Genomic DNA, 144,179 nt, shown 5'->3' with positions numbered 1-144,179 from the left:
GACCACGGCAACATAATTATTACTCCGACTCTGATTAGAGTCGTAAAATGCGGTTTGTTTTGAAAATTTGTGTGCCGGAAAAAATCAAATGAGGTGCGCCGAAGAGCTGAGTTCACGTTTCGTTTAAACAGAAAGCTCTTCATTATATCGCTGAAAAGGTCTATTTCAAGCATAAATCAGTACCGTGATAACAAAATCATTTCAAGGACTTAACAAAACAAATAATTCTTTGCAGAGAAAGTATGGATTTCACAAATGTAGAATTTGTGGCCCGATTCAATCGGGCTCCCAGTTGCTAGTATATATATAAAATCCTAAGCCTAAAACTGCAACAATTTTGTGCAACGATTTTATGTGACTTTTTATGTCAAGTTTGTTGTCATGCTTTAAGTCTGGCTTATTTTAAAACCTACATATATATGTTTGGTATCATTCTTTTTAGTATTTATCAAACTTTAATGTGATGTTGTTAGATTTTCAGATTCCGTTTTTAAATTATAAACTAAAAAAATATCAAGAATTCACGTCCCGCGAGACAAGACTTTGTGCCAAGAGATTTAACCACACCCGGGGCCGAAAATAAAAGACAAAGAGTAGGACAGCTGCTGTACACGCTTTTAAATGTTCAAAGGGCCATGCGAGATGAAGATCACGTGACACGGCATGCAGCAATCCAGCAGCTGATCGAGCAAAGAGGAGGTAAAAAAACAAACTGCATTTGTTTCCCATTGTATCACTGAGGGGGTTTCAGAGGAGCGACCGCATCTCCTTGTGGTGCGTTCAGCCCCCTCTTCACAACACGAGTGGCAGAGATGGGAAGTGGTTGCCGCATAGTGCAGGCAGGGGGTTTGGTGAGCGAAGTGAGTAGGGGATGAACCCCATAGTATATATATATATATATATATATATATATATATATATATATATATATATATATATATATATATATATTTATATAGTGAGAAGTCAAGCAAAGTGGCACCATTTATTGGCTTAAAATTAACTAAAAAGATTACAATATGCAAGCTTTCAAGGCAACTCAGTTTCCTTCTTCAGGCAAGTTGTAATCTATTGTCAAGGATGCCAGGGGCAACGACCCGGCCGGAACGCCTTGAGGGACCGGAGGAGGGTCTACGCCCACCGTGCATCACGTGGGGGCCATCACCCTGGTTGCTTTGGGGGCCACGGGTCAAGGGCATGGAAGCCCAACCCTGTAGGGGCCCGTGGTCACCGCCAGGGGGTGCCCCAGTGCCTTGACAACCCTGGACCCCAGTACTTCTGCCACACCAGGAAGTGCTGGGGGGAAGAGAAGCAGGGACACCCGGAGAGCTTCTGGGAGAACAGCCAGCACTTCCGCCACACTGGGGCATGTCAGCGGGAGATTGCTGGGGAACACCTGGAACACATCCGGGTGCGGATAAAAGGGGCCACCTCCCTTCATTTGGTGCGAGAGTCAGGAGTGGAGTGGACTGAGCTGAAGAGGAGAGAAGGAGGCGGTCTGAAGAAGGCATTGTGTGGCCAGGACTTTTGGGGACTTTGGGGGTTTTGTAGTGCACTTGTGTGACTTTATTATTGTAAATAAATGTGTTGTGGGTGACATGAACGTGTCTGCCTGTCTGTGTCTGGGCCAGTCTCCACACTATGTAATATGTAAGATGTAATATATGTATATATATGTATCTATAATTTATATACAGTATATATACATGCATGCGTATGAATATAAAATCAAGTCCCTAAGCTGGAGATGGCCAGTGGTTCAGACTTCAGGCAGTTATTGACTGGAAAGGATTGTCAACCAAATATTGAAAATGATCGTTATATTTAGGATTAATTTAGTTTAGACAAATACGTTTGAGCCCCTGAAAATAGGAGGGCCAGGTATAAAAATGGCTGTCTTTTCTAAACGGCCCATACAATATTTTTGTTAAACTCTTTAAGTTAAAGCTGAAAGTCTACACTTCAATCACATCTTGATTGCTTTGTTTCAAACTAAAATTATTAAATGTTTGTCAGTGTCCAAATACTTGACTATCTATCTATCTATCTATCTATCTATCTATCTATCTATCTATCTATCTATCTATCTATCTATCTATCTATCTATCTATCTATCTATCTATCTATCTATTATATAGTGTCTTACATATCTATCTATCTATCTATCTATCTATCTATCTATCTATCTATCTATCTGTCTGTCTGTCTGTCTGTCTAAAGTGCTCATTTTAACAAACTCTTACAATTCTTTATTTATTAACTCGCTGAGATTCAGTGTATTTTTATAGCGCGTTCGTCACTGCGCAGGCGCAGTGCGCTGTAATTGTGACTCATTTGGCTGAAGTGCAACTCTGTGTGTCAACATCTTCGAGAGGAAGGCAATATTTAAAGGAAAAACTATATATTGTTAATCTGTGATGTCGTTCCTGCGCCTCATGTAGCCGAGTTCTTTGCTTTACTCAGTATGTGCCAATGTGTGATTCCGGAAAGTGGACAGCTGGATGGATTAACGTATTTTAAAACTGCAATCTTGAAAGGCGCTATAATTCACAGTTTATCTGTTTATTTATTCACTGCCGATCTTCATGCCAGGGTGGAAGGCAGCTGAAGCTGAGTATCCCAGCAATCATCAGCCGCTCGGCCTTCATGGACACCCACTCAGGTTCATTCAGCTCGTCTTGGGGCTGTGAACACCCGTTGGAGTAACGTGCAAACTCGACGCAGGGAGCCCCCGGGTGTTCTTATTGGGAGGCAGCAGCGCTACTAGCGCGCCACCCAACGCGCCCAGCAACCATAACTGGAATCACGCGGAGTTGGGCGCCTTTTCCATTTTTTTTTTATTTATTTATTTCCGATAACGAGGGACTGCTAAAAAGAGCGAGAAGGCGGGAGAAGGAGTGTGAGAAAGGAAAGCGGCTCTTCTGCTCTCCGTGAGACGTGCTAGTGCCGACTGATCAATACGCAGCAGGTCGATTTTTTTCTTTCTTTCCCCCCTCTACAGAGACGCAGTTTAATTTTCCGCTGGCAGGGGCACAAGCACGCACACGTTATCTTTTCATCGCTGCTCAGGTTTAGGAGTAGACGGCCCCCTCGGTTCTACTGTGGGAACTTTGCGATTAATGACGATGCGAAACTCGCTTTTTTTTTTTTTTTTTAATAGCTTTGTTATTTTACTCGTAAGAGGCAGGTGTGAAGTTGCCAAGGCCAAGGTAAATCCGGCATGTAGCTGGTGAGCTGCGCTGCTGGAGAACTCGCGGCTCTTACTGTTGTCTCCGCTACAGCCGCGTTACTCCATCAAGTTCATTTCGTAAATTTCTGGACGGTTTTCTGAACCAGTTATCAAGTCAATTGATACACCATTGATACATGGGGGAAATGGCAATATATATATATATATATATATATACTGCGGTGGGCTGGCGCCGTGCCCAGGTTTTGTTCACTGCCTTGCGCCTTGTGTTGGCTGGGATTGGCTCCAGCAGACCCCCGTGACCCTGTAGTTAGGATATAGCGGGTTGGATAATGGATGGATGGATAAGGCCTGCTAAGAACCTGATGATTTTTTATTGTGCCCTGCTAAGATTTTCCTTAGAATTTAAAGAAGGTGCATTTCCTTTATCACGTGACAGTAGTTCAGATCAATGTTTCAAACTGTGGAGTACATTCACAGAAATGGCCAGCAGTGCATGCATGGAGTGAAATAAACAAGACACACGATCAAAAGGGGCAAAAACACACACACACAAAATGGTGCCGATTTGTTTAGACGGCGGAGGACGTTAGTTAATGGAAAATATCCCTTCCCCGTTCCGGAAACGTCTCACTCGCAAGAGCCTCAGAAGATGAGCTGAGGTGGCTTATCAGGAGTAATCGGGACATTCCAGCACTTTACATAGGGGTGTAAATATTTTGTAAGCATTGTATCCCAATATGGTGGCTGGAAGGCCTCAGCTGACCTCTTTGCAGGTCGCTACATACAGTGGATTCGGAAAGTCCTCGGACCCCTTCCCTTTCTTGCCCACTTCATTGTGCTGTAGGTTGAATTTTAAATGGATAAAATTTCCATGTTTTGCCCTGTCAATCTACACTCGATACCCCAAAATGACAAATAAAGGTGTCTTTTCAGAAGGGCCTGCAGAAATCCAAAGCCGAAATCTCTCCTTCTTACAAGTATTCAGACCCTTTGCCCTGGCACTCCTGGTCCATCCTGTTTCCTTGTTCCTCCTTGGGACGTGCAGAGAACTTGGAGGTCCACATGAATTGTTTTGATTAGAAAGGCGCCGCAAGTCACACTGCATGTCAGGACTAAAACCAAGTCATAAGGTCATAGGAACTCTCTGTAGACCTCCACAATGAATTTGTTCTGAGGGGGTCTCAAACTCCAGTCCTGGTGGGCCGCAGTGGCTACAGGTTGTCATTTTAACCCGTTTCTTAATTAGTGACCTGTTTTTGCTGCTAACTAATTCCCTTTGCATTCATTTCAATTGACTCGCTCTTGAAGACTCAGACCCAATAATTGTTTCTTTTTCCTGAGTTAGCAGCCAAACAATAATGCGATACAAAAAGAACCAAATCTGTGACCACCATCCATCCATTATCCAACCCGCTATATCCCAACTACAGGGTCACGGGGGTCTGCTGGAGCCAATCCCAGATAACACAGGCCGCAAGGCAGAAAACAAACCCTGGGCAGGGCGCCAGCCCACCGCAGGGCACACACCAAGATCGTCAATGCACCTAACCTTCAAGTCTTTGGGAGGAAATCCAAGCAAACTCCACGCAGGAAGGACCCGGGAAGCGAACCCGGCCACCTAACTGAGAGGTAGCAGCGCTACCCTCTGCGCCACCGTGCCACCATACAATATCTAAAAACAAAAAGGGTGGAGGTCTCAGGAATGTTGATTTGCTCAGGTCCCCCAAAACATTTCAGCAGTGTATCTTAGAAAAAAAAAAGAAAAAATGGGCAATTTTGAAAATGTCTGCTATTGTACAATGAGAACAGCAACAAGCCATGGAATTAAAGAACGGGTTTAATGAACGACAAGACTCCGCGCCTAATTAAGCAACTGGTTGGAGTTTGAGGCCCTGACTTAGTTGGCCTTCTGTTGGCTCACTCACTTCACGTTTCATTTCTGTTTAAGGAAAGAAATGAAGAAATTCAGAGGAACAAATCTTATAAAAAAAATGAGTCAATTAAGAATAATTCAGTTAATTAAGTTAATTAGCAGCAGAAACAGGTCACTAATTAAGAAAAGGGTTAGAATGAAAACCTGCAGCCGCTGCGGCCCACCAGGACTGGAGTTTGAGATCCCTGAGATACAACCATTTGTAAAGTTTTGAGAGTTTCCAGTTTTCAGTAACTGTGAAATCTTGGAACCAGAAGACCCTACTTAGAGTCGACCTTCTGGAGCAATTAGGCAAGAACGGTGTTGGTCCAAAAAAGGTGACCAAAATCCCAGTGGCCACTCTAACACAACTTCAACCTGTAAGAAGGACAATCATCTCAGCAGCTCTCCTTCAATCAGACGTTTATGGTAGAATGGCTAGACGGTAAGGAACTGTTCAGTACAAGGCATGTGGTCGCATTTAAAGGTAGAAGTACAGGGCTCAGTGGCCTCAAGAACTGTGAAATGGAAGACATTTGGAACCAACAGGAGAACTGCATGGTCATGCAAGATGATCCTTAGACAGGGAGGTGACCAAAAACCCAGTGGCCACTCTAACACAACTTCAGATGTCCTCTGCTGAGATGGGAGAACCTGTAAGGAGGACAATCATCTCAGCAGCACTCCATCAATCAGACATTTATGGTAGAATGGCTAGACGGTAAGGAACTGTTCAGTACAAGGCATGTGGTCGCGTTTAAAGGTAGAAGTACAGGGCTCAGTGGCCTCAAGAATTGTAAAATGGAAGACGTATGGGACCAACAAGAGAACTGCACATCCATGCAAGATGATCCTTAGACAAGGAGATGACTGAGAACCCAATGGTCACTCTAAAAGAGTCCTCTGCTGAGACGGGAGAATCTGTCGGGAAGTAGCACTCCATCAACCAAGCATTTAAGGTTAGAGTGGCTTACATAGAAGACCCTCTTGAGTAACGTAAAAGGCTTTTGAGAGCCCGCTTGGACTCTGAAAGCTTCTCTGGTCAGACGAGACAAAACTTGAACTCTCCGGATGGAACTGCAAACACTATGTCTGATGAAGGGTCAGGCACTGCTCAATGCCCGTCTTGATGCCATCCCTATGGTGAAGCTTGGTGGTGGCAGCATCACACTATGGAGGTGCTACTCAACAGCAGGGACAAAGAGGCAGGACAGAATTTACGGAAGGACAAATGGAGCCAGTCCCTGTCCCTGAAATCACAACCATTCTCTTCACTTGTTATCAATTTCATGATCAATCTTTATTTTATATGTAGCTGAATTATTAACGATTTTCTCAGCTGTTCATAAAAATAATGGATCGATCTTTATCATACCTAGGCCTTGCACCAAACCATTTTGTAAACTTGTTTGGAGGCTCCCAAGGCCAGGAAAGTTCGAGGAGCCTACAGTAAATTGAAGGGTGCGAGCTAGGCAACCCCATTTAATGAAAGGAACACAAATATATTGTGGCTTGACACAGCAGAAAGAACAGCCAGCCAATGCAGCCATTCTAACAACAAAAAAATAAATAAATGTCGACAATTACTTCTATTTAATAAACAAGTAAATGAGTAAGCCCTGGGTAGCTCAGGAGCTCCTCCCACATCCAAGGTTAATGTCCGAATGAGATGCTATGCTTTGGGCACGCCCCTTTTTGTTGCATCACCAGTGGAAGGGGTGGAGCCTTCTTCAGGCTCAAGGGGTGGGATCAGGCACAGTGCTGCAGATGGAAGAGAGAAAATAGTTAGTGACAGCACCACCTCCTGGTCTGGGGTGGAATGGCTTACCTTAGTGAAGCTCTGAAGGTGATGCTTGATAAGGTCAATGCATGAATATTAGTTTTGAATAATTCCATTACATAAATTGCTGAATGTTTAATTGAACTCTTTTAGTCATGGTGTTTATAGTGCCCTTCAAAACACCGGAGAAGAAACTTATTCACAAAGTTCCAGGTCTTTTAAGATCTAATGGAACTAATGGGTGAGACAACATTTGGCAAAATGCTTTCTTTACAAAGGCGCAGTCGAGGATTAATGGGGGGCATCGATTTTTTTATTGGTGTCATGTTGTTGCTCAGTCATTATTATTGCAGTCACGGCGAGTCCAGTGCAAACTGGGAGAAAGCCGAATTCTTTTTATTTCCATGCTGACATTTCCAAGGGGTCCGTTCCTCCAACTTCTCCTCAGCTCACTTCAATCAGCAGTAGTCTTTAAAGCTAAACCAATTCTAAAGGTGGAACCATTACCAAATTATCATAAAATTGCACTCATTTTCTTTCCAAATGTCCCACAGGCCTCCAGCTCCATTGGAAATCATTCAAGAGAAACGGCCATGTGTTCTGATTTAACTGAATTAACACATCCCCTCCATTCAAAATCAAAGCAAAGACCCTTCCTTCAGATGCACAATCTTTCTGCTAAACCGTATAGTTTAGCTATAACAGGAAAGCAGGACCCTAAAAGCCTTGCAGGACAATCCAGTTGAGGTGTAATGGAGAAGGAGGAGAGACATTAAGTATTAATGAAAAAACACAACTGCAAACTCCTTCCGTTTCAACATCTGTTGAACAAATCAGTCCAGCTACAGTGGGGGGAAATATATCTTTGGACATGCAGACCACTTGGACTATAAATGCTCTGTGAAGGAGTCAGAAACCTGGTGAATGGGGTGTAAGGCTTCCAGAAACAACCACAAAGCAGGCTAAGACCTCTGATCTTTCTATAAATGCCCTTACCCCATCCAGCAGGAATTATACTAAACTATACTTTAGAACAGGAGGTAATATGGACGATCAGTTACAGAGCAGCCTGAAAGACCAGATAATTGAAAAATGTAAGATAGGAGGAGAAAGCCAACCCAGTTCCACAACAGTCAAGCTAGTAGAACAGTTAAAGTGACTTGATCTGGGCATCCCAAGCAATGAAGAGTTCCAAAGCTTGTAGTCCCAAACACTTCCAATGATGCCTGCTAGAGGGGGATATCACCATAAAACCCTGGCTAGTAATGAAGGTTAGCACAGAATCTTTATGAAATAAAAGACTGGTTCGTCACAAAACAAGTATTCCAATCACAATGAAGCTCCATGGAGCACAAAAGCAAGGGTGATCCAAGGTGAACAGTGTCTCAAAACAGAATCTAAAAGCAAGACCAAAACACTGAGGATAAGGTCAAGAAAATCCAGAAATATCACAAGGCATAAAGAACTCACCGACTCCAGAGAGCATTTGCAATGAACCACCTGGAACTGTGGAAGACCCTTCCGGGTTCATAGAGCAGTGGTATTTTTATGTTATTTTTGGCTAATTGTGCGCTGTCTCCCTAGCTTAGCTTGCCTTCTGTTCCTTGCTGTTTGTGGGTGGAGCCCCTGGAGGCGGGGCCATTCTGACATCACCAATCCTGAGCCCTCCCACTGTTTCTTTAAACCAGAGGAACAGGAGCTTAGGTGGCAGTTCATTGATGTTCATGAAAGGTGCTAAAGTTCTGTTCTCTGCATTAGGATTTTTGATCGTTTTATTCTGTTTATTGCATTCTGTTTTCTGGATAGTTTGGGATTTGTTTGAGGATCATTTTTATGGCAACTCCTTTTGTGATTATTTTTGCTTTTTAATAAAATACTTTCTTTTTACAATGAATTCTCGTTGTCCATTGGCTACCAGTCAGAGTTTTATCAGTTTTTCCCCCTTTGTGGGGATTTTGGGACTGTTAAGCATTACATTGAACTTTGAAAGCTAGGGTTACGATGTGGAGTGGAAAAGGCCCCACCCTAATGGGCCTAATCCCAGCTTTACTGGACTGCCTCAGGCTTTGCAGCCCATAAATGGGACTAAGCTTTAAAAAATAAAGTTAAATTTTCCAAAAATGTAACAAAAGCTCAACAAGAGGAGGGATGACTGTAAACCTGTGGCTTAGATAAAGAAAAGGGGAAACAAACAGTCTTTATGAATAAAGGATTTATTAACACAAACAGCAAATAAGGACAAAATGCAAAAGCAGAGAAAAAAATGGCAAGAAGGATTTTCCTAAAATGCAATCCACAACAAATGAGACCAAACCACAAACCAGAAGAAGAATCCGATAACAAAGTGAAATATAAACAGAATGAAACTTCACTATAAATGAATGATCTCCAGAGACTAAAGTTCTACTACTCCCGAGTCTTCTCAGCGACCGTATATAACCAGAGGGATGGCTCAGGAGCGGTGACATCACGGTGGCCCCGCCTCCTGAGGGGTTTCACCTACAAGGAACAGGGAATATAAGCACAGAGAGATGGAATTAAAGGTCACCACTGTGTACGTCCTGGTCATCCGACCAAATGAGATCTCTGCGTGGTTGGTGGAAGTGTTTAGGAATCATGTTTAGTATTCAGACCCTTTCTTTTGGCCTTTTTGTTTTAGCATTTTGATTTGACGAAAGATGGGAGAAGTTATTGTAACTTGATTTTTGATGTTTTTCTTCTTCTGGTCGCCTCAGTTACTAAAAGTTTTCCTTTCTTCATGGCAAGCACATGATAGACTGATTGAAAGGACTGGAAAGGGGAACAATAGGAGTTTTCTGGAACTTTAATGAGTAACAGAAGAGAACGTTCCTTCCAATTGTACAGTAGCCAGAGTGACGTGACAAATCATAAAGAGTAACAGAAAAAAAGCAAACAATTCTCTTCAGCTTGCAAGAAGCATAATAATAGGGAGTAAGAGATGAGTCCCGTTACCTGAATGAGGAACAACTGCAAACATTGTGGAACATGATCCGGACACAGACAGGCAGACACGTTTAAATCACCCCACACACGTTTGTTTAGGTGCTCCATATTTACAAGGGTGCTCCTCAGTCCCCACAACACAATGCCTTTTCCTTCAGGCCACCTCCTTGTCTCTCCTCCCAGACCTCGTCCATCTTCCACCCGACTCTAGTCTCTCCCCCAAAGTCCAGGCCTCTTCCTTCAGTGCCTCTCTTCGTCAGGCCGCCTCTACTCCTCTCCAGCAAGACTTTGTCCGCTCCTCACCCGACTCCAGACATCGAATGGAGGGAGGCGGCCCCTTTTATAAGTCCCCCGGATGTGCTCCAGGTGTGTCCCGGCAATCTTCCACCGACACGCCCCAGTGTGGCGAAAGTGCCGGCTGCATCCCTGGAAGCACTTCAGGTGTCCCTGCTCCTCTCCCCCCCAGCACTTCCAGGTGTGGCAGAAGTGCTGAGGTCCAGGGCTCCAAAGGCATAGGGGTGCCCCCTGGTGGTGACCATGGGCCCCTACAGGGTTGAGCTTCAAACCTCTATACCCGTGGCCCCCAAAGGTACCAGGGTGGATGCCCCCACATGGTCTGGAGAAGGTGTAAGCCCTCCCTCCCGGCCGGGTCGCCCCCCAGCCTCCTCTGACAACATACGTTCTAGTTATGTGGTGGTCATAAAGTCCAGAGAAATTATTAAGAGTGACAGAGCAGGAAAGAACTTGTCCCAGTTACACTACAGTTGGACCAACCCGTAGAACTTCACTGGGGAGCAGGAGGAATTTGTCCATTTCCCGAATTGTCAAATGAGATTACGTTAGTTTGACAAACAGGAAAAACTGTGCCACTCAGCTCCGTGGAGGTCAAAAACATCTTAAGGAGAATCAAAGCAAACAGGATGGACTTGCGCACGGTTTGGTGGGTCCAAACACTTAAGTGAATGAGAGATTTTTGATTTTAAATGAATGTGTAAACCATTCCACAAATATGTTTCACCTTTGTCGTTATGGGTTATTGAGTGTAGACCGATGGACCCGAATGGCAAATGTATTCATTTAAAATGAAATCTACAACACAGTAAAGCATACAGAAAGTGAGGGGACTTTCAAAATCCATTGTATACCCCCCACTGACATCAAAGTTGTCTTGAATGTTAAAGAATGATAAAGTAAAAATTCCTCTCGGCCCCACCGTAGGTAGACTGGACTATGACTCTGTAAAGAGAAGCAGAAGGAGTTGCACCATAACAACTGAGCCATAATGATGCAATAAAGGAGGGAGCAGTTGACCCAAGAGAGATATGAAAACTCACTCGCTTTTTATTTGATCAGAACTCATAAAGACCCCATGACTTGTAAGGGGTGTCAAATCATTTTGTTTCCCCAGGGGGCTTCACACCTAAACCTTCACCAGAATAGCCCGTTGATTCATAACGGTGTTAAAGGAGAAGACAGACATCCCAGTTCCCATCTAGCTTGACCAGTGAAGGACACCCATGACCTTCTCACAAAGACCATAAAGCCCACCGCTGTAGTGGAGCACATGAAGGCACCCTGCCCTAAAGCTCACACACTTTTCTGCCATTCCAGAGGCTGCGTCTACCCTCAGTTACGCAATCTGACTGCTCCACTCGCCTCGGAGCTTTGCCTTGGTGGGCCGGCATAATCATTTGCACCCCATCTGAGGAATCACTCCAGCCGCATCGTTAACTGCCACTTAGCAGCGGAGGTCACAAATGTATTGCATCAAGCTGCCTCTGGAAGCGTTTTCCCATTTCAAGTCTTTACAAGCAAATAATAAACAGATGAGTTATATGGGAACTGCGCCCAAATGTCAGAAATGAAATCAGTTCCCATGGAAAGAGCAGGATAGGGAAGCAAGTCACAGCCTGAACATCAGCCCACGGAGCAAGAAAAACTAGAAGTGTGATTCGCCGGCTTATCAATCATGTCCCTCAAGAAATGAGCGTCAGCACTTAGGCTGCCTGCATCGCACACTGACTTATCCACATCTACAGGCATTTAGGAAAAACACTGTTTACTGTATCTGCGTCATTACCGCCTCATTTAAAAGATTATCCATGACAGAAATGAGTTTACGAAAAATAATTATGAGCAGATAAAATTGGCCAAGGTGGCCTATGGGATCTGACCAGTCAGTTGGCTTCCCTTAACACCACTGAGGCTTCCAAGAGACACTTGGCATTCTAATCATTCAGATCAGATCATGGAGAAAATGGCAAGATTCAGTCATGGGTACAAGTCCATTATGGGGGCAAACTCATGCCAACGCTACGTCAGTTTAGAGTCATCAGGTAAACCAACCTGTAAGGGTTTGGGAAGTGGGAGGAAATCTGCAGGACTATGAGAAGACACTAGAAGGACATGTGGAATCCACACAGAGACTTCTGGTACATCAAGTAGCACTGCTTAGCGATGTATGCCTTGGCATTTCATGTGAATTGTAACAATTTTATATTTTATTTTTCTTAATACTCATAGGGGTGATAAGCTAAAAAGTGGAAACCCACATGTGAGTGAGATCGGGTCGTATACGTTCAACTGATCTCCGTCAATCACGCAGCCAGGTGAAGAGTACTCTACATCAGACACGCCTTGTTGTCTCTAATTCCCGCTAGGTTGGCACCTCAGAGGGTGGAATGTTGGGATGTACTTGGGAGAAACGCTGAGGGGCAGCAACCACAGCTCAATGTGGTGACAGGGGAGAGCGTGTGGGGGAAGCCAGTCTGAGGGACATTCTCAGCAAAGCACCTCAGCCTGAATCTTCATACTAGTAGTAGGCTAACAAGCGTGGAAATTAAGTTTAGATTAAGTTTAATCTATTTAATCTATTATATAGTGCCTTTCACCATCTGTCTATCTATCAGTCTATCTATCTATCTTATCCTGCCTACTATACTAAAATATCTATCTATCTATCTATCTATCTATCTATCTATCTATCTATCTATCTATCTATCATATAGTGCCTTTCATATCTATCTATCTATCTATCTATCTATCTATCTATCTATCTATCTATCTATCTATCTATCTATCATCACACACGTGGGCATGGGAGGAAGCTAAAGGGGTCAAAAGAAGGTAATTCCTGCTCAGACCAGGGGTTTGCAGAGTGCATTGATCCTTTCTCTTTTTTCCCTGCAGACCAAATGTGAGTAATTCCGCCTGAGCCATATGACTTCACTTCCGGTTCAACCCCAGAAGACGTCACTTCCTCCCTTCCAATTTTAAAATGGACTTGTTTGTTCCATAACCTCAGTTCTGTTTTGGACTCTTGGCCCTGTGTGCATGTGTGTGTGTGTGAGCCTTGTGAAGGTCTGCCACCTTGTCCTGCTCTGTTTCCTGCCACATGCCCAGTGTTGCCGGCCACATGCCCAGCCTCCATGACGTTGATTTGAGTAAGCAGATCTATCTACATTTTTATTCTTGCCTACTATACTCTCTATCTATCTATCTATCTATCTATCTATCTATCTATCTATCTATCTATCTATCTATCTATCTATCTATCTATCTATCTATCTATCTATCTGTAAATTTACAGATAGGCAGGCTGGATGGTTGATAGACAGTAAAATTTCACACAAGTACACTGAGCTCTACATTCCATAAACCTCTAGAACATTCTGTTTACATTGAAAAAGCCAAGAAGTTCAAGAAGACAAGTAGAGTCTCCCAGGGTACAGGATTATTTAAGCCTTGCAGAAGGAAAGGAAGATTATGGAGCGGGACATGGCACGCATCTCTGGAAGATGATTGATACCACTGGACTTCACAAACAGCACCTGAATAACCACGGCTAGTTTTGCTATCTGTTATTTTACAAAGTGTTTCCTGTGGCCTAACAGCAGGAAGGAGATTCTTCTGAAAGTACGGTTCTGGATCATTCATTGCTAAGTAAACATATTCGTTGTCAGGCTCAGCTCTGTCTTTCTCAGTCTTTCCACCTCAGTGTCCGTTACCATGTTATTCTTGATGCTGTTGTGAAGTGACAGTAATTAAATGCAGCTTAGCACAATATCTTACCTTTTTACGTTCTTCTTCTTCTTCTACTATTGCTTTGATTATCACCATTACTATCTTTGTGAAGACACTTCAGTGTTATGATCAGAAAACGACAAAGTGTCATCATGAGATCCAAGGAAACATCTTCATGAGGGCCATAAAATTGTGATGTCATTCATTCTCAGACATGAACTCCTACTCCTATCAGGGAATGTGTATGGGGGGCATCATAACAACTTGTTATGTCCTACTCTTATTCACTATTACGTTCATTTTTTGTTAATTCAGTTATGGGCACTCCTAGCCATGAACACCATGTGGACGAGTGGAGCTTCTTCATAGACTCCTCAAAAGTCATCTTGAAAGCTGTCCTTCTCCACACCGGAAATAAATTCCTTTCCATACCAACAGCACATGCTTCTTTCTATACATTTAAATTCCCAATTTATAAAGATACCTAGTTTTAGGTTTCTCATCATGCCAGAGGTTTATGGTTACCCCCTCCCTTGTAACTCATTTCTGTTTTTCAGAACCTGTAAGCTCTTTTTTGGACTTTATCTCAAGCTTTCCATTTTGGGCCTGGGCAGATTTCTGAAGGTCCAAGACTGCTTCTGGAGGTTTTTGGAGGCCTTATACCCCTTTCATCATGTTTGTCAACAGCTAAACAATAACAGCACCAGACTGCACTCTTTTTTTTTCTAAATGCATTTTATTGATTTTATCATAATCATTTCATACAGATAGATCCATTTTTACAAAAAAATAGGATTGACTGCAGTGGTCTGACTTCCTGCCCGGGGTTTGTTTTCTGCCTTGTGCCCTGTGTTGGCTGGGATTGGCTCCAGCAGACCCCCGTGATCCTGTAGTTAGGATATAGAGGGTTGGATAATGGATGGAGGAAATAGGATTGAAAACAAAACAGACTGCACTCTGAGCCTTTGCAGTGACACAATGCACAGTTCCTGAGCTTTAGGCCTGGCATCTTCCTTTAATTCTTTCATCCCTCTTATCACATGCCTGTAAACAATGAGTGATGCCAAGAAACACATGCAGGTAGGATGGGCAAAGGACAAGCTGTAGGCCAAAGAAGGAGCGAGGGGCAGCGCTAGTGGGTTTATTGTATATCTAGCATTGTGTAGTGGGACAGTAAGGAGATATCTGAGCGAGGACCTAAGAGAGCGACAAAGAGTGTAAGGAGCTAGGGGACTAAGTGAGGTAGAGGGGGGCGAGGTTATGTAGGGCTTTGAAGGTGAGAAGCAGAATCTTGAATTTAATCCTTGATGGACCTGGTAACCAGTGAAGCTGGGAGAGATGTGAGCAGAACGCTTTGTGTGGCTGTGGAGATATAAATGTACTGTAGCGTCTGTGTAGATTTTGCAGGGAGACTGATGAAGAGGGAATTACAGTAATCAATACGAGACATCATGAAACAATGAACCAGAGTTTGAGCACCATTAAAGGACAGAAACGGACGGAGGCGGGCAATGTGATGGAGATCCATCCATCCATCCATTATCCAACCCGCTACAGGGTCATGGGGGTCTGCTGGAGCCAATCCCAGCCAACACAGGGCACAAGACTGGGAACAAACCTTGGGCAGGGCGCCAGCCCACCGCAGGTGATGGAGATGATAGAATGAAATTTTGGAAAGAGACCTAATGTGTAGCTTAAAGTTAAGTGATGAATCAAACAAAACGCCAAGATTTCTGGCAACAGGAGCAGGTTTGACAAGCGTACCTTCAACAGAAACAGAGAAGTTGGATACTTTAGAAAGTTGGGAGTTTGGACCTACCAGTAACACTTCAGTTTAATTGGCATTAAGTTTGAGTAAGCTATTGTCCATCCATAGCTTAAGATCAGTGAGTGTGCTGGGAGGTGAATCTGTATATTGTCTGTATAACAGTGGAAGTTAAGGCCATGACTGCAAATAATCTGACCCAAAGGAAGGATATAAAGTAGAGAAAGTAATGGCCCAAGGACTGAGCCCTGAGGGACACCAGGCGAGGAATTTAATGTTGGAATTTTCCCACATTTTGACCACTTTATACTATATGTGCATCACAACGCCCCGCCTTTGCCCCATTGCAGTCGAGTGTCACGGGGATCCGGCGCCTGTCCTGACAGCAAAGAGTGAAAGGCAGGATGCAGCACTGGAATGAGTGCTGGTCTATCACAGTGCGATGAAATGAGCTTTCTTGTGGCACATGAAACAGGGGGTACTAAGGATTAGCAGGACTGGTGAAGGGTAAGCCGTCAATGAGCTCTCCTGCGCCATACTGGGACCTGTGCCTAGAAATACGAGTGATCAATAGGGTTAATATTCCATTACGTGCATTATGGGCAGAAAGTTTTCAATTATAGACTAGGAAATTAGGAGAGGGAAGAGGGGGAGGGTACAGCAGAGAATTATTCAGACCCCCTCACCCACCCATCTCCATTTTCCCAGCAGCCCCAGGCTGACATTTTCTCACAATATCTATTCCTAATTCTCATAAAAATGTTCTTTTTCGGCTGTACTCTATTTTAGTGTCTCTGTGAACGGGGTGCAAGCCAGGGAATCGTGACAGGAGCCTCTCACCCTTAGACCCCTTCTTGGATTTCTCAGATATATTTAGCTCCTGCTCTGTAGCTCTTGTCAAATGTCAGGTGAAGCCTTCTTACAAAAGTCATTGGAGAAAATGCCAGCCATTCTGCTGCTGGGCACCACAGTCCAGAAAAAAAAATCACACAGTAAGCTGCTCCTGGGGAGGGTCCTGAGATCAGTGGGCACCACAAACAGGATGAGTGACCAAGACGTCAACGGTCACTCTAACAGAGCTTCGGAAAGTTTAAGAATTTGTGCAAAGTTCCTCGAAGGAGCTCAGAGGGCTCAATAATTGTGAAATGGAAGAAGTTTGGAACCGCCGGGACTTTTCTGGGCAAACTGAGCAACCAGGCAAGAAGAGTCTTGGTCAGGGAGGTGACTAAGAATCCAATGGTCACTCTAACAGAGCTTTAGAAGTCCTCTGCTGAGATGGGAGAACCTGTTTGAAGGACAACCATCTGAGCAGCACTCCATTAATCAGGCGTTTATAGTTGAGTGGCCACTGTTTTGAGTAAAAAGGTGTTTGAGAGCCAACTTGCACTATGAGGACATGAGGGGAAAAAGCTTCTCTGGTCTCAGGTCAGGTCGGTCAGGTTGGTGAGCCTGCACTGTGCAGGATGAGAATGGCATCCCAGCCGGATCAGAGGCCATACAATGAACCAGATGAGAGGCCCGAGAGGAACAATGGATGGATTGGACGTCAGGGTGGAAAGACAGCTCTGTGCCCAAAATAAATAAAATAATGAATAGATCAGTGGGAGCCAGAACTTGGCGTTAGGTGGCAGTGGTCCTTGTATGAGAACCCAGTCAGAACACTTGTAGGGGTGCTAGGGAAATGGAGTCCAGAAGTGCAGCCCTGTAGGGGTCCCTTGGTATTGGTAGAGTGCGCTATCAGGGGAGGACCACCCTACTTTGTCTATGGCACCAGAAGCATTCCCGGGTCAGGCATAAAAGGAAGCCCGCTGCCACATGTGGAGGAGTCAGTGGGCAAGGAGAAAAAAGAGGGAGAATACTAAATTTATTGATCATTTATTGTATAATTGTGGCTCACATAGAGAGGGGATTGTGGATTGTGTCTGAGAGAAGAATGAAATGCCATTATTTTATTTCTATATTTTGTGTATTATGACTGTGTCTGTGGTTTGGGGCTCACTGGTGCCCTGTTGGGTCATAATTGGTACAGTACGTCACCACACCTACCACTCAAAGAAACAGCTCAGGATCCTGGTTGGCAACCCCCCAGACAGTCCAGTCCCACCCTCCGCAGCCAGGTGTTACGTGGGTGTCCCCTTGGCCTGGTCCAGCCACTCAGGTCTTCAACAATGAGGATTTTGAGAGCTGGATCACCCTCGGGTAATGGTGCCACATGGCCGTAGTGCTGTAACTGACGCTCCCTCACAATGCAGGTTAATGTGCCTCATTCGAGACTCCGTGGGAAACACAAAGTCAAACCAGCGCTACCCAAGGACCCTCTGAAGGGACACAGTACTGGAGGAGTCCAGTCTTCACCTCAGGTCATTGGATAGCGTCCATGTCTCACAACCATATAGCAAGACAGGGAGCACCAGGAGACTAATGACTTGGACCTTGGTCCTTTTGCAGAGATGTCAAGATCACCACACACCCCTTTCCAACGACCTCATGACCCCCCATGTTCTCCCAATCCGTCTACTAACTTCATGGGAAGAGTCATGAGAGGCATGGATGTCACTGCCAAGATAAGTAAACCTCTCGACAAGGTTGACGCTCTCTCCGCAGACAGACACACTGCTGATGGCCGTGCCTAAGAGCTCTTGGTTTTTATCAGGACACTCACAAGCCCAGACACTCAGACTCCTCACTCAGTCTCTCGAGCGCCCCGATCAGAGCCTCCATTGACTCTGCGAAGATCACAGCATCGCCAGTAAAGTCAAGATCAGTCCATCTCTCTTCACCAACAGATGCCCCACATCCCTGCCCGACACCAGTCCATGCAGTCATTGAACAGAGTAGGAGCAGAACACAGCGCTGATGAACCCCAGAACCAACTGGGAAGTTTGCCTCCGATCTGCACAGCATTCACTCTACTAGTATACAGGGATCCCGATTATTTGGCACTATGTCGGACCTGGCACTGCTCATTAACTGCCTGATGCCAATCCTATGGTCGAGTATGGTGCTGGTATCATCATCCTATGAAGATGCTTCTCCAGAGCAGGGACAAAGAGGCTGGTCAGAATTTAGGGAAGGGAAAATGAAGTCAGTTTCGTTTCCTTGAAATCAGCTTCATTTTCTTAACAGGTTATCAGTTCAGTGATCGGCCCTCTTTATATTTAATTGAAATCTTGTGATCAAGATAACAGGGCAATCTTTATCATGTACGAGATGTGGCACAGAAGTCTGAAATATTTTTTATACTTATCTGCAGGCCAATAATGAATCTTACTTTTGAAAACAAATGAAGAATAGGTTTATAGTTCTTATAAGGAGCTCCGTGGCCTCAATAGTTGTGAAATGGAAGAAGTTTGGAATCAACGGGCAAACTGAGCAACCAGGCAAGAGGAGTCTTGGACAGGGAGGGGTCTCGGAACCCTAAGGTTGCTCTAACGGAGCTTCAGAGGTCCTCTGTTAAAACGGGCGAAGCTTTTAGAGCAGGGGTGTCCAACTCTGGGCCTGGTGGGCCGCAGTGGCTGCAGGTTTTCATTCTAACCCTTTTCCTAATCAGTGTTCACTGCTAATTAACTCCTTTACCCTTCATTTTAATAGCTCTTTCTTGAAGGGTTCAGTCCTCTGAACTGATTCCCTTCTTAAATGGTAGCGAAAAAGAAATGAGATGAGACATATGAGCAGCTAAACTGGGATTTCAAACTCCAACCAGTTTCTTAATGAGAAGCTGATTCTTGCTGGGGCAGCACTGTGGTGCAGTGGGTAGCGCTGCTGCCTCGCAGTTAGGAGACCCAGGTTTGCTTTCCGGGTCCTCCCTGCATGGAGTTTGCATGTTCTCCCCATGTTTGTGTGCATTTCCTCCCACAGTCCAAAGACATGCAGGTTAGGTGCATTGGCGAGTCTAAATTGTCCCTAGTGTGTGCTTGTTGTGTGTGTGTTTGCGCCCTGCGGTGGGCTGGCACCCTGCCCAGGGTTTGTTTCCTGCCTTGCGCCCTGTGTTGGCTGGGATTGGCTTCAGCAGACCCCTGTGACCCTGTAGTTAGGACATAGCGGGTTGGGTAATGGATGGATGATTCTTGCTGTTAATTAAACCCATTATTTCATTCCACAGATTCTTGCTGCTCTCATTCTGCCACAGAAGACATTTCCAAGCACTGTCAAAATATTTTGGTGACTGGAGCAGATTAACCTTACCAAGACCTTCACCTTTCTTAATATTCAGATATTGTGTGATGGGCACAGGTAAGCTGGTCATGTGGCGGCTCGTTTTGTGTCTCATTATAGTTTGGCTGCTAATTAAGGAAAAACGGACAACAATGGGGCCTGAGTCAAGTTAATTAAAACTAAGGCCAAAAAAGTAAATTTAGCAGCAAAAACTGGTCACTAATGAAGAAGACAGTTAGAATGAAAACCTGCAGGCCACTGCGGCCCTCCAGGACAGGAGTTGAACACCCGTGTCTTAGAAGAACAAGCACCTCAGCTGCACTCCATCCACCAGCTCTTCATGACAGAAGCCACTCTTGAGCAGAGTTTGCCGAATAATGTTTCTGCTTGCCAGTACAATTCAGCGGCCCAGTCTGTCCATGGCGTAGCTGACACCTCACGCTTGCTGATTAGGACCTAAGTGACGTGTCAGCCCCAATTTGCTTTCCATTTACTTTCTGGTGAGGTAGCCCAGGTCGGCTCATCCTGTTGCTATATTCCCTGCTAATTCCCTCTGCCCTAGTTGAGACTCTGCCACTTCCAATGCCTTGGCATTTTCTGCCCGTTCTAATCTCAGGTGCTGGCTGATGACACCTTGGGGTCTTTCTTGCCTCTGTACTGGAGTGCCTGTCTTGTCCACCACAACCTCCTCTGTGCACAATATCTGAACATTCATATAATTATTGAGCTATGGACAGCTGAAAATGGAGGAGATGAAAACAAAGCAGCATCTCTCGAGAAAAGAAACCTCTGAGGGGTCCACAGTCAGTTGTAACTGTTACATTACATATTAGTTATATACTGTATGGTCCAACTGGCCACCCACAACCTCTTGAGGTTCTCCAAGTGTCTCTATGTGTGTTAGATTACACCTCATGTGTTTTTCTAGCTGGCAGTCCTGCATTGGCCCAGCGTATGTTATAATGGGTGTGCCCTGCACTGGACTGGCAGCCCATCCCAGGCTGAGCTCAGCCCAAAACATGCCAGCTCTCTGCAAAGATAAACTGGACAAAAATATTTTCATGAAGATGGATGGAGGAGGCAGCAGAGGCTAAATTTAGAAACAAAAAAAAAGATGAAAATGTTATGCACATGAGAACGCTAAATAAACAAAATAGTCTGACTCTTTCGAATAAAACATGGAATGGAATGTGAAATAAGTAGGAGTTCCCAGTATGGGAATTCAGACAACAAAACTCCAAAGTTATGAGGCTCTGTGGTTTGGAGACATGGCCCGAGAGCATTGTCATGCAATCCAAGAAACGCAATTAAAAAGCCATATAAGGGGACACGCTCGGAGAGCGGCTCATTCCTCCAATCTGACAAGCGTCTATTTTAAAACCCTGTGTGAACTGTCCCACACGCGGGCACACTGTAGCTGCACTCGGTTTAATTTGACTTAATGGAATCATCCTTTTTTGTTTTTGGTGTCAGAACACCAAAAGGTGAAAAATTGCTCTGCACATCTGAATCTGGAAGGGGTTTACAATGCCATCTGACTTTGCTCATACCATTAATGATAAAATATGGATTTACTTCATCCACATTCTGAGCGATGAGTTCTCCTCAATCAACAACTTCAGTGGACAACAATTCATTACAGCCAATTAATATCCATGTCCTCTGAGGGGCACACATCACCCACTCTCGACAAGGCCAGTCCGACTGTACTCAGGACTCTGCCCCGCCCCGCCTTTAATGGGCCAAAGTTGATAACCACACCCACTAGCCCTGCCTCTCGGTCACTCAGCCAACCACAGCTGGAGGGAGGAGTCTACAGCTAAACATTACCAAATAAATCCAGCATTGGTAGTGAATTTTAAAATCCATCTGTTACTGAAGAGGACAAGTTTTCATTTTGGGAGGTTTAATTCACGTTAGAACCGTGTGTGTAGTCCACTTTGATTGTGGAACAGCATTTCTATTAACCACTCAAGTTGACAATAATGGAGAAAACACTGCATTTCATTTTATGTAGGAATGATGAGAGGATGTAATGATAAGTGAAAATCCACAATCAATGAACAAACGACTAGAAAGTCAATGGAAGAAAACTTAAAAGGAGTTCATTCTGTCCTCCCCTGCACTGTAGACACATTGACCTGTCACTTTTACTTCCTTCACTTTTGATCTGGGAGACAAAACAATACGACTCTGAAGAATCATCTCCCTTCAGGGGAACTGAAAAATACTGCTGCTTCCCTTTTAGATTCAATTCTGCTCCAAATGAATTAGTCAGAAATCAAAAGTTGGATCTTGATGAGAAGAGAAAGAAAAAGGGTTTAGAGTAAAGAGCACTGGTCTTTTAAAAATTGTCCTCAGAGTTACAAATGTCACACATACGCTTCTGGTTTAATGTGTCGGATTTTCAACTTTAGCTTTCTTCACTGTCATTTCATATCTGCAACATTCTCTGTTGGATCAATCGTAAATATTAATGAAATGACTCATTCCTTTTGGGAGCGTCTGCTCTTCAATATATTTGTGTTTTTCTTTATAGAAGCTTTAGCAAGAAACACTAAGATGTTAAAGAATAGGCATGAGAGGGGCCATATGTGATAGATAGATAGATAGATAGATAGATAGATAGATAGATAGATAGATAGATAGATAGATAGATAGATAGATATTAATGTTAGTATAGATAGATAGATAGATATTAATGTTAGTATAGATAGATAGATAGATAGATAGATAGATAGATAGATAGATAGATAGATAGATAGATAGATAGATAGATAGATAGATAGGCATAGAAGTTCATCACCCTGACATGTTAGGAAGTTTCTGCAGACCATTCATTGGAAAGGACTGTACTTCTTTGCTGAGGAGCCATTTTGCTTTAGGAGTAGTCATGCTGGGGAGTTGTGGTGCTTTACATGAAATGTGGTCATCTGACCACCTCAAAGCTCAGAGTTCTACGTCTTTCATCCTTTGTATTACTTAATATTTTTCATGGAGATCACCCTACTCAAGCACTTCACAATAACATTGTCCCACACCTGCACATGGGAGACAACTTAAAGGCTTATTTGATTGTAATTCCTCCCCAAGTTGAGGGTTGGCACTGTTACCTAATGATTCTCCTCAGTTATCTCCTACAGATGAGAAGACCAGCAGCCTCAATTACAAGATTTCCAGGTCATGAGTGACCGTTTGAAAAGACTTTATTGCTTTTACCAACTGCTTTTGCAACTTTTTCCATCGATTATATGGGGTTCGCCTATATGGTTGTCCCAACTCTTTATCTTCTGTTTTACGCCATACACCACCTACTTAAGGAAAGAGCACGTTAGAGAAATTGAGGCCTGTCGTTTACTACATTCATGTCCAATTGGACATCACCAGCAGCAGCTAAACAAGATGGACTGAAGCACAAACACTGGAAGACTTTCTGTCTCTTATGTGGATCTTTAAAGTCTGCTCTCCTGTATCAAAATCATGGGTAGTGTTTCACATAAAAGATGGCATATAAAGTAAAACACAACAAGCTAATTTACTGCACAGTTGGGAATGGTTCTTATTTATGAACATAATTTTTTTGCTCACAGACCCAACTATTTTTGTTTTAACAGATTAAAGTCATAGTACAAGAAATGGAGACATGTCCTGGAGAAGCCAAGCCCATCCTCTGATGACAGGCAGGTATTAACAAGTGCTTTTCACCCATCAGCCACAATGATATTACGCAGACAGTGTCATTAATAATAAAGTCGCTGAGTCAGTACAGCTGAAACACCCTAATTTACAACACCTACGTGCCCCCACTTGTCTACTGATACCATTACATTTGCGATGGGGCAACATTACAGTCTACCTGTATCTGGGCCTTGGTATTGCAAATATCCATTAGAAATAAGAGCGCATTTCACAATTTCAGTTGCTGTGTTCCGCCTGTGCTTAGCTCAAGGTGAGCCACCATCTATCTATCTATCTATCTATCTATCTATCTATCTATCTATCTATCTATCTATCTATCTATCTATCTATCTATCTATCTATCTATCTATCTATCTATCTATTTTGCAGATTGTCATTGCATCTCATCCTGACACTCTTATTTTCAAAACAGCTTAACCTATAAGACCGCAATAATAATAATAGTAATAATAATAATTTTAGAAACAAGAAGGTAACCACTTGGGGTAGCAGTCTGACCCTTTGACGTCATAAAGACTTTCATGAAAATTATAAAATTAGCCTTCACTGGAACGACGGCACAACTGGACCCTCCGCCTCATTGGGTGTTCCCAACAACTCCTTCACAGATGCTGCCAGCTCAGTGCCATCTTGGTCTTCTCCCTAAACATAACAATCACACCTGCTTGCCCTAATTAGAAATGATTAAAGAGTTAGTAGCTGCATGAGAAGAGCAATCAAAAGTAAGCCATTAAGGGCAAACCAGAAAGGTGCATTTACATGAGCCAGTACTCGCTGTATCACGTAAACATCTGTTGCCCACAAAGAAAGCTGCATTTGCCTCCAGGTCAGGGGCGGCTCTGCCAAAGTTCATCATATAACATATTCATTTGCAGTTGGATTGTACAAACTATACCTTACACTTTCTTTTTTGTAAGAAAGTATATAAAGATATGAGGCCAGGATCAAATGAACATGGGTGCCCCACTCCGGGATTGCACCTTTGTTAAATAACCAGCTGTAGTTGGATTTCTGTGGGCAGAGGGAGTGAAATCTGTTGAAATTCATTGAAGGATGTCAGCTCGTGCAGATCAGTAAGTTGTTTGGGTGCACATCCTGTTCAGACTTAACTTATTATTATATATATATGTACTGTGTTTACTCAGTGTGATATATATTGTGAACCTTGCCCCGGACACAGACAGGCAGACACGTTAATGTCACCCACAAACACATGTTTATTCTTCATTTCTCTTTTTACAATTTCAGCTCACCAACCCCAATACCCCTCAGTCCTGGCCACTCCAATGCCTTCTCTTTCTTCTTTCTTCTCTCTCTCTCTCTCTTTCTTTCTTTCTCTCTCTTTTCTTCTTACCGCCTCCTCCCTTCTCCAGACGTTGCCACTCTTCCACCCGACTCTTGTCAATGACTGGAGGGAGGCGGCCCCTTAAATAGGAACCCGGATGGGCTCCAGCTGCTTCCCGGCAATCAATCGTAGCCAAACCCCAGTGTGGCGGAAGTGCCGGCTGCGCACCCGGAAGCTGTCCGGGTGTCCCCTGTTGTCTTCCCCCCAGCACTTCCTGGTGTGGCGGAAGTGCTGGGGTCCCGGAATATTCAGGCACCGGGGCGCCGCCTGGCAGTGGCCACGGGTCCCTACAGGGCTGGGCTTCCAAGCCCTTTACCCGAGGCCTCCTACATAACCAGGACGGACGCCCCCTCACGGTCTGGAGGAGGCACAAGCCCTCCGGAGCCCGGCCGGGGACCACAATATATATATCATAATATATATATATATATTGTCAAAGGAATAGTCAAATGACAAAAAAGAAGTGGGGTAGCCACCCTGTACAATGTAAGTTGGTTTCAAAAGAGAAAAGATCTGAGCAATCGTCTTCACACTGAGTCCAAGACAGAACTGATTTGCAGGCCACAAAATGTCGGTTCTATGTTCAGGCAGAGGAAGTGAAGTCGACAAAGTTGGAGGGGGATGTGATGTCATCGGGCCCGGAGCCAGAAGTGATGTCATTGGAGCCAGGCGGAATTTCCTGTAACTGGTCTGAAAGACAGGTAGGGTCAGTGCTCTCTGATACCCCCTGGTCTGGCATGGAATTGCCCTCATTCAAGCCCTTTAACTGCCTCCCATGCAAACATGGGAGAATATATATATATATATATATATATTGTATATATATATATATATATATATATATATACAGTATATATATATATATACAGTATAATATATATATATATATATATATCTGCGGAGGGCTTGCCTGCCTGGGGTTTGTTTCCTGCCTTGCACCCTGTGTTGTCTGGGATTGGCTCCAGCAGACCCCATGACCCTGTAATTAGGATATAGTGGGTTGGATAATGGATGGAGGAATGGAAATATACCTGTATATAAATTATATATATATATATATATATATAATATAAATTAATACTTTTTCCCTGTAAGTATGTGTTTGTGTATACTTACTTTAAGTCTAATTAATTTAAAAGATGGTGTCAGCGGTGGTGTTGTGTAGGTATAGATTTTGCAGCCTTTTGAACTACATCCCTCGCATGGTATATCTGTTTACATTCACTTATCCTTAAATCCCTTTAATCAGTTTTAATTATTAAATGGGCAATGACATGCTCTCTCATTTTTCATTTTCCTAATTTCCTCAGTTTGATGCACTTGAGGTGGGCTCTCCAATAATGTAACCGCCTTGTGCCCCTAGGAAGTGGAGCAGACACACATTGAACTTTTGCATTATGAAAGCCAGATTTATGCTTTATTGTGACTTTTATTCATCATTTATGGATAACGGCAACACACTCTGCTAAAAAAAATGCAGCGGAACAGCAAACACAGGCTTTCTGACATGTTAATGTTTCTGTATTGTGGGAAACGCCAACCACCAAGCAACCACAATTACTGTATGAATGTCTTAAATGGCTCAAATTCTCCGTTCTCCTTCAAATTACCCTGAAAAAAGCGGCCGCTCGCCACCACAGGAAAAGTACAAAATAATTGAATTGTTGCAAGCATCCAGGCCATGTCCCATGTTAGCGCTATGGGGGCAGGCCTGTTTGGGTTTTTTATGGTTTTTGCTTTGCTTTGTTCTCATTTCTGCTTTTCTTTTCATTTTTTTTTTCCCTTTCACTGCATATCGGCCCCCCAATCTAAAGCGATTCCCAAACAGCTCGTCAGCGACATTTTTATCTGATCATACAAAGCACCATCTCATCTTGCGGACCGTTGCTGACACAAAGGAGTTTTCATTGGGTCATTTGACCCACGGTTGAGTTCCTCCCAGGGTTCAGGTGAAATGTGTCAGCGTATTTTCTTTTTTCCGCCGTTGTAATCATTGTGGTGAGAAAAATAAATGAGCCAGCCGTGGAAAATAAAAAATACACATATATGAGGGTAGATTGATGCAGGCCTTGCAACTTTCTCAGAACGTGAAGACTTTATCAAGAAAATATTAGAGGCTGGGAACCTGTTACTCCGAAAAACCAAAGGGCATGGCGGCACAGTACTTAGTGCTGCGCTCATACAGTCAAGTTCAGAGATCTATGAATTCCGGCCAGTGGAGTTGGCACATTCTGCATGTTTTATGCATGCGTTTCTATCCAAAACATCCCAAATAAGTTAGTCGGTGACGACAAATTGAGAGAGTGTGCAAAGGACTGGCACACGGAGTCCTGGTGGGGTCGGCTCCGTTTTTCTTGAAGACGTTCAGGTTAGGTTCCCCTCCCTGCGACCCTAAACTGGATTAAGGGAGCTCAGCAACATTGGAGTTTCTCATATTCCAAAACCTTAATAAGGAAATACATCTGCTAAACATTAGTGTACGACACAGACAATGTTCATATCTGTAATCAAACCGTTTTGCTAGTTGGATGAAACGTAAAAAACATAACCCGAATAGAAAGTTACTTTGCAGTGCAGTGTACTCGTACTGTCTTTAATCCTTTTCGCTTTTGATGAATCCCTTCAGTTGGGGGTAGGGGGTAAAATTCATATAGACAGCATTGCTCCAGCCCGGACCCTCCTTTTCTAGGCTGCTTGATTCCAATCCCACCCCACATTCACTTGATAAACAGTGTGGGAAAATAAAGCAGAGCACATGTCAGTATGTAAGTGCTCGAGCATTGTGCCGGACCACACTAGTAAATGCCCATGGAGTTCACTCTCCTTAGATGGGGTTTTACTCGTTTGTGTGTATATCTCATTTTGACCTTTGTCTGCCCCATTTTGGATACCTCGGCCTTAATTTGCTTATCTGCCACAGCTCTTTAGCCCACTGCCTGCTTTTGGGTTCTCCTTAAGCCGTAAATCCGCTGTGACCACCCTAAGGTGGTGTCGATTGTTGTGAATTGGCCATCCTTTCTAATGACTCCCAGTGCATTCAGGTAGCTAAAATTTCCATCTGCTTCCCCGGGTTGCCCACAGTTCTTCTTTGACACTTACCGGATGTGCCTTGGCCAAAAGGATCCCAAAAATGTTTAAGGGTACACTCTCAAAAAATTACAGTTACCCCCAAACTGTGTCAAGATGTTAAATTCCACATCGATTCTCCTTTTCTTTCATGTGGATTTGGGATGTCTGCATATTTTTGAAATCACCACTTACTGACCAATTGTCTGTTTCCATGTGTCCTTTTCTAGATGGACAACATGATCATTTGACACTAAAAACCCCATGGGGCATCACAAACAGATTTCTTGGCTTTCATCTCCGTGATCATTAAGGGTTTTAAACGCCCATTTTTATGAAAAAGGTTAGAGGTGCCAGTGTTCAGTTGCAGGGTTGCATTCACTAAGGTTCACTGAAGCCCTTAACCTGATTCACAAAAACGGCAAAAGAAAAGAAGATCAAACAAAAGGCACAAGGAAGTAAGCGTCAGAAAAATAGTAAAAAGAGAAAAAAAAAAAGGATTACTGTGATAATGGAGTGAAAGGCTTAAATATAAATAGCTTTCGCCTTCATCAAACATCCCTCCAGTGTATGGGAGCAACTGGAGAAGGAGAGAGCAAATAATCACAGCAGGCGGAGAAGGCTTTAAAGAACAACGACCTCAGCAAGCACTTTCTTTTATGTCAGCGTCAACTTTGTAGAACTTTATACTTTACATTAAAACTGAATTCATCAAAGATATGTTTAGGAAGAAATCTACATATCTATAAATGAATAGGCCCTGTGTGTGAAAACTGTCTGTGCACTTCTAGAAGTACATAAAGTGTACATGTACAATAGGCAGGTGTGACTCTGCATATATATACAGAGTGATATATATATATATATATATATATATATATATATATATATATATATATATATATATATACTGCTCAAAAGAATTAAAGGAACACTTTTAATCAGAGTATAGCATAAAGTCAATGAAACTTATGGGATATTAATCTGGTCAGTTAAGTAGCAGAGGGGTTGTTAATCAGTTTCAGCTGCTGTGGTGTTAATGAAATTAACAACAGATGCACTAGAGGGGCAACAATGAGATGACCCCAAAACAGGAATGGTTTAACAGGTGGAGGCCACTGACATTTTTCCCTCCTCATCTTTTCTGACTGTTTCTTCACTAGTTTTGCATTTGGCTACAGTCAGTGTCACTACTGGTAGCATGAGGTGATACCTGGACCCTACAGAGGTTGCACAGGTAGTCCAACTTCTCCAGGATGGCACATCAATACGTGTCATTGCCAGAAGGTTTGCTGTGTCTCCCTGCACAGTCTCAAGGGCATGGAGGAGATTCTAGGAGACAAGCAGTTACTCTAGGAGAGCTGGAGAGGGCCATAGAAGGTCCATAACCCATCAGCAGGACCAGTATCTGCTCCTTTGGGCAAGGAGGAACAGGATGAGCACTGCCAGAGCCCTACAAAATGACCTCCAGCAGGCCACTGGTGTGAATGTCTCTGACCAAACAACCAGAAAGACCTCATGAGGGTGACCCAAGGGCCCCATGTCCTCTAATGGGCCCTGAGCTCACTGCCCAGCAGCATGCAGCTCGATTGGCATTCGCCATAGAATACCAGAATTGGCAGATGCACCACTGGTGCCCTGTGCTTTTACAGATGAGAGCAGGTTCACCCTGAGCACGTGACAGAAGTGAAAGGGTCTGGAGAAGCCATGGAGAACATTATGCTGCCTGTAACATCATTCAGCATGAGCAGTTTGGTGGTGGGTTAATGATTGTCTGGGGAGGCATATCCATGGAGGGTCACACAGACCGCTACAGGCTTGACAAAGGCACCTTGGCTGCCATTAGGTATCAGGATGAAATCCTTGGACCCATTGTCAGACCCTATGCTGGTACAGTGGCTCCTGGTGCACAACAATTCCTGGCCTCATGTGGTGAGAGTATGCAGGCAGTTCCTGGAGGATGAAGGAATTGATACCATTGACTGGCCACCACACTTTCCTGACCTAAATCCAATAGAACACCTCTGGGACATTATGTTTTGGTCCATCCAATGCCACCAGGTTGCACCTCAGACTGTCCAGGAGCTCAGTGATGCCCTGGTCCAGATCTGGGAGGAGATCCCCCACAACACCATCTGTCATCTCATTAGAAGCATGCACCGATGTTGTCAGGCATGTATACAAGAACACAGGGGCCATACAAAGTGCTGCGTACAATTTGAGTTGCTGCAATTAAATTTTGGCAAAATGGACTAGCCTGCCACATCATTTTTCACACTGATTTTTGGGCGCCTTTGAATTCAGGGCTCTGTAGGTTGATCATTTTCATTTCCATCAAACGATGTGGCATCCTTTCGTTCCTAACACATTACTCAGTCTATATCAGTATAGATATCCAGGAGGATTTCTTTTTCCCATTGAGATCTGATGTGTTTTCAAAGTGTTCCTTTAATTTTTTTGAGCAGTTTATATATATATATATATATATACTATATAAGGACAGTATGTAAGTAAATAAGTGTGTATATTATACATGTACAACAGACAGCAGTGACTCTACATATACACAGTGTATAAGGACAGTATGTAAGGAAAGGAGTGCATATATTAGAGTTTACATGTACAATAGACAAGCGTGACTCTGCACATACATATTATGTAAGTACAGTATGTAAGTAAAGGAGTGCATATTGTGGCCTATGGCCGGCTTGTCATTTCAGCCAATACCCCCAGGCCGCCAGATGGAGCTCTCTCTGCAGCATGGTGTTGCCCCGGATACCAGCATGGAGTTTTCCAATACAGCCCTGCTGGGTACCGCAGAGGCCAACAGAGGACGCTGCAGGGAGGCCCAGAGAGTCACATGTGCCCTATAACTCAGGTGTTCGTCATAGGCAAAGCGACAACAGAAGTGACGTACTTACGGGGTGAAGAAGAAGATTTTTTATCTGACCCGGAAGTGATAGGAGATCACATGGACTGGGGGATTGGAAACACTTCCGGATCAGGGACTATAAAGGATTATGGGAAATCCCAGACGTTGAGCTGAGCTGGGCGGAGGGGTGGTAACGCATCTGGGAGTGATGGAGAGTTTATTATTGTAGTGTATTGTTTATTTAATGAGTATTGTGGAGAGGAGGGCGCTTTGTGCACTGTTGTGCAATAATAAAGTCAACATTTGGACTTTTACCTGGTGTCTGGAGTTAAGTCTGAGGGTTCAAGAGGATGAGGGTGCCCTCTATCTGTCACAATATATTAAGTATAAATGTACAATAGAAAAGAGTGACTCTGCACATACATACGATATAAGTACAGTATGTAAGTAAAGGAGTGCATATATTGGAGTTTACATGTACAATAGGCAGGTGCGACTCTACATATACACACTACATAAGGACATTATGTAAGTATAGTAGTGCATATATCAAATATACTATACTTTGTCACACATGTGTGCATAGCGGACAGCATAAAGGCTTTAATAATGGTCGTACTCCAGTGCTGCAGGGGCTGGCGCTGTGTACTACTGTCTCTCCTCCTCCTCCCTCTGCAGAACAGAAGACCACTGACATCACTTCCTGTGTCTGTCCACCTGGACTTGCCTCTTCCTGCTGGAAGTCCTCAAATCCGGAAGATCCGCCATCTTAGAGCAGTCACAACTAGACTTGCATCTGTGAAGACGTTAGCGCTTGTTAACTACTTTTAATTTCCGTTTCTTTAAAAAACAATTATATGGGTTTTTCTATTTGGTACCCCAAATCTTAATGCTGTCTTGTGTATTCTTTTACATCAAGTAAAATATGCAGGCTTGATTGTGATTATATAAGCTATATACCGTATGTACAGTAAGCAAGAATAGAAGTACATACAAAATTAAATATTTTCAGTGTAAATGCTAGATGTATGCATACATATACCGTACAAGTATCATTTCTTTAGTAAGGGAGAACAGACATATTCAAAAGTTTAGAATCAACAAGAAGATTGCATGCTTTTAAAAGAAGTTAATTATTTTATTAAGTTACCATTACATTGGTTTAAAGGATAGCCAAGACATTGCTAGTGTTGCTAATTATGTGTTGCAATTACTGCTCAAAATGACTGATTTTTAATTCATCATTCACATATTCACATTTCCCTTAAGTTTTACACTGCACAGTGTCACACACATGCGTCTTGGGGACAGCGTAAATGTTACGGAGGTGGTACTTCCTCACAAATCCACAGGGTGGCGCTGTATTTTAACACCTTTTCTCTTCCTCCTTCTACAGATCCGATGATTGACAAGAACACCACCTCTGATTTCACTTCCAGTATCTGTCCACTAGACCCACCGCTTCCTGCATGGCTAGCATTTAGCTGGATGTGTCGCCATCTTGGACAGTCTAATCTGGCACTCACGTTCTTAGGGACGCTCTTTTGCTGAAAAGCGGCATTTATTGTTTTGCCTTTACAATATACGTGTTCAAGGTGTTGTCCCAAATGTTTATTTTTGTCTTGTCCTTGTTTACAATCTATCTATCTATCTATCTATCTATCTATCTATCTATCTATCTATCTATCTATCTATCTATCTATCTTATCCTGCCTACTACAGTAAAATTAATATCTATCTATCTATCTATCTATCTATCTATCTATCTATCTATCTATCTATTTTATCCTGCCTACTACACTAAAATTAATATCTATCTATCTATCTATCTATCTATCTATCTATCTATCTATCTATCTATCTATCTATCATATCTTCCCTACTACACTAAAATTAATATCTATCTATCTATCTATCTATCTATCTATCTATCTATCTATCTATTTTATCCTGCCTACTACACTAAAATTAATATCTATCTATCTATCTATCTATCTATCTATCTATCTATCTATCTATCTATCTATCTATCTATCGATTGTTCTGTAAAGTTATTTGCAGCAGTACTTGTTGTGAAAACCTTATATAATGATTAGAAATTACCTATTTTTAATATGATTAAACAAAAAATGTTAGAAATGAGAGATAAAAGACAAAAGGAGCAGAGCAGAAGCAACACAGAGGAGGAACTCAGAAGAGAAGGGGGCTTTCACTTCCACCTAGCCTACTTTCCCAGGACCCTCAGAGTTGCCCTGAGTCAAGTGACCCAGCTGACATCTCCTTCCTTCTGAAGGGGGCCACGATGAAGGGGGGCTTTTTCCCAGCCCACATTGGGCTAACATCTGGAAACTGTGTGTCATCCTCTTGAGTGAGATTGTACAATCACTGATGTCTATCTTCCTAATTCACAGACTTGTATTGTAATCTTGATCTGGTCGACACTGGCCCAGCAATGTCTGGCCCAGCAGTTTATGAGCCAAACCACTGGACGACAGGTCAAAAATCCCAACTGGGCTTATTAAATGAACATTAGAACGTCAGTCAGTTTATGATGTGACCATTCATCCATAAATCCATTCTCTTTTCTAATTTGCTCATCCGTTTTAGGGTTTTCAAAAAGCCACTGGATGCAAGGTGGGAGTGAAATCTGGATGTGATACCAAAGCAGGGTACATTGACACACATCGACAGCCACCCTGGCACAAACCCAGCCACACTGCCTTCTGTTGGATTCTTCTTATTAAGTTCAAGTTCAAGTTTATTGCCATGTGTAATCAGTTCAATGAAATTCTGATTTGCATGTCTCCTCACAACAGTAACAATGAGACACTCATGACAAAGAGACATATACACAAAAATGAGGATACATAAAGGACAACCTATAGATGTAGATGTACTGCAGGCAGAATATGCTGTATAATTAGATACAAAATGGAAAATATTTACTAATATTTGTTTATGTATGGTCTAATAGATGGCATGCAGGGACTGGCATCCTTGCCAAGATGGACTTCCTTCTCTTACCTGGCTGGAAGGCCCAGATGGCAAATGGACCCAAAGAGTGGCAAGGTGTCCCCTGCCTTAGCCAGGAGGTTGGCAGAAGATGCCAGTGTGGAGGTGGGTATGCTGGCATCCTGGCAAGGTTTGAACTGAGAAACAATACCACCCTGGAGACCAGTGTGATTAAAGGACAGGGGGAAGGCAACCGGTAATATTTCAGTTTTGTATTTTTAATAAATGTGCTAAAATCTCAAAAATCCAGTTTTCGCTTTGTCATTCTAGGGTGTTGAGTGTTGCCTGAAGAGGGGGGGAAATGAATTGAAATGATTTTAGAAAAAGACTGTTATTTAATAAAATCTGAAGAAACTGAAGGGGTCTTAAGACTTTCTAAAGCAGGGGATATCAACCTGGGGTGCCCTTACAATCACTGTGAAGGCTGCGTGGCGATTCACCAAAATCAAGATGAGGTGCGTTGTCCGACTTTATCGTGTCTGGCGGCGTCTCGACATTTGTGGGTCATTTAATTGTTGCTGCTCCTTGTTCTATGCTGTGAAAAGAATCCAGCGCTGTGCGCGCACTTGTCGCCATTGAATGAACCGCAGAAATGCGCGTTCTCGCGGGTTCCTTTGCTCTTCGTAAAGGCACATCACGTTTTTTAAGAAAGAGGTATTTTGGACCATGCAATGATCCGTAGAGAAAGACGCGCGCTAGTATTGATTTCTGAGCAAGCCCTGATTTCGAGGTTTGAGTGATATCTTTGCCAATGGGTGGGGCAAGGGGGACTGAATTGGATGCAGCACCTGGTGCTTACGTTCAGCCCATCTCGCCTGCTGGTGGTCCTGGCAGTAGTGCAGTAATTTTAACTGTGCAGCCGGTGCATCAGTTTTTAAACTGCAGCGCAATTGTCATCGGTGGGGACAAAGCGATTCATTAGCTTAGCGGCGCGGCGGCAGCTGCTACTTCCTGGGGGTCTCCATATCCCCCGAACCCCTCGATCGTTGATCGTGTGTCATTTCTTGATGCTGCATGAGATACCCCAACCCTCAGATCGTCAATCGAGCGTCTAAGCTTCACGGGGGACACATTTATAAAGTCATTGAGATCTATAAGGGTAAATTGCTCAATCTGTATTCAAATTTTTTGCACTGAGCTATTTTTTTCAGTTGAAGTTACACAGTACTGTATGTGGTTAAAAAATGAGAAATTTGACTTCTTCATTTCTGAAATATGATTTTACTTCTGGAGGAGGTGCCAACGTAAGTGAGCACTTTCTAGGGCACAGAAAAGGCCAAAAGCGCCATATAAGATGAGTTCCGCTCAGCAGTAAAGACACTTTACGTGTCAAAGCAGATGCCAGATTGCTGGGAGCTGGCAGAGCCGAGGCTTTCTGAGGACTGGCACATTGGCACAGCCCGGCACACCAGAGGCATCCAGATGTGCGCTCTGACCCCGAGCGGAGTTTCTAATACTTTCCCATAGCACGCTGGAGCAGCTGTGACAGAAAACAAGCAGCTGGGCGTCTGCAGTGATTAGATAGGCTTCACACTCCAAACATTTGTTCAGGGTGATTGTGGATTGTGCCATAACTACAGCCGTCATGGTGGTCTGCTGAAGAGCAAAACTTAAAAAAATAAAGTTAGAAACAAAGAAACAAGCTTTGATTTCAAACCTTGAGGGAATTCCATGATTCCGCACAGCGACGGTACAGGAGCTGTATCACGCGACAGCGACAGCGGTGGCATTGTGACTAAGTGTTTACGCATCCTGCCCAGTCTAAGTGGCACAAAGTTCATGACGCCGTTTTAAAGTGCGACCTGTAATAGGAAAGGAACTTTATGAAGAAACTGTGTTGGCAGCATTACATGTACTGTATGTTTAAAGTAAGCATTCAGGATAAAAAGTAACGTGTAGAAGTAAGCATGGGCACAAGCTGGCCAGTGGTTGAGCTATAGAGACCACCACTTGGGTTCAATGGATATACTGGACACTATTGTGTCTTGCTGCCCTGTCGGTGTCACTTCCTTCAGATACTCCACACCCCAAAGTGGCACACATGGAGCTTAACTGGTAGCTCTCAGTTGGCATGACATGACTAAGTGAGTGAGTGAGTCAGCAGGCAGCACGGTGCCACATCCCACTTTGTGTTTGGTGTTCCCAACAGATTGTGAAAACAACTGGAACGATAGTGGATGGATTCTTGATTGTTTTATAACACCTAACATGTTAGATGCTTGTGTGAAAGGCGCTATATACAGTACATTGTTTGCATTGGTTGCTCTTATTTGTAATATAGGATTGATAGGCAGCATCAGTCTACTGCACTCATACTATAAAGCATGTCATACCTCCATGTCACAGGATCACCTAAGGCGTGCAATATCCCACTAGGATGATAGGGGGCGCTGTCACTAGCAGTCTTGTTTCACTCACAGTGCTGAGAAGATTGGCATTGAAGGCAGTTGAGACAGAGAAGCTCCACCCCTTCTAGGCGGGGCAGTATACAAAGTGGGCGTCTCCAAACTGGGTGTAGACTTTAAAGGGCGGAGAGAGTTCAGCTGCAACCTGTGCCCTTTTTTAGCCGATTTTGTCCTGGTTTCTAAAATGATCAACATCACACAGATGAGTGATGCTTCTCAGGTCCAAAACACCTGCGTTCCTTATTCCTTGTTTATATGCACCGTATTTCTGGTGTCACACATGTGCGCTTAGGAGGCAGCCAACAAGCCCTGAGGTGAGTGAAACATCGCGAGATGAAGGATTGATTTATGGTATTAACGCTTCTCTTTATTTTTCAGCAGACCGAAAGAAGACAAATAATCCATTTTACTCACTACCTCCACTTCCGGACTGCCAAGATGGCTGAACAATGTCACTTCCACAAAACGTCACTTTTCCGGTCCCCTGATGATGACGTCATCTCCAATGCCGTAGATGACGTCACTTTCTGGTCACCCTTTGATGATGTCACTGCTATAACAACGACACTTCCAGCCTCTGTATGATGACATCACTTCCATCCATCCGTTATGATGTCATCTCCTGCCTTTCATTTCCTTCAGCCATTTTGATCTGTATAAAAACATCATTTTTCTGTTGCCAATTGTCATGTAATGTGACAAAGTCTTATGTGAACTTCATGACCCTGCAGTGGGCAAGTGGGTTAGGAAATAAATAGATGGACGATAGGATTAAGAGTTCAAAGAATGGATGGATGGAAGGAGTTCATCTTGATTGTGTTGGCTCCCATCTTATAAGGGAAGTCTTCTCTTAAATCTCCCCACCTCTTTGATGTTGTGATCCCCCCCACTCCCTATTTTTGTAGCTGGCACAGTGGGAAGGACAAATGATTCGCTGATCTGTCATCTTGGGTTTTGATTCTCACATCTGGTTATTATACGTGTAGCTGTCCATATGGAGTTTGCACATTCTTCTTGTGTCAATGTCGGCTTTAACATTTCTTCAGTTTTTAATGCAGTTTAGGTTGATGGACCCTGTGTGTGTGTGTGTGTGTAGGTGGGCCCTGTGAAGGACTGCCACCCTGTCCAGAGCTGCTTCCAGCTTTGTGCCCAGTGCTGCCAGGATGAGCCCCAGTATCTGTGACCAGAGTTGGATCAACCAGATTTGTTAATTTACTTTAAACCACAACATTGGAGCTCATGTGTTAACTAAAAAATGACAAGACGGAAAATCATTTTTAAATATGGCGACTATCACTGTGTGCTTTACAGAATAGAAACAGTGCCATTGGATGGCAGCATCTTTGTCATTATTCTCGGCCTATCGCAGACTTCTAAAAGGGGAATTCATTTGAGCTGCAGTAACATCCACAGGGACCACCCGACTCTGAGGGGCAGGAGCAGAACTCAGCCGATTGCACTCTCTCTCTCACTCATTCTCTCGGCCTCACTTTCTAACACTCACTCTCTCTCTCTATTTTTCTCTCTCTCTTTCTTTCATTCTCTCGTTTTTCATCTTTCTCTTTCTTTCTCTCTCTCTCTTGCTCTCTCTTTCATTCTCTTTTTCTTCATCTCTTTCTCTCTCTTCCTCATTATCTCTCTCTTACCTGCTCCCTCTTTTTTACTCTCTCACCCATTCTCTCTCTTTCTTTCACTCATTCTCTCTCTTTCACTAAGTCTCTCTCTTCTTCTTTCTCACCCATTCTCTCTTTCTCTCTCTGTCTCTTTTACACCTTTTCTCTCTCGTTCTATCTCCCATTTATTCTCTCTCTCTCTTTCAATCATTCTCTCTGTCTCTCACTCTTTCTCTTTCTCTCTCACTCATTCTCTCTCTCTTTTTCTCTCTCTCATTCATTCTCTCTATCACTCATTCTCTCTTACTCTCTTTAACTCACTCTCTTTCTTTCTCTCTGTATGTCTCTCTCTCTCGTTCATTATTTCTCTCTCTACATTCTTTCACACACACACTCTCTTTCTTTCTCTCTCTCTCTCTCTGTCTGTCTCTCTCTCTTGTTCATTATCTCTCTCTCTCACTCACTCATTCTCTCTCACTCTCTTTTACTCACTCTCTTTCTTTCTCTCTGTCTGTCTCTCTCTCTCTCGTTCATTATTTCTCTCTCACTCATTCTTTCACACACACACACTCTCTTTCTTTCTCTCTGTCTGTCTCTCTCTCTTGTTCATTATCTCTCTCTCTCACTCACTCATTCTCTCTCACTCTTTCTTTCTTTCTTTCTTTCTTTCTCTCTCTCTCTTTCTTTCTTTCTTTCTTTCTCTCTCCCATTCATTATCTCTCTCTCACTCACTCATTCTCTCTCACTCTCTTTTACTCACTCTCTTTCTTTCTCTCTGTCTGTCTCTCTCTCGTTCATTATCTCTCTCTCTCACTCACTCATTCTCTCTCACTCACTCTCTCTTTCTTTCTTTCTCTCACTCATTCTCTCTCACTCTCTCTCTCCCTCCCCTCTCTCATTTGTTTTTTTTTTAATCAGGGGACCCCCGTGTCGCTCTAGAAGCTCCATATCACTGCACCTAAACAGATAAGCACCACTGAGCCGTACTTCCAAATAATCAGGGGAGGCAGACTGAGCTGCGTCTCTAATTGGCCCGTTTTGCCTTCTAATGATGGTGGTCTTCTGAAGGAGACCCAGCAGCTCCATCCCAGAGCCTCTCTCCTGCACCTCCACAGTCCTGTCGCACAGGGCGGCTCACTTTCTGCATGATGGCTGACAGATGTTCTGGCCAGGAAGCAAACCAACTTGTGTCGTGTAATGGAATGAGTGAGCTGCCACATGGCCTCCGGCGCAGTCGGGATGTTTTTTTATATGCCTGTGAGTCTTAATCACGCCTGATGGTTTTCCACGCTTGAAAAGCAGATTAGCACCCGTAGCTCCTTTCAGAACAGCACACTGACAAGCTGAAGGAGTAATAACCGAGGCAAAGGGCAAGTGGTTAAACGAAAAGGATATCAGAAAAATAAATAAAATCAGGGGCGCACACTGCACTCTGTGGAGAGGCCGACCATCGAGGGGGTCGTAATGAGGAATGCACAAGTCGGGCCTCGTTCTCAGTAACCTGCTGTTTTCTGTGCTAATGGGCATTGCTAAAATGAAATAAATCACATGCTGGCTAATCTGCCGAACCGCACGCTTGGAGAGTTCTGGAGAGCCTGCCAGCTGAGGCCCTCATTGTCCAGTCCATGAAGAGCCAAACGGCCAGCATTCAGATGGCACCCAATGAGAGTCAGAGATGGAGGCACAGCCCTCAGAAGGCGGCTTTGTCGGTTTACGGATTGATCTCTTGTCACGCGTGCGCATCGGAGGATCTCCTCGATGGAGGTATGCGACGACCCTCCGGGGCAAGAGGGGGCGCAGACGCTCGCATTCTCTTCTCCTTCTCTCCCCGCCCAGTGAGGGCTCTTAGCCCCGCCCCTTCTGGCTCACGCATTTTAAGAAACCCGGCTGCTCGATATGAGGCGTCACCGCCGGATGGAGCTCCAGTGACTGACCCTGACTTGCAGAGCAATGAACCAAAGTTCTTTTGTTGATTAATTTCCCCAAGCGGACCGCTTTATTGACACCATTTTTGTTGGACTTTCTCTTATTAGACGGGACGACCCAGATGATGTTCCAACTATTCACACGCTTTGCGACCTGTCATCCCTGCACCTGGCCACACTGTCTTTGATGGCATTATTTCTATTTATTTATTGACCTTCTTTGTGTTTAGGGACATCTATCATCCTGTACTGGCGTGTTTTAGGGAGTGCAGGCCTGTGTATGAAGTGCATCAACGAGCATACCTTATAAAAGGAGCCAGCAGCCACTACTCGGGGAGCCAGAGTTGGGTGGGAGAAGACGAAGCTTGCCGGGAAGAGTGGAGGAGAAAAGAGAGAGAAAAAAGAAGAGTGTTGTGTTGTGTCTGTTTGCTGTGCTGTGAACTTGTTGGAAACGGGGGAAAGCGTTTCCCGCAGTCGAGTGTGATAAGTAATCCACAAGGACAACTTTAAAGAGTTGGGGATTTGACCCGCATATTGCTTTGGTGCAATATGAAATGGTCAAAGTGCAAAAATAATTCAAACATTCGACAAAATACAGAGGGATGAGGGTTGCTTTCATACAGAAAATGGCCGACTGGAATGATTATACAGGAAGTGATGTCATCAGTGGAGGACCGGAAGTGATGTCATCATTAGGAGCCGGAAGTGACGTTATCAGTGGAGGACCGGAAGTGACGTCATCATCGGGAGCCGGAAGTGACATGGAGGATGAGGAAGTGGATGGGAAGCCATTTTCTGGAATACGGACTGTTGTAGGTTAGTGATTATTTATCTTCTTTGGTTCTGGAAAATTAGAGAGAGAGGCATCAATACCATCAAACAACCCTTCATCTGTTATTCAATCGTTCACCTCTGGGCTTGTTGACTGTCTCCTAAGCGCGAGTGTGTGACAAGAGAAAAAGGAAAAAATAAGAGCATGTTGTGACAGATAGGGGGCGCTGTCGCTCCCTTGAACCCTTGTCTAATACGCCAGACACCAGATAAAAGTCCAAAAGTAGACTTAATTCAAATTGCACAGTGCACAAAACGCCCTCCTCTCCACAATACTCATTCAACAAACCAATAATCACAATAATAAACTCCCCACCACTCCTAGACGCGTTGCCACCCTTCCATCCAGCTCAGCTCCTCGTCTGGAATTCCCAGAGTCCTTTTATATTCCCTGACCCGGAAGTGTTCCCAATCCCCAGTCCATGTGATTCCTTAACACTTCCGGGTCAGATAAGAAGTCTTTTTCTTCACCCTGGAAGCATGTCACTTCCACTGTCACTTTGCCTATGACGCACTTCCGGGTTATAGGGCACATGTGACTCTCTGGGCCTTCCTGCAGCGTCCTCTATTGGCCCCTGGGGTACCCAGCAGGTTTGTAGGGGAAAACTCCATAACCCATGATTCCCTGCTGGTATCCGGGGCACCTCCATGCTGCAGGGAGAGCTCCATCTGGCGGCGGGATGACAAGCCGGCCATAGACCACAATGTGCTTACACTTGTGCCTTCTGCGTCTGTCTGTATTGGGTAGGGTGGCTGGTACGCCCCCTGGTGGTCCACACCATACAAACCACCCAGAAATGTACAACGTGTGATGTCATTGGTGCGACTGTACAAAGGTGCATTCCCGACTCATCCGAGTTTGGTGTTTGTTGTGTAATATTTTCAGATAAAGCTTCTGCTGATTAACAGATTTCATTTTGGCATTTCTGGCCAACGCTTTTGGCTTGCAGGTAGATGGGTTTGACTTTTTTGGAAGCTTCTAGTCATGTTTTGTCTCCTGATCCTTTGAATTAAAAAAAATGTTAGTGTCTCTTGCTGAGGTAAAACACAGAGTCATAGTCATAGTCACCTGATGTGAAATTCTGAGTTTTATGTCAAATGGATATTTTGTCAATGTTAGAATCATGGAACAAAATTGAAAAACAGGAAACCAGGGCAAAGAATTCTTAAACTGGAAGATCAAATGCAAAGCAAGGCAGGAGAGGTGTACCTTGGAAACATCCAGGCCAACCTTAATAACGTCGTTCATGTGATGTCACAAGCATCGCTCATACTGGGGAATGCTGGGTAAGATTACCTTGGAGCCAATAGACACTGGAGTCTCAAAATGGCAGAACCCATAAAAAAACAAGATGGTGTTGCAGCAAAATACTACACAATTTCAACTTTATCAGTATGCTTCCAATGCAAATGTTAACAAAATATTCAAAGGATACTAAGTTAGACTTCATAAAAATAATATTAAACTCTGCTGATCATAACAATAGATACTTAGAGGTGTTTTGGTTTTCATTTCAGGAAACAGCTGCACTAACGGTAAAATTCTGGCTCTTTATCCCACTTCTGCCACCATTGATGACAAAATAATAGAAGAAGAAGATTCGGAACAACCCTCTAAAGCATCTATGGCTGTTCCTCCGTGGCTTGCCAGTGTCCTGGGAATTATTCAAATAGACCACCTTCCATTGTTGAGAAAAAACCAAGCCATGAGGTTGAAGAAATCACCTGCAGAGCTTAGAGACAGAATTGTTGGGAGCCACAGATCTGGGGAAAGAGTCCAAAAATGTCAGTAGCATTGAAGGTTCCCAAGAGCACAGTGACCTCCATAATTCTTAAATGAATTAAGATTCTAACTCTTCCGAGAGTTGGTCACCCAGCCAAAGAAAGCAATTGGTGCAGAAGGATCTTGATAAGTCAGTGACTAAGAACCTGATGGTTACCCTGGCTGAGCTAGAGAGACCATGTGTGGCGATGGAAGAAAATTCCAGAAGGACAACAACACATGGCCTGCAGAGGGCACTCCTCCCACCCAAACCTAACACAAACAGACACCAGTTTTGCCACACAGCACCCGTTTATTATACGCTAGGAAGAGCTTTTATTTTCCTCGCTCCCCATAGCAGCACAGTACAGTGCACAAGCACAATAACTACCTAGCTCTTTCTTCCTTTCCTTCTTTCTTCTTCCTTTCTCTTCTCTCTCTCGTCCGCCTCCACTCCTCCTCCAGCAAGCTTTCTCCCAACTCTGGCTCCCAGAGCAGTGGCAGCTGACTTCTTTTATAGGGCACTCAGGTATATTGGGAGAAGGGTGCTAAGGATAGAGCTGCCAGGCAAGAGGAGAAGAGGAAGGCCTAAGAGAAGGTTTATGAATGTGGTGAGAGAGGACATGCAGGTGATGGGTGTGACAGAGCAAGAAGACGAGGACAGGAAAATATGGAAGAAGATGATCCGCTGTGGCGACCCCTAATAGGAGCAGCCGAAAGAAGAAGAAGGATTTCCTGAAAACATCAAATTTGTGTTACGTTAACACAAATAAAATAAAATCTTAGTTACTTTAGCCTGGCAATGTTAATGAAGTCAAAGACTATCATTATCTATCTATCTATCTATCTATCTATCTATCTATCTATCTATCTATCTATTTATCTATCTATCTATCTACCTATTGTGTCTTCCACGTGTCCCACAGGCCCTACACAGTCCCGAAAACACCAAAAGAAAAACGCACAAAAACACACTCTTCTTTCTCCTCCACTCCTACCAGGTAGCTTTGTCCTTCTCTTCCCAACTCAAGCGCCCTGAGTAGTGGCTGAAGGCTCCTTTTGTAGCCCTCCCGGAAGTGCTTCAGGTGGTGATTGGTCTAATTAGGCTGCATTCCAGCCCACACAAGCTCCTCCAGGTGGTGGCCACGGAGCCCAACAGGGCTGAGCCCTGAAGTCCCACGCCTGTGGCCCCAATATAACCCAGGAGGGCTGCCACTATGCATTCCGGGGGACATAGTGTGCATCCCATGGCTGCTCCCCTGCTCCAAGTGTATAATAAAAGGCCCTTCTTGTCAATTTTATCTAAATTTGTAATCTTGCCTACTACACTATCTATCTATCTATCTATCTATCTATCTATCTATCTATCTATCTATCTATCTATCTATCTATCTATCTATCTATCTATCTATCTGGCACGGTGTGATCAGGAGCGAGTCACTTTACCTTTGCCCCAAATGGAAAAACAAAAGAGTTTCTCCAATGTCAGAAATCACCTTGGATGAAGGTGTCACTCAGGATAGGATGCACCTCTGTTCCTTTATAGGCAGTGAGGCCCCCTACTGGACACAGCCCCCCCAAAGCACTGTATCAGTGTTAAAGGCTGCACCTATAAAACAAGAATGACATCGTTCTCCTTTTTCCAATTAGATGTTCCCTCTACCACACAGATCACATGCTCACATTTCTGAGCTCCGTGTCCCTCTTGTCTGTTGGGTATGAACAGCAGAATGTGGCCAGCCAGCGGGCAACCGCCTGTTTATTTTATCTGGCAACAAGCAGCCAGCGCTATAATTACATATGGGAGAAAAAACCGTAAGCTTTAGTCAGCCGTCTTCTGCAGGAAGTGCAGCGTGGGAAAGTTGCTTCCATGTTTCCTTTCCCTCTCCATCACTTTTTTCTTTTTTTTCTTTGCTGTGACTCGGGCGACCCTGTACTTGCCGCCTCCCCTCCCTCGATCTCTCAGGAGCGGATGGGGGCTCACAGATGAGGTCTGCTACGCTCACTTTACCCTCTATGGATGTTTAGCCCCCATGTTTACAGGGAGTGACAAAGATTTCTAATGACAGCGCACGACTGTTCAGATGAAGGCCTTGTGACGGCTTACCCGGGAAGCAAGTACAGCGCCTCCTGGAGGGTGAAGCAGAGCAGCATTCATGAAAATCACAGCAAGAGGAGACAAAATGCTTAGAGCCAGGCCGCCAAAATGTCCACAACCCCAGCGTATTATTAGATGAGGCCCAAAAGCTGTCCTTCTCCTCATGAATCTAAGTCTTTCACTTGTCTTCAGCCTGTGCTCCCTCCAAATTCTCACCTGTAGAAAAAATAAGTGCAGCAATCATTATTTTATATAGCGCCTTTCATGGAGAGTCCCATGACAATGCAATGATAAGCCACTCGGGACAACAAGGCAATTAAAATCATAGACAAATACGAGATTGGTGGGGGGGGGGTGTGAATAAAATAACAGAGTGTATTAGACCCACTGTAAGCGGAGGTGAGTCTTATGAAGGACTGGCTTCCCATCAAGGGTGGACTTACAGTCTTAGGCCCAATGCTGTCACCACCACGTCACCATGAGCCTGAACTGGAATTACTGGGTTTCAGTTGTGAGCCATGGAGGGCAGCTCTGTCAGATTGGATGGAGAACATTGAACGAGTCCAATTATGTGATATGATCCACTGTTAAATTCTGCTCCGTACTTATTATACTGTATTGAGGATTATTTCTGTTCTGTTCTCTGTATTGTGTGGTATTGACCCCCTTCTTTTTGACATCCACTGTACGCCCAACCTCCCTGGAAAGGGGACTCTCTTTGTTAGATAGATAGATAGATAGATAGATAGATAGATAGATAGATAGATAGATAGATAGATAGAAAAGGCACTATATTATGATAGATAGATAGATAGATAGATAGATAGATAGATAGATAGATAGATAGAAAAGGCACTATATTATGATAGATAGATAGATAGATAGATAGATAGATAGATAGATAGATAGATAGATAGATAGATAGATAGATATTAATTTTAGTGTAATAGTAAGGATAGATAGATAGATAGATAGATAGATAGATAGATAGATAGATAGATAGATAGATAGATAGATAGATAGATAGATAACAAGAACAATATTAAATTAAAGAGTGATAACAATGCCAGTATAACAGACAATAACTTAGTATAATGTTAACATTTAACCCCCCCGTGTGGAACTGAAGAGTCGCATAGTGTGGGGTCTCCTCAGTCCGTCAGTGGAGCAGGACGGTGACAGCAGTCTATCTCTGAAGCTGCTCCTCTGTCTGGAGATGATCCTGTTCAGTGGATGCAGTGGATTCTCCATGATTGACAGGAGTCTGCTCAGTGCCCGTCGCTCTGCCATAGATGTCAGTCTGTCCAGCTCCGTGCCTACAATAGAGCCTGCCTTCCTTACCAGTTTGTCCAGGTGTGAGGCGTCCCTCTTCTTTATGCTGCCTCCCCAGCACACCACCTCGTAGAAGAAGGTGCTCGCCACAACCGTCTGGTAGAACATCTGCAGCATCTTATTGCAGATGTTGAAGGATGCCTTGAACTCTCTTTCCCGAGGTTTCTTTCATTTTTGTTTTCCCCACAAAGGTTTTTTTTGGGGGGAGGGGGAGTTTTTCCTTATCTTTTTAGAGAGTGAAGGCTGGTGGGGGGGGGTGCTTTCAAAAGGCAGGGCCTGTTAAAGCCCATTGCGACACTCTATACAAGATTAAATTGTATTGTATTGTATTGTATTGTATTGTATTGTATTGGTGGACAGCAGTTTTCAGGGCTCTCCAGAGATGTTCTGTTGGGTTCAAGTCTGGGCTTTGGCTGGACCACTCAAGAACATTCACAAATGTCATCCCTAAGCCACTCCTGTGTTGTCTTTGGTTTGTGCTTAGAGCTCATTACCCGATTGCAGGGTGAACCTCTGGCCCAGTCTGAAGTCTCTGGTTTGTTTCATTCAGCTCTCCCTCAGGAGTCTTATAATAAATGTGTGTGTTTGTGTGTGTATACCAAATGGGCACTATATATACACACACACACACACACATACACTCCCCAGCCACTTTATTAGCTACGCCTGTTCAACTGCTTGTAAATGCAAATATCAAATCAGCCAATCACGGGGCAGCAACTCAATGCATTTCGGCAGGTAGACGTTGTCAAGACGACCTGCTGAAGTCCAAACTGAGCACCAGAATGAGGAAGAAAGGGGACTGAAGTGACTCTGAACGAGGACTGGTTGTTGGTGCCAGACAGGCTGGTCTTAGTATTTTAGCAACTGCTGATGTACTGGGATTTTCACACACAACCATCTCTAGAATTTACAGAGTATGGTCTGAAAAGGGAAAATATCCAGTGAGTGGCACCTCTCTGGGTGAAAATGTCTTATTGATGCCAGAGGAGAACGGTCAGACTGGTTTGAGTTGAAAGGAAGGCAACAGGAACTTAAATAAGCACTCATTATAACTGAGATATGGGGAAAAATCATCTCTGAACACACAACACATCAAACCTTCAAGCAGGTGGGCTACAGCAGCAGGACACCACAGCGGGTGACACTCCTGTCAGCTAAGAACAGGCAACTGAGGCCATAATTCACACAGGATCACCAAATTTGGACAACAGAAGATTGGAAAAAGTGTTGCCAGCTCTGATGAGTCTCCATTTCTGCAGCAACATTCGGATGGTAGGGTCAGAATTTGGTGTCAACAACATGAAAGCAGGGATCCATCCTGCCTTGTATCAATGATTCAAGCTGGTGGTTGTCATTTAATGATGTGGTAAGGATTTTCTTGGCATACTTTGGATCCCTTAGTACCAACTGAACATCATTTAAATGCCACACCATTACCTGAGTGTTGATGCTGACCATGTCTATCCCTTTATGCCCACAGTGTTCTCATCTTCTGATGGAGACTTCCAGCAGGATGACACACCATGTCACAAAGCTGAAATCCTCACAAACTGGTTTCTTGAACATGACAAGGAGATCACTGGCCTCAAATGGTCTCCACAGATACCAGATCTCAATCCAGTAGGACACCTTTGTGATTTGGTAGAACAGGAGATTTGCATCATGAATGAGCAGTCAAACAATCTGCAGTAACTGTGTGATGTTATCATGTCAATAGGGACCAAAATCTCTGAAGAATTCATCCAGTGCTTTGTTTAATCTGTGCCATGAAGAATAACAGCAGTTCTGAAGAAGAAAGGGGGTCCAACCAAGAACTAGCAAGGTGTACCTAATAAAGTGGCCGGTGAGTGTGTATAAATATATATACAGTGGTGCTTGAAAGTTTGTGAACCCTTTAGAATTTTCTAGATTTCTGCATAAATATGACCTAAAACATCATCAGATTTTCACTCAAGTCCTAAAAGTAGATAAAGAGAAACCAGTTAAACAAATGAGACAAAAATATTATACTTGGTCATTTATTTATTAAGGAAAATGATCGAATATTACATATTTGTGAGTGGCAAAAGTATGTGAACCTCTAGGATTAGCAGTTAGTTTGAAGGTGAAATTCGAGTCCGGTGTTTTCAATCAATGGGATGCCAATCAGCTGTGAGTGGGCACCCTGTGGTATTAAAAGAACAGGATCTATCAAAGTCTGCTCTTCACAACACGTTTGTGGAAGTGTATTATGGCACCAACAAAGGAGATTTCTGAGGACCTCACAAAAAGAGTTGTTGCTGCTCATCAGGCTGGTAAAGGTTACAAAACCATCTCTAAAGAGTTTGGACTCCACCAATCCACAGTCAGACAGATTGTGTACAAATGGAGGAAATTCAAGACCATTGTTACCCTACCAGGAGTGGTCGACCAACAAAGATCACTCCAAGAGCAAGGCGTGTAATAGTCACAAAGGACCCCAGGGTAACTTCTAAGCAACTGAAGGCCTCTCTCACATTGGCTAATGTTCATGTTCATGAGTCCACCATCAGGAGAACACTGAACAACAATGGCGTGCATGGCAGGGCTGTAAGGAGAAAGCCACTGCTCTCCAAAAAAAACATTGCTGCTTATCTGCAGTTTTCTAAAGATCAGGAGGACAAACCAGAAGGCTACTGGAAGAATGTTTTGTGGACGGATGAGACCAAAATAGAACTTTTTGGTTTAAATGTAAAGCGTTATGTTTGGAGAAAGGAAAACACTGCATTCCAGCATAAGAACCTCATCCCATCTGTGAAACATGGTGGTGGTAGTATCATGGTTTGGGCCTGTTTTGCTGCATCTGGGCCAGGACGGCTTGCCTTCATTGATGGAACAATGAATTCTGAATTATATCAGAGAATTCTAAAGGAAAATGTCAGGACATCTGTCCATGAACTGAATCTCAAGAGAAGGTGGGTCATGCAGCAAGACAACGACCCTAAGCACACAAGTCGTTCTACCAAAGAATGGTTAAAGAAGAATAAAGTGAATGTTTTGGAATGGCCAAGTCAAAGTCCTGACCTTAATCCAATCGAAATGTTGTGGAAAGACCTGAAGCGAGCAGTTCATGTGAGGAAACCCACCAACATCCCAGAGTTGAAGCTGTTCTGTATGGAGGAATGGGCTGAAATTCCTCCAAGCCGGTGTGCAGGAATGATCAGAAGTTACCGGAAACGTTTAGTTGCAGTTATTGCTGCAAAGGGAGGTCACACCAGATACTGAAAGCAAACGTTCACATACTTTTGCCACTCACAAATATGTAATATTCGATTATTTTCCTCAATTAATAAATGACCAAGTAGAATATTTTTGTCTCATTTGTTTAACTGGTTTCTCTTTATCTACTTTTAGGACTTGAGTGAAAATCTGATGATATTTTAGGTCATATTTATGTAAAAATCTAGAAAATTCTAAAGGGTTCACAAACTTTCAAGCACAACTGTACATATATCGTCAGACACATGTCATGAGGGTATTGGATATTGGATTAAGTCAGTCTGAGAAGTTCAGTGTAGTTTATGAATAAAACACGACTAACAGAAGCCGAGCCCTGGGATTAACATTAACATAAAGCAACATTTGCAGTGCGTTTACAGGTAGGTTTATGGCACAAATTCAAGGAAACGACCTTGACAATAAAATGACAAAAACACGCCAGCCAGCAATGAAGGTAACCTTGAGATGCTGGGGAAGGTTCACCATTGTGTCAATGTTTGACAGTAAAAGTTCTCTGCGTTCCCACAGCTTTGAAGTCTGAAACCTAAAACTCTGCTGCCAAAACTCAGGTTGTGTTTTTCATTAAATTTATATTCTCCCAGTGTGGCCTGAATTACATTAGCGCCGGTCCCCTCGGCGCAGTTACTGTTGTGAAAGATTAGTCCTTCTGTTGGCACAACGATGTGTTGGAGGAGCAGCAGTGCAGATGATCAGCCCGGGACTTGGGCAGCCTTTACCTGGTACAGCACACTACAACGGGTACAGGAGGACTCAGCCATTAAAGAGTCAGCCAAAGCCAAACATCATTAAAAACACGAAAGGCGTAACGGAAACACAACACATCACTGACGCCAAGGTCATCCCATAAATCAAACATTGGCAGCCTTATGGAAGATTAAGCAAATCACCGCTCCGCCACTCACCAGGCATGTTTGTCTGTAATGAGAAAAAGATGCTTTGGGCAAATTTGATTTTTGTGTATCTCTTGTTTCTGGGTCTGAAAGAATCAGGGGGTCTCAGTCACAATACTGAAGATTAAAACTTGAACCTTGTGCGCCAGGGCAGGGCACAAAGTGAGCCAGTGCTAAGCATGGCAGCTTTAATTGTTATAATAAAATAACCTGACAGTTCTATCTATCTATCTATCTATCTATCTATCTATCTATCTATCTATCTATCTATCTATCTATCTATCTATCTATCTATCTATCTATCTATCTATCTATCATATCCTGCCTACTACACTACAAATGAATATCTATCTATCTATCTATCTATCTATCTATCTATCTATCTATCTATCTATCTATCTAATCCTGCTACTATTCTAAAATTAATATCTATCTATCTATCTATCTATCTATCTATCTATCTATCTATCTATCTGTCTATCTATCTATCTATCTATCTAATATTCTAAAATTAATATCTATCTATCTATCTATCTATCTATCTATCTATCTATCTATCTATCTGTCTGTCTGTCTGTCTGTCTGTCTGTCTGTCTGTCTGTCTGTCTAATCCTGCCTACTATACTAAAATTAATATCTATCTATCTATCTATCTATCTATCTATCTATCTATCTATCTATCTATCTATCTATCTATCTATCTATCATCACACACGTGGGCATGAGAGGAAGCTAAAGGGGTCAAAAGAAGGTAATTCCTGCTCAGACCAGGGTTTGCAGAGTGCATTGATCCTTTCTCTTTTTTCCCTGCAGACCAAATGTGAGTAATTCCGCCTGCGCCATATGACTTCACTTCCGGTTCAACCCCAGAAGATGTCACTTCCTCCCTTCCAATTTTAAAACGGACTTGTTTGTTCCATAACCTCAGTTCTGTTTTGGACTCTTGGCCCTGTGTATGTGTGTGTGTGTATGTGTGTGTGTATGTGTGTGTGTGAGTCTTGTGAAGGTCTGCCACTCTGTCCTGCACTGTTTCCTGCCATATGCCCAGTGTTGCCTGCCACATGCCCAGTCTCCATGATGTTGAATTGGGGTAAGCAGATTTAAGCTCTCACTTTATGTGTACACCACTGCAGGCATCGGTCACTTAGAGCTCAACCATTCGTTAAAAAATTTAGAAAACAGAAGGGTGCAGTCTTCAAGCGTTTCGGATTTCGTTTAACAAATATTTTAAAGACACACTTGTTAGGTAGATTGGCAATTCTAAATCAGTGTGAAAGGATCCTGTGATGGACTGTTAGATCTGAATTTGATTTAGTGGTTTCAATGTATGCTATGCTACTTTTTATAGAACATTAGAAAGATTTAGATGAGGCCAGGCCATTCAGCCCAGCAAAGCTCACCAGTCGGGTCTTGAAAGTCCCTAAAGTCCTATTGTTCTCCACACTACTTAGTCACTTATTCCATGTGTCTGTGGTTCTCTGTGTAAGGAAAAACCACCTAGTTTTTGTGTGAAATTTACCAGAACAAGTTTCCAACTGTATCCCCTGTGTTCTTGTTGAACTCATTTTAAAGTCACCGTCTCGATCCACTGGACTGATTCCCTTCATAATTTGAAACACTTCAGTCAGGTCTCCCCTTTATCTTTTTTTCCTTAAACTGTAAAGGCTCGGCTCTTTTCATCTTTCCTCATATCTCATCCCCTGTAGCCCTGAATCAGCCTCGTCAATCTTCTCTGGACATTTTCTAATGCTGTTATGTCTTTATGGAGACCAAAACTGCACCCAGTACACTAAATGAGGCCTCACCAGTGTGTTATAAAGCTTCAGATGGTGTGATACTGATTGTCTCTAACCACCCAAAACCCTGCACGTGGATACACCAGGTTAAGAAAATGGACAGAAAACAGGATGAACAGTTCTGTGCTGCTTCCATCTGGCAATGTACACAATGCTATGAGTGAAGTTACAATGAAAGGAGTAATAAAACACTGAAACAAATACCCCTTCACAGAATATATAACATTTCTGTTATATGAACTAAGACTGAATGAATGGAGTTTTATAATAAAATGTCTACTAAAGAGATTGAAAGAAGATCTCAGAATTATGGGGATGAGAGAGGCTCTCCCAAGGAGATGAGATATGGACTTCACAAACAGCCATTGACTCTCCAAGCTTAACTCATCTCTGATCTCTTTCACGTCGAGCCTATCAAACTGTCTTTTGGGTCTCTGTGTCTGGCCGATCGGCTTCTCCGCCTGCCCGACTGATGCCACTTAATATGGTGTGTGTATCCTGCACGCCCGTAAAGACGCTTCCCACACTCGACATCCGGCTGGACGTTACTTGACACTGGAAACTCATTAAAAGAGACGTGTGAAGCAAAGCCTGCACAACAGCTGCAGTTCTTTTAAAGAGAAATGGGGATTATGAGGGCCTTCCTTTGGGGGACTGCGACATTGCAAAGTATAAGTCAGCTTTATGGGCCTTGGGATCAGGAGCTGCTGCAGTGGATAAGGAAGAGCAAAGAAGGAGCCATTCAGGTGTAAACAAATACAAAGGAGAGATGGGACTCATTAACAAGGACACATTACTGTAAAATGGCAAGAAAATCTATCTATCCATCTATTGTATATAGTGCCTTTCATATCTATCTATCTATCTATCTATCTATCTATCTATCTATCTATTATATAGTGCCTTTCATATCTATCTATCTATCTATCTATCTATCTATCTATCTATCTATCTATCTATTGTATATAGTGCCTTTCATATCTATCTATCTATCTATCTATCTATCTATCTATCTATCTATCTATCTATCTAGTGTGGTGGATGGCCAGGGCCCTTACCCAGCCGGGATGCCCTAACAATGGAAGGACCGGGGGAGAGAGCTTTTTTAAGACATTATCTCCCCCGGGCCAATAGAATGCAGTTCCCTTGGCATGCAGAGGGGCCACAAGATCAACCCCGCTGGGGTCTGTGGCCACCACCGGGGGGGTGCGTGGAATTTTACTGGGTCCTGTTTGGCAGCAACATTTGACGTTAGAGTGTACCTACCTTCCACTTGGCCAGAATTACATTTTTTTTTTTATTAATTTTTCAGGTTTGTCCCGTTTTGTTGGCAGAGCCACAAGGGACAGCTGCTTGAACCCCAACAGGGACAGTTGCAGACATGAGTCTTCCCACACAACATGGCTTTATTACTGTGTGGAAGCACTTTTGTGTCGTTCCCCACTGCACAGCACAGTAGAAGCACCAATAACACAAAACACAGTCCTTCTTTCTTCCTTTCTCTTCCTCATTCCGCCAGCACTCTTCCTCTAGCAAGCGTTGTCCTTTCCTTCCGACTTTGGCTCCCTGAGTGAAATGAGGTGGCTCCTCTTATGCTGCTCCTAGAAGTGTTTCAGGTGGCTCGTTAGGCGGATCTGGAAACACTCGGCGGTGTGGTGGAATTCAAATGCAGGTCTCTGCAGCTGCCCTGGCGGACCCCATGGAACTCAACAGGGCTGTAGTGAACTCCAACTCCCATGAAGTCCTGCAGGAATCTTTGGAGCCACAGCAACCCATGGGGATGCCTTCTAGCGCTCTGGGGAGGCAGTGTCCTGTGCACATCTGCTCCCTCCATTCCTTAAAGTATATCCGCCTCCCGATATATAATGGAGGGGTGGAAGAAACACTCAGTGCTTGTGTAAAATGCTGGGTTGCCAGCCAGATGCCAGGCACTCGGTGGCGCAATAACTGAGTTTGGTAATATGAGTTCCAGGCAGGAAGGGGCGGGTCCAGGAGGGAAGACAAGGAAGTGACATCACATGAGCGGTGGAATGACTTCTGTTCTAGATAGATAGATAGATAGATAGATAGATAGATAGATAGATAGATAGATAGATAGATAGATAGATAGATAGATAGAAACTTTATTAATCCCAAGGGGAAATTCACATACTCTAGCAGCAGCATACTGATAAAGAACAATATTAAAGAGTGATAACAATGCAGTTAAAGCAGACAGTAACTTTGTATAATGTTAACGTTTACCCCCCCGGGTGCAATTTGAAGAGTCGCACAGTGTGGGGTCTCCTCAGTCTGTCAGTGGAGCAGGACAGTGATAGCAGTCTGTCTCTGAAGCTGCTCCTCTGTCTGGAGGTGATCCTGTTCAGTGGATTCTCCATGATTGACAGGAGTCTGCTCAGCGCCCGTCGCTCTGCCACAGATGTCAAACTGTCTAGCTCCGTGCCTACAATAGAGCCTGCCTTCCTCACCAGTCTGTCCAGGCGTGAGGCGTCCCTCTTCTTTATGCTGCCTCCCCAGCACACCACCACGTAGAAGAGGAAACTCGCCACAACTGTCTGGTAGAACATCTGCAGCATCTTATTGCAGATGTTGAAGGGCGCCAGTCTTCTAATGAAGTATAGTCGGCTCTGTCCTTTCTTGCACAGAGCATCAGGATTGGCAGTCCAGTCCAATTTGTCATCCAGCTGCACTCCCAGGTATTTATAGGTCTGCATCCTCTGCACAGTCACCTCTGATGATCACGGGGTCCATGAGGAGCCTGAGCCTCCTAAAATCCACCACCATCTCTTTGGTCTTGCTGGTGTTCAGGTGTAAGTGGTTTGAGTCGCACCATTTAACAAAGTCCTATACTCCTCCTCCTGCCCACTCCTGATGCAGCCCACGATAGCAGTGCAGTCAGTGAACTTTTCCTCGTGGCAGGACTGCAGAAGCTGGAAGACAGAAGGTATTCGCCACCCCCAGGCTCGGAGGGTGATTACCATCACCAGAGACCTTAATGCTGTCTGCATGTGACAATATATGAGTAAAGTCTATTTTTAATATTCCTCAATACACACAGCCAAGTGTCTGTCAAACGTAAATCCACCAGTGTGTCAACACAAGGCTGCTGGAATAAAAATATTTTGTCACTTTCTCCTTTGGACCCCCATCCTGCCTGATTAATCTTGAACAAGACGATGAAGAGGAAGAAAAACTAACCAAACAACACCAAACAGATGTTTTACTCATTTTACTCCAAAACACTTTCATGAAATGAACTGAGTGACAGTGATAATGATGATAATATAATTATAATGGTACAGATGAGCAGGAGGAAGAGGATGATGCCATCTTTTTGGCGTTGCCTGCCAGACCACACACGCGCTGTTTTGCTCTTTTCCATTTAAATGAGAGGTAAGACCGAGGCGCTGACGAGTCCCCTCAGACTGCGCCACACTGTCATTTGCGGAGCCTCGAGGCTCGTTAAACAGCATGGGAAAGTTATGAAATCACATGCCGAGAGGGACAGAGCCCACTTGAAGGAGAGTGGCACGACCCTCAGCAGCAGGAGAAAGTGCACATTCCACAGCCGCCCAAGCTAAACCCCCTTATAAGGCCAGCAAACTGCACAAAGAATGAAAAAAAAAAAGAAAAGAAAAACAAAAGATTGTGTAAGTCTATGAATTCCTGCCTGGGGTTCTTACTGTTCCATACGACAAGAGGGATTAAGTTCAATGATCAAAGCAAATGGGTCACTTGCATGGCGAGCCCCAAACTTGTGTTTCTGAAGTGCTGGCCTGAAGGGAAAGAAGGTGGCGAAGGAGAAAAAGAAGGAGGAGGTGAGGAGGGATGAACAGACAAAGAAATGAGGGAGAAGAGGGAGGAAGGAAAAGTTCACTTTTCAGCCTTGAATATTGAAAGTCTCTGTCCCCGTCTACCGAACACGAAGGAGGAACTCTTTCAGGTTAGATACGAACCTCATTTGGCATAATGGCACAGAAGACTCGACGTTTCCAGCAAATCCTTCCGCCCGTTAACAAAGAAACAGAACTTGAAAGCTGAAAGGTTTGAATCCCACCACTGGCCTACGGATGGCGCTCCCTGTAGAGTTTGCAGTGACATAAATCTGAACTGATCGCTCCTCTTCTTACCCAGTCGCACTGGCTTCAGTTTGAACTCCTCACACTCGCATTCAAAGCACTCAGTGGTCTCACTCCTTCTTAACCTACTGCTCTACATCAGCTTGATACCGCAGCTCATTCCCTCAGGTCTTCTAATGCAGGTGACAGCTTGGGGACGGTGTGACCGCCTGAACTCATCTCCTAACCACAATGCTTCACTGTCTGTGGTTTCAGCACCCGCCGGGTTTTTCTCTAATGCAGAGGCAGCCTTAGGGGTGTTTAACCCTAACCCTAACCCTAACCAATTAAATTATAAGTTCACAATTGATAGGATGGTCCAGTATTGTGAAATAAAAAAAATTATGAATGGAATTGTGTACCCATGCATTGGATAATAATCTTTGGGTTATTATCCCCTACCCCAACTCTAAACCTAACCCCTAGGGCTGACCAAACCCACGCGGGCTGCTTACATCAAACGCTGTTACCAGTATGTGTGGACTGTATGAACTTGTGCTCAAATTTCCATCCAATCATCCATTATCCAACCCGCTATATCCTAACTACACGGTCGCAGGGGTCTGCTGGGGCCAATCCCAGCCAACACAGGGCGCAAGGCAGGAAACAAATCCCGGGCAGGGCGCCAGCCCACCGCAGTTGTGCATGAATTTAATAAAGATAATGTTAACATACACCGGATTTTCTCATTACAGTATTCAGGTAAATTTTTGCAAGATAACACGCAGACTTTATCAAAATATAACTTGAGAATATAACTTGACAAATCCGCTGAAACGGAGCAAAATAGTAAGGACCCCATAGGTGCAGGGCCTGGGGCGGTCGACTACCCCCAAATGAGGAGAAGGGGCTTCTCTCTCTTCCCCAAACAAAAATTGTCTGCTGTTGGAGCGTCGTCATTTAGTGAGGCTGCTCTCAAACCGTCGTACGCATTTCCTTAGTCTCTCTGAAACTGATAAAGCCTTTTCACTTTCAGACCAAACCTTCCGACATATCTATTCACCTATTATTACCATTCCTTTATTAAGACCTAACCGTTTTTATAATATATTATACTAGCTGTCCCTTGTGGCTCCACCCACGTAGTAGTGAAACAGAACAAACTTTAAAAATCAATTAAAAAATATAAAAAAAATGAATTCTGGCCAAGCGGAAGGTAGGTATGCTACAATGTCAAACGTTGGTACTGTATATCTGATCATGTTCAGCTCTGACAGGAGAGTGTCCACCGCGTGGGGAGAAGAGCACGTGGCCGTGATATCACTGGCAATCAGCAGTTACCCTCTAAAACACACGTACAGTAGCTCTGATCTCTCTCTCAAAAACGTCAAACATTTTGACAATCCGTAGATGATAATGTCTGCTGAATAAACAGGAATCGCTAGCTAAGCTGAGGCAAGGTGCACTCCAACATGTGGCGAGAGGTAGAGCGACTCGAACAGAGGCAGCCGTGTGAGTGAGGATGGCCATGCCCCCTCTCTCTTGGATTCAGGCAAATAAATCGGTACCGCAAGCAGACTATAATTTTTAGTGCAATGAGAGAAGTCACAAAATCAAACGGAATGTTCAAGCAAATTCTAGAAAAAAAAAAAAACAATCTAAATTTGTTAAGTAGTTCTCTCGTGAAAAGCGGACAGACAGACAGACAGACATTGGATTTTATATATATTGTCACGCTTGGGTCACAGATTTGCACAGAAACACAGGAGATTGTAGAAACAGGAACTTTATTTAAACACTTCAAATGAACATATGTCTCTTTCAAAAGTACAACAAGCTCCTTGTGAAGACAGAGGGGACAGATCCATCTCTCAGTTAAAAGAATGCAAAAACATCTTCCTCTTCATAGGGGTGAGAGTCAGGAGCGGGACCCCCAACAGGGGCAGAGGATGTCTGGATGAGGAGAGAGAGACAAAGCAATGAGCAAAAAGGACAGGTGCTGTTCGTGCTTTTAAATATGCAAAGCGCCACGCGAGAAGCACATCACGCGACACAGCAGCAGCAGCCCAGCAAGTAACGGAGCAATGAGGAGGTAAACTGTATTTTATTCCCATTGCATCAGCATTTAAGAGGCGGTTTCGGCAGAGAAGCCACGTCTTTTAGGGGTGTGTTCAGCCACTCAAATCACAATATACAGTATATATAAATACTGTATATATTGTATATATATATATCAATTATAATAAAAAAAATCCTGGGACGAGACGAGACTTTTTCAGGTAGATACTTTCATTTACCACGAGAAGAAACTTTGTGCCAAGAGAATTTTAACGAAGTAGAACGCCATAAAGAATTCCAAAAAGTTGGCCCGATACACATGCAGAGCAGGATACAGATAATGAAAGTACTAAAATTCGAAAGTGTCAAAAAAATGATAGTAAAGATCGCATTAGCGCAAACAAACAGAAATTATTACTCAGTGAAATAACGGAACAGCAAAAAGAGATGGAATATGTTGTTTGGATTTGAACTTTAAATTGGGGACTTGTAGATCTTCTAATTCGTGTTGCCATGTGGGAAAAGTAATGTTTCTTCCCAATGAAGAGGCGTATCCATGAGAATTAAAAGATTTGTTGTTTGGTGAAAGTGAAATCAACATACGCAAGCGGCAGAGACGCGAAGTGACTGGCGCGTAGAGCAGGCCAGGGAAGTTGGCGAGCAAAGCAAGCAGGGGGCGAAGCCACCTAGTAGATATAATATGTAACATATATACACAGTCAGTTCTTGTGATCCACATGGATTATGTTGTACTAGCAGGTACAGAAACCACAGACACTGAATAATTGATCCTATGGGAGAAATTGGGTTGGATTCAAGCAGGAGACAGTGAGTTCAGGCAGACTCTCCGGCCTCAAGTTATTGTCCCTTCAGGTAATCAGTAATGATCCTTCCATAGGCTCACCTACATAAACCTTCTTATGACTTTAACCTCCTCTATAGTCAAGTATGATCACCCACTAGGTGCCACTCTAAAGGTCAAAAGCGACTGCAGTGGGGCCAATCTGAGGACCTCATTAAACCATCCAACCGAATGTAGCTATGGGCAGTGTGTACGAAGGGCAAGGACTTAATCAGTACCTACACTTACTATGAAGGTTGCCAATTGCAAGCCACAGTCCTCATCACAAACGGGGTTCAATAGCTTACCAGCGCTTCTCGGTAGACAGACGTGGATCTATTTAGTGTAGCGACAGACCTGATTTCATTCATTCTCGTGCAGGATTTTTTTCTTCTGCTGGACATGGCTGCAAATACAAAACTCTGATGTTCATTCTCTGCCCCAAGGTGCAGCCTGCAGTGGGAATTTTATCAAAGAATAGCTGCCAACACACACACATGCAAACACCCTAAACTGGATTATGAAGGTTTGATGATGGAAGTGTGTGTGTGTTATAAGAACAAGAGGACACAAACCCCATATAATATATATCAAATCAAAACAAAATGCAATTCAGTAGCATTAAAGAAACATCTTTTCAGATGGGAGTCCAATATTGATTTGACTCGAAGATGGCGGAGCTTTGGGTTATGATGTTTTCCAGCAGGACGAATGCATAGTCTAGGCAGACTGACACAAAATGTGACAACGGTGGTGGAAAGGCTGTCAATCTTCCAGTCTGCAGAGAAGGGAAAAGTTAATTATAATGATAATAATATTAATAATACATTTTATTTCAAGGCGTCTTTCTAAACACCCAGGGACACTGTACAGATAAAAAAATCATAAAACCAACATAAACATGCATGTACACATATACATATACATACACATATACACATACATATACATATACACATTCATATACACATACATATACTGTACATATATATATTCATATTCATATACATATACACATATACATACACATATACACATACACATATACATAACATATACATTAGCACACAGCACCAACCCCTGGAGTGGAAGAGAAATACCATCACCAGAGCACTTAAACTGTCCCCTCAGAGCACGCATGTGACAGTATGTGACATTGTAAAATATCCCATTTAGAACCCTGAACATGCATCCACTTTGACATCAGTAGTGTCACAAGCTACTTGGAGGTCCTGTGATGAAATTCTGGAGTTCTTAAAAACATCTACTAGCACCTTGCATTCTGCTCTCGGGCTCAGATAAGATCGTCTCTGATGAGTTTCCCATCATATGCCGCTGATTTTAATTTGAGGCAGCGATTATTGGAGTGGTGGACTTACTTTTTCTACATGGTGTTTATTTCAGTCATATTATGGACTACAATATGTAAATGTGATGTGGTATTTGTTATATCATATCATCCTTATCTACAGGTCCTGTTGAAGAATGAAAATCAAATCTTGAAACATCCACATATGTTACAACAGAAAAAAATGTCATGGGGTGCACTTACTTTTTCACATAATTGTAAAATCTTGGACTTTTACTGTTAGTCTGAATTCTGGGGTGCACTTACTTTTTCACATAATTGTAAAATCTTGGACTTTTACTGTTAGTCTGAATTCTGGGGTGCACTTACTTTTTCACATAATTGTAAAATCTTGGACTTTTGCTGTTAGTCTGAATTCTGTGAAGGCCCCAGGGTGGTACATTCAGCCAAGCTTATTATGCCTACTGGGTATGTATAATGGCATAGAATAGAACCCTCACCCCCATCTTGGTACCACCTAAACCCACATCTGAAGCTCCCTTTCATGAGGAGACCTGATCTGCTAATAGCACAGTAGGTATTTGTCATGTTATAAGGGTCACTGATAAACACCAAGCGCTGAAAAGACAATCAGATAAGAGACTTCTCAGGCCACCATGTTTCCTGCCGGTGACGCTCGATCTCTTTCTTCTTGACCACCTGTCTCCGTTTTGCTATGTTATCTTTTCCGCAGCCGCCACATCATTATGGATCTTGCTAAGGAGCAGCTGCATTTTAAAATCGTAATCACTTTTAATTTTCAGTTCTGATGCCGTCCTAATGGGCAGCTTAAGTTTCAGTCCGCATTCTTGAAGACTGAGCCGGGTTGGGGTTCAGGACTCTTAGTAGGGGGGATTTGCGTTATGGAGATTTTTGGGTTAGAAGTCGATTCGCAATGCAAAGCTTAGCTCAAGCAGGTGGTAAATGGACTGTTTGCAAGGAAATTCTTGGGCCGAAAAACAGAGAAACGAAAGCTGTCCTAAATATTTACTGAGCATTTCATGCGAAATGGAACAGCAGACGAGCAACATCTGCTTCTGCCCCTCAAAATGAAATTTTCACACCTTATTTTTTACAGCCTGGTGTTCTGGAAAGCTCAGGTTGAATTATTCATGTATTGCGTATTCATAGAGTTATCGCCAGCTACAGACACCGTGTGCCCCCCGAGTTGACCACCTGACTCAGTTGCTGGAACAGACATTTACTGAAAAGCGCCGTGTGGCACAGCATGTGGGTGGGATGCCAATCTAGTTTTATGATGCTCGTCTGTTACGGGGAAACCAGCTTTTCAAGGCCGTTCCACAATAATGCGTGAAAACTTCTGCTTGGCCACTGACAACTGTGAGGCTTTCACAAGATGAAATGAGGTCTGCCATGGAAGATGCTGAGGGGTCGGTGAGGGTTCTAAAACTCTAAAGATGAAAGAGTCCTGGTCAGATTCACAATGACTGGTGGTTGTTAAGGTAAGCTCTGAAATCCAACCATTTTCTAACCCGCTGAATCCGAATACAGGGTCACGGGGGTCTGCTGGAGCCAATCCCAGCCAACACAGGGCACAAGGCAGGAACCAGTCCAGGGCAGGGTGCCAACCCACCGCAGGACACACACAAACACACACTAGGGCCAATTTAGAATCACCAATCCACCTAATCTGCATGTCTTTGGATTGTGGGAGGAAACCCACGCAGACACGGGGAGAACATGCAAACTCCACGCAGGGAGGACCCAGGAAGCGAACCCGGGTCTCCTAACTGCGAGGCAGCAGCGCTACCACTGCACCACCATGCCGCCCAAGCTCTGAAATGCGTCACAGAAATGTGCTGTGCTCAGGGTAACACAGGGTGGCCATACTTAAATGCTGGGCCTACAGGAATGCTCACTCAAAAAAGATATTTCTAATACATGACTTACCCCATGTTAGTTATGTCAGAGCAAAGGGTCTCCTCTGTAAGTTTCCATCTTTCTCTATCTTCGGCTGTCTACTTCACCCCTTTCCAATACTGTAGGGTTCTTCTCAATGTCAGGACTGGTCTTCCTCTTCTTCTGCTGCCCTGGGGTTTCCATTCCAAGGTATGGCATGGAATTTTCATCTGCTCCTTACGTAGGGTATTCCCTATCTACTTAAATTTCCTTATCTGGATGGTATTGATGATGGGCTACTGCTGGGAGCTCCTCATTGGAAATCCACTCTGGCCACCTCAAGTACAGGGTCTGTCATAGGCAGGTGTTAATGAAGACTTGTAGCTGGTGGTCAAAAGCGCTTGGCATGTCTTTACTCCTTATTATAGCATTTGGCATGAAGACTAATGTTGCTATTACTCCACACTGGTTTCAGGACAGCAAAGATCTGGCGTGCTTCAGTGATCCGGGAAAGAAAGAAACATAACCCTGTCTGTCTCTCCTGTTTTGCTAATGATACTGTCCAGGTATGCGAAGCAATCAACATCTTCAACAGCCTGTCCATTGAAGGTGAGTGGAGCTTTCTGAGTGGAGTTCATTCCCAACATCTTGGTCTTCATGATGGTCCTAGTAACACTGGGGCATGTGTCTGTCACTGTCTGGATGTGCTGGTGTGTGTGCAATAATATTCAGATGTCATCAGCAAACTCCAGGTCCTCAAGCTTCTGGATCGCGGTGCACTGTATTGCCCTAGGCTGTTGTCATCACCCATTCAATCATGAGCAAGAAGATGTTCGGTGATAAGTGGTAGCCTTTCCTGCCTCCAGTGTTTACTCTGAAGGATTCAACAACTGGTGTCCTTGCAGAGTCTCTTTATCACGTTGATGATCTTCTGAGTGATTCCATAATGCCTAAAGACTCTCCAAATCACTATCCTATCTACAATATCAGATGCATTCTTGAAATCAATGAAGTCAACATAAAGTGATGACTGCCATTCCAGTGACATTGAAACGGAGGGTCACTATCTGATCTAGACAAGATCTCCAAGCTCAGAACTCCACCTGTTCCTCTTTCAGCTTAGTGTCACTGGCTGTTCTAAACCTTATAAGGATCAAATTGCTTGGAAGACACAGGGGCTGGATTCCTCCCCAGTCCTGGCAGTGGGCAATCGGTGAGATCTCCCTTCTTCGGCAGTTTGACTGTGTAGCATGTCCTCCATTCCCCTGGTACCTCACCTCTCTCCAAAGTGTCTCATAGTAGGTTAACCATGATGTCTGCTGCGGTTCTTGGGTATGCTCTCAGAGCTTCCAGAGGGATGTTGTCTGGTCCTGGTGCTTTCCATTCTTGAGCTTCTGGATGGCCTTTACCACTTCTCTGGAGATGGTAGCTTGTAGTCGTGGCCATGAAACCATTTTCATAGAGAACAGAGAGAACAACATTTCTAATAAAATAGGACCTAATGATGACCAGCGCTGGACAACAGAAAACAATATCAAAATCGACAATGAGAAAATTTTATGTTACTCATATTGCATAATCCACATCATGTCATCCAGTGGTGTGCTCACAACGTGCAAAGCACATGTATTTTCTGCTAAAATATTGTTCAACAAGTAACTCTCCATCTCATGGGATCAAACTTTTGAATTGAAGACTGGATTCTTGACCAATGAATGAGGGAGATTAGTGGGTCTTCAATTCAAAACACTTTAAAAATTAATTGTGACCCTGTAGTTAGTATATAGCGGGTTGGATAATGGATGGATGGATGGATGAACTCATTGTGCTATGGAATACACATTCTTGGATTTTTCCTGAAATGTATACATTTTGGGTTTGTGAGTACACTGGGAAACAATAGTAAGTTGAGCTTAGACTGGAATTGTGCATTGTTGAGCAATAAAGGGCCAAGAGCTTCAGTCAGGTGCATAGATAGATAGATAGATAGATAGATAGATAGATAGATAGATAGATAGATAGATATAAATTTGAGTATAGTAGGCAGGATAAGATAGATAGATAGATAGATAGATAGATAGATAGATAGATAGATAGATAGAAATTTGAGTATAGTAGGCAGGATAAGATAGATAGATAGATAGATAGATAGATAGATAGATAGATAGATAGATAGATAGATAGATAGATAGATAGATAGATAGAATTTTGGTTTGTGAATACACTGGGAAACAATTGTTACATTGGGCTCAGATTGGAATTGTGCTCTGTGTCACACTTGCCATTGGGAGATGTCTGAAAGGCCTTAACAATAGTACTACCATGCCAGACCAGGGGGTGGCGAGCTGCACTAACTCTCTTTCTCAATCTCCTGCAGACCATCCACAGGAAATCTTTCCAGGTCCTGGCGCCAGTGATAACATCACTTCCATTTCCGGTGCCAGTGATGACATCACTTCCGGTCCCAGTGCCATGAATGATGTCACTTCTTGGGCCAGCAATTACATCACTTCCGGTTCCAGTCCCAATGAAGTCACTTCCAGCACTGGGCCCTATAGCCGTAATCTTTCCCTGTTGTATTCAGTTCTGTTGTGGACTCGAACCTGTGATCATCTCGATCAATGTAAAAACCCATTTGCAGCCAAGGCACAATATACAGGTGGCTGCCCTAAACCTTTTTATGTCTATGGTCTGTTTTTGTTAGTGCTCAGCTCTCTTGAAGTGATGTTACCAGCCCAGCGCCCAACACTGGCCCTCACAGAGTTGTAAAACATGATGTGACCACCATTAGGGGATACCACTGAGCACTAAACACAACATAGCTCCATGTCCTAATATATGACATTTATTCAACAACAGCATCTTTACAGGCTTACTTCAGCCCAGCACAGTATCATTACACACAGATAAGAACTCTCCACCGCCTTCGTCTTCTCCTTTGTCAGTGTTGTCCTCTACCTCCTGACTCTGACTCGCACGGATGGGTATTTCCAGCACCAGGGTACTGCATGCCGAAAGCACTTCTGGGCCATGTGGAAGCTGCACAATGCAAGACGGTTGTCTCCCCAGAGCATCTCCTGGTGGCACCCAAGGTTCTCCTTCTGCATTACAATTTCCAGGTAACCCTGTTGATGTCCAAGTTGGGAGTAAGCCAGTGGAATATTGTTACCTCTTGTGCTGGGAGGTTGAATTGTTCACAATTCCCAACCTCCCCCAGTCCATCCATTGTTCGTTCATCTTGACATTCGTAGTTCATTCATAGTTCATTGTTCGTTCATTATAGTTCATCATTGTTCGTTCTATCGTCTGGGACAAAAATTGGGGATCATCCCGGCCTGGTTGTCCTTCCATTCCAGTTGTCTTTCTATTCTGGCCTCCCAGCTGGTTAGGAACCTGTCCTCCACACAAGTCAACGCAGAGATTGTCAGCCCCCACATTAAAGTAACAGCGAATCCGAAGGAAAAGAGACCACCCCTGCCCTTCCTTATTACTCAGAAGCTCCTCTCATTTTACTTGACCAGTCCTGGAAAAATGAATAAATTGTACATTTGTGTTTTGACATAAGAATAGCAAATGAAATCAAAACAGAGGTTTGAATTTTGTGAATGTATTTATTTTCCTTTACAAGGTAGCAGCCGAGGATGGGATGCCAGAATCTCACTCACACGCACCCTCATAGATGAACGTATTTAGTTACCAAACAGCTTAACGGCCCATCTTAGGACTGTCGGGGGCAGCCTGTCGCCACAGTGGCTCAAACAGTTATTTCTTTTCTGTAGCCACATTGAAATAGCGAGCTTTACTTCTATAATAGAAAACACAAACCACAATAAATAAAGATGCTTGTTTCTGGGACTTTTTAAAAAAGTCTGGAACAGCACGGTGGTGCGGTGGTCTTCTCAGATCCAGCATTCAAGTTTGAAATCATGCGCCTGGTCAGTGTCCACATGAGATCGGCACAATCTGCTTATACACCGTATCAGCAAATGTTTATGGACACCTGACCATCACACTTATATGAGCTTGTTGGACATCCCATTGCAAAGCCACCAGTATTAATATGGAGCGGGACAGCCACACCATTATACCACTACAAGAGTCTCCACAAGATCTTTGGACTGTGCCCATGGGTATTTGTGCCCCCTATTGCCAAATAAGCATTTGCGATGTGGGACAAGAAGGCCAGACTCATAATTCCTGTCCCAAATCATCCCAAAGGTGTTCAGAAGGGCTGAGGTCAGGGCCTCCCATTGAGAGTCTCTATTCCCATCTTAGCACCATTGAATGTTTACTTTCTCCTTTAAACTGAACACATTTCTTTGCTGTTGACGGCCAATATGAAAGGCGCTATATAATAACAGAGATTTGCTTTTTTATATTTCTTTGCTGTTGACAGCCAATATGAAAGGCGCTATATAATAACAGAGATTTGCTTTTTTATATTTCTTTGCTGTTGATGGCCAATATGAAAGGCGCTATATAATAATAGAGATTTGCTTTTTTATATTCCTTTGCTGTTGACAGCCAATATGAAAGGCGCTATATAATAACAGAGATTTGCTTTTTTATATTTCTTTGCTGTTGATGGCCAATATGAAAGGCGCTATATAATAACAGAGATTTGCTTTTTTATATTGTACTCTTGTTTCCACTAAGACACTCAGTTGAAGTCAAGACCTTCTTTCTTTCTTTCTTTCTTTCAAGCTGCCCTCCTCAGGGATTTGCAGCCCCTTTTTAACAAATATTAGGATGGAACTGAAATGTCATGCAGTGATGGACAACAGCAAATTCTTGCTTTCCGCCGGTGATCCTAGGATGTTGCTCAATCCGCCTTTTTGTCATGGCTTGCCTTCAGTTTAATTGTTTTAAAGCCAGAAAAGAACAAATGGACTGTGCAGCCTGGGGACTTGGGGGGGTTGGGAATTTTACTGAGCAAACACAGAACACTGGTTACAAAAGGGGGTGTTTTTGAATGGCTCTGATTTTTATATTTGCCTGTCTTTTATGAAGCTATGAAAATAAAGCATGATCATATTTTATATACTCCCTTTATTTCTTTATTAACTGTATATTTCTAACCAGTTGAAAATCTCATTTACTAAGCATTTCCTCTCCTAAACAAGCAGTATTAACATACAGTGCCTACACAAAGCAGTCACATCCTTGGACATTTTCACACAGCAATGAACCACAGTGGATTAATTTGGAATTAAAAAAAAACTTTGATTTCAAAGTCAAAGGAGATCTCTGCAAAGCGGTCTAACTTTATGACAAATATAAAACACAAAATAATCGATTGCATATGCATTCAGATCAGTGATAAGAACATGTGCATTCGTCAGCCATGATGGGACTCATCAGTCTGTGTGCACAAATCTCTTAAAATCAGCTTAGCACATCTGGACACTGCACTGATCTGCTTTCACTTTGCCCATAAAGAGTTTTTTTTCTCTTTTTCAATGTCAAAAGAGCCAAATTCAGTAATTATTTCAATTATTTGTGTAACAATAAAATGTCAAAACCTCCAATGGAGTGAACAAATAGATTTATTTGTCTGAATAAAACAAGTATTTGGACTTTTATCTGGTGTCTGGCGTTTGGTCTGAGGGTTCAAGGGGATGAGAGCACCCCCTATCTGTCACAATAGATAGATAGATAGATAGATAGATAGATAGATAGATAGATAGATAGATAGATAGATAGATAGATAGATAGATAGATAGATAGATATGAAAGGCACTAAATAGATAGATAGATAGATAGATAGATAGATAGATAGATAGATAGATAGATAGATAGATAGATAGATATGAAAGGCACTAAATAGATAGATAGATAGATAGATAGATAGATAGATAGATAGATAGATAGATAGATAGATAGATAGATAGATATGAAAGGCACTATATGAAGTAGAAAAAGTGATGTAAGATTTTGAGCAATGCACAATCTTTGACCTCATGTCTGTTTTCATCTTTAAAATAGAGGAGGAACTGCACCGCCCCTTTGGATCTCACCACTGTATTAACTGAGGGCTCACTGGAGGTCAGGGTTCATTCTTAGACTAGTTTGTGAGCAGGACAGAGCTCCCAGCCAGACAGACATTTTTTAAGTGTTTTGACAGTGATCGATACCTATTGCTTTGCCTTTTTTTCTTCTATTCTTTAATCAGATCTTGGAATTTAATATTGATCTTCCTATGGGACTCAGGCCCTTACCCAATTCATTAGTAGATTCAGTAGATAGATTTATAGATCAAAAAGTTGAGGTTTAGAATAGTTAGATAGATATGAAAGGCATTATATAATAGATAGATAGATAGATAGATAGATAGATAGATAGATAGATAGATAGATAGATAGATAGATAGATAGATAGATAGATAGATAGATAGATAGATAGATAGATAGATAGATAGATAGATAGATAGGCAGTGTATACCTTTAGGCAAACCCCATGTAATTCAAAACAATTTAATACATTTGGGTTTCGCCTGTCGTTTGAGTAAAGTTTTTCTAGTCTATCCTAAGACTGAGGCAAGATGACTGTGGAGCCGGATAAGGGGTGTACAAGACAGAAGAGGCGGGCACAGGGGGCCGAGAGTGGAAAATGATGTCATTTACCTTCCTGTCATTGGTTGTTGGGTGTGCAGGAGGAAGGAGAGGAGAGCCATTAGGTGATAGCGCCAACCCTTGACTCAGAGTGGAATTACTACAAGATGAGCGCTGATGTCGACTCCCAAGCTCAAGTGTGTGACAGTACAGTGTATTTCATTCCTTTTTTGCTAATCAGTACATTCTTTACATGAAGTATCGTTATCGCTAATCTTTGCATTTTCTTTTAAAACACTCGCCTTCTCCTGTTATGTATAAAGCTTTCAATTGCAAGCGGTTTAAGGTGGTACATTTCCGAGCTTTATATTTTAATTTGCCTCTGAAACTGTGCATCATTGCAGTGTGTTTAAAAAATCAGCTAACAAAAATGTAGAGAAAAGCCAAGTAAAATGACACCTTTTATTGGCTAACTAAAAAGTTTACAATATGCAAGGTTTCGGGGCAACTCAAGCCCCTTCTTCAGGCAAGATGTAATCATACTGCTACTAACAAAAATGCAAAGCTGTAGGCCCGCCATAGTGGCATTGGAGGGGTGGCTTGGGGGTGCGCCTGTTACTGACTGGGCCAGATTTCTTTTTTCTTTCAAACGCTTGACGATATCATACTGCTACTCCAGCACTTCAACATCTGCCTGAAGAGATCTGGAGAAAGACAAATATCAAATGTATGACATCAGGATTTTTGGCTGGTTTTTAAAAGTGGGTATCAGGCCGCCTGATATTCCAGCCTCCATGAAAAATCAGCCTCTGCATGGCCAGAACATGTGTTAATCACACAAACGTGCGTGTCAGATGGTGACTTGAGGGCGCCAGTCTTCCCTGGGGCGTTGCTGACTCCTCTCTTCAGGAAAGCCGATTTAAATTCTTGGCTGACCGCTTTACTGATATACAGTGTATTCAGAAAGTCTTCGGACCCCCTTCACTTTTTGCACATTTTGTTATGTTGTAGCCTTGTACTAAAATCCTTTCAGTTCATTTTTTTTCCCACATCAAGCAACACTCAATAGCCCGGAGTGACAAATTGAAAACAGGATTTTGGAAGTGTTTTCACATTTATTTCAAAATAGTATTGGATTCAGACCTTTTACTCAGTACTTCATTGATGCTCTTTTGGCAGCCATTCCTGCCTGAAGTCTTCTTGGGTTTTGGCATGACAAGCTTCACACACACACACACACACACACACACACACACCTGGATTTGCGGACTTCCTGCCATTCTTCTCTGCAGATCCTGTGAAGCTTTCTGCTCTCAATGAAGAAAAAAAAAATCCCAATTATCACTCCATGATTAAATCTGGCTAATCTGGCTCAGGGGGATTGAAAGCAGAAGCCAATTCTGGTAGCATGGGTGGCAGAGCAGGGAATGATGCCACACAGGGTGCCAGATCTCTGCAGGTTCTAAACATATAGCGTGGGAGAAATTCAGAGTCGATCAAATGGCCCATCCCTCTTCAGAACACCAGAAGACCACCGAGGTCACATCTGGTACCTGCAAAGCCCCAAATATAAGAGGGGGAGTCAAGCTAAAGTTAGGAAATGTAATGAGCCTTAACAAACCTGATAATGTCATTTTGCAATGTCATCTCCACCCTTCTCAGTACACTTGTGCCACCTGCCTGGCAGTGCCAGCAGAATAAAAGTTTTTGTCTTGTCCTCACCACCATTTGTGCACCGCTTTCTTCACGTCGTCATCTGTCTTGAACCGACGACCACCCAGATGTTTTTCTTTTTAGTGGTCCAAAAAGGTGGAAAATCACTGTATCTAGTAGGGGGCATTAGCTCCCTGGGAATGAGTTCTTTTTTAATTGTGGCATGTTACATAACCCCAAACTATTTAGATATGATATAAAAAGGCGATACCCCTCCCTTAGTGATACGGCGGTAAGAAATCACATAGGAGAAATAACTTAGCTTTGGTTAATGGCAGCTTATGCTGCATAACAGATGAAGGAAGCCGACGCACGGATGGGAGATAACATCATGCAATCCAGAAAATCATTCCACTGTAACAGCAGAAATGGCAGACTCTACACATCGAGGATTTTCAGGATCAGATGACGTTATCGCCCATCCATCCGTCGCCTTCCTTCGTCTGTTATGCAGCATAAGCCGTCATTAACCAAAGCTAAGTTATTTCTCCTATGTGATTTCTTACCGCCGTATCACTAAGTGAGGGGTATCGCCTTATTATATCTACCATATATGCTCATGTATAAGTCGGGTCTTGAAACACGAAAAATCAGACTCCGACTTATACGCCCGTTCAATAATACGACACTTATTTATTTATCTATTTATTTATTTAACATCTTCTTGCCTCTTACAATCTCACATCGAATTTTGTTGCAGCAGCGCGGTTACCAATTTCTTTCGCTATTTCAACAACGTTTAATTTAAAACCAGCTTCATATTTTCTTCTGATCGAATGCTCCATCATAGATAAGGGATGCTCTTACGATAAAGTTGTATGAAGGTGTGAGATACAAAAAACACGAAACAACAGTGCAAATGTCGCTTTCGGGTTCGGGTACTACCGTGTGGTCACATAGACACAATACATAGGAAAAAAAGGCTGTTGTTACTCTCTCAGGTGGGCGTTAGCATATCATAATCTCTTGGACCAATAGTGTGAGTTTTCCACGTTCGACTTATACGACCGATGTTGTAGTGGGGTGCACGAGTGGTGGCGAGGACAAGACAAAACCTTTTATTCTGCTAGCACTGCCAGGCAGGTGGCACAAGTGCATTGAGAAGGGTGGAGACTCCATTGAGAAATGACGTGATCAGTTTTGTTAAGGTTCCTTCCGTTTTCTGATAAATACCGTTTTCTAATTTTAGCTTGACTCCCCCTCGTATAATGCAAACGACGACTGGAAGGTGACATTCAGATTTGGACAATGTTTGCTGGAGACTGGAACACCACACCTCTGAAGAAGGTGATCGTCAACCACAGATTATTTTGTTTTGGCGCAATGGCGTCCCCAATCTTCATTTCTTGGACATCCTACGGGAATCGAAACCCCAATTTCTTCATGTTCTATCTTCATTCACATCAGACAAAGCATCAACCACTGTCTGGAACTTCTTGCTGAATGTGGCAAATTGAGGACAAGAGTGAAAAATCTGGATTATCCAGTTTGGATGGTGGGGCCGACAATACTTTAGAAGTTCCATTCTTCAGCAGCCATGTTTTATGATGGTGTCAGGTGATGGACACTTAGAGGTTATCTCAGATGAGACTCCTAGGGGAGAGATAAGAATCTCGCCTGAAAACGATAAATGACAGACACATCTGTTCACCGTCCTTGCATTTTTTAACTACTGTTTTTGTTCAAAATCTGCAAACTTTGCGTTGACATCTTTTGAAACCATTTGCGCTGGTTTGCGCAGAATGTCAGATCGTGTGGATGGCGATGGACGAGTCTTCATTTCTAATCCAATGATGTATTCCTTTACATTCAAGTATCTAATTCTTGTATGTTCTTCAAAAGACACTCGGTTGGATAATTTCATTTTTACTTCTTCCAGGTGGGATTTTCATAAAGACTAAATATCCATGAATGATGGAGACCAAGATAAAGCTGGTGCCAGCCTAAGATCACTTGGCACATCCAGAGTTATGTTCATGCAGGTGTCATCTAACCAAGCATTTGAGATTAAAGTGGAATGAACATGGAGAACGCCGGCTAGGCACTCAAGTGCTTTGAGGGAGCACCGGTGTTAAATCTAAGGTTATTGCTTAGCATCTCAATAGATCAAATCTAAATCCATACAGACAAACCCGAGAAGGTCAAAAAAGCACAACGAGCTGGGAGGTACGCCTACCTGGGCTGTGGAGTTCACTGACTGACCAAACAGGTTTCAAACTTCTTTCGACAGAATGAATCTCACTCAATTTGTGCGCATAGCTGACATAGTTAAGTGACGGCTGACTATCTGCTCTTAGATTGACAACCCAGACAAGCAGACCAGCTGATGACCGTCCAGTAAGAACAGCATTCAACATGGACACGAATTTTAGGCCTTTACAGTCTGATCGTATGATACTTCTCAAATATCATCAGTCCTCCGAAAAAGGGTGTCATGGAAAAGCATCCTCTACTTATAGTCCTGTCACGTTTTCCTTAATGTGACATAAACTCCAAAGCATTCATTTGCTGTACCACTTCATCCAATGGTGACCAGAGGAGCTGCCACTCCACTACAGGGCACACCCAGCAGTAGGCCAGTTTAGAGTTATGGGTCAACATAAGTCAGACGTAAAGCCATACTTAGAGTTGTGAATTACCACAAACTTCATATTTCTTTTGAGAACTGGGTGGAAACTGGAATACCAGAAGAAAATCCACTCAGACATCATGAAAATCTGGATCTGAACCTGGACGAGATATTGGGACGGCTTAGCTAGTCACTAAACAAATGGGCAGGAGTGGATTAAGACCTTTAGAGGTGCTAAGCACTTAAAAGATGTTGCTGCCCCCATATATAGCTAATTCAAAATATAAACTAGTTGTCCCCCACAGCTCTGCTCGATTAATAGTCAAACAGGACAAACTTTAAAAATCAATAAAAAAATTTAAACAAATGTAATAATTTGTATTGAAAAGAATTTATATTGATAGTTTTCGTATCTAATGGCCTCTTGATATACAATATTTTTAGTTTTGTTATCAGGGGCGAGAATGTAGCTGGGATCTCTTTGCCAAAAATGAAAAACGTTGGCAAGGTATCTGGCCATGCAGAAGTTAGGTCTAACATTGGCACTGTATATCTGATCGTGCTCAGGTCGGATGAGAAAGCGTCACCCGCGTGGGGAGAAGAGCACGTGGCCGTGATATCTCTGCCAATCAGCAGCTGCCCTCTAAAACACACATAGATCTGATCTGTCTCTCAAAAACGTCAAATGTTACTCTTTAACAAATCCATCCATCCATCTATTATCTAACCCGCTATATCCTATCTACAGGGTCACGGGGGTCTGCTGGAGCCAATCTCAGCCAACACTGGGCATAAGGCAGGAAACAAACCCCGGGCAGGGTGCCAGCCCATCGCAGGGTCTTTCACAAATCTCTCGATAATAATGTCTGCTGAACAAACAGGTGTCACTAGCTAAGTAGAGGCAAGGTAATACGCTCCAACACATGGTGGCAGGTGGAATGACTTGAATGGAGGCTGGCATGTGAGTGAGAAAGGCCCCGCCCATCTCCCTACTCCTGAAGTCCCGCCTTCCCCTCCCCTTGGCCCGCAGCCTCTCTCTCTCAGATGCGCGCAAATAAATTGGTACCGCAAGCGAAGTTTGATACTTAGAGTGATGAGAGAAGTCACAAAATCAACTAGAATGTTCAAGCAAATTATAGAAAAAAACTCGATCTAAATCTGTTAAGTAGTTCTCTCGTGAAAAGTGGACAGACAGACAGACGGACGTTGGATTTTATATATATATAGAGAGATAATAAAAATGATTGATAGTCGGTAATCTCGCTGTAGCATTCTGTACCATCCATCCATCCATTTTCCAACCCGCTATTTCCTAACTACAGGGTCACGGGGGGTCTGCTGGAGCCAATCCCAGCCAACACAGGGTGCAAGGTAGGAAACAAACCACGGGCAGGGCGGCATTCTGTACCAATTTCATTAATTGTAAAGAAGATTGACTGATACCCACCTACAATAATCGAAATGGGAAGATCTAAATGCATGGATCACTTTCTGGAACAAATGGCCGAGTCATGGAGTTGAAGCAGAAACCCTGACAACCTTTAAGAAGAATCTCAGTGAGATATCGGGACAGCTTAGCTATTAATTAAACGAATGGGCTTCATGGACTGAAGGGTCTCTGAGACATGGAGTTGAAGCAGAAACCTTGACCACCTTTAAGAAGAACTTGGATGAGATATCAGGACGTCTTAGCTATTGGAAAAACAAAGGAGCTCGATGGACTGAATGGTCTCCTCTCATTTGTCAAAATTCTTATGTTCTTAGTGATAGTTGGTAATCTTGCTGTAGCATTCTGTATCAATTATATTAATTGTTAAAAAATAACTGACTGATACCCACCTACAATAATTTAAACGGGAAGATCTAAAGTCATGGATCACTTTCGGGAACAAACGATCAACTCATGGAGTTGAAGCAGAAACTTTGACAACCTTTAAGAAGAACCTCAATGAGACATCAGGACAGCTTGGCTATTAGCTAAACACATGGGCTTGATGGACTGAAGGGTCTCTGAAACATGGAGTTGAAGAACAAACTCTGACAACCTTTAAGAGGAATCTGGATGAGATATCAGGATATCTTAGCTATTGGCTAAACAAAGGAGCTTGATGGACTGAATGGTCTCCTCTCGTTTGTCAAATTTCTTCTGTTTTTGTGTCACATTTGTCACTATACAGGTGACAATTCTGTTTCTACTACTACTACATTTGAAAGATAGGATAGACAGGATGTGCCAACTCCACATGGAATGAGCCCAAGATGGCATATCAACCAAATTGCAGCAACACTATGCCGCTGTGCCACCCTTCTCCTTAACACATTCAGCTTCATTTTTGGTTCTCTTTGGCACCAGCCTCGTCTTACCACACACTGGAGTGACTCAGAGTTTCCCAGGAGCAGACCCACAAGAAGCCACGACTTGCCAGCCCAGAGTATGCAGCTCCAGTTCATCTATGAACATGCTTCAGGAATCTTTGGCATGTCCGCTATGCTTGTGGTCACACATACTCACAGCACCAGAGCTCTGCGCAGGAGCCCCCTCTCCTCACCTCTAATAGCCTACAATTAGGTTTCAGTCACTGCAAACACGGGTGATGCTCAAAAGCCTCTGCCCTACAATTTACCGGCCACTGGCAACCAACTTGGAGGTTCCTGGGCATGTTGAGGCAGGAGTTTCACCCACAATCCTCATCCAGAAGACCTTTGATTGTAAGCTTGGCCAGATGTTACAGGGGGCCAAATTAATAAGGACAGCAGGAAAATGTTGTAAGCCAGACTTCAAAGCAAAGAGGGACAATCACATCCAAGGTAAAGAAGCATGTCCTGGGAGAAAGCTTAGCTGTCAGAGGAACTTTAAGCCCCCAAAGGCACATTCTCCTGACACTTAATGCGTGGTACAAAGAAAGGAAACAATTAAAAAAAAAAAAGGTTAGTTGAGAGAAATAATTGTGTTAAAGTCTGGAAAGCAAATGAGCTTTACAAAGTAAAACATTTGGAAGCCAGCACTTTGCTGCTGGACATGATGTAATCTAAATAATTTGCATTAACTACTGTAATGAACTCAGATTACAAGGCGTTGAAAAACGAAACGATAGAAATGTGCAATATATTTAAGTGGTCGAGGCCGAATCACAGACCCAAAGACTCAGGTCCAGATCTTGTCAGACGCGTGCTCTTGGGTGACAGCTTGACGACTCTGGTGATGGTCCTCAATCTCAAAATGTAATTTTTGGAGGATTCCAATACTTTCCCTAAACTTCATATATGAGAAAGTCAGGAAGGTCTAAAACGTCGAGCTTCATCAAAATCTCGACATGGAATCTTCGGATGATTCCAATACTTTCCCTATACTTTGTGTACAAGTAAGTAAAAATGGCATTTTCAGACTCTGGGAGGTCTAAAGCGTCAAGATTAGTCAAAATCTCGAGGTCACATTTTTTCACGATTCCTACACCTTCTCAAAACGATGAGTCACACACGTGCGAGTAGGAGGCAGCTAAAGGGCCTGAGTAAGTGTAATGAAACATTGGAGTGCGCTGACTGTCTTTCTCAGTTCCCTACAGACCTTTCCCGGGAAATCCTGCAAGGTTCCGGCGCCTCAGAAGACGTCACTTCCGAAGCCGGCCCCTTTGCTGACATCAGTTCTGAAGCCGGCCCTTTTGCTGACGTCACTTCTGGTTCCGGCCATTTTGATGACATCAGTTCCTCTCCAGGCCTTTAAAGCCTCCATCTTGGGCTACTATAGCCAGTTATTTTTTGGACTCTGTGAAATGCACTGGATATTTATGATACCACAAACCCTTTTGCAGCTGGGAAAAACAATATATGGGTGGCTGCCCCAAACCTTTATGATGTCTTTGGCGTATTATTATTACAGATGTATAGGAGAAAGTAAAAAACTACTACAAGATTTCCACAAGCAGCATTCTGGACGTATCCTCTTGCCTGAAGAAGGGGCCTGAGTTGCCTCGAAAGCTTGCATATTGTAATGTTTTTAGTTAGCCAATAAAAAGTGTCATTTTCCTTAACTTCTCACTACACTCATAATGGCTAACACAGTGCAACACCCTCGTACTATGAACGTAATCCTCCAAAATGAAACTTGTAAATGGAAAAAGTGAGCTCTTTCCCATTTCATGAACTCCTTTGATTTCTTTTTCTTCTAAAATTGGAGTTTCTTCTTCTGCGTTCTCCACCTGATGCTAACGTTACCTCGACATCTCGGGAGATGTCACACTGTACATCGTGTAGGAAATCGGCGTGCGCCCCACAAGCCTTCCTCAGATGTTTACTGGTGCCTGCCTTCCAAAAAATATCTCAAAAACTCCATCTACAAAAAAAAAACCGACTTATGATTTCAGTGCCTAACGCCGTTGGTCGCGGTGCTTCGCAGTCCGTAATTATCAGCCGTGCTGTTAGACAAAAGAATCAGAAATCTTTCATGAATACAAAGCCACACTGGCACAATGGCCCATTCAGGATGGCCTCTGCTCCTCTCTTGAATGACAAGAAGATTAAAGATATCATTCTCTTCCAAAAAAGCTCCCATTTCTCAATTTTCTCTGGATTCATATTGCATAGTTGGAATGCGGCTTGGTCAGTTTCAGTGAAAAGCTCCAGTTTTGGCTGAGGATTTTATTTCTTTTTCCTTTTAAATGAGTAGTTTTGCCTTCTCCCCTGTATAAAAACTTTTATTTTCTTAATACTACATCATGACTAATTTGCTAATGAACTAACAATTGGTTATTTTTTGATCAAAGGATGACATCGTACACAGCAGGCACGAAAAGTGGCCATTGAGCCGTGAGCCGCCCGGCCGCCTCCTCACATGCCGCCCGCCGCAGGGAAGTGGCTAATTATTCACTGAATGAGTGTAGTGTGTGGTGGGCTGCAGCGCCATCCAAGAAACATTCTCAGGACTTTGTTCACGCAAGGGGAGGTTTGAGGGGTTCAAAAGGCACTCCTGTTGTTTGGCTATGATCCGCCATCTTCATTTTCATTCAGTTTCAAATATGCTCTGATTCCATTGACGTCTCACTGTGTAAACTCCTTCTTGGGGCGGGAAGACCTTACTCCATGTCAGGAGATCGGTAAAGCTCACCCCATATTGTTTTTGGGAATCCATTATTGCACCAGTGTTCTTACCACACATCATCCATTAGGTGGTTAACGGATAAGAGAAATCAGAGATAGAGGATGATTAAGGGGCCCGAATCGATGAGGCCCGAATGGGCAATTTAGCCTGGACATCATGACAAACCCAATTGGGACCTCAATTTTACTTCTCATCCAGAGGACAGCGCCATTTTTCAACACAGTGTCCCTGTCACTGCACTGTGGCATTGGGATCCACAAACAGACCACTGGGTAAGCGCCCCCCTACTGGCCTCACCAACACCTCTTCCAGCAGCACCCCAAGCTTTTACTAGATGGTCTGCCATCCAAGTACTGGCCAGTCCTGGGCAGGCTTAGCTTCAGGTGGATGACATCTTCTGAAGGACAGGTGGTATGGCCTGGTCTATCTATCTTATCCTGCCTACTATACTATCTATCTATTATATAGTGCCTTTTATCTATCTATCTATCTATCTATCTATCTATCTATCTATCTATCTATCTATCTATCAATTATATAGTGTCTTTCACATCTATCTATCTATCTATCTATCTATCTATCTATCTATCTATCTATCTATCTATCTATCTATCTATCTATGCCTCATTTGTCATTTTCACTTTGTCATTTTGCCCATTTTCTATACGTTACGGCTGTGAGCAATGCTACCTTGGAGAGGAATGTATGATCATACAGAGGCTTGTGAACAGGGTGTTAAAAAAATCTTAATGATAGTCACTTCATCCTGTTATGGCTTACCCAGTAGTGTGGGTGGTGGGGCATTGGATTACAATAAAGAATAGGTTAAAGTGCCACCAGTGTACTTCATTTTCAGTGTGACACAATGAGGGTTTGGGTACAGAGAGGTGGAGTGATTTCATGTTTTTCTTCTACTCTTCAGCTTCACTGTTTGTTGTATGTCCTGTGATTGTACTGATCTTAAACTCATCTCCATGAATGAGGAAGATCTTGCGCCTGTCCTCTGATCTGTAGGGAAAAGTGAAATCTGGATGAGCTTCTCCACTGGAAACACAGCTCTTGTATTTATTTATTTTTCTCCCTCTCTGGTCACAGCCTAACATGCTTAGTGCTCCAACTGGAATTAAGCTGCTTAATCACACGCCCTCAGACGGCTTTACTCAATCTGCATTCTTCTCTATGGATTGTCACGACTAAATGAAGCTGGATTTCACAAGAGGATCATCGGAACCATCAGCAGCTGAGCTAACATGGGTTACTGTGTATAGCACCTTGCTGCTTACAGGATAGATACAGGAACTTTGTGACACACCTGCAGAGAAAGAAGAGTGGGATTACAAGAGTGGGATTTGGTTTCTTATTGTTGAATTGTTTCTTTGTGTTTCTGCTACTCGAGGTGTGTCGTTCTGTTTGCATGTGTGACTGTGGAGTTGTGCCACGCCAGAGCGGGACCCTGCTGTGTGTCTGCTGCTGTTGGGCTACAACTGTCTATCTATCTATCTATCTATCTATCTATCTATCTATCTATCTATCTATCTATCTATCTATCTATCTATCTATCTATCCCTTCCTAGAGACAGCCAGCCAGTGCAGAGAGCTCATTATCGTTTTACGGCTTTATGTTTTTTTCAGGTCCTTAAGTGTAAATGAACATCTTTTAATGTGTGCCGTCTTTATGACTCAGCGTTCAGGTGGCTCTTATCTGTTTTTCTTTCCCTACAAACACTAAATGTCTGGAGAGTTTAAATTGGTTTTCTTTTTTTTTTGCTATTATTATCTGTTATTTTTTTAATATTGTTTTTTTTGCAATTCTGGCCATATTGGTTTCTGTTACACCAAGAGATATAACCAGCTTGTGCAGATGGTTGTCATGCATTCATTCACCAGACTTTTTACTGTGGTGTATCAGCACATCTTGAGCAATTCTTTATTTTGGCCGCCAGCTCAGTTACATTTTCCAACTTCCTCTGTTGTTTTGGGCCTCCTCAGTCCTTGGGTTGAAGCCCTTCTTCCATTTTATTCCTATGAATCACTTGGAGGTCAGCAGCTCAGGCCTGATTCCAGATCTAGGATGCTGGGCAGATTCCTAACTGGTTGCACTGGACTGTCGGTCAGTTAAATAGCAGGGCTTTCTGATACACAGCTGCCAGAGCAGTGAAACCAACCAAATAAGGGCGAAAGAAAATCAGACACACATTAAGACGTCTAGCAGTGTGACATCCTGAACAACAGTGCTTAGCTTGGTGGAGTCAAAGAAGAGACTGGTCAGCACAATCAGAGTGGGGTTTCATCTTGTGTCGCCCCTCCGTGTGTAAAAGCAGAGCCGTTAAAGGCAGTGCTTCATGTGTAAGTCTATGACACTACAGAAGAAAAAAAATCACACCTCCGTGTGTCAACACTGAACCAGTAAATGTGCTTTTGGTGAAAGGGATCACCGCTGCCGACACAGTAGGACAGAAACTTGACTGGGAGGTCAGGCTTATAGCTGAGCTGAGTAATCTGTAATAGAATAGATAGATAGATAGATAGATAGATAGATAGATAGATAGATAGATAGATAGATAGATAGTGTAGTAGGCAAGATTAAACATTTAGATAGATAGATAGATAGATAGATAGATAGATAGATAGATAGATAGATAGATAGATAGATAGATAGATAGATATGTATGAAAGGCATTATATTATGATAGATAGATAGATAGATAGATAGATAGATAGATAGATAGATAGATAGATAGATAGATAGATAGACCCCTAATGGTTTCTCTTCTTCCATTCTAAGGATTTAGACGGAACAGCAGTTAAGTGTCGCAGTCAACTCCTTCCCCGTCTTTGTCCAACACCAATCCATAAAATGGTGCTGATGCTGACGTGTCTGACAATACCATGATTGTGAAGAAATGATATCAACCTGAAAAATACCAAACTTATCCTTTGAAGCCCCTGCTGGTACCGTGATAATGCTAATAATCTGTGTGGAGCAATTTTTTTTTTAAAGCTTTCTGGTTTCACTTGGAGAAAAATACCCAACAAGAAGTAAGCACCAGCTACTGCCAATTTTTACCCATGTGCAGAGACATGCTGTATATGCTAATTTGTCATAGTGTTTGCTGTGAAAGGCACTACATTATTTATTATATTCCTATTTCTTTCTCCTTACTAGCTTTTGGCCTATCAAAGTATCTGGTGAAAAGTAGAGAGCAGTGGCCATCCTATCAAGGGGGAAGCTCACTAATTGCAGAAAAACTGCAAACTCACCACTTGTGACGATGAATCGAATGAATAAATGAATGAATGAAAGAGAGAGTGAAAGAAAAGCATTTTATGTCACACCCACTAAAAAACCTGATGTTGTAAGTTGTGCCCAGAAGGCCTCTTTAGATTTACTCCTAAAACATGTGCTATCATTACAGCATGTTTCATGTTTGGCTCAGCAATCACGAGTTGTCCCAAAACTGCCAAGTCAGACGTGCCAGTCTGGAAAGAATACCCACCTCTCAGTGCTTTATGCAAATATTAGGCAAAATTCCTCCTATTAAGGGTCTCAGTTATCAGGGCTTTTTTGGCTGATGCCTTTATTGAAGGTGACTTACAAGGTCACCTTAATTCCTTTACGGCTCCACTCTCCTGAATTAAAAGGGTCCGGTTATGGATAGAGAGATACAGGGTCATGGAGACAATCAGTGTTTTGCACTGAAGTGGCAGTCTTATTCTTTCAAGTCCAGCACCCTAGCAAATGGGCCACACTGTGTATAGACATTCCACTTTGACAGTGGACAAGCACATGGAGATCTTAGCATTGCTCCTTTACTATACAAATGGCATGGGTAATTTTAAGATTTGGGCCTGATGCTTCCCAGCAAACATTAAATTGGCTTAAGCAGGTTCAAGAATGAATGAAAGGTAAAGGCAGAACATTAGAAACTCTTTGACAAGAACAGGCCACTTGTCAAGCCTAACCAATAATTTTCCATAAAATAACATCAAATTGTGTTTTGAATGTCCCTAAAGTTCTACCATCTACCACAGCACCAGGTAAGGCGAAAATTCTGAGAGCGCTGCCTGTTTTTTCTGTGACACTGAATGTGCCAGTCATTATTCCAAATGAGACTTTGAAGAATGAAGGGAATGTGAGGGCTGGTGGCTCACACTGCCATTCATTGTAGAATGGTATTGGGCATCGTTTAGGCATACATAGAAGGTCTAAGGTCCCGTATTTTTTTATCTATTTATAGTATAGTATAGTATGGTATATTTTAGGTCTTTATCTGTCATACATTTGTCCAGTGTTTATGTATTTCTGCACTGTGGTCCTGGGGAATGTCATTTCTTGCCACTGTATGCTGCAATATGGTGTACAGATAGTATAACAATAAAACAACTTGATTTTAGTTAACTTCAATGTACCAATTTTCATATTAGAATTGAACACTAATGTACTATGTGCTTAAGTGTTTATGTTGCATTGTGGTCCTAAGGAATGTCATTTCGTGCCACTGTATGCTGCAATGCAATGTATGAATGGTATGACAATCAAACAGCTTGACTTAACTTTGAGTTTACTGAAATTGATATTAGGATTGAACACTAACGTATCATGTGCTTAAGTCTTTATGTATATTGTATGTTGTATTGTGATCCAGAGGAATATCATTTTGTGCCACTGTATGCTGCAATATGGTGTATGAATCTTATGACGATTAAACAACTTCATTTGACTTAACTTGAGTGTACTGAGGTTGATATTAGAATTGAACAGTAATGTACCATGTAGTTAAGTGTTTACTGTATGTATACTGTATGTTGCACTGTGGTCCTAAGGAATGTCATTTCGTGCCACTGTATGCTGCAATACAGTGTATGAATGGTGTCACAATAAAACAGCTTGACTTAACTTGAGTGAAATTGATATCAGAATTGAACACTAATGTACCATGTGCTTAAGTGTTTATGCATACTGTATGTTGCACTGTGGTCCTGAGGAATGTCATTTCGTGCCACTGTATGCTGCAATATGGTGTATGAATGGTATGACAATCAAACCACTTGACTTGACTTGAGTGTACTGAAGTTGATATTATAATTGAATAGTAATGTACCGTATGCTTAAGTGTTTATGCATACTGTATGTTGCACTGTGGTCCTGAAAAATGTCATTTTGTGACACTGTATGCTGCAATATGGTGTATGAATTGTATGACGATTAAACAACTTCATTTGACTTGAGTGTACTGAGGTTGATATTAGAATTTAACAGTAATGTACCATGTAGTTAAGTGTTTACTGTATGTATACTGTATGTTGCACTGTGGTCCTGAGGAATGTCATTTCGTGCCACTGTATGCTGCAATATGGTGTATGAATGGTATGACAATCAAACCACTTGACTTGACTTGAGTGTACTGAAGTTGATATTATAATTGAATAGTAATGTACCGTATGCTTAAGTGTTTATGCATATTGTATGTTGCACTATGGTCCTGAAAAATGTCATTTTGTGACACTGTATGCTGCAATATGGTGTATGAATGGTATGACAATTAAACAGCTTGATTTGACTTAACCTGAGTGTGCTGAAATTGATATTATAATTGAACACTAATGCACCATGTGCAGAATATGTTTATGTTTTATCGTGGTCCTGAGTAATGTCATTTCGTGCCACTGTATGCTGCAATACAGTGTATGAATGGTATCACAATAAAACAGCTTGACTTAACTTGAGTGAAATTGATATTAAAATTGAACACTAATGTACCATGTGCTTAAGTGTTTATGCATACTGTATGTTGCACTGTGGTCCTGAGGAATGTCATTTCGTGCCACTGTATGCTGCAATATGGTGTATGAATGGTATGACAATCAAACCACTTGACTTGACTTGAGCGTACCTAAATTGATATTGAAATTGAACAAGAAAATAAAGTGGGTATGTAAAGCAAAGAAACATAACTTTCCATTTTCAAACCTCTTAGCCACATGGAGCCAATTTGGGTGTGCTGGGTGCAAGACTGTGTAGTCTGTCATTAAGGATTCTCATGCACACACACACAACACACGCACTTTGTGTAAATCAGGATTCCGCTGCCCCTCCTGATGTCACCTCATCCATCTACCTCAGTACTCAGGCAGGCAATCACAAAGTCACAGATCGTTTGGTAACATGTGACTAGGGTGCTCCGATGAACTGGCTTTCTCTTCAACAGGTCTTTGAATCGCTTCCTCTGGCCACCTCATGGGAATAGTGGACTCCTCTAGAAAGTGAGAAGCCACTGGCAGAGACCAATCAGCTTGCTATGACAAAGAGCCACCTGGTAGTCTAAACATATTGGTAGTTGAGTCTCCTAATTGGACAAACTGGTGCCTATTGACATTGCAGTGGTATTATGTTGTCTCACTCTTTTTCTTATTTGGGAATATTGAACAAAATTAGGTTAACCAATAATGCAGGGGTTTCCGACCTGGGGAATTTCAGGGTGTGACAAAAAGGAAGGCTGCATCACGATGTGCCCAAATCAAGTGAGGTGAGTTGTCTGACTTTATCGTGATGCCATTGGTGTCTTGCAGTGTCTTTGCAAATTGTTTATTGCTTTGTGTTCCTGTTCTATGATATGAAAAGAATCAAATGTCACCAGTAAATGAGCCACACAAGTGTGTGCTCTCACAGGTTCCTTGCTGCATGTGGAGCGTTCATAAAGGCAAATAACTTTCTTCATTTTCAGAAAATGGAATTTGGACCTTGTAATGATTCATAGAGAGGGTGAGGTCTAATATTGATGTTTTTATGATGTATTGATGATTTTAACGTTTGACTGACGTTTTTGCCCAGGGTGCGGCGAGGGCGACTGAATGGGATGTAACACCTCCTATTAAACTCAGTCCATCTCTCCGGCTGGTGGTCCCAGCAGTAGCGCAACAATTATAACTGTGTGGCCGGTGCATCAGTTTTTGAACTGCAATGCAGATGTTATCAGTAGGGGGGACAAATCTCATCTGCTTAGCGGCGCGTCAACACTTGGTGCTTCACGGGGGTCCTCCAGTCCACCAAACCCTTTGATCATTGATCGCGTGTCATTTCCTTGCACCACTTGATGTTTCACGGGATACCCGATTCTCTTCACACTTCTCTAAACTTCACACTGGGACACATTTACAAGATTACTGTGATCTATACATTTAAATTGCTCAAATTATATTTCAATTTGATGCACCTAGTGGAAACCTTATTATTGTGAGTTCAATTTGTACACACACAGTAGTGTATACGGTTCAAAAATGAGAATTTTAACTTCTTCATCTTTAAATGTGATATTCCTTTTGGAGGGGGCGTGAACATAAATCAAAGATTTTCTAGGGAGGCAAGGCACAGAAAAAGTTAGGGGCCACTGCTCTGGTGCATAATTGAAGGTGTAACCCTTCTCTCTTGGTTGTTTTGTTTGTTCCTGGGGTCATAGATATAATAAAAATGGGGGCGGTATGTGGCTACAGTTGCGCTTGATCCTGACAGTGACCCGGCTGGTAAGAGAAAACATAAAAGGGCTAAAGATGGCATTTGGGACACTCCATTTGGGGCTACATCATAAAGAGCGTAAAAGGGAGAATAGGGTCACCCCAGGGTATCCTACCCCAACAGAACACGGGCATTCTGATGCAATAGCCTGTTTTGGATGGCTGTATCCTTAACAAAAGAAGATTTGACTAATTAAATGCTATATCAAGAAACAAAGAAAGATTTATTGTATAATTTATATGTTACACCCTGACCTTCCAGCTGTTTTGTGTCATCCCACTGGTTACATCTGTCCAAGTACTAGTTTGTGTTTGTCGGCTTATCCCTCACATGGCCACGTGTAACTATGAAACATTCACCAGGAGGGACCCCCGGGGAGTGCAGAGTCAGCATATATGGTGATAGTACACAATGAACTCTTGCAAAACTGGCAGCTCAGCCCTGGCGTAGTAGCAGCGTGCCCAGACACCACCAGCTTACACCCGCCTGGAGCTGAGCACTAAGGATGACAGGCCAAGTGGTGGTTTGTTATTACAATCGACAGGGTGATGCTGCAGAATGAGTATTATTGGGTTAAATGAGAAAGAAAGAAAGAAAGAAAGAAAGAAAGAAAGAAAGAAAGAAAGAAAGAAAGAAAGAAAGAAAGAAAGAAAGAATATTTGGATTTGTTTTATTCCATAGGACTGGCATACAGCCCTGCCTTGCACTACATTGGCACCAAGTTGTGACCCCTGTGCTCCATAACTGAAAAATCCCTGTTTGAAAATGGATGAATGCATTTTTGCTTTTCTTTTATTTTAGTCCAGGGTTGGTTTGTGCCTAGCGTCTGATGTTCAGCTTCTGTAACTGTAAACCAATTTTCGTAATACTTGGGGGGGCAGCATATTGGTGTGGAGGTCTTTAACTGCTGACTTAAAACTCCAGAATCTCAGCTTAGCATATCAGTTCTATTCATTGTTCATTCTTGTGTGTGTCAGAATTTTTCCTTCTCTGGTATGGTGCACGTGAGACTGGTAGAGTCTAAGAATAGTGTGAGTGCCAACCCAGCCACCCCATGTAACGACACACTAAAATGAAAATCCATAAATAAATCAGTTACTCAATGGCAAAAAAGTAGCACAAAGCTGCAAAGCCTTCACTATTGTGTAGGGGTTTGTCAGTAGGAGCTCCGTCCTGTAGCAGACTCGGGTCAAGACTGAGGCATCTCCTGCCAGGAATTGCTGCCGTTATCTGGTTGAGTCCAGAAGCAAAGGGGATGTGGTTACAAAGCTTCAGAGCTTTCACTATTATGCAGGGGTTTGTCAGTAGGAACTGCATCCTGTAGCAGACTCGGGTCATGATTGAGGTATCTCCTGCTAGGAATGGCTCCTTTTACCTGGTCAACACTGGAAGCAAAGGGGACAAGGTTATGAAGCTTCAGAGCGTTCGATATTATGCAGGGGTTTGTCAGTAGGAGCTGCGTCCTATAGCAGAGTCGGGTCTAGACTGAGAAGCCACCTTCTGGGCATGGCTGCCTTTATTGTGGTCAGGCATGGTTCCTTGTCGTCACGGGGTGTCTTCTCCGAGCTACAAAGGGAAGAGACAAGAATGTTAGCGACAGCGCCCCCTCTCCTCCCAGAGTGGTATGGTCTACCTGGTCTGAACCGGCAAGGTGACCCTGTGGCACACATGCATGACAGTGATTATCACATTTTCATCCCAAAGATGATCATGTTGTATTTACTGGTGACTCTAAATTAGCCCCACTTGAGGTGCCTTGAAGTTAAGCGGCATCTTCTCAGAGGTTGTTTCCTGCTGGGATTGTCTTGAATTAAACCAGTCCTTCATTCATCAAGCTTGAGCTGGAGACAAGATATGGTGGTACAACAGTGGTGTTACAGTGGAAGCTCGGTTTACAAGTAACTTGGTTTACGAGTGTTTTGCAAGACGAGCAAAAAATTTTAATAAATTTTGACTTGATAAACGAGCGATGTCTTGCAGTACGAACAGTATGGATACACTTTGTCTGCTGAGCGTCATGTGATCACAACTGAGCTGATGGTTCTTCTCTCTCACGCGCACGCGTCTCTCTCTCTCCCGTGTGTCTCTTTCTCCTTATCTCGCTCGCTCGCACTCGCCCCCTCTCTCTCTCTTTCTCTCTCTCCTTATCTCTTTTGCTCGCTCCCGCGTCTCTCTCCCCTTATCTCGCTCGCTCGCACTCGCCTCTCTCCTTATCTCTCTTGCTTGCGCACAGCGCGTCTCTTTCTTCTCTTAAGGGCAATCGTCTCCTATTCTCCGTCTGAGTCTGTGTGCCTCACTCATATAGTCAACATCCATACGAGCGTATACTGTAAACATTGTGAATGTGTGTGTGGGTGTGTGCGCGCGCGAGCACACGTGTGCGCTGTGAAGTGCGAGGCCCCATCTTGCGCCCCAAAACACAAAGCCGAGTCTCAGTACTTTACTGTAACAACACCAGCTGCCTTCAGCTTGAAACAGCAACAGCGCTGTTATTTATTGTACCGGGATCTTTATAATGTTTCTTGTATCACCCATTGACGACAGGCTCTTATAGCATGTCTGTGATCTTTTTTGGATGCGCTTATACGGCGAACTGCTACAGCGCTGGGAGACTGCGATTGCTTTGGGACGCTCTTACGCGTGTCGTCCCGTTGAGTGGAATCCCACATGAGTTTAGAAATTCACTCACACCAGCCATGATTCTTTTTAAAGGTGAAGTGCAGGTTAATTTGTATTATGTATTTTTACCTTATATTTTGTATTGTAGCAACCCGTGGTTGAGTATTGAAGTTTTCGGAGCCGAACTCTGCCGTGCACTTCCCCCAAGCTATCGGAATGCCAGCGTCATGCACGCAGCTGTACCCAGCTCTTTAAGTAGCGAGCACTCGTGTCCCATACACCGCACGACTCCGAGTGTCTCCGTAATAATTGCATAGATGAAATCTAGCAACACACAGCTCTGTCCTTTTGTATCTCTTTATTAGAGCAGATAGTCAGAAACAAAGCTCAACATATTGCAAGGCCATTGCCAAGGTCATTTCTGAAGACATCTTTCTCATTGATGGTAACTGTTACACTTATTATACTTGGGCTACAAATGTCCCAAACCCCCCAAGCAACTGCAACACAATACACATATACATTCCCAATACAAAAGGAAATCGACTGCCTTGCTTGCCCAGCGCAAACAGTGAACGTTACAGAATTACCCACAATGCACCATGCCGCCAGCGCTGACTGCCGGGTCATTACAGTATTAATCATTTTTATATGAATAGTTTTGGGTTGTGGAACGAATCAGCTGAGTTTCCATTATTTCTTATGGGGAAATTCGCTTTGATATACGAGTGCTTTGGATTGCGAGCACGTTGCCGGAACGAATTATGCTCGCAAACCGAGGTTCCACTGTACTTCACAGATCTCAGGATGTGAGTTCAAATCTGGGACTAGCCACAAATCTTCTGGACTTTCTTCACATGATGTAAGCATCCAAAAATGGAAACAGGGCTACCAAACACCCTGAAATGAAAATATCAGGTTACTGGAAAGGGTGGGAAGTGTATTTAAATTATTACAAAACTGATTTATTTTCACACTAAATCACATTTTAATAAAGTTCTTATTTTATGTTCAAAATTAGCTTGTTGGGTTGAAATCCCATGGCCAGTCATTGCGCGTATGCTGTTGGCACATTCTCCTTATGCTTATGTCTGACTGGGTTTTCCATGTGTGTTAGTTTAACTGGTAAATTTGAAATGTCCCAAAGTGAGTGGGCCCTGGTACCCTCATCAAGGTTGATTCATCTTGTGTTCCTAATTGGTTCCATTCCCTGGTTGGGAAGACGCCTTGAAGGAGTAGTGAGGAGATGGCACTGAGTTCATGTCCTGTTAGTCAATGAATTGGGTGACATTTCTCTCACAACAGCTAAGGGGCACGTTTTTGATGCAAGTGCAAGATGAGTCCACCAAAGTAAAGAAGACACAGCCAAAGGATAAAGAGGAGATGGTGGGGTCGCTGTCCTGTTAGTCAACGAATCTGGGAGAACATCCTTCAGAACAGCAAGACGAAATGTGATGAAAAAGAGAGGAGACGAGAAAAGAAGAGTGAAGATGAGTGGAAAGCACACCTTGAAGGTGTAGTGAAGATGTTCGCGTGTTCACTCTCTGTCCTCTCAATTACTGAATTTGAAACAACTAAAGCCAAAGTCACATTGAACGACTTGTAGCTGTTATCACTAATTATTTGGTGGACACCTTTATCCAAGGTGACTTACAAGTGTCACGATCAGGGCTGAATTCTGGGGTCTTATAGTGTTTTCCTAAAGTGGAAGCCATTTTGTGTAATCATCGCTAGGTTTGCGACACCCGCGTTTCTAGGGGTGTGGTCTCCACAGGCCGTGACCTTGAGTTTATCAACAGATGGGCTAACAGGTCAGCGGTTGCACTGAGCTTCATCCGATCTATGGACTAATCCTTCAAACCTCTCATAATAATTTTCTCTGTGATTGATTTTCACGTGTCTTGCCTGGTTTTCGACTTCTTGACTGAATTTTGACTGTGCTTTTTGCTCTCTGTCTAGGGTTTGGTCGCTTAGTTTGACGTTATTTGTTTTGTTTTTCCTTTTCCACACATCTCCTGGTTATACTCAGAAAATTGGTTATCTGTTTCCTGCCAAGTTAGGATGACGACATTTGAGATACAATCAGTTGCACTTTGTTTTTCTAAATGGAGCACAGGCAGGTGAAGTGACTTGCTCATGGTCATATGGTGTCAGAAGTGGGATTAGAGTCCATAACCTCAGCATTTGAAGTCCAAAGTCTTAACCACTATGCCAAATTGCATGGCCTACTTACAGAGGATGTCAAATTTGACATCTGCAGTTACTGGGTATGTGATGTTCTTGACTAGAAACCACAGGGGATGATGAATAAGATGCATGTGGGACGTCATTCCAGCACCGTTTCACATTGTCAAGGCATTGCAAGCTCGGCCCTTTATCTGACAGTCAACAACATTTTACCTGTACGGTCCAGGAGCTGTGCAAAGGGTTAGAAAAGGGAAACAAAGGGTACTATGAGTTTAGTTACAGTTTCGGCCATTTTTTCTTCTTTTTCCATTCTGTCATGATGTGTAAAACATGCGACATCAGACAGACGAGTCTCTCCTTATTTCGATTATATGGATTTGTCAGCTCTCGTGTACACAGAGCCTGTCTCTACGACTTAAGAAAAAATCAAACCCATTAAATTTGCCGTCCTGTAGAAGACTCGGGTCAAGACTGAGACGCCACCTTCTGGGCACAGCTACCTTTATCTGGTCGAGACCAGAAGCAAAGGGGGCGTGGTCACAAAGCTTCAGAGCTTTCGATATTATGCAGGGGTTTGTCAGTAGGAGCTGCGTCCTGTAGCAGGCTCGGGTCAAGACTGAGACGCCACCTTCTGGGCATGGCTGCCTTTATTGTGGTCGGGGCCAGAGTGGGTGTAGTTACCCGCTCTCATGGGTCGTCTTCTCTGAGCTTCGGACGGAAGAGACAAGAATGTTAACGACAGCGCCCCCTCTCATCCTAGAGTGGTATGGTCTACCTGATCTGATCCGACAAGAAGACCTTGTGGCACACATGCATGACACTGATTATCTTATTTTCATCCCAAAGATGATCATGTTGTATCTACTGGTGACTCAAAATTAGCCCCACTTGAGGTGCCATGAAGTAAAGTGGCATCTTCTCAGAGGTTGTTTCCTAATGGGATTGTCTTACCTTGTGACAACGAATTGAATAAACCAGTCCTTCATTCATCAAGCTTGAGCTGGAGACAAGATACCATAGTACAACAGTCGTGTTATTTCACAGATCTTAGGACGTGAGTTCAAATCTTGGTCTAGTCAGAATGAGCCGCAGACTGGTTGGACTGAGTTGCTGGGTATGTCAAAGAACATGACTGGAAGTTATGGGAACACTTCCAAAGGTTATGAAAGTGACAACTGAAACTCACTGGAAATGTCTCGTAATGTGGCATGGCCTTAAGGAGAATGTCATGAAAAGGCTTGAGATGATTCTAGAAAAACAGAGATGAGCCCACCAGAGCGAGGAAGACACGTTTGAAATAAAACTGAGGAGATGTGTCTATTCATTAGAGTTGAGAATATGAAGACGAGGACTTGTTGGCCTATTTATCTGCTGATTTTGAAATAGCTGTCAGAGAACAATAAAGGACACAGAGTGACATAATGGAAATGAGGTCACACAAACATTCACTTAAAGGTCCCATCCATTTACATGCTGAGGCCCTGCATCCTCTTACTCAGAAGAAACTTCAGCTCATACTGGACTAGAATCTCCATTTTGAAAACTGCAACAACATCCCAGCACATCTCTCCACTTAGTGACATACGACTGGCGAACATGTTGAGAAGAAAACCAGAAGGTGAGGCACGCCATTGTCTAGCCAGTCGCTCGTTTCAGAAGTGACGAAACGCAATTAGAAAGGCGTCCACCACAACAAAGACGAGCGCACTGACTGAAAGGTGAACCAACAAGTCCGGCATCAGCCCATCGCTCCAACCCCAGCACACATCAGGCCCACGGCTCAGATCTGCGGCTCCTGCTGTTTATTTGGTTAAGGAGAGCAAAACTAACAGGCAGGTTGGCACAAGCAAGCACAAACGTGGTCATGGGTGTTTTTTTTCGGAAAGCCGAGAGGCATATCAGGGGCTGTTGGGACGTGCACCCCATAGACTTCTGTTTGGCTAGGTGAGACAGGCCGCAACAGGTGCCGCTGCAGGTAGATCCACCTGACTCACTGCGTGGGCGTGAGAACCGAGCAAACGATGAATAGGAGAGCAGCAAAGTCCCGCAGGGCTTCTCAACCGCCCTTTGTGAGAGGCAACATTTAAAGGGACAGGGCCTTTGCAAAGCCGCACTCCACTTCCTCGGGCACCGCACGCTTTCAGCACCCTCAACATGTTCAACAAATCAAAAAACATAAGCCACGTACAAACCTCCCAAGAGGATTACTGGGTTGTGCTTGACAAGAGGCAAAAGACATTTTAACTGTGTAAAACCCAAACGAAATACGACACCTAAAGAAAAGAGCTGCACGAGGACACTTTCTCCAAATGATCCTGAACCAGGGAGGAGCGAGAGAACGTCCGCCTGTTGGACCTCAAAGAAACAAACATAGAAAACAAATTGGGGAGAGCAAGGAGTTGCGATGCAGCCTGAGCCTCAGGATCAGTCACAGCTCCTTTCATGTCACTTTCACCACCACAAACGCACTGACAGTCACTCTGCCAGCCTGTCGGGGTGATGGGGTCAGAAGTCACCCAGCGAAAATGTAAGAAGAGTACGTGAAAAGTACGAGCCCGTCTAGCACAGCTCCTGTTACAATGCAGAAAACAGAGAAAGAGTAAAAAAAAAGTTTATTTTTTTAAAAGGTAATAATGAGGAATAAGAACTGAACAGCTCTTCATAACACTCTGGGCCGTGGCATGTTCTAGTGATGCATATGAAAGACCAGCAGTGAGGATTGTGGGATGGATTTTATATATTCATCCTCAGAAAGCTTCGTTTTAAACATTAATGATGTATTGATTTGTATGATCAAGGGGGTATTGTGGAAAAGATTTCTGTGTTGAACTTTAATAAGCTCATGTTTCAAGCTACAGATAGATAGATAGATAGATAGATAGATAGATAGATAGATAGATAGATAGATAGATAGATAGATAGATAGATAGATAGATAGATAGATAGATAGATAGATATTCATAGATAGATAGATAGTATGATAGTAGGCAGGATAAGACAGACAGACAGACCGATAGATAGAGATAGATAGATAGATAGATAGATAGATAGATAGATAGATAGATAGATAGATAGATAGATAGATAGAAATACATGAAAGGGACTATATTCAATAGATAGATAGATAGATAGATAGATATTCATTTTAGTATAGTAGGCAGGATAGATAGATAGATAGATAGATAGATAGATAATTAATTTTAAAATGACCTTTATTATGAACATTAACAATATACACAGTCATAAGATAAACAGCCCCAATATTCAAGATTAACAAAAAGTAAATATCAGACAACTACCACTACTCCCCCTTTACACTCCTCCTACTCCGCACATTAATAAGAAAATCAAAACAATTGACAGTTCATTATGATACAAAGACCACCACTGCCCCCCCTTTACACTCCTCCTACTCCGCACATAAATAAAAAATTAACAATTCATTATAATACAAAGACCACAACTAATCCCCTTTACACTCCTCCTACTCGACATTAATTAAAGCATATTGTTGAAGCCCACCAATGCTTTTCATTCCCAGTTGATCACCAGTTCGCCCCCCTCCACAGCACACAGTACCTGTCGTGTCCCCCACATGTCGCTGAACATTTCTAAATTGTTTGTTAGTTTATGGTACATGAATTCGAAGTTTTAGTCGACTTTTAATTAAAACTTTGAACAGCAGCAGAGCGTCGGTCCCCATGAGGTTTTTCTCTTTATTCCTCCTTGTTTTTAGGATTGCCAACTTGGCCTGTCCTAAGAGGAAATTCCCAAGAACAGACTTATTCCTATTTTTTTGATTATAGTTAATACCAAAGATAAAGTTAATTTTTGAGAGACCAAAACCAAAACCACTAAGAATTAAATCCAAGAAAATAAACAAAGGCCTCAGCCGTTCACAGTGAATGAACATATGAAAGATGGTCTCCCTTGTGTCACAGAACGGGCACTGGTCAGTCTCTGAAGCGTTAATTATATTCAGAAATGAGTTTGTGGCCAAGGCCGAGTGCATTATCCTCCACTGCAGATCCCCAAGTCTTTTCTGTAACGGAGTTTATAAAAGCTCTCCATGAAGGTGTTATGTTCTCTGAGACCTGCAGTTCTTTCCTCCACAAAGTATCTGGCAACCCTTTCAGTTGGTTATAAAATGTCACTTTGACACACAGTTTATAAAGTTCTTTTTTGTTAAACAGTTCAAAGTCTTTCTCGACCAGAGTCCCAAATCTGAGAAGGTGTCCAGGTCTGTCAGTGTGGTCAGTGACGTGTGGTCTTACAATGATGGTGGGTGATGTCATCTCTGCTTCTGGTGTCCCTCACCTGTGAAGTACTCGTCACACAGTGAACTCGCTCCTGACCTCCGCAGTGCTGTTTGTACTTGACTAAGAAAAATGTCAACCAAGCGTACTGATCTGATCCCCAGGACTGTCGCTAGGTGGGCAGGGGTGTGCCAGCACCTCATATTTGTATTAAATAAATGTCTTATTTTTAAAATTCTTTTGTTTAAAAGAATTGATACGAATGAGTCAGAAAATAATAACGAACAATCTAAAAGAGGATTCCAGACTAAAGGTTCTTCCAAGAACCAAAAATACTTTCCAGATTTAGCCTGGTCCTTCTGAACTTTCTGTGCCAAACCTGAAGTGCAGATTTATAAAATTCCGGCAGGTCAGACCCAACAACGTTGGCAGAATGTAATAAAAATAATGTTCAGCAAAATTTAAATTCCTTACCCCACGAAATAAGGTAAAGGCCAGCTGTCTCCATGGTAGGTGCTCAGGGCCGTATAAGAGCCGATGTAATGCCTGTAACCTAAAGGCCTCCATCTTGCTCACCAAGTCAATGAGTCCCTGACCGCCTCTTCTACAGGCAGATACAGGACACTGCGCTTTACCCAATGCAGGCCATCCCAAAAGAAATCTAAAAGTATTGCCTGGATGTTCTTGATGACCGATATTGGAGGGTCTATACACTGTAACTTATGCCAGAACATGGAGGCTATTAAGTTATTAATAATGAGGACCCTGCCTCGACAGGAGATCTCCTTTTGAAGATACTTCCATTTCTTCAGTCTGGCTTGAACTTTTTCCGCCCAGTCTGCCCAGTTTTCTTCAGCTACTCCTCCTTGTCCTAAAAACACCCCCAGGTATCTGAAGACTCTTCTGTTCCACTTAAGGCCACCAGGTAGGCCCGGTGGGTCTCCATCCCTCCAGTTGCCAATTAAAAATGCGGTACTTTTGTCCCAGTTAATTTTTGCCGATGACAGTTTTTCAAATTCATCCAGGCAATGTTTCAGCTCCGTGATGTCTCCAGGATGACAGATGAACACGGTTAAATCATCAGCATACGCGACCACCTTGAGCTGTAAATTCGGGCACTGAGGGATGTTCAGACCTTGAAGGCGGATGCGAATTTGTTGTAGTAGCGGCTCGATGGAGAGCGAGAAGAGCATACCGGACAGAGAGCAACCCTGACGTATCCCTCTGGTGACCTTGAACGGGGCGGTTAGTGTTCCATTGAGTTTCACGACACTAAAAACGTTGTGATATAAAAGTCCAATGTGTTTAATGAATGAAGGTCCAAAGCCAAAGGCCTTCAGCACTGCTAAAAGGTAATTGTGGTCCACCCTGTCAAACGCCTTCTCCTGATCCAGTGATAAAAGACCAGCATCAAACCCAAAGAGCCTGGCAGCATCAATCACATCCCGAACCAGGAAGATGTTGTCCAGAATACACCTGCTGGGGACACAGTATGTCTGCTCGGGTTCACGATACTCGCCATGACTCTTCCTAACCGGTTAGCCAGGGCCTTGGAGAAGATTTTGTAATCCGCACACAGCAGGCTTACTGGGCCAGTTCTTTAGCTCCGTGAGGTCTCCTTTCTTTGGGAGTAGTGTGATAACCGCCCTGCGACAGGAAAGGGGCAGTTCACCCACTCGCAGACTTTCACAGAAAACCTCTGCCAGATCAGCCAAGGTGACACCAAAAGCTTTAAAAACTCAACAGGCAAACCGTCAATTCCTGGGACTTCCCAATGTTCAGCCCATTCAACGCTGTGGTCAACTCATCTAGAGAGATCGTAGTTTCCATGAAGTCTTTCTCTCCATCTAGAACCTGAGGTAAGTCCTGGAGAAAACTGACGACTCTAAATGTACCTCTTCAATGTCTGCAGAAAACAGTCGCTGGTAAAATTGGTGTGCCCAGGATCGAAGGGCTTCAGGCTCCAGCAGGTTTGACCTTTGTCATTTTTAAACAGTTGATGGTCTTACTTTGGCCAATTGTTTTTCCAGTTTAAAAAATTGCGTAGGAGCGTCCATCTGGGTGAGCGACTGCATTCTCGAGCGGACGAGTGCGCCGTTGACTCTCTTGTCTATAAGGTCCATCAATAATTGTTTCTTAGTTTTGAGGGACTCAAAAATGCTGCCGTCAAAGTTATTACATAAAACTGAATGAAGTTCCTCAATATCCTTCTCCAGTTCAGAAATGGCGCATTCACATCCCTGGTGGTGTGCTCGGTGTATTGTTGGCACAATACGCGTATCTCAGTTTTTGAGCAATCCCACCATTGCCTCAGTGAAGAGAAGGTCTTCTTTTTGTATCTCCATTGTGTCCAGAAGTATTTGAAACAGTTGATGAAGTGGGGGTCTTTCAGTAGATTATTATTAAAGTGCCAGTAGGATTTAACAGAAGGAGCAGAGAGAAAAGAGATTTGAAGGGAAACAAGACAGTGATCAGATAAACTAGTTGGAAGAATGGAGCAGTTAGCTATGAGGTTCCTGTGATTTTTCTGGATGTAAATTCTGTCAAGTCGAGCCATAGACAGCAGCCCAGCTGAGCTCTTCACCCACGTATACTGCCGGACCCCCGGATAAAAATCCCTCCAAATATCAAGGAGATTATTATTGGTGACCACAGACCTCAGTGATTGGACGGACCCGGTGCGGTTCTAGCCCATTCCTGTCCAGCTGCGCATTTTCTGTGCAGTTAAAGTCGCCCCCAACAAACACCAGCTCATCATTGTCACATGTCCCCAGGACATCATTTAAAACTGAGAAGCAGTGAGTTCTCTCAATCCCTACATTTGGGGCGTACGTTAATGAACACCCACTTCTTCTCTCCCAGCTGCGCTTCTACCTTCAGCAGCCTCCCCTGGATTAACTCAGTACAAACAACACTGTCAGGTACAAAACTCTTAGAAAATAAGATCGCGACTCCTGCACTGAGATTTGAGCCATGACTAAGATGTGCCAGCCCTGGCCACTCTCTGTGCCAGTCAGACTGATTAGCCTCGTCAGTATGGGTCTCTTGAAGGAAAACCACGTTAATTCTTTTTGCGCTAAGTGCTCAAATAGCGCCGTTCTTTTTACTAGATCTCTGCAGCCGTTTATATTGAAAGAGCACAGGGAATAGACAGGCATTTTAAAAGAAAATAAGGTGGCGGTCAACAACACTACATTAACCAAAGAAACGGGTAATCGCATTAAAACTGCCATCATGATTGTGCTTCTAGTGAACGTTTCACTTTGCTTATGATATTCTTTAATCGGACTCTCTCTTTGGAGGTCATACCTAATTCAGCAGCCCGCCGCACTTGCTTCGCCGAGCTCAGAAACTGATGGAGATCAGGAAAGTGTTCGACTATACTGACCCCCGCTTCCCTTCTAAAACTCTAAAAGCGCAAAATGCTTTCTGTGCTGTAAGCCTCGTGTAAGCTCGAGTGAGATGACAGATCAACTCTTATCGACGGGTCAGATTCATTGCCGTCCTCCCCTCCTTCCTCTCTCGCTTTGATTTCAGTGCCGTCTGTCTGCTGCTGATCACTAGCGGCGGCCTCTGCACTTTCAGTCTTAGTGCTCTTCTTGGCGCGCCCACCACTGGTTATTTGTTCTTTTCTTTTTCTGGTTACCGGCTTAACATAACCGTGTTCATCGTTACTGTCTTCAACGAGCATTTCTCCATCGGCCCCGTCTCATGCGTTGTTTCTTCAGTCAATGCCTGCACAGCCAGCGCTCTTCTCCGCCCCTTGAGAAGGCGCATCTCTTGGGCACGTCTCTAGAGCGGCAATACTCTCGGTGGGTGTTTTTTGGAGAAGCGCTGCAGGGTCATCTTTATAATATTCGACCCCTGGTATCACCTTAGCCACCATCTCCTCCTCTTCATGGCTGACTTCAGCCTTCTTGTTCCCATTACTTTTACTAATCTGCCCGGCATTAGCCGCTGCGGCCGTGATCATTTCAGCCCTCAGGTTTTTTCCTAACGCAGGCTCTCCGCTGGACACTTCCAGCTCCCCTGCTTCATGTCCCGGCCAGCTGTGATACTTTGAACTACAGTAATTTCACTCTGATCTTCAGCCGCTTCATCTGAATCGTAACTCAGATCCTCCATTTCCGAATCACTGATCACCGACTCATTCTCTTCGTTGTCCGAAGTTCTATCACGGGCTCTCTGTGCACACCAGACGGTCCCGGCATATCCGAAGCTCTCCGTCATCTCACCCGCTTACACTGACTCGCTTTGTGCCCTGTCTGACCACACTTAAAGCATTTCATTTGTTCCGTAGTGATAAAAACTATATATTCGTAACCCTCTACTTTAAATTTCAAGGCCACATCAAGCTCCTCACGCGAGTTATTTAGTATCATGTACACCTGTCTCCGGAAAGACACGACATGCTTTAAATCCGGTGAGCGGCAGCCAAGCGGTATCATAACCACATCAGATATGACTTCACCATATCTACGAAGTTCATTTAATAAAGCCTCATTTTTCAAAAATGGTGGAACATTTGAAATAATAACTCGTTTAGCAGGAGTCGATAAAGGCAGAACCGGGACTAGCGAGCCGTTTATCACCAGGCCTTCCTGCACTATAGTATGCACCATAGCTTCGTCGCTTAGAAAACTACAATAGTTTTGTTCATTCGGGATGCTGACTTCACATTCTTACAGCCAACTCTTTTCGCTACCTCAATAACACACGCCTCAACAGAAACCATCGGGTCCACAACCACTTTAATTCCATTTTTCCTTGAAAGATTTTCAAAATTTGCGGGTTAAGCCCTGGAGGCTTTGCTCGACGCGCCATGGCGAGCCGCAGCCGCGTCCGACTATTACAACAACCACTGACAATAAACTATATACTTTCAAATAAATGGCAAATCAGTAAAAAAATCTTTATACATAAAACTAATAGTAAAGAAAGTTAGAAAAGAAAAACGAGAAATACTCACAGATACCCAAACGAACGGAGCGAACCTGCGACCAACAACCACGCCCACCCAGACCAGAGTAATTGACAGACAGAGATTCCACAGACAGAAAGGATAGATAGATAGATAGATAGATAGATAGATAGATAGATAGATAGATAGATAGATAGAAATACATGAAAGGGACTATATTCGATAGATAGATAGATAGATAGATAGATAGATAGACAGTCATTTTAGTATAGTAGGCAGGATAAGACAGACAGACAGACAGACAGACAGACAGACAGACAGACAGACAGATAGATAGATAGATAGATAGATAGATAGATAGATAGATAGATAGATAGATAGATAGATAGATAGATAGATAGATATTAGTTTTAGTATAGTAGGTAGGATTAGATATACAGTCATATGAAAACGTTTGGGAAGCCCTCTCAGCCTGCCTAGTAATTGACTCCCCTTTTAACACAAAAGATACCAGTGGTATGTCTTTCATTTCCTTGGAACATCTGAGTACTGCGGTGGTTTCCGAACAAAGATTTTTAGTGAAGCCGTATTTAGTCGTATGAAATTAAATCAAATGTGAAAAGCTGGCTGTGCAAAATGTGGGTCCCCTTGTCATTTTGCTGATTTGAATGCCTGTCACTGCTCAATGCTGATTGCTTACAACACCAAATTGGTTGGATGAGCTTGTGAAGCCTTGAACTTCATAGACAGGAGTGTCCAATCATGAGTGGTAAAAGGTATTTAAGGTGGTCCATTGCAAGTTGTGCTTCCTTCCCTTTGACTCTCCTCTGAAGAGTGACAGACAGCATGGAATCCTCAAATAAACTCTCAAAAGATCTGAAAACAAAGATTGTTTAGTCTCCTGGTTTAGGGGAAGGCTACAAAAAGCTCTCTCAGAAGTTTAAACTGTAAGGAATGGAATCAGGAAATGGAAGGCCACAGGCACAGTTGCTGTTAAACCCAGCAGGTCTGACAGGCCAAGATACAGGAGTAGCATACAGTATGAGCAGGATTGTGAGAATGGTTACAGACAACCCACAGATCACCTTCAAAGACCTGCAAGAACATCTCGCTACAGATGGTGTGTCTGCACATCGTTCTACAATTCAGCGCAATTTGCATAAAGAACATCTGTATGGCAGGGTGATAAGAAAGAAGCCCTTTCTGCACTCGCGCCACAAACATAGTCGCTTGTTGTATGCAAATGCTCATTTAGACAAACCAGATTCATTTTGGAACAAAGTGCTTTGGACTGATGAGACAAAAATGGAGTTATTTGGTCCTAACAAAAAGTGCTTTGCATGGCGGAAGAAAAACACCTGCTACCTACTGTCCAATTTGGTGGAGGTTCCATCATGCTGTGGGGCTGTGTGGCCAGTTCAGGGACTGAGACCCTTGTTAAAGTCGAGGGTCCGGTGAATTCAACCAAATATCAACAAGTTCTTCAGGATAATGTTCAAGCATCAGTCACAAAGTTGAAGTTACGCAGGGGTTGGATATTCCAACAAGACAATGACCCAAAACACAGTTTGAAATCTACAAAGGTATTCATGCAGAGGGAGAAGTACAATGTTCTGGAATGGCCGTCACAGTCCCCTGACTTGAATATCAAACATCGAAAATCTATGGGATGATTTGAAGCAGGCTGTGCTCGGCAGCCATCAAATTGAACTGAACTGGAGAGATTTTGTATGAAGAATGGACAACAAGACCTCCACCCAGAATCCAGACACTCATCAAAGGCTATAGGAGGACAGCGTCTAGAGGCTCAACTAAGTTTTGATGTCATATCTCGGTTGAGGTGCCCACATTTATGCACCTGTCTAATTTTGTTATGATGCATATTTCATATTTTCTGTTAGTCCAATAAACTTAATGTCACTGCTAAAATCCTACTGTTTCCATAAGGCATGTCAGATATTCAAAGGAAGTTGCTACTTTGAAAGCTCAGCCAATGATAAACAAAAATCCAAAGAATTAAGAAAAAAGAATTAAAGGTTCCCAGACTTTATCATATGACTGTAGTTGCATTTTTTCAACACATAATATTGGGTTAAGGGTCCCATCATTTTTGTCCAAGTCATTTTCATTTGTGTTATTTCCAATATTTTTTTGAATCAAACCTATGAAGCAAAGTCTGATTTTTGTTAAATTCGGAATAAACAGTGATGAGTGAGAATTACTTTTGTCAGTTTCAAGTGATTTCAGAGACAGTTCTTCAGGACTACCAGTAAATTTGTCAAACCACACAGCAGATTCAGAAAGCATTGAGACCCCTTCACTTTCTGCACACTTGATTGTGTTGTACATTTCATTTTAAGTGGATGAATTTGCCATTTTTGCAAGTTGATATAACATACAGTCGATTCCGGCTAATTGGACCACCGGTTAATCGGACCAGCCGCTTATTCGGACCGAATAATAAAGAACCGAAACAGATCATGTTACAAGCCTAATATGTTCGCTTATTTGGACCAAAATTCCATTTAATCGGACCAAAGAACGTGACAGAGAATAAGAAAGAGAAGCCACAAGTCGCCCGCGGAAAGCGGATGTAAAGCGGGTCAGCGAAATCGGGAGGATCCCTGGGCTCCCCAGGAGAATTTAGGCTTTTATCAAAGGTCAGGAAGTCGGAAAACTTTGTACCAAGTGCAAACCAGTGTGGGTGAACATGCCTGCCGTTTCTTTCCTAAAACGGACCGCCCCGTAGCCGGCGACATGAAGTCGAGAGTAAACAAGTGCAGTGCGTAAACAGAATGCGTCAGATCACACTAGACAAGTTCTTCAAACGTTGACTGGAATTTGGTAATGTAACCTTTTTTATTGTGCTTCGCATGCTGAGTGGCGTGTAGATCGCTTCGAAGAATTTGTAGATTTCTTTTTCAATTAACAAAGTTGTAAGCAACCGTACATGTACATGTGCGTAGTTCTTGTTTGTACGTTCGCCATACGTGTGTGCAGCACAATAAAAGTCATAATGACATTTTAATATGTTACTTATAGCACGTCCCGTCTTGGTTGCACATGTATAGGGCATGTTAGTAATCGGACCAGCCGGTTATTAGGACCAAAATGATCGCGTCCCGATGTGGTCCGATTAACAGGAATCGACTGTATGTTTTTTTTTTTCTTTGAAATACTAGAATATTGACCTCATAGTGGTTTAAATAAGCCATACAGATCCTGTAAGTCTGCCCCAGCTGCCCTAATTCTTCATTTTAAATCTCGCAGTCTTTCAAATTTGACAAGAATTTCTCGTTGGGACTCTGAAATTGTTAAGATGCCCTCTCCCAAAGAAGCTGGAAACTGACCCCACTAACAGAGGTTTCCACTTCACAAAGTTCAAAGAAAACTCACAAGACACCAAAAAACTGTCTTGACACATCAGCCTCGGCTGCTCCTCTTTGTTCATCTTAAAACTCAAAGAGATGTGCAGTTTAGCATTATGGCAGACGGCTATGAGAGCCATGCTCCATTGGTCCAGGGGACTGACACATCTATGCAGGGATACTGGCCTGTAAATTCGGGCCTATCAAGTCAAAAGGCTTAAATCTCAAAGCTTAGTGTTTAGTTAGTATGACAGGGGGTCTCGGCCCACGGCACAAACACTCTCCCATGTATACACACTCCCAGCTTTCCACCGGAGGATGATGACAACAAAGCAAATCCTCAGGCATTACCAAGGCCTCCATTAAGACTCCAAGCTACATGACAGAACAAACCAAAGCTATCTGCAGACAACTGAGGAGTCCAAGAGGTGAGTCACCAGACATGTTCATTAATGTAAACAAGGAAATGAAATTAACAAAGGAAGAAAGGTTTACCTCTCTTACATTGGGCTGCCGAAGCGTGAATTCTCGATTAGTGCTGCCTCTTACTGTAAATGGCAGATTAGATCAAGCGCTCTTAAGCCTCTTTTGTACATTTTACAGTACACACCATCGAAAGCACTGCAGAAACCATTAAAAATGCAATCCATCCATCTATCACTCCACAAAAAGGGCTAAATACGATTCAAATACCTGACAACTCACAGAATAAACACTAAAAAAAAATCACAGGAATGGAGACACCATAGTCAGGAAACTGCTTTCACAAAAGTGGAGTGGAGCACTCGGACTGCACAGCTCAGCATACAGATGGACAAATGAACTTTATCTTGGACAAAAACCTCTGAATGCCCATCATAGATAGATAGATAGATAGATAGATAGATAGATAGATAGATAGATAGATAGATAGATAGATAGATAGATAGATAGATAGATAGATAGATACTTTATTAATCCCAAGGGGAACTTCACATACTCCAGCAGCAGCATACTGATAAAGAACAATATTAAATTAAAGAGTGATAACAATGCAGGTATAACAGACAATAACTTTGTATAATGTTAACGTTTACTCCCCCGGATGGAATTGAAGAGTCGCATAGTGTGGGGTCTCCTCAGTCTGTCAGTGGAGCAGGACGGTGGACAGCAGTCTGTCTCTGAAGCTGCTCCTCTGTCTGGAGATGATCCTGTTCAGTGGATGCAGTGGATTCTCCATGATTGACAGGAGTCTGCTCAGTGCCCGTCGCTCTGCCACGGATGTAAAACTGTCCAGCTCCGTGCCTACAATAGAGCCTGCCTTCCTCACCAGTTTGTCCAGGCGTGAGGCATCCCTCTTCTTTATGCTGCCTCCCCGCGTAGAAGAGGGCGCTCACCACAACCGTCTGATAGAACATCTGCAGCGTCTTATTGCAGATGTTGAAGGACGGCAGTCTTCTAATGTAGTATAGTCGGTTTGGCTCTCCTTTTCATCTCTTAGGTGGGGGTCCAATTCTGTTTTGTTAAGATTTATCTCTTTTTATTCCTGCTTACTTTTGTAAGTTAGTGATCATAGAGATATAGACAGATAGACAGTGTAGTAGGCAAGATGAAAATAAATTAAAAAGAAATGCATTTGGTAATAGATAGATAGATAGATAGATAGATAGATAGATAGATAGATAGATAGATAGATAGATAGATAGATAGATAGATATGAAAGGCATTATATAATTAGATCCTCAAAAGAGTGTCTGCTTAGAATTTCAAAAGCTAAACTTAAAAGAAGTGGTGAGGCGGGCGGGCGGCCTTCTGCTGTTATGCACCTAAAATCTGGAATAGCCTGCCAATAGGAATTCACCAGGCTGATACAGTAGAGCACTTTAAAACACTGCTGAAAACTCATTACTGTAACATGGCCTTCTCATAACTTCACCTTCATCTAATCCTGATACTCTGTGTATTCAATTCATCATAATAACTATTCATGGTGGCTCTAAAATCAGTGCTAACCCCTACTCTCTCTTCTGTTTCTTTTCCCGGTTTTCTGTGATGGCGACCTTCGCCTTCACCACCTAATCAAAGCACCGTGATGTTCCTACATTGATGAATTAAAAGCCAGAAGTCTACATGACCATCATCATCAAGTCCTTCTATGAGAACCCTAAATACAAAGAGGACTGTTTTCATTTATGTTAGTTAGAATGTCCATAGGGGACTGGGCGGTCTCGTGGCCTTGGGACCCCTGCAGATTTAATTTTTTCTCTCCAGCCTTCTGGAGATTTTTTTTTTGTTTGTTTTTTTCTGTCCTCCCTGGCCATTGGACCTCACTCTTGTTCTATGTTAATTAGTGTTGTCTTATTTTAATTCTTACTTTGTCTTTTATTTCTCTTTTCTTCATTGTGTAAATCACTTTGAGCTGCATTATCTGTATTAAAATGTGCTATATCAATAAATGTTGTTGCTGTTGTTGTAGATAGAAATGAATTTTAGTATATTAGGCAGGATAAGATAGATAGATAGATAGATAGATAGATAGATAGATAGATAGATAGATAGATAGATAGATAGATAGATAGATAGATAGATAGATGTGAAAGACACTATATAATAGATAGATAGGTAGATAAATATACACACACACTCTTTAGTTTGAACACACACTGGAATGACTATAAAGCAAGAAAACTAAAAAAAATGCCAACTTCTGATTTGTCAGGGCCAGGTTTAAAAAGGCATGTCCAGAGAGGGGCACCTTATACTGGACCCACCCACTAAGGTAGAAGCAGCTTCCTGCAGCAAATACATCAAGTTTCTACCGAGGGCCTTTGCTTATTGGCTGCTTTGGCAGTATAGATATTGTCATGCGTGTTTGTCTAAGGATCTCATTCCAGGTTTATTTGAGGTAATCAATGCCACCCTGGGGTGAGAGGGGGCACTGTCACTAACACTGCCCTCTTTTTTTTTTCTTTTTTAAGAGTCCTGTCGAGGACAAATGACTCCTCCACTTCCAACTGGAGTCCTATAAAAGCCCTGATGCCCCAGAAAGAGGTGTGCCAATCTGGATCCAAACTGTTACCAGAGCAGAGCCCCCGAGAATGACCTGCTCTATCAAGCTTTATCTTTGGATAAAGAGAGAAAGTCATGAAAACCCCTTTTTGTTTCTGCTCTTATCAGGCTCTTATTTTGCTTGATATTATTTAATGTTAGGGGTGTTGGCACCCCAACACTTCCTTGACGTCCACGAGTGTCCATCCATCTGTCCATAATATATATATATAAATATATGTATACAGTATATATATAATGTATATCACTCTCTCATCCAGGTTGGATGCCTGTCTGTCCACCATGGCATTTACAACAGAATATCTTTTTTGTATTTGTGTACTCTGATTGTTCTCCCACATCCCAAAGGACATACAGGTTAAATTAACTGGCAATTCAAATCTGACTCCGTGTGTCCCGAAGTTTACGCTGCTAAGGTAAATGACAAGTTGGTGTAAAAAGCTGTAAGATCCTTAAATTTTGTCTTGAATCCCAGCAGGCTTCACAGTAAATATAAACCATACAAGGTTAGAGTGACTGCAGCCCCCTTAACTTTGCTGTTGCTCCTCCATCACGTGTTTCAATTATGGACTAAAACAAACACCTTAAGTGTGGCACATGTCCCGATTACCAATAATCCCCTGCTAACAGTTGTAATGTTTGTCTCATCGTGCTACTACTTGGCTCAGACGCTCTGAGGTGTCACTTTTAACACTGAAGCTGTCGGCCCCTTCTCTAAAAGACACAACGACAGACCAAAGTGTCTCTCTACTCAAGGAGCCTTTGTACTTGTTAGCAACTTGCCAGTGTCATGTCAGTCGGAGAGACGCTCCGAAAAGGCTCTCGCAGTGCACAATACTTGCAAATCATTTGGAAATTTCATAGCCTACGGCGAGGAGGAAACAGACTGCAGTCTGTCAGAGGCCTACACCACATTTGGTCCAGTTGAATTTCCTTTTCTTTTTCACAGTTTTTCACATCTGTTGTGTTTGAAGTAATAATTGCAGGCAAGCTCTGCCCCAAATCCAGGAGGGCAGGCATTTGAAACCCTTCACTCAGTTTGAAGCTATCAATTAGGTGAAGGGGCCATCTTGTTTTTTTACGTGGATATGATTTATAGTACACCGGTGTCACAATGCTCTACTATCACAATACATTTAGACCTTGAGGTGCGTTAAACATGTTCTGTGCTTTCCGCCTGCCATATTCAAACCTGTTTCACACAGCATAATATGACAAATAGACGCACTCTGTTGTCAAAAATAAATCATTTTACTCATTCTATTTATACTGGTAGCTAATGCAGGCAATCACTGTCAAAGCCGTCCGGGTCTTCTGGTGTTATTCTGTGTCCGAAGGGTGCCAGCCGGTCCTCAATAGAGCAACATTCATTTGTTCTTCTCAGGGAATGCTGATCTTATATCCCACTGCTGACACCAGTGTGACAAACAGACGCACTCTGTAGTCAGAAATAATTACCTTTACTCATTCTATTTATACTGGTAGCCAATGGAGATAATCACGGTCAAAGCTGTCTGGGTCATCTGGTGTTATTCTGTGTTTGAAGGGTGTCAGCCTGCCCTGGTGGAGCACTGGTGTTGCCAGCCTGCCCTGGTGAAGCATGGGTGTTGCCAAGTGGATTGGCAGAACGACTGGGTCTTCTGGTGCTACTCTACGTTTAAAGGGTGCCACCCGATTCTGATAGATCACTGTTAGTATCTTCTTTTCAGAGAATTCTGATCTTATATCCCACTTCTGACACCAGTGTGACAAACAGACGCACTCTGTAGTCAGAAATAATTACCTTTACTTATTCTATTTATACTGGTAGCCAATGGAGATAATCACGGTCAAAGTCGTCTGGGTCATCTGGTGTTATTCTGTGTTTGAAGGGTGCCAGCCTGCCCTGATAGAGCAACATTCATTTGTTCTTTTCAGGCAATGCTGATCTTACATCCCACTTCTAACACCAGTGTGACAAATAGACACACTCTGTTGTCAGAAATAAAGAATTGTACTCATTTTATTTATACTGGTAGCTAATGCAGGCAATCACTGTCAAAGTCGTCTGGGTCTTCTGGTGTTATACTTTGTTTGAAGGGTGCCACCGATTCTAATAGATCACCATTAGTATCTTCTTTTCAGAGAATTCTGATCTTATATCCCACTTCTGACACCAGTGTGACAAACAGACGCACTCTGTAGTCAGAAATAATTTTATTCTATTTATACTGGTAGCCAATGGAGATAATCACGGTCAAAGACGTCTGGGTCATCTGGTGTTATTCTGTGTTTGAAGGGTGCCAGCCTGCCATGGTGAAGCACTGGTGTTGCCAGCCTGCCCTGGTGGAGCACTGGTGTTGCCAAGTGGATTGGCAGAACGACTGGGTCTTCTGGTGCTAATCTATGTTTAAAGAGTGCCACCCGATTATGATAGATCATCATTAGTATCTTCTTTTCAGAGAATTCTGATCTTATATCCCACTGCTGACACCAGTGTGACAAATAGATGCACTCTGTTGCCAGAAATAAATAATTTTACTCATTTTATTTATGCTGGCAGCTAATGCAGTCAATCACTGTCAAAGTCATCTGGGACTTCTGGTGTTATTCTGTGTTTGAAGGGTGCCAGCCTGCCCTGGTGGAGCACTGGTGTTGCCAAGCGGATTGGCAGAACGACTGGATCTTCTGGTGCTACTCCATCTTTAAAAGGTGCCACCCGATTTTGATAGATCACCATTAATATCTTCTTTTCAGAGAATTATGATTCTGTATCCCACTTCTCACACCAGTGTGACAATCTGTTGTCAAGAGAAACACTTTTACTCATTTTCTTTATACTGGCAGTGTTGTGTGGACAAGTGATGGAGACGATTACTACAAATGGCAAAATAAAAATGAACTCTTTCTCTTTTGTCCTGAAACTTGGACACATACACCAGTTAGTGTTGGCAGGCAAACTCAATGCCCCACAACTTTAAATAGAACATCCTCGACATTTACAAAAAAACAAAACTAAAAAACAAAACCACCCCTATCTGTCTGTTCCTTTTCCCCTCACTAGAGATGAAGACCCCGAGGTACTTAAACTCCTCCACTTGACGTAGCAACTCACCTCCCACTCGGAGACGACAGTCTAATTTTATACTACTGAGCACCGCGGCCTCAGATTCAGAGGTGCTGATCCTCGTCCCACTCGGTCACTAAACCAGGAACACTCTGTGAAATTCCCAAGAACAGGTGCCACCCTCGGATTTGGAGATTTTAGTAAAACTTAATGCTGTGTCCTTCGACTTTGCAGGTCCCGGGGATACCGTGTCTCTGGGTTTCATTACGTGTATGTGTGTCTCGCTCTTCAAACAGAAACAAATGGCCCACGTGGCCCTTTGGCACAACACGCCAGAGCGGGTGAAAAGTGAATGTGCATCACAAGTCATCGCTGTCAATCCGAGTCAATACCATCCACAGACTCCTGTCATGTCTCGCGCACCTCATTTTTCATTCACTTTGTAAGCTTAGTTGTTTTGTAGCTGGTAGGTGACGACTGCCATAGCCACATTGTGTCACTTTTGCATGTGTGTGCCTGTTTGTTTTTTCAGCCCTTGCCTTCAGGCTGTGCTTATTCCAGTTGACAAAGGCAAACAGAAAAGAAAAGTCAGTAATAAAAAGGCACAGCGCAAATGACTTCCTTCCAGTTTCACTCCAATGGGATGACTGAGATGAAATATTTACCTTTTAGGGCATGTTTAAAACATTCTCCTCTATTGAGGATTCACATGCAAATTAGTTAATGAGCAATAACAGTCAGTCATTGTCTAACCTGCTTAGTCCTGAACAGGGGGGTGCTGGAGTCTGTCTCTGCTAGCATAGGGCACGAGGAAGGAACAAACCCTGAACAGGGTGCCAGTCCATCATGGAAAAAACACACACACACACACACCAGGGCCCATTTACTGCCAGCAAACCTGCATGTCTTTAGACTGGAACACGTAAGCTCCACAAAAGGGACACAAACCATGGTCTAATTACAACCACTGCGCCACCATTACACCCTGAACAAAAACAACAAGCCGTGAGTGAATGGAGGCAAAGAAATGTATTTGTGACACACGAGGCAACAGCAGTCATGTTTCACAAAACAAAAATGGATGCCAATTAAGTGCTCCTCGACTACTCAGTGGACAGCAGGTACGTGAAACTTTGACTCCACACTCCAGCACACACCAGTCAATGAAAGGCACTATATGATAGACAGATGGTGAAAGGCACTATATCAGACAGACAGACAGATAGATAGATAGATAGATAGATAGATAGATAGATAGATAGATAGATAGATAGATAGATAGATAGAAATGTTTTTTTCTCAGGTGATATTTGGCTTTTTACAGATGCTCTTTTAATAAAACATACATAAATAGATAAGTAATTAAATAAATAAGTAGATAAATATACACATACACTCTTTAGTCTGAACACAAACTGGAATGACTATAAAGCAAGAAAACTAAAAAAAAAAATAAAACTTCTTATTTGTCAGTCCCAGTCCCAGTGAGGCATTACGCAGACATATTACTGTTAGTATAAAGGAGGCCCCCTTAGTGTTTCTTCACACTTTTGCTGAATGATTTATTGTCTGAAAACCCTCAGTGTTGGTGTCAGAGGGAGGATGTGCAGCGTTGTTCATAATAGCACTTAGTTTTGTATTAATTCTCTCCATTGCTACAACCTCCATGAGGTCCAGAGAGCATCCCATAACTGATAGATAGATAGATAGATAGATAGATAGATAGATAGATAGATAGATAGATAGATAGATAGATAGATAGATAGATAGATAGATAGATAGATAGATAGATAGATAGATAGATAGATAGATGTGAAAGGTACTATATGATAGATAGATATTGTTGAACCTCTCTTTGTCTCATCCCTCACCTAGGACCAGTTTGCCTTGGGTGGCCCTACCAGGAGCATAAAGCCCCGGACAACATAGCTCCTAGGATCATTGGGACACGCAAACCCCTCCACCACGATAAGGTGACGGTTCAAGGAGGGGATAAAATAGATAGATAGATTTTAATTTCAGTATAGCAGGAAGGATTACAATGATAGATATTAATTTTAGTATAGTAGGCAGGATAGATAGATAGATAGATAGATAGATAGATAGATAGATAGATAGATAGATAGATAGATAGATAGATAGATAGATAAAAATAAAATTTATCATAGTAGACAGGATAAGACAGATAGATAGATAGATTTTAATTTTAGTATAGTAGCAAGGATTACATAGATAGATAGATAGATAGATAGATAGATAGATAGATAGATAGATAGATAGATAGATAGATAGAAAAAACTTTATTTGTCCCCAGGATGAAATTTGTCTTTTTACTGAAGCCAAACTCAAAGAATATGTAAAATATATACCAGTAGATAAATAAATAAATATGCACACGCACTCTTTGCTGAATACACACAAGAATGACTAAAAAAGCAATAAAAAGTAAAGAGAAAGAAAACGCCTGACATGGCAGTCCCAGTCAGCGTGAGGTGTATTGCTGTTTTAATGAAGGAGCCCCCTTAGTGTTTCCTGAACCACTTCTGCTGAATTATTTGTTGGCTGAAAGTCCTCAGTGTTGGTGTGTCAGATTGAGGATGTGCAGTGTTGTTCATAATGGCAGTCAGTTTTGCCTTCATTCTCTCCTTCTCCACTATCTACAGGGGTCCAGAGTGTGTCCCATAACTGAGCCTGCCCTTTTAATTAGTTTTTTTGATTTGGTGGCCCTCTCTTGAAGTGACGTCACCAGCCCAGCACACCATGCTGGCTGTCACAGAGTTGTGACGGATGTCACTTCCCACATTAAAGGAACGCTGTCTCCTAAAGATGAAGAGCCTACTCTGACTTTTCTTCAATAGTTCCTCTGTGTTCTGAGACCAGTACAATCTTTCCCTAATGTGGACCCCCAAGTACTTCTAGGAGTGCATCAAAATCTCTCTTTTTATGCGTTCATGTCTTAAATATTATGTTTGTGTGCTGGCAATATAAGCCAAATCAATCTTCTGAATTAAAAAGCCACAGAGCAATCTAATCCATGTTGTGTGATGGAAAACTCCCTAGGTGGAGGTCCAAATTACTGCAACAGAAGTTCACACTGGCTGTCCATTACAATTGTGTCTGAGTGGTTGCTCAATTCTCATTTTTGACATGGCACCCAGCGGTGGCTCTTCTTTCTAGCAGTTTTTTACTAAAGCCTTCCTCCTCCAAGCCTTTGAAATTCTACACTTTCCTCTAATGTCTGTTTGCCGTTTCAAATTTTACGTGCATTTAAACATCTAACAGACATTTACTCATCCATCCCACACACTTGCACAGGTGGCACCCACTGGCATACGATCACTTCACATCAGTTTCTCAAAGCAACAAAACTTTGGACATTCTTTTCCTCTGTTCTTCTACACAGCTAATTACATAAAAGAAAAAGAGTGGGAAACCCCATCATAAACATTGGACAATCCTCTAATTAGCCTGGCGCTGACCCCTTTGTGTTGTAGCCCAGCGCTGCAGCCGGTGATAACCCCAGGCCATCAATCACTTGCAAGCTGAGCGCAGAGTGGACAGTCCAGGGGGGCGCCTCCCCTTCCCATGCTGGTTCTCATGCCCTCCCCGGAGCTCAACGACACCCTAAGTGGCCGACAGCTGCTTTTGGCATTAGCGTCCACACCTCTCCACCCAGCTGACAGCTGTGGGGCGTTTTCTTTTTTTCTTTTTTTTGGTAAAAGATGTATAATCTGTTTTCTTTCATCTACTGTTCTTCTTTCTTTTCCATGAAAAACTCTGAAGTTTATCATTAAGTAGTACATATTAAGCATCTGCCCATCAATCCCTTAAACACACTCTGTCTGCTACAACTTGAAGAAGCTGAAGTGAAAAGTTGGAATTTTTAAATTCATAGTCGGAATTTTCAAGCAGAACACCCCCTTAAGTCGGATTTCCAACTTGTCAGGCCAGCCCTGAGTTTGTCTGACTTCAGATCATGATGCCAATCCAAAATGGTAAGGTAGTACACCGCAAATGTTAGTTAGTGAAAGCTGCAGCATTGTACTGTTTATTAGCACTTCTGTCCATTTGTGTCTAATTAAATTGGTCTAACAAACAGCACTGCCCATCTTCTACCTGCGGGGTTTTGATACTCAAAGCACCGCGTGAGGCGATGATCTCAGTGGAGTAAGCAAAATAAAGGTTTACCTGGATACAATCATGTTAAGGTGGACGATGGTACACTATAGATAGAGAGATAGTATGAAATGCGATAGATAGATAGATAGATAGATAGATAGATAGATAGATAGATAGATAGATAGATAGATAGATAGATAGATAGATAGATAGATAGATAGATAGATAGATAGATAGATAGATAGATAGATAGATAGATAGATAGATAGATATTAATTTTAGTATAGTAGGCAGGATAGATAGATAGATAGATAGATAGATAGATAGATAGATAGATAGATAGATAGATAGATAGATAGATAGATAGATGCAGTATTCATTTTAGTATAGTAGGCAGGATAAGACAGGTCAATATGGTGGACTATTGCTGGACTGTGCTGGACTCATTGTTAGTGCTTTCAAGGGAGGCTCTTGAGGTGGAAGCTCTGTCCAAGGCCAGTCCTGTTTTGAACACCGACTTCCTGCTTTGGTACAGAAAAAGCTGGACTACCTTCACCAAGCCAGTACTGATGTAAGAGGTCCTTGAACAGGGCCATCTTAACATATGGGCACAATGTGCACTGCCTGGGGTCCTCAGGAGCATAGGGGTCCACAATGGGTTTCTGATGCCTATGTATGTTTCTGTTTCGCTATTCAAACAGGGGCCCCAGAGCACTGCTTTTCCCGGGGGTCTATGATGCTGGTAGGACAGCAAGTCCTTGGATGGGTTCTCCTCTATTGCAAGTCAAAAGAGGGAAAGGCAAGTAATGACTGTGACACACCCAAATCCTTCCAGATTTTTTTGCAGCTGAGCAAAGCCCATGAAGCACTTCCTGGCCTGACAAGAGATATGAAAGAAAGTTAAAATGTCACCTGAAATCAATCAAAATGACTACAAAAGAACTTTGAGGGGATTGACACAAACTTGTCTCTGAGCATATGCCTAAGACGTGAATAAGACGGATCCTAGAAGTGAGTCATGAAGTGTGAGAAAAGTGAACAGAGAAAAGGCAATGACACACTTCATTATTTACTTCTGTATAAGTCAGAGAGTGCAAAGGTCATCAAGGATCTTTGGATTTTAATATATTGTTTGTATTCATCTGTGATGGGGTTGTCCATTTTGAATTTTTACTTTTTTTTTTTAAACAGCAAATGTGTCTGTTGTGTAATATGAGGAATCTTTAAAGGTAAAAAAAAACATAGACATGTTGGAAAATAACAACAGCGACATCAAAAAAATTCACCATTCACCACATCCTGGTTAAGGTCACAGTGTACCAAAAACCTACATAAACAAACACAGAAAAGAAAAGATTAATAATTAAAGTGAGTTGTACTTCTAAAATGGAACAGTAAAGAGGAGGATCAGTAGCCTGTAAAGTCAACATCTGAATATCTTTATAGTAACTATGTAGCTTACATAGCACTTTTCATGACAGTGCCATCATAAAATGATTGGAAAAGAATTCTGAACTATTTAACTGGGGGGAAAATGAGCGCTAGAAAGCCCCGTGCATTGAACTGCCTCTCCAGCCAGGGCTGGACTCTGCTTTTAACTAACTGCTGGGATGGCACACAACACTACTTTTGAATTAACTGCCTTGGGCAGAGCGACAGATCTAATCATGCCTACTATACTAAAATTAAAATCTATCTATCTATCTATGTAATCCTTGCTACTATACTAAAATTAAAATCTATCTATCTATCTATCTATCTATCTTATCCTGTCTACTATGATAAATTTTATTTTTATCTATCTATCTATCTATCTATCTATCTATCTATCTATCTATCTATCTATCTATCCTGCCTACTATACTAAAATTAATATCTATCATTGTAATCCTTCCTGCTATACTGAAATTAAAATCTATCTATCTATTTTATCCCCTCCTTGAACCATCACCTTATCGTGGTGGAGGGGTTTGCGTGTCCCAATGATCCTAGGAGCTATGTTGTCCGGGGCTTTATGCCCCTGGTAGGGCCACCCAAGGCAAACTGGTCCTAGGTGAGGGATGAGACAAAGAGAGGTTCAACAAACCTCCGATGAAGAATAAAACCATGGACAACGTTTTCCCTTGCCCGAACGCGGGTCACCGGGGCCCCCCTCTGGAGCCAGGCCTGGAGGTGGGGCTCGATGGCGAGTGCCTGGTGGCCGGGCCTGCACCCATGAGGCTCGGCCGGGCACAGCCCGAAGAGGTAACGTGGGTCCTCCTCCCATGGGCTCACCACCTATGGGAGGGGCCAAGGAGGTGCAGTGTGAGTTGGGTGGTGGCGAGGCGGGACCTTGGCGGTCTGATCCTCGCTACAGAAACTGGCTCTTGGGACGTGGAATGTCACCTCTCTGAAGGGAAGGAGCCTGAGCTAGTGCGCGAGGTGAGAGGTTCCGCTAGATATAGTCGGACTAACCTCAACGCACAGCTTGGACTCTGGAACCAATCTCCTTGAGAGGGGCTGGACTCTCTACCACTCTGGAGTTGCCCCGTGAGAGGGCCGAGCAGGTGTGGACATACTTATTGCCCCCCGACTTGGAGCCTGTGCATTGGGGTTTACCCCCGTGGACGAGAGGGTGGCCTCTCTCCACCTTCTTCCTGACTGTTATTTGTGCGTATGCCCAACAGCAGTTTGGAGTATCCACCCTTTTGGAGTCTCTGGAGGGTTGCTAGAGGGCATACCTTCTGGGATTCCCTGTTTTGCTGGGAGACTTCAATGCTCACGTGGGCAATGACAGTGAGACCTGGAAGGGCGTGATTGGGAGGAATGGCCCCCCCGATCTGAACCCGAGCGGTGTTTTGTTATTGGACTTCTGTGCTCGTCACGGATTGTCCATAACGAACACCATGTTCAAGCATAAGGGTGTTCATATGTGCACTTGGCACCAGGACACCCTAGGCCTCAGGTCGATGATCGACTTTGTGGTCGTGTCGTTGGACTTGCGGCCATATGTCTTGGACACTCGGGTGAAGAGAGAGCTGTCAACTGATCACCACCTGGTGGTGAGTTGGCTCGATGGTGGGGAAGATGCCGGTCAGACCTGGTAGGCCCAAACGTGTTGTGAGGGTCTGCTGGGAACGGCTGGCAGAGTCCCCTGTCAGAAGTAGCTTCAACTCCCACCTCCGCAGAACTTCAACCACGCCCCGAGGGAGGTGGGGACATTGAGTCCAATGGGCCATGTTCCGTGCCTCTATTGTTGAGGCGGCTGACCGGAGCTGTGGCCGCAAGGTGGTCGGTGCCTGTCGTGGCGGCAATCCCCGAACCCGCTGGTGGACACCGGCGGTGAGGGATGCCGTCAAGCTGAAGAAGGAGTCCTATAGGACTTTTTTGTCCTGTGGGTCTCTGGAGGCAGCTGATAGGTACCGCAGGCCAAGCGGAATGCGGCTTCGGTTGTTGCTGAGGCAAAACTCGGGCATGGGAGGAGTTTGAGAGGCCATGGAGAACGACTTCGGACGGCTTCGAGGAGATTCTGGTCCACCGTCCGCGCCTCAGGAGGGGAAGCAGTGCAGTGTCAACACCGTATATGGTGGGATGGTGCGCTGCTGACCTACTCGGGACGTTGTGGGTCGGTGGGAGGAGTACTTCGAAGACCTCCTCAATCCCACTAACATGCCTTCCAATGAGGAAGCAGAGCCTGGGGACTCTGAGGTGGGCTCTCCCATCTCTGGGACTGAAGTCACCGAGGTGGTCAAAAAACTCCTTGGTGGCAGGGCCCCGGGGGTGGATGAGATCGCCCGAGTTCCTTAAGGCTCTGGATGTTGTAGGACTGTCTCTTGACACGTCTCTGCAACATCGCATGGACATCGGGACAGTGCCTCTGGATTGGCAGACGGGGTGGTGGTCCCCTCTTTAAAAGGGGACCGGAGGGTGTGTTCCAACTATAGAGGGATCACACTCCTCAGCCTCCCTGGAAAAGTCTATTTGGGGGTTCTGGAGAGGAGGGTCCGTCGGATAGTGAACCTCGGATTCAGGAGGAACAGTGTGGTTTTCGCCCTGGTCGCGGAACAGTGGACCAGCTCTTCACCCTTAGCAGAGTCCTGGAGGGTGCATGGGAGTTTGCCCACCGGTCTACATGTGTTTTGTGGACTTGGAAAAGGCATTCGACCGTGTCCCTCGGGAATCCTGTGGGGGTGCTCCGGGAGTATGGGGTACCGGACCCCTGATAAGAGCTGTTGGTCTCTGTACAACCGTGTCAGAGCTTGGTCCGCATTGCCGCAGTAAGTCGAGCCCGCTTCCAGTGAGAGTTGGACTCGCCAGGGCTGCCCTTTGTCACCGATTCTGTTCATAACTTTTATGGACAGAATTTCTAGCGCAGCCAGGGTGTTGAAGGGGTCCGGTTTGGTGGACTCAGGATTGGGTCACTGCTTTTGCAGATGATGTTGTCCTGTTTGCTTCATCAGGCCGTGATCTTCAGCTCTCTGGATCGGTTCGCAGCTGAGTGTGAAGCGGCTGGGATGAGAATCAGCACCTCCAAATCCAGAGCATGGTCCTCAGCGGAAAAGGGTGGAGTGCCCTCTCAGGGTTGGGGAGAGATCCTGCCCCAAGTGGAGGAGTTCAAGTATCTTGGGGTCTTGTTCACGAGTGAGGGAAGAATGGAGCGTGAGATCGACAGGCGGATCGGTGCGGCATCCGCAGTGATGGGCTCTGCATCGGTCTGTCGTGGTGAAAAGGAGCTGAGCCGTAAGGCAAAGCTCTCAATTTACCAGTCGATCTATGTTCCTACCCTCACCTATGGTCATGAGCTGTAGGTAGTGACCGAAAGAACGAGATCGCGAATACAAGAGGCTGAAATGAGTTTCCTCCGCAGGGTATCTGGGCTTTCCCTTAAAGATAGGGTGAGAAGCTCAGTCATCCAGGAGGGGCTCAGAGTAGAGCTGCTGCTCCTCCGCATCGAGAGGAGTCAGATGAGGTGGCTCGGGCATCTGATCAGGATGCCTCCTGGACGCCTCACTGGTGAGGTGTTCCCGGGCACGTCCAACCGGGAGGAGGCCCCGGGGAAAACCCAGGACACGCTGGAGGGACTATGTCTCCGGCTGGCCTGGGAACGCCTTTGGGATTCTCCCGAAGAGCTGGAGGAAGTGGCCAGGGAGAGGGAAGTCTGGGCCTCTCTGCTTAAGCTGCTGTACCCGCGACCCGTCCTCGGATAAGCGGAAGAGGATGGATGGATGGATGTCTATTTTATCCTGCCTACTATGATAAAATTTCTATCTATCTATCTATCTATCTATCTATCTATCTATCTATCTATCTATCTATCTATCTATCTATCTATCTATCTATCTATCTATCTATCATGTACATGATAAAATTTCAAGAAAACAGCGAGTTTGAAAAAATCACTTTAATTAAGTTATTTATGATCTTTTCTAGGGGTCCCAACAAATGTATCCAGGCCATTTCAGAATGTCTTTGTCGAAAAAGGAATATCTGATCTCTTGTCACACTTGCTTTGCTTTACTCGATGACACGTCAAAGGTATGCAGGTAGACAGGGGGCGATTACATCACAATCCGTCACTTTTCAAGAAGCACTCAACACGTTTTCAATGAGCTGTTATGGAGGCCAACAAATGTGTCCACATAGCCTGAATGGACCCTTTTTTCCTGACAGCTTTGGTCCCAATGCTGCTGGGATAGGCTGCAGCCTCTGAAAGCCCTGAAGTGGATTTATTAGCGTTTGATAATTGATTGACGGGTGTACATAGAAGTGAAATGAAGTATTTATATAGTGCATCAAAGTCTTTCATAATAGGACCCATTCATGGGACATCGGGCAGGAGTGGGTTTTTTTGTGCTAATCCTTCTTTTGAAGGACTTTTTGCAAAATGTATGGAGGTTCAATCAGGCAGCCTTTATTTTTATAGCCACTTCCTTGGCGAGCACCATAACAAATTGCTTTCAACAACATGTTAAGATCTGAAACTTGAATGGCGAGATAATTTCAAAGACCCTGGCGATGACAGCTGTGTCCACAGTGTTATACGGCCCATGAATCACTGACCCCAAGGACTGGGCGCAGCATTAACGTCATGGAAGATGCACCAGCGAGGGGGAAGTTGAGCTGTGTTATGGCAGAGAGGGGGACATCTGGAATGAAGATCAGAAGGTCGAGGTAGCATTCAGCAGGTTGCCTGTAGGGGAGGTTGTCTGGCAGACGGAGTTCTTCTCTTCCCTCCTCAGTAGACATGGGCTCTTTGTCACCTTGTGAATTGGGACTTTCTTTATTTATGAACACTCAATGTCATTGTAGACAGGAGCTTTGATTCTCCAAGACTCACTTGGGGTTTACTTGAGAGTTTGATTTAAAATAAGCTGAATCTCAGCTCCTGCCCTGGTCATTCATTCCATTTACTCTGGGGTCTGGATAAGCTCGGGCTTGCCATGCCCGCTGAGCTGAATGAGTGGGCAGGAGAAGGCATGAATGGGTGCATGGGTGTCATAAGGACAAAGTGGACTTTCCAAAGAAGTTTTATTTTTTGTTATATTATACACTGATTCTCATGCCACAGACACCCTCTTTGCTTGAGTTTCCTTCACTTGCGCATGAGAAAGTTGCTATATAAATGAAAGGTATTATTATTATCATTGTTATTATTATTATTATTATTATCTGGTGTTCCTCATCTTAATTTCTTGTCACCCTTCATGTTTTCCTCTATTTGTGTTAAGCACCCCATTGTGCAATCCTCCCCATAAATGTTTGTTGCTTTATTTAACTTGTCATCTTCTTCTTCCTCTTCATCGTTTCTACAAGAGGGTCGATGTCCTTGGTCAATGTTATCCACACAGCTCGGTCCTCCACCTCCTCACCGGTCAAGCCCCTTTTTCTTTCAGATCTTCTTTTACTTTCTCCATCCACCTCCACTTTATCCTCCCTTGCTTTCTCTTTCCCTGGATTTCCATTCCCATAACTCTGTTGCCCACCTAGTCTGATTGTCTCTATTCATCACGTGTCCATATTACTTCAGCCTGTGTTCCTCTCCCTTCTTAGATATCTCTCCCACCTCTGATTGTCTCATTTCTTATTCTGTTCCTTTTGTCTGGTTACTCCACACATCCATCTCAGCGTTTCTCCTTTCTGCCTCATCCAGCTTCTTCTCCCTATACTTCCCATGTCTCATCTCCATACATCAAGGCCGGGCATCCCGCCATCTTAAAAACATAACACTTAACCTTCGACGCACTTCTCTGCCCTAGCAATCAGAAGGTTGTTGGTTGGAATCCCGTAACCGCCAGAGTTGACTCCACTCCATTGGGCCCTTAACCTGCAATTGCTCCGTCCTGGGAATGATGTTAACCTGCAAGCAGGTCCTCCAACTTACAGGGGGTTGGAGGCAAGATTGACACTCCGTAAAAAAAAAAAAACCTCACACTGTTCCAGTCCCAATCCAGGTGGTTTCGGCTTGTGGTGGGTGCGGCGACACTCTATCAGCTCATACTCCCAACCCCTCTCTCTGTCTCTCTTCCTTGTGTCTGCCCCAAAGATGCCACCAGTCTGAGGAGCTGTGCCTTAGCTTTTTCCTAGCTGCACACATAATGAAGAGCTTTCAGCAGGCTGTCACCATGCCTTTAGAGAGGCCAGGCAGCTGTTACACTGCGGCGATGTGGGGGAGGACAAGGGGGTCAAAGGGGCTAATCAGGTGGCGTCTTCAAAGCTCATTTTCGTCTATGCTTAATGTGATATAGGACCTTCTTCACCTCCGACTAAGGAGCATGATATCCTGTGCCTTCCATAATGTTTGGAACAAAGACCCATTTTTCCTTGATTTCCTCCTTGGCTGCACAGTTTAAAATTACAAACAAAACAATTCAGATGCGATTACAGTACACATTGCAGACCTTCATTCACGAGGATCTGCATACGTTTTGGTCACACCATTGGTCCCGCCATTTCAGGACACCATGATGTTTGGGACTCAGCAATGGCAGGTCTGTTAAAGCCGTCATATTTAGTTCTTTGTCACTTACCCCTGGCATGTAAAGTCTGTTTGAAGTCTGCAGTTCATAGACATCACCAGGTGCCGAGAGCCTTCTCCTCTGATGCTCTGCCAAATCTCTAATGCGGACATCTTCAGCTCCTGCTTGTTTTGGGAGGCTTGTCCCCTTTAGTTTTCTCATCAGCATATGGAAGTTCTGCTCAATTAGATTTAAATCAGGTGACTGGTTGGACCATTCAAGAATTTTCCATAACTCCTGTGTTGCCTTAGCAGTGTGTTTACAGTATAGAGAGTAGAACAATCTAGAGAAGAACAGGCCATTCAGCCCAACAAGACTAAAACAAGCAATTCTGGGTGGGGAACCTTAATGTGTGAGGCAAGTAAAAGCAGCCGTACCACATTCACTTCAGAAGAGGTCATCTACCTGAAGCTAAGCTAATATCAACCTGGTGGATGCTACACATTAGCGGCTCCCCACTCACTGAAGTGCTTTGAGAAGTGAGAAAAGCGCTATATTATTATTATTATTATTATTAAAATGAATAATTTAAGCAATAAGTGCTTCAATAGCATAAATTGACTTCTCATTAAGAAACTGGGTTAGGGTGTATCCTGACGTTCAGACTACGTTGCCCACCATGGCCTGGTCATTCAGGCCCCCTAATCATCCCCTCTCTCTAATTGTCTTTCTGTCTCTTACCACTTCAACATCTAACAGCTCATGTGAATTTGTGAATTTCCCCTTGGGATTAATAAAATATCTATCTATCTATCTATCTATCTATCTATCTATCTATCTATCTATCTATCTATCTATCTATCTATGTGTGGTGAGCTACTAACACCATGATGGCTGCTGTTGCATCATCCAGGTTGGTGTTACATATCAGTGGTGGTTGAAGTGGCTCCGCACTCACTGAAGCCCTTTGAGTAGCGACAAAAGCACTATATCAATGTAAAGAATTATTACTATTATTAAAATGAAACATTTAAGCAATAATTGCTTCTTCAGCATAAATTGATTTCTCATTACGAAACTAGGCTAGGGTGTACTCCGATGTCCAGGCTAAACTGCCCACCACAGCCTAGTCATTCTGGCCCCCTAATCATCCCCTCTCTCTAATTGTCTCTCTCTCTCTTGCCACTTCACCATCTAACAGCTCATGTGTGGTGAGCATACTGGCACAATGATGGTTGCTGTCGCATCGTCCAGGTGGGTGCTACACATTAGTGGCAGCTGAAGTGGCTCCACACTCACCGAAGAGCTTTGAGAGTAGTGAGAAAAGTGCTATATAACTGTAAAGAATTATTATTATTATTATAAAGAATGAATCACAGTATAAAATGACTTCTCATTATGAAACTGGGTTAGGGTGTACCCTGATGTCCAGGCTAAATTGCCCACCATGCTCTTGTTATTTTGGCCCCCAAATCATCCCCTGTTTCTAATTGGCTATCTCTCTCACCAGTTTGCCACCTGGCTGGTACATATCAGTGGTGGATGAAGTGGCTTCCCACTTACAGAAGCCCTTTGAGTTGTGACAAAAGCACTATATAAATGTAAAGAATTATTAATATCCATCCATCCATTATCCAACCTGCTATATCCTAATTACAGGGTCACGGGGGTCTGCTGGAGCCAATCCCAGCCAAAACAGGGTGCAAGGCAGGAAACAAACCCATGGCGGGGCGCCAGCCCACCACAGGGCACACACAGACCCACACTAGAGACAATTTAGACTCGCCAATCTGCCTAACCTGCATGTCTTTGGACTGTGGGAGGAAACCCACGCAGACATGGGGAGAACATGCAAACTCCACACAGGGAGGACCCGGGAAAAAAAAACCTGGGTCTCCTTACTATGAGGCAGCAGCGCTACAACTGCGCCACCATGCCACCCATTATTATTATTATTATAATTTTTTTTTAGCATTATTAATATTAAAATGAATTGTTTAAGCAATAAGTGCTTTATCAGCATAAATTGATTTCTCATTATGAAAGTGGGTTAGGATGTACTCCAATGTCCAGGCCAAACTGCCCACCACAGCCTGGTCATTCTGGACCCCTAATCATCCCCTCTCTATATTTGTCTCTCTCTCTCTCTTTCTCTCCCTTGCCACTTCACCACCTAACAGCTGATGTGTGGTGAGTGTACTGGCACAAAAATGGCTGCCGTCACATCATCCTGGTTGATGCTACATATCAGTGGTGGTTGAAGTGGTTCCGCACTCACTGAAGCCCTTTGAGTAGCGACAAAAGCACTTTATAAATGTAAAGAATTATTATTATTATTAAAAAAAATTATTGAAGCAATAAATGCTTCACTGCGGTGGGCTGGCGCCCGGCCTGAGATTTGTTCCTGCCTTGTGCCCTGTGTTGGCTGGGATTGGCTCCAGCAGACCCCCATGACCCTGTAGTTACGATATAGCAGGTTGGATAATGAATGGATGGATAAGTTCTTCATCAGCATAAATTGATTTCTTATTACGAAACTTTGTTATGGTGTACCCCGAAGTCCAGGCCAAACTGCCCACCACAGCCTGGTCATTCTGGCCCCCTAATCACCCCCTGTCTCTTTTTCACTAATTCACCACCTAGCAGCTCATGTGTGGTGAGCACTACAATGGCTGCCGTCGCATCATCCTGGTGGATGCTACACATTAGTGGTGGTTGAAGTGGCTCCGCACTCACTGAAGCACTATATAAATGTAAAGAATTATTATTATTATTATTACTGTATTATTATAAAAAATGAATCATTAGCATAAATTGACTTCTCGTTTAGACATTGGTAAGGGTGTACCCCGATGTCCATGTCCTCGTCATTTTGGCCCCCTAATCATTCCCTGTTTCTAAATGGATATGTCTCTCTCACCACCTCAGCCCCTAATAGCTAATATGTGGTGCAAAATGGCTGCCATTGGATCATCAGGTGGGTGCTACACATTGCGGGTGGTTAAAGTGTAAATCGCTATATAAATTTGAAGAATTATTCATTACTATGGGATGGAACAAAATCCTGCAGTCTATGCAGCCCTTGAGGTTCTGGTCACCATGCTACAAGAAACACACAGCCGTACTTGAAGCTGTGAAAGTGAGGAGAAAGTGAGGAGTGCATCCCAGGACTTGTGGACATGTCCTACTGTGGCAGACTCAGAGAATGAAACCTGAGGGGACTGCATAGGGATCTTAAAATCCTTAAAGGTGTTGATAAAGCAGAACATTTTCAAACGAACTGTGAATCCCGTTCTCGAGGACACCAGCAGAAAGTAAAGGGCAGTGCGTTGCGGTCGCACTTCTTTATGCAAAGACTTGTGGGACTTGGGAACAAACAGCTGAGACATGGAGTTTATAGAGAAACCTTAAGAAGTATCTGGATGAGATACCGGGACAGCGGAAATATTAGATGAACAAAAGAGCTCAACGGACAGAATGGTCTCCTCTCCTTCGTCAAATGTCTTATGTTCTTGGGTGTACAGAGCACAGAGAAATCCGTACTTTCCTGTCCATCCAACATGCTGGACACTGTAGGCAGATGATTAAATATTCTCATTAGAAAACAGTTTAGGAATGAGGACAGTCCGAAAAATCAGGTGTAAAGCTGGACTTAGGGGACAGACTGTTTCAGGGAACATTCCGGCATACACCAACACCCTGGGAAGCTAACTTAGCAAATTTAGATTCACTAATTAACAGAAAAATGTGAGAGAACGTGAGAGGAAAACCAAATACTGAGAGGGAAACTAATGTAGACATGAGAAGAAGACATAAACGCCACGCAAACAGTGACCAGGAGCAGCATTTGAACCCATGACTCAAGCTGGAAGGTAGCAAAGCTAACAGCGATTACGACAAGTAATGTAATTAGTGTTAGCGTCATTTTAATTATTATTATTGCTAACTAGCAGTGGAGCGCATGCTTCTGCTCCTACTCTGCTATTAACAGCCATGCACTCTGAATCAGCTTCACAGGCCTCATTAATTCTGCTGTTTATGGAGTCTTGTCTAAATATGATTATTTATTCATTATTATTTGTATTTTTGCCCTCAAGTTCTGCTCTTGTCTGCAAACATTAAAACCACAGAGCCCGAGTATCATGTTCTACAATGGTTTTTTTTTTTTTGCTTTGCTTAAATTCTCATTAAACAGAAAAAAAAAATAATGAAGAAACCCCTTTAAACTCCAGGGAAGCGGGATCAGTTTAATCTTCTAACAGGATCCATTACAGGGGTTGCTGTTGAATCCTTTTGTAAGTGAGCAGAGACATAAAGAAAGCTCCCTGGAGGGCTCTGTGTCTGGAACCTCAGGGGTCTTGCTTAATGCATTTTTTTTCTTTTTTTTTTTTAAGAAATCTCCCCACCGGCCACAGTTGGATTTGATGGGGCCTCGGTGTCTCCATCTCCACCTGATCCTTTACGCTCAGATCTCATTTATATGGTGGAAACTTTGGTTGTGACTTCATATTGATTGAAAGGAGAAAGTGTGCTTCTTTTTAATTGTTTTATTGGTCAAGGTTTATGTACTCGTAATTGGTTTAACAGTCATACCATAACATTCTACTTTAATAATTGATGTCTTCCTTAAGTCAGATTTCTGAAGAAAGTAAAAGCATAAAATGAGCTAAACATTAAGTATATTTAATTAATCTTTCATAATGATATTATTATTATTATTATTATTATTATTGTATAGTGTTCTTCTTGGTGTTCAAAGCACTTTATACAGTCAGTAGGAAGACACATCAACCACCACCAATGTGCAGCACCCATCCTGGATGATGTGATGGTAGCCATTATCGCACCAGCATACTCACCAGATATCAGGTGGTGAAGTACTGACAGAGACATAGCCAATTAGGGACACGGGATGATTAGGGGCCCAGAATGACCAGGCCATGACATTAGGGTACGCCCTACCCTGTTTGAAAGATGCCCAGGGATCTTTAATGACCGCAGAGGGGCAAGACCTTGGTTTTACATTTCATCTGCAGGACTGCGCCATTTTTACAGCACGGTGTCCCCGTCACTGCACTGGGGCATTGGGATCCACAAACACATCACAGGGTGAGCAGCAACCCAAGCTTTCCTGGATGGCATCTCATACAAGTACTAGCCAGACCTGAACATGCAAAGCTTCACGTGGATGACCAGGATAAGATAGATACAGTATTTTAGTATAGTTGGCAGAAAAAAAGAAAGATAGATAGATAGATAGATAGATAGATAGATAGATAGATAGATAGATAGATAGATAGATAGATAGATAGATAGATATTAATTTTAGTATAGTAGGCAGGATAAGATAGATAGATAGATAGATAGATAGATAGATAGATAGATAGATAGATAGATATTAATTTTAGTATAGATAGATAGATAGATAGATAGATAGATAGATAGATAGATAGATAGATAGATAGATAGATAGATAGATAGATAGATAGATAGATAGATAGATAGATAGATAGTATGAAAAGCACTATATCGTTAATCGATCAATCTGCTTCTCTAGCTGCATCTAACAGAATTTACGACTGTAGACATTTCAGCTGCTGTTACGCACACTAAACTAATCAGAATTTCCTGGAGCCCTCTTGAATTGGTCCCATCTGTTTGCCCCTGGGATCACGTGGCCTCCGCCCCTCTCTGCCATGGAGAGCCGTCACTCGTCTTTTGTCTCGCTGACAGCAGACAAAATAGTGTTCTTCTCCTCTTTCTGACAGAACACAATGGAGTGCCAGCCTTTTTATGCAGCACCCTGGAATACTAGACTGCATTTCCTTGGAAACTCTTTTGTATGTGGCGATCCAGCACAGGTTTCAGATATAAAGTGTGAAGGTGTTTCCTTCAGTGAGTAAGTTTCCTCAGCCATGTAGTCCGAGCCTGGGAGTGAGCAGTTGAGCCCTGTGATGGAGACCTGTGAATATTCATTTACGTCTGTGGTTTTCAATGCTGTGTGCAATGCATTAAAAAAATCTTGAAGACAATTACGGAGAAGTTATAAATGACTTTTAAAATAAACAGTATTGTCACATTCAAGTTTGAGGAACTTTAAAAGGCTCTTCAAGCTCTAATTATTATATTCCTTCCCAAAAGCACTCAAAACAATTATGGAAGGTAAAACATAGAACAGAAAAGGGGAAGGTATCTGTTAGAAATTTAAAATCATCTCATAATTTTTCATCTATCTTCAAGGAGGGTTTAACCAGTTTAGGGTCTCAATTACATTGGGCACACAAGGAAGGAACCAACCCTTGGCACTCAAATGCTCATTCACACCAAATGAATTCAGAACTGCTGAGTAGCCAAACACGTGTGTCTTTGGTTTGTGAGGAAAAAAACTGATGTACATCTAGAAAAGCCCATGCAGAGATCATAGCCTCACTGAACCCCGGCATGTAATGCATATTTCTGGAGACAACCAAGAGTGAATTGGGTGGGAACAATTAGACAGCTGGCTGAAGGCATCACTTGATGTGCCAAAGCTCATTTCTCATAAAAGCATGAAAACTATTGTGCTGAACGTATGCTTCGTAAACACTACAAGAACCAGAATCCCCTCCTCCTGAAGTGTGTTAACATCATGTTGCGGGGTCTTCACTAGAGGTTTGGATTTTGCTTCATTTTTGGCTGGCGTGCCTTCTTCCATGGCCACCTTCCCTTCCACATCTCAAAGGTAACATTAGTTGGTGACTCTAAAAAGGCTTAATATACTGTAAGTACGTGTGTGCTGCAATGGAATGGCTTCCTGGCCAGAATGGGTTCCTGCCTAAAGACTCTGAGCTGAGTGCTCTGGGAAAAAGAAAGATTAATCTAAATTCAGCTGATTCTTATTTTGTGATCTTCTTTGTCTCAGAGTCCTTACACCAATGAACAAATACGGCGATAGCAAAGTCGCTGCTATACAATATAAACAAAATATCAGCACAACATAAAAAGTAATACAGAGATCAGCGTCAATAGTGAAAATATAACGGAAGTCATGCTGAGGAAAAGTCTGTCCAGCTGCCAGTGGAAGACAGGAAAAGCAAACCATCAGTTAACAGAATAAAGGAAACTTCTTAAGGGGTCCCTATTCCTTTCAAAAAAGGCAAAGACAGGATTTCTCGAATCAAACCATCATTGTTATCCACCATAATTCTAACACAAGATGATGATGATACAATTCTGCCACTAACCCCCACGTTTTTCCCTGCAGGCAGGAGGGCCTACGTACAGATTAACATCATACCCAGGATGGAGCAATTTCAGATTAAGGGCTTTTGCTTAATGGCCCAACAAAGTAGAGTCACTTTTGGAGTTTACGGGATTTGAACCAGCAACCTTATGATTGCCAGTGTAGATTCCTAGCCAGAGGGCCACCACTCTGTCCAGAAAATGAAGGAATTTTCTAAATATGCAGGATAGCAAGAAACTAATACATACAATTATTTTTAGTAGGATTAAATTGCAATGCAGTGTTCACTGGCTGCTCAAATCATTCTTTAAATAAGTTTCAGTTCATTCAAGAATGATTACAAGAACTAAAAAGTGGGAACACATACCATCAATTCTCAAGTCCTTCCACTGGTTCACAGTTAAGTTTAGGGCAGATTTCAAAATCCTCATCTATAATAATAAAAGGCAAAGCCCTCACTGACTGACTGACTGACTGACTGGCTGACTGACTGACTCACTCACTCACTCACTCATCACTAATTCTCCAACTTCCCATGTAGGAAGAAGGTTGAAATTTGGCAGGCTTATTCCTTACAGCTTACTTACAAAAGTTAAGCAGGTTTCATTTTGAAATTCTACGTGTAACGGTCATAACGGTCAACAACATCCGCCATGTTGAACTTTCTTATTTATGGCCCCATCTTCACGAAATTTGGTAGGCAGCTTCCCTGCACTAACCGAAACCGATGTATGTACTTATTTCAGTGGTATGACGCCACTGTTGGCTGCCATATTGAACTTTCCAACGGTCTTTGTTACTCATGGGCCAATCTTTAAGAAATTTGGTACGCGGGTTCCCAACGCTAACTGAATCCTACTTACGTACATATATACGTCCATAGCCTGCAGCTCAGTCACCGTGTGAGGCGTTGGGTCCCACATCCCACGCCCCACGTTGTTGGCTGCCTGCCTATATAAGGCCGTCCGTCGCTCCGGTCTCTTCATTCCCTTCCTTGCTTCGCCACGGGATTCACGTCTCCCTGCTGATAACTACAGCCTTTTTATTTAATCCACGTCTTCTCCACTGTTTTGTTGTTTGTTTATTACGATTATAGTTATTGTGTAGGTATTTTAGACTTAGTTTACATTGTTCAGGTACCCATTTCCTTTATCGTTCCAACCATACCCCCATTAACATGTCTATCGAGGTGATCACCATCGATCAAAGAACTGTCACTTACCGAGTGGTATCCATGCCCAGAGATGGCACCTACCTTTTCCATTCTCTGTGTTACATATTGCACGGCCATATCAGGCTCACTCTTGATATCTGGAGGAACATTGTGTCTTATGTATTGAATGACTGGGACAGGTTCAAGGTGTGGAGTAATGACGGCACAGGAGATAATTATACTACACATGAGCACTAGAAGAGTGAAATGCTTAAGCCCTTCACCTATGGTTTTGCATGTGAGTTGATGGCTGCCGCTGAATTGTTCGGTTGTCGCTTTCAAGTGTACCGAAATGGCCAAATATTTTACACCTTTGGAGAACCGCCAATGGCTCTTAAACATCTTAGATTTACAGGTGACGATTTCAGTAGTGGACACTTTGATGTTTATGAATGTTTCAACTCTCAAAAGCTGGATGCAAAGTTATCGATGAAACCGGTTGTATGCTTACAACGCTTGACAGATGCCGAATGTCACTTCAACACAAGTCCTGCAAATACTAACGCAATTGAAACAAACCATGAAACTCAAACCAATTATGACAGCAGCAATCCAAGCTGTGAGATTTGACACAAGATTACTGTTCACATGGCCGACTGTACATTGCATGCTCAAGAGTAAGCTTAGCGCACAGCTTGGTCAGATTATAATCGGAGGGCCAAACTCAAAATGTGGTATACAAAGAGATCCTTAACAAATAGTTATTGGTATATTTTCCTTCAGTTTAAAAAGGTTTCATTTTCTTCTTAATAAAAATTTTAAGGCAGTACTTTGCCGCTGCTAACCGCGGGTATTTTGCTAGTTTATATAACGCCTTAATGGCTGAAGGCCCTGCTTACTTATCTGAAACTATCATGACTCACAAACCTGAGTGCACATTAACATCTCAAGATGCCAGTCTGCAAATGATTCCAGTAAAAGACGGAGTCGAGCTTTTACTTACAGGGCCCCACACCTGTGGAATGGTCTGCATGCTGCTATAAGAGAGGCCCCTTCAGTCTCAGGCTGAAGATACATGACTTCCGTTTATCATACCCTGACTAGAGCTGCTGATTAGCTGTGCATACTGCATCACTGTTGTTAGTCATTAGTACTTTATTAAAAATTACGTAATACAATATTTATAAACTGTTACTAAACCTGGTTCTCTTCTCGGTACCCTCATCTGGCACTTTGTGACTGACAAGTCATGTGCCTGCCTATGGGAAAGTCACTTCAGATAAAGGAGCTCTTGAATCATCGCTAGAAGGGTACTTTCATCTGATTGGCTGGCCCAGCGCTGACTCAGCTATAGAATGGTCTTTGGAAAGAGGCGATTCGTTGGCCAAGGTCTCTGTGTCTGGCTTGTCTTAGACTTTTTTCCTACAATCTGGCCGTGGTTCTGCAATTAGCTGATGGACAGATATTGTTGTTTTTCATTTATGTTAATTAGCTTCTACTTTGTTTTTGATGTATTTTAACAATTCTGCACCCTCATGTGTGATAGTTCAGTATTTAGTCTGCATTTCACCTTAAGAGTTGCACTTGGTGGGGAGTTCTGTGCAAGAACAAAGTAGTTTGCACTCTTGAGGTGGCCATGATAGACGGGCCGTTGAGCTCTGTGAACAGGATTACCTGTGTGCTGTTTTGTGTGGTGTATTTAGCCCATTTTTTTGACACCCATTGCACGTCCAACCTGTCTGCAAGGAGGTCTATTTCTAAACTGCCATTCACAAGATTGTCTCCATTTTTATAACAACTGGGGGGCTCTGAACACTGCTTGCTTTGCTCGCCAACCCCCAACTAGCCACTTTGTGGATCTGCCACACAGATGTACAATTGAATCAGATTGTTATTTTCACGGAAATTGTTACATATGCATAATAGAACTAACTAATTTACATTACAGTGAGTAATTAACCATAGTAAAAAATAGTAAAACGTAATAAATTGAAAGAAAATTATGTTTCATGTTGCGTTAGAGGTATTTGTTGCGTTATACGTTTTTTTGTTCTCTTTTGGCTTTGAAATTTAAATGCAAATACTATTTAAACTTACACTTTTACTGTAAAACTTAATTAAAAACTATTTTTTTAATTAACTTTTCGTCAATATCGCATTGAATTTTGATTCCGTGTTTGGACTTTCATCGGGACAATGCAACGTATAACTGAATATTGTTTCTTTTTCTCTCAACCAACTTTTTCGAATGCTTGTCTCTGTGATTTGTTAATTGTTATAGCAAAAGCTATTCTACGGGAAAATGTGAACTTTTTAATACGAATGGCATATCAAGATCTCCTTTGATGTCTAATGTTATCCCCTGAAGATGTACTACATTATCTTTCTTGTCGCCTGTTAAAATTTTACATGTCATCATTGTTTGACCGATTTTTAATACAACTAATCTTGTCCTATTGCATAGCCCATCAGTCAGACACAAATTACGCAATAACATTACGATACATCCTTCTTTCAATAATAATTCGGCTGGTGGAAGACCAGACAGTGTTAATGATTGTAGATATTCTTCATGATATTGTAAGTTGATGTTTTCATCTTCCGCACCATTACCACCAACTGTTTCAGCAGAGTCTATTGATACGCATTTAACCAACTTGCAGAGTAACCGATCAACAATTTTTGCATTAATTCATTTGATTTCATCATTTCTCTTTGTTAGGATTGCCAGTGTACTCATTTCTTCTGTTGATAACTGTTCGAGATGAAATTCTTCAATAAGATTTGGACATAAGTCTTCTTTTATTAGGAACTTAAAGTGAGGAAAACGTAAAAATTTATAAGAGCTGAGAGCGCAGGAACTGTGTCTGTCAAAAGCATTCACACAAATGAGAGGAGTGTGGGCCTGGGCCGTGAACCGGAAATGGTTGAGAGGAGGGTGGGACTTGGAAGAAATCTCTTTGCAATAGTCTCGTCTCGTCTCAGGATTTTCTTTTATAATAGAGAGAAAAGGTTTTTTTGGAGATTTTGTTCTGGTCTTCCTAGAGAGTCAAGGCTGGAGGGCTGTCAAAAAACAGGGCCTGTGAAAGCCCATTGAGGCATTCCTTGTGTGATTTTGGGTTATGCATGAAATAAATTGTTGTAAAAACATTTGCTTCATGATTTTATAAATCATGATATACATGATTTTATAAAAGTAATTGTACAAGACTTCTGGAAACCCTATTTTTTGCATTAGAGCCTCTCTATCATGCCTACTTCTCGATCTCACTGGACTTAATGCACTTCATCCAGTCATAAATAGGACTGGTGCTTTCATTTCTTTCATTTAAGATCCAATCCCAGGCACAGACCTCCAAAGGCCGGCTTGTGCAACCCCACGGTGCTCCACAATTTTTTACATGCCAAGCCTGCTCTGTGCTGGTTGTCCATAACGTTTGGATCCACTGGGCCATGTTTTAATTCTTTACATGGTGGCCGTATTGAGCACTGCCATCCCGCCACCATCCCCCAACAGCTTCATTGAAGTTCACTTGAATGGAGTTCTCTGTTCCTCCAAAACATTTTTTTTCCCACTCCGCTCAACGTGCACCTGCTGGACAGTTAATGCTTTTCCCAGAGCTGGGCATATCCAGCGTCAGGAGTCCCACAGACATCACACATTGCTGGAGGATGCCAGCAGAAGCCATGTTTTCTACAAACAAGAGGAAATGTTTTGTTTTCTGCTGTGCTGTTATCAGTATGAGAAAGTGAAGGCGTCTGGGAAAAAATGAAAGTGACCTTGGTCCGCTGCCACCGATTTAGATCAATATGCAGGAACGGCCTGAACGGGACAGAGAGTGAGAAGTTAATACTGGTACACCTAGTGTGAAGTGTCAGAGGTCAGGCAGAAAGAGGAGGGATAGAGAGAAGGTGACACACTGCCAGCAGTGACTTTCATCTGTTCTCTTAGCCAGAAAGACCACCATGTAGGTGATTAAATGAATTTAGCTTCCTAGTCACAGAGATCTCATATCGCCAATTGTTACATCATTTTCCTTGCACTGTTTCACTTTTCTAAACTTTGATTGCAACTCTCACACTGGGTGAATTCACATCTCCTGCTGTCACCTTCCCTAGATCACCTTAAGTGTTAACTTCTCTGTCAATGTGTGACATCAGCACGTCACCTCACCTCTCTAAAAGTGTCCTTCTCCTCTCACGTTGTGAGTGCACCTTCCAAAATTTGGTTTGCCTTCTCAGTGGCGGGTCTTACTTTTCTAAATTTCCTAAATCCCTTCCTGCCACATGATCATATAACCTGATGACCAGTCACCTTGCTTTTAGTTCTGTCCTGAACTGTCTGTGTCTGAAAAGACATCTCCTCAATTATTGCATGTTTTTTTTTTTCCAAAAAAATGTAAATTGAAGCTTTTCATCCATTTTTGGAACTAAGTAAAGTACTGCCAGTACTACTACTACTGCTCCCATGACTAAACTTCTTGGTCTCTACTTTTGTTTTCTTGTGAACCTTGCACTTTCTAATCACTCTTATTGTACATATGATGGCTTGCTTTGTAAGCTGCCTTTGATAAAGGCATCTGATAAATAAAGGATAGTAAAAGGTTCCATAATTTTGTCTCTTTTACTATCAAATTCAGTTTCAGAGTTAGACGACATTAGTAGCCCATAAGTCAAAATAAAATCACATTTTTCATGTCACAATGATTTAAAGAAAAGCAAGCAAATGTGTGCTATAGAAGAATTCCTGTTTCTCACACTCGGCTACATCCACAGCAGGCGAGCTGCGCAAACTCAAGCCTTGAGTGAAGATATATCTCTGCGGGTGGATCTGTGTGTGTGTGTGTGTGTGTGTCTTTATGACAGGACATCAACCTGGGTAGCTTTGCAGAAACATGCTGCTTGAATCCACTAATCCTTTCTACAAAGTAGGTACTCTGGGTCAGTATTCTCACATAAATCACTGGGCCCACAAGGCAAATTCATTATGTCAGCCCTCACCTCCTGGTGGATCACTTTTTCTCACACAAACACAGATAGATAGATAGATAGATAGATAGATAGATAGATAGATAGATAGATAGATAGATAGATAGATAGATAGATAGATAGATAGATAGATAGATGGTGTAGTAGGCAAGATTAAAAAATTAGATAGATAGATAGTGTAGTAGGCAAAATTAAAAATTTAGATAGATAGATGGTGTAGTAGGCAAGATGAAAAATTTAGTATAGTAGGCAAGATAAGCCGCTTTTCCACTGCATAGTACGGCACGACACGGTTCAGTACAGCTCACTTTTGCGGGGCTTTCCACTGGGAACAGTACCTGGTACCTGGTCCTTTTTTTTAGTACCACCTCAGCCGAGGTTCCAAGCGTGCCGAACCGTTACCAAAATGTGACGTGTAAACTCTGCTGGTCACTGATTGGCCGGAGAAAATCGTCATTACTGCGTCACTGGCTATTCTTTTCTTTAAAGGTACAGACACGCGGAAGTTTCGAAAGTTCTCCAGCCACTGAGTGTTTGTAAAACCGGGAACAATCACATCCCACCACTCTGAAGCACGGTTAAATGTCCAAACAGATGGTCTGTTGCGGCGACTTTTTTGCAAAATGTGGAAGATCTGTAATATACAGAATCAGCATTTTAATGTTACACTGGCAGTTAAGTTCATTTTATGCTTTGCAACAGTGATAAAAGTTAGCTAGTGATGTGCTTTTTTTAGATGCTTAACCTTGCGCGTCATCGAGCTAAAGTGTTGTCGTTGTCTGCGTGTTGTTGTAAAAGTTCCACGGTGTCACTGCAGTAGAGGCAGCGCAACTATAACGACACGTGAATAATCCCGCCCACTCTAAAGCGGTACTAAACTGCAGTCGAAACGCAAACCGAGCTGAACTGAGCCGAACCAAGGTGAGCTGTACTGAACCGTGTCGTGCCGTACTATGCAGTGGAAAAGCGGCTTTAGATAGATAGATAGATAGAGCAACCTTTATTTGTTTTTTACAGAAGCTCTTTACTGAACACATTAATTCTGTTTTCCTTGTAATTTCTTTTCATTTATTTTTTTTATTCCCACTTTGATTGATTTCCTATTTGTTAATTTATGTCCTTGCTTGTGAATTTATTTATTTCAGCATCCATTTTGAAGCTCATATTTTGTAATTATGAGAAGTCACAAGCTATCTCTAAACTGGAGTCTCAAGGCCAGGACTAGCCCTGGGTAGTTGGGTAGGTCGTCCTTGGCAATTACCAACTAAACAAACAGCATGTTTTTGTAATGTGGGCGGACACAAGGACAGCTAGCTGTAAACTACAAAGGAGAACACACAGATGTAGAATGTGAGGTTCCAAGACTGCTGCTCAGTTTAGTACATGTTGTAACAATGCCTGGTGTATTAAGTCTTCGACTCCTCAGTGAAAATCATCAAAAGAGGTGACATACCCATCAGTGATTTACTGAGTTGGTGGAGTGAAATGTATCACTGACTTTAGCATATATTATAACAATGTGCAGTCAATTAAAATATCGAAATAGAGGTGATAGCTGTTTTAGGTACTATACCTCACTTGAAGAGCAATATGACACCTCCATTTTGTACAATCGACTAAACAATGTACAGAAGCAATTAAAAAGGTAAATGAAATGTTAGGTTATATCATAAAAACTGTTTAATTTAAGTCAAGGGTGTCATGAGTGCACGTCAGTGGATCATCCTCTGGGCTTTTCTGAAATATGTACTACCACCCCAGGTTGAAAGGGGGTCCTGGCGCTAATCTTATCCTTTGCTTTTCCCTCCACAGTGCCAAGAACACACCCAGTAAGGTTAACTGAGCTCCACCTCTACATGTCCTCCTCCTGCCCAGCTACATATCCTGCGGTGTCTGAAAGGAGGCGTCACTCATTACAAGAACACACTGCAGGACGGAGCTCCGTCCCACCGTGACTCTTAGTAGCCAAGTCAGGAAGTTCCCCAACCAGAAGCCCTGGATGGCACTGAGACGGAGTACAAAGCTGTGAAGTACGGACTAAGAAAAGCCATCACAGCAGCCAAGAGGCAGTACAGAGAGAAGCTGGAGGGCTTCTATTCTACTGTTGACTCTGGACGTATGTGGCAGGGCCTACAGCACATCACAGACTACAGGACCACCACCAGCATAATCAGCTCCACAGACAGTCTGCCGGATGATCTCAACATTTTGTACACCCGCTTTGAGATATCCAGCAAGAGAGTGGAGGCACACATACACCTGTTAAGTATATCCAAATATCTGAGTCCAAGATGAAAATAAAACTTGCTTTCATTTGTCAAATCAAGTCAATAATGGCACTGAATTGTGTAGATTAGACTGAAGCGATCAGCAGGCTACATTCTTCTGATTCCGGTTCAATAAACTACATAGCCATCCATCCATCCATCATCCAACCCGCTAACTACCGGGTAACTGGGGTCTGCTGGAGCCAATCCCAGCCAACACAGGGTGCAATGCAGAAAACAAACCCCGGGCAGGGCGCCAGCCCACTGCAGGGCACGCACCAAACACACACTAGGGACAATTTAGGATCGCCAATGCACCTAACCTGGATGCCTTTGGACTGTGGGAGGAAACCCACGCAGACCTGGGGAGGACATGCAAACGAACCCAGGTCTCCTAACTGCAAGGCAGCAGCGCTACCCACTGCGCCACCATGCCACCCATAAACTACATACCAGGAAAAATAAATAACTACTGAAATAAATAAATATAATCGGTTCGATCACATAGTTTTTTCAAATAGATTAGTTTTGAGAATGTAATCTGTTCAAACGGATTATTATTATTTTTCCTACCTGACACCTATGGGGCTCTACAGTGTTCCGTTTGTCAGGTGGCTGCCATTTTTTTGTGAATGTATCTGTATTGCCATAGCAACATCACCTATCATTACTTTCCTCATTTACAATCATGTGATATGGAAGTCACATGACACGTTGAGCCACCAGACCCTCCCTAATTAAAATGGCAGTGCAATGTAATCAATAACATTTTAGAATAAGCATTAAAATTGAGGAAGCAGATTCTCTTCCCTTTTTTATTCTATTCTGTTTATTTATTTATGTACTTATTTATTGTTCCTACCATTAAAGTTTTACTCTGTTGGCCTACTTCTCTTTCTTATGGCTGGGGGTTAATTTGACTCATACCTAGTTTTGTAAAATTTGACTTGCTTGTATGGAGTGTATGAGTATTTGATTTTAATAAATTCAATAAAATGTAAAAAAATACATAAACAAAATAAAATAAAATGGCAGTGCACTGTAATCAGCATTCAAGCATTTGGATTCCCTTAAAAGATATCTCTTGTGCATTTAGGTGCAAATCAAACAAGTTAGGACATTTCAACTATTTGTTTTTTAAATTGAGGTTTCTGTCATGACGATCCATTATTTTATTTTTTATTTTAATTCGTGAATTGTTTACCGCCTTTTCCTTGACCTCTAAACATATTGGAGGTAGTGTTTGTTGAGGGGTTTTTAGTGGGCACGGAATTTAATGGCCTGGTCTGTTTTTTCATTTCAGATGTTTTTTGAAGAGGTTCATTTTGAAATACCACTTCCCTTTCCCTGAAATGTAGAAACAGTGTTGTGTGACCGAAATGTAAGCAAATCCCCTTAAATGAAAATCTGGAGCAGTGGTTCCCAAACTCGGTCCTGAGGACCCCCTGTGGCAGCAGGTTTTGTTCCAACCAGGGTCATAATCGGTGATAATAACCGATAACAACTGATCTCATTTAATTAGCTGGTCTTTGTTTTCTCTTCTCTTATTCTGCATTCAGAAAAACACAACAGCAACGTTCCCTCTAAGGAGTAGCATATAGTGAGCAAAAAACATTGTTTATGAGCGACATTTTGTTTAAGCCAAAACTTTATGAGCACCAATTTTCGCGATAAGTACGAGTGACGCTGTCGGAATGAGCGATTGTGCGGGAAGTATGAGCGACGCTCTGAATTCGTGTGAGCGATCGCTCATGCGCTCAGCTTAGAGGGAACATTGCACAACAGTATGGTTTTTACATTTATAAGACATTTAGAAATATTTCTATTTTATTCTAAACATATAAATGCTTAACTCTCTCTTGTTGTTTTCCTATTATTTTCACCTTTTCCTGTGTAGTTTGCTCCCTTCATTTAACCCTAATAGTGACAATTAACAACCAGCATAGCAGACACCCAGGATGATGAAAGCTGCAACAACTTCAGTGTTAGACCCCGCTAAATAGTAAATAATCGATTAAATAAATAAATAAATAAATAAATAAGACATAGCAGGTGAGAACAGATCCATGAGTTGTGAAGTAACTGATTTATGGCCGTGTCAGGGTCTGGTTGATTGAACATCAAAGCGTATAAAATAACAACTTTAAGTATTTGCACAGGGCTGCGGATCACACCCTGTATCTAAATGGAGAACAAGCATTTTTTTTGTTTTACTCCCTTGCTCTCTTTTCCTCTCCTTATCTCCATTCTTCCTTAACCATCCCGTCTTATCCACAGCCTATTTTTAGTAAACAGATTATCATCCCATAATAGAAGCAGCTGCCTTTGTTTCTTCTCCCGTTTGAAGATGTGTTACGTCAGCTCATGTTTGCCAACATAGGTGTCTCTTGTAGGCACGTTCTTGTATCTCAAGCCCACCTCCCCCATGGGTTGCACTGTCACTTTTGACACTGTGGCCTGCTGTCTCAGTGTTTTAAGAGTGTGACTGAAACGGTGCTCAAGCTAATGTCGACTTCTAAAGCACTTGGTTTGGCCATTTGCTACATTGGGTTGGTATTTGTGAGCCATATTGGTAACATCCATCCATCCATCCACCCATTTTCCAACCCGATAAATCCTAACTACAGGGTCATGGGGGTCTGCTGGAGCCAATCCCAGCCAACACAGGGCACAAGGCAGGAACCAATCCTGGGCAGGGTGCAGACCCACTGCAGGACACAAACAAACACACTCACACTAGGGCCAAGTTAGAATCGCCAATCCACCTAACCTGCATGTCTTTGGACTGTGGGAGGAAACCCACGCAGACACAGGGAGAACAGGCAAACTCCACGCAGGGAGGACCCGGGAAGCGAACCCAGGTCCCGTAACTGCGAGGCAGCAGCACTACCACTGCGCCACCCATATTGGTAACAATACAATACAATTTATTTTTGTATAGTAGCCCAAAATCACACAAGAAGTGTGAGAGGCCCTGCCTCTTGGCAGCCCCCCAGCCTTGACTCTCTAAGAAGACAAGGAAAAACTCCCAAAAAAAACCTTAGAGGGAAAAAATGGAAGAAACCTCAGGAAAGGCAGTTTAAAGAGAGACCCCTTTCCAGGTAGTCTGGGCGTGCAGTGGGTGTCAAAACAATACAACACAGAACAAAACACAAGTAATCCTCAATACAGTATAAAAAGTACAAAATGTACAAGTACAGAGCAGAATTTAACAGTAGATGATATCACACTATTTATTAGGACAGAAAATGTGGCTGAACGGAACACATTGATAGGACTGATAAAGATAATGAAATTAACTGATTGGCAGCGGCACTGATTGTTTCACAGCTCCAGAAAACTGGATTTCATCCCCGACACATCACTATCAACTATTTTGTGAGTTCTCCAGTTTCCTTCTACATGTCATAGAGTTATTCAAAATACTGTATATAGCAACTTGGGATTTCTGAATCGGGACTTTGTGAATTAGAGAGTGTACAAATATGAAGGTGCCCTGCAGCAGACTGGTGCCATAATGTTGGTTCAATTCTGACTACCAGCAAATGTTCCACCAAAAAGCACGTACTTCATCCAGCACTGTCTCGGGACCCTTCTCTGCCAGTGGAATTAACACCCTAAGCATTGAGGAACTGGTATGTAATGCCATCAAGTCAAGTCAAGTCAAGCTGGGGAGCATGCACTGGTACAGTGCGTTGCTGCACCCACTACACGACAAAACAACTCAGGATCCCAGTTGGCAACCCCCCAGGCAGACGCACGGTCCAGTCCCACCCTCCGGAAATGAGCCTCTATCTGCCGCAGCCAGGTGTTACGTGGGCGACCCCTTGGCCTGGTCCAACCACTCGGGTCCCCAACAATGAGGATCTTATGAGCCGGATCACCCTCGAGGAAATGGACCACATGGCCGTAGTGGCGTAACTGACGCTCCCTCACAATGCAGGTAATGTGCCTCATTCGGGACTCCATGAGCAACACAAAGTCAAACCAACGGTACCCAAAGATTTTCCGGAGAGACACAGTACAAAAGGAGTCCAGTCTTTGTCTCAGGTCACTGGATAGCGTCCATGTCTGGCAACCATATAGCAAGACAGGAAGCATCAGGACTCTAAAGACTTGGACCTTTGTTCTTTTACAGAGATATCAGGAGCACCATACACCCCTTTCCAGCAACCTCATGATCCCCCATGCTCTCCCAATCCATCTAGTGACTTCACAGGAAGAGTCACCAGGGACATGAATGTATGTATATATAGTGTGAAGATACTATATGGCTTTGGGTTTTTCCCTGCCCCGTATACTGAAAGATCCACTTGTCTTGTGTAGACCTTGTCATTCATACAAATGAATTACAACCAGGACAGCATATCAGTGAAACAGACTGATTTATATAAGAACAAGAAATTAGGTACAACGGGATTGATGGGAAAATCCAGGAGACGTCATCGTGATGTTGAAACGTGGAGCCGGAAAGTGATGTCATCAGAACGGGACGGGGTTGCTCTTGTTGTAAACATGGAAGGGAACTCGAGTGCGTGTCTTCTTACGGGTTTGTTTGTTCCTCAGTTTTCCTGCTGAATAAAAGAGAGAGGTTTTAGCGCTCTGTTAGAAACCCATTTGCTGGGAAGAATCACACTCCACTGTGGCAGTCAGCTGCTCCCTACTCACGCATGTGTGACTATCTATCTAAATGTCTATGCGTGGAAGTGTGTGCATCTGTCTGTCTGACCCAGAAGTGCGAGGCTACAGCATGAAGCTCAAAGAAAGCAACTCTGTCATCAAAGTGATACTGCCAAGAAACGAGAAACTCGCTTAGCCGTTAATACGCAAGCAAGGCGAGCACATCAACAAAACAAATACTGCCGAGGAAAGAGAACCTCACTTAGCTGCTAATGCATAACCGATGGGATTGATTGGTTGAAGTGCCAGAATCCATGGTTTGTAGGAGCCCAGGCTTTATACAGCACGGGCTTACACAGCTAGTATGTGTGTGTATATATATATGTATGTATACACTGTCACACATGTGCGATTAGGAGGCAGTCAGAGAGCCTAAAGATGAGTGAAACATCGCGAGATAAGGGGTTGTCACGTGGTGCTTACCTGAACTCTTTTTGCCAACAGAAACCAAGACGGGAAATAATAAATCAACTTTCGGGTTTTCAAGATGGCCGCGATGACTTCACTTCCGGCCATCCCTGATGACGTCACTTCCGGCCAACTCTGATGACGTCACTTCCTGTAAAGCTTCCAGACTGCCAACCATTTCCTGTCACATGTTTTTTCTTTTACATATAAACGCCATTTTGTCTAAATTATGTATTCACTGTAATTCAAGACTTTGAATTAACATCTTTTTTTTTGCTTATTGTCTCGCCGACAATATATGGGGACGGTCCCCAAACCTTTATTTTTGTCTAAAGCAATTATTTCAATCACAACACATATGTAAGCCTGTGGTGTAAAAAGCCTGGGGTCCTATAAACTATTGAAATTGTCATAAAAGAAATTGAAATATAGAGATTGTCAGGTAAATGAAAGGAACTACTCTTGGCATCTCTCTCCTAGGAAGATTCATTTTGCTGACCTGCTCGCATTGCTTGTGCATTAGCAGCGGGAGGAAAAGTAAACGGGATGCCGTTGTGCCGATGTTCGTGGCTAAGCGACTTTGTCTTTCTTCTGAGGTTTTGTTTTGCTGACTAGCTGGCCCTGCTTGTGTTATTAGCGGCTAAGCAAGATTTCTGTTTCTTCAGAGGAGGAGCCCTTACCCCAACTCCACCTCTCACTTCCGGGCCGGAGAGACACACACACTTCCACGCGTAGACATTTATATATAAGAGTTTGTATTTACTTAAAGAGCTTCTGTAAAAAATAAGATTTCCCCCTGGGGACAAATAAATTAAGATAACCCAGCCACAGAGGATGCATAAACCAGTGTGTTTCTTCGTGCCGGTTCCAAGCCTGGATAAATGGGGAGGGTTACGTCAGGAAGTAAAATTTTGCCAAATCCATATGCGGACAGATGATGTGCTGTGGCAACCCCTAACGGGAGCAGCCGAAAGAAGAAGAAGAAGACAAATAAATTAAGATATATCATCTACGCTCCCCTTAATCCGGAAACATAAAGAGTCCCTCTATGGTTTATAAATGGATCAATTGAATTTCCTAAATTATTATATAGTAATGATCTGCGATGTACATTTAAGACTGACTCTACCTATTCCTGGATTTAATACCACATGTCTTTTTGTTCCCGTCAAACATTTTAGGTTTTCTTTATAGCTCTGAGAGGTGTTAAATCCAAATCTGGCAACAGAATTGCACTAGCATATCCAGCTTGAAGCAAGGGTTTAAAATGAAAAGAAAACACTATTTTAGAGAAAAAATTATTTTTAAGATGAATTATTTAGACAAACTATGCAGTTGTTTTAAATATGATTGTTCATTGCTAAAGAAGTCACTTGGCAGGTTTTTAATTCTCTAATCCTCTGAAGATGTTGAACGGTGGAATGTCTGCTAACCTAGACTCACTCCAGTTTTCAATATAAGGTCTCTCCATTAGAGTGTTGTCTACTCGTTCATCAGAGACCACCCCCATGTTTTTGGGGAAAAAAAATCCAAATGAACGAGTACAAAATGGACTTTTAAAAAATATGTTACGTGCTAAGTGGGAAGAGAGAAGCTCCTCAGCGAGTTATTCTGCCTTTGTATTCCCAGGAGTGTTGTGGCACACAATTTTTTTTTCCTAATAAAGAAAGACTGTGAGTTCGCTTTACCATTTGGTTATTGGTTACCAGTACAAGACAATGCATCGATCAACCCAACCCATTGTATATTCCTGTTAAAACCATTTAAACAACAAAAGGGACATCTTTCTAATCTTTTAAAAATAATTCCTGTCTGTTTTGAAGGAATAAAAAATACAGAAAGACAGCAAAACATGTGTGGGAAATAGTAGATATGTGGTTATTTGCAGCTCAAATAACTATAATAATAATATTAATAATACATTTATTTATATAGTGTATTTCCCATACTCAAGGCACTTCACAGAGTCTCATTAAGTACAAATATTTCCTGAATAGAACACTAAAACAGATTCAGACAGGATATACAAAGGCATTAAATAGAAGAAAAGAATAAACCAGAGTAAAAGACTAATATTAAAATTAAATTAAAATCCATATTAAAAGAAAAACCTAACAAATAACATAATTATTACACTGAGCATCAGGACAGAAAGGAAGACTGAAAGTTAAGGGTGAGGAAGACTGCCATTTTCAGTTCTTTATATGCCATTAAACAAACATGACATATTTGTTAAAAATATATTAACCTTTTTTCAAAATGGCATTTTTCACTGAATCTGATATCACAAGGAAACGGTTTGTGGTAGAGAAAGTCCAACTCTAGAAATGGATTCAGCAGGCCTAAATCGATAAAGTATTTCTATTTTTCTTGTGCAGGAGGATTTTGGTGCAGACCAGTGTACTTTGTGGCCATCAAAGCATACAAAATATGAATGCCTCAGATGCTGCAGACATTTTATTCAGTTTAGTGAAGAAGCTCGAGTTTGCTATCACATGATGTGGAATCCTGCAATAAGCTCACGGCCCCCAATAACAACATAAATAAGTGTTACCTAATATAAACAACACTATTCATAGTGGTGCAGTTGTAGTGCTGCTGCCTCACATTCATCCTTGCATGTATTTTGCATTTTCCCCCCCTGTGTTTGCGTCCAA

At 42.9% G+C, this 144,179-nt stretch overlaps 1 long non-coding RNA gene across 1 annotated transcript in view; it reads right to left on the bottom strand.

Moving 5' to 3' along the window:
* Positions 1-140,830: 140,830 nt before the first annotated feature.
* Positions 140,831-144,179, bottom strand: part of LOC120541346 — a 51,923-nt gene continuing 48,574 nt past the window's right edge. The window contains exon 5 of the long non-coding RNA XR_005635989.1: positions 140,831-141,008. This is a non-coding gene — a long non-coding RNA (uncharacterized LOC120541346). The remainder of the gene's footprint in view (positions 141,009-144,179) is intronic.

The sequence above is a fragment of the Polypterus senegalus genome, chromosome 12, assembly GCF_016835505.1.
Source record: "Polypterus senegalus isolate Bchr_013 chromosome 12, ASM1683550v1, whole genome shotgun sequence".
Lineage (NCBI taxonomy): Eukaryota > Metazoa > Chordata > Cladistia > Polypteriformes > Polypteridae > Polypterus > Polypterus senegalus.
Note: the sequence above shows the minus strand (reverse complement) of the source record. Positions and strands in the feature narration are given on the sequence as shown.